A 131,513-nucleotide genomic window follows, 5' to 3' on the forward strand; every position below is an offset into this window, starting at 1 on the left:
CCGCAATGTATCCCTGTGCCGGTGGCAGTGGCACGGCACCGCTGAGCCCAGTCCCTCCAGTGCAGGGGTCCTCAAACTTTTTATTATTATTTATTTATTGCTTTAAAAATGTTTTATTAAAATAACTTTAGTAAAATATATTTAATTATGTATTTTCATTTTAATATTTAGTTAGTATTTTTTTTATTTTAGCATATTATGGGGGTACAAATTCTAAGGTTTCAAATAATGCCCTTGCCCTCTCCTCCCCCCACAAGTCTGAGCTTCAAGCGTGACCATCCCCCAGACGGTGCACATCTCACTCATTATGTATGCATATACCTGCCTCCTCCCGCCTCCCACCTGCCTAATACTCAATTAATGTAGTTCCTATGTGTCCACTTAGGTGCTGCTCAGTTAATACTAGTTTTCTGGTGAGTATATGTGGTGCTTGTTTTTCCATTCTTGGGATACCTCGATTAGTAGTATGGGTTCCAGCTCTATCCAGGAAAATACACGATGTGCTATATCACCATTGTTTCTTATAGCTGAGTAGTACTCCATGGTATACATATACCACATTTTATTAATCCACTCATGAATTGATGGGCACTTGGGTTGTTTCCACTGCTTTGCAATTGTGAATTGTGCTGCTATAAACATTCGAGTGCAGGTGTCTTTTTTGTAGAGTGTCATTGGATCATTTGGGTAGATGCCCAGCAATGGGATTGCTGGAACAAATGGTAGATCCACTTGTACTGCTTTAAGGTATCTCCATATTGCTTTCCATAGAGGTTGAACTAGTTTGCAGTCCCACCAGCAGTTTTTTAAACAGGGGGCCAGTTCATTGTCCCTCAGACCGATGGAGGGCCGTTGGAGAGTGCGGCGCACATTCTACACATGTGCACAGTGGGCCTGGGACGAGTAAGCTGCTAAGCAGGACAGGCAGCGGCAGCAAAAACACCCGGTGGGCTGGATAAATGTCCTTGGCGGGCTGCATGTGGCCCGCAGGCCGTAGTTTGAGCACGCCTGCTCCAGTGTATGAACCGTCTGCTTTCTCTCCCCCTCCTTAATCCTAGGAAGACATTTGAAAAGGCCCCTTCCTCACCTTCCTGCTTCAGCAGGAAAAAGTAGGTTGAGTGTTGTGGCTCCAGCTGCTACCAGGAGAGAGGAAGGCTATGAATTCTCTCTTAAATTATCATGACAGGCATGCTTTGGGACAGGGGCTCCCACAACTGCCAAAACACACACAGAATTAGGCATTCTGTGCATTCCATGGTTAGACAGAAAGGCCTCAAAAATATTTTTTTTTAAGCACAGAGACAGATATTTGAGGTTGATGTTATCTTACCTAAACACTCAAACGTTCCTACTGATTTTATCTCAAACGTAGGTTCCCTGCAAACTCTTCCCCCATCAACCACTCGCAGAGGCGGTGACTTCTTCACGTGGAACAACAGCACGTCGCCCACTACGGGTTTGCTGCAGTCCTTTCACCACAGTCTGCCTCCTCAACAAGGCTGACAGTCCCAAAAGGGCAGGGACAAAGTGAGAACAGCGGTGTGGGGGCAGCAAATACAACCCGCTTAGGGGAAGGATGCCAGAGGAACGCTGATTCAAATCCCCAATCAGGGGCTGTTCCAGGAAATTCAATTCCCTGTACAGCTATCCGGGGGAGCATGACATTTTACTTTGTCATTTTAAACACTCAACCGTTCCCTTCTCCCTCCTGCAGATCCACAGATGCTGGGACTGGAGTCAGGAAACCTACTTTCTGATCCTAACTCTGGCTCTTTTGTTTTTCCTTCAGCTGTGGAATCTTGGCAAGCCAAGTGCCCTTATCTCTCTGGGACTCAGTGTCCTCCTCTTAAAAATTGGAAACTGGCACTTTTTGATCTAAGCTCTCATATGACTAAGATTATGTGACTCAGGATATGTATATATATATATATAATGTGTGTGTGTATATATATATATGAATGGAATCTTCATTTTTCCCACACATGTGACAACCACCAGGGTTGCTGTTGAAGACATATCACCACTACCACCTGGAAAAATCTGAACATAATTAAATTAAGTATGCAGATAACAGACCTAGAGATGACCTGTTCAGAAGAGACACTGTAGATCATGCCTAACTGCAACATCAAGGCTAATTTGAAATGTGGTTATGTCACAGAAAATAGTATCTATTTCCTGCAGTCTCCTCCACCGCTGCCAGATGGCAATAAAGGAGCATGTCAGAGCCAGCGCGGTGGCTTACTCCCCAGCCACTCCAGCTGTTCAGAAGACTGAGCCAGGAGAATGACTTGAGCTATGATCGTGACACTGTACTCCAGCCTGGGCTACACAGCAAGACTAAAAAAAAAAAAAAAAAGGCATGTCATAAAGTCAGCTGTATAGGGCGATCAGATGATCAGATGTCCTGGTCTGTCATGCGGTCCTGGTTTAGGCTTATTGTCCTGACATAATTATTAATAGCAACCTTTTTCACAAACCAAAATGTCTCAGTTTGGACATCAAACTATGGGGTCATTGTTGACCATGACATAAATCATAGCATCTCTGTCAAAAGTAAATTGCAGTATCTTTATTTCTTTCTCTCAGCTTAATGAACTAGATTTTTTAAATTATAGAACAAATAACCATGAAGCTAATACCATCGGTCTGCTTTTGTCATTTCACTATTTAAATACATTCTGGATGACTAATATCCATTAGATAGATAGATAGATAGATAGATAGATAGATAGATAGACCCCATAGTTCTTTATCCATCTACCCACCAACAGATTCTTAATTGTTTCCATATTATGGCTATTGTGAATAATGCTGCAATGGACATGGGAATGCAGATATCTTTATAAGGTGTTGACTTCATTATATATATATATATATATATATATATATATATATACACACACACACACATATAGTATATACACAGAAGAGGGTTTGCTGGGTCATATGGTAGTTCTATTTTTAATTTCTTTAGGAACTTCCATACTGTTTACCATATGGCTATACCAGTCTAAATTCCCACCAGCAGTGTACAAAGTTTCCCTTTTCTCCATACCTTTATCAACACTTTTTTATCTCTTGTCCTTTTGATAACAACCATCCTAATGAGTGTGAGGTGATATCTGCTCATAGATTTACATTTCCCTGCTGAGTATTGATGTGAGCATCTTTTCATATACCTGTTGGCCATTTTTATGTCTTCTTTGGAGAAATGCCCATTCAGGTCCTTTGCTCATTTTTTCAATTAGGTTATTATTTTACTACTATTGAATAATTTTATTACACATAAGTCTCATGTTTTCATGAGACTTTCACATAAGTCTCTTTTCACATATGTCTCATGTTTTGAATTTGATATCTAACAGGAATACTGTTCTGACAAAGTAAAAGATAATCATATCTTTACCTTTATTATTAAGAAGCATATCATTGCCAATTACAGTTTCTCAGGGGCTCAAGGATAACTGGTATTACACAATGATCTGATATGATGTCAGCCCTGGGTAAGAACTCTTGGTGCTATCTTGTACAGCCTTGTCTTAGGTAATTGTTTGGTTTCCTTTATATAATCTATTACATACATGAATGCCTAGTGGGTGCTTATTTGGATGCCATTGTATTAAACTCCAACTGAAGAAGAGATTCTCCCATGTGGAGCAGAGTTGTGACCACACCACCACTTCCTGCCTTCACTGACTCTACCTGAAGACCAGCGGAGCACCAGGCTTCTATGTATTCTTATATTAGACTGTTCCTAAGGACCATACAGTATGTGTAACAAAAACCACTCTACCATACTCATTAAGCTAAATGAAGATGCAAGCAGGGTGGATTTTGCTTTAAACAGATTCAGTAATAAATTCTGTGCAGGAATATTTTTGGCTCTGGATATATTGGTATAGATACTAATTGCCACTCATGAGAAGCATCATGAGATTAAAAGTACAATCTGATACCATCACAGTACTTACAATTATCCTATAGGAAATGAACACATAGATATATCTAAATAGTGAAAGGGTAAACAGGCCATGCTGAATATGACACTGATCTAAAGATACATGTTTCATTATTTGTACCACATGCCATTAAGTCAAATCAGAATAAATATACACAAAGCTGTTAGAGGCAGAAGAAAAAGCACAAGTGACTCTATATCTCAGGATCTAAGTCTCCTTGGCCACCAAATCAAGGAGCTGAACATTATCGTATCCAAGAAACTTCCACCTACGGTTTCTGTCCTTTGATAGAATAAACAAAAGCTACACGTGAATCCATGCCAAACTCAAACATTCAGCATCATTTCTCACCATTCTCAGAGTGGGTACCTGCAGCTCAGGTGCGCATTCTCAGCCCTGCCCTGCAATGTGTGGGTGGAAACTCTGCCACAGGCTATGTCTGTTGGGAGTGCATGAGTCTAGGCACACTAGGGAAAATCTTGCCTGAGATATTCAGTGATAAAACAGAAAAGGATCATTTTTAAAGTACTGAAAGGAAAAAAAGTCAACCTGAAACAACCTTGTTCTAGCCAGGGCAGTTGGGAATGGGGAAAAGAAAAAAGGTATTCAGGTTGGAAAAGAAGACATAAAATAAGCTCTAATTATACCCAACATAATCTTGTATATAATACACACTAATAAATTCCCACACACGTAACTCCACTAGATTTAATAAACAAGTATAGCAAGGTGCAGGATAAAAGATCAATATGAAAAATTCTGCTGTATTTCTATACACTAGCAATGAATGATCTAGAGATGATATTAAGAACACAATTTCCTTTACATTGGCATCAAAATAACAAAATATCTATGCATAAATGAAACAAAAAAGTGAAAAGACTTATAGACTGAAAAGAGCAAAACATTGTTGGAATTAAAGAAGCCGTAAATAAATGGAAAGATATCCCATATTCATGGATTGGAAGACCTAATTTTGTTGAGATGGCAATGCTACCCAAACTAGATCTACAGATTTAACAAAATCCCTGTAAAAATTTCAAAATTCTAGATACTATTTTTTTCCAGAAATTAACAATCCAATATTAAAATTCATACAGAAGTCCCAGGAACCAATATTGGCCAAAACAATCTTGGAAAAGTAGAAAAATATTGGCCAACTCATACTTACCCCATTTCAAAACTTATTACAAAGCTATAGTAATCAAGACAGTATGTCACTGAAATAGGATAAACATAGATCAATGAAAAAGAATTGAGAGCCCTCAAATAAAGTAAAAAAATTATGGGCAATTGATTATAGACAAAAGTGCCAAAACCATTCAGTGGAAGAAAGAATGGTCTTTTAACCAATAGTACTGGGAAAACCAGGTAGCCATATGGAAAAGAATGAAGTTGGACTCCTACCTTCTACCATATACAAAAATTGACTCAAAATGGATCAAATACCTAAACCTAAGAGCAAAACCTGTAAAACTTTTGGAAGAAAGCATAGGTGTAAATCCTGTGCACTCGTCACCGAGCCCCGGGAATTGTATTCTCAATTTCCCAGGGAAAATTCCAAATGCATGGAGGTTGGCAGAGATCATCACCATGCCAACCACCAGAAACAGGAGTCTCAAAACTTCTTCCCACTGCATCTGGGGCTGCAATTTCTACCACTTGCATGAGTCATATGACAAATGAAGCAAATCAATTTTATTATTCACACATGGGCAGCAAAGGACAGTAGAAGCCCAGGATTCATGGTGTGCTGGTCCACTAGGGCTCACAAAAGCTATGCAGAGCAGATGGAACCTTGTCTTCACATGGCCCATGTTGCACTGCAGCTGAGGGACTTCAAGAGCATGCTCTTCCGGGGTTTTAAACCTAGAGGCTACTTTTGTTGGGCTAAAGCATTGTAGGACATCCTGTTCTAGGAAAGACAAGTACAGAGTCTAGCTGTCTGGCCACTTCCACCTTATCACAAGATTGCATTGCCAACACAGTCTATAGTTAACTCTTGAGAACTACAAATGAGAAAGGGGAGAAGAGCTGAGTGGCCAAGGCCATCCAGGGACTTATCCTGCAGAGTAGGCAATGGTTTCTTAAATATGAAACTCAAAACCCAGGCAACCACAGGGAAAAAACTAGATAAATTGCACTTCAACACATTTTTAAAAGTTTGTGACATTTTCAAGGAAAGTAAAGACAACCCCAAAGTGGGATATATATTGACAAATCATATGTCTCACGTGGATTTGTATCCAGAATATATAAAGAGCCTTCACAACTCAATAATAAAAAAACAAATAACTCAATTCAAAAATTAGAAAGGAGGATCTAAATAAGCACTTATCCAAAGAAGATTTACAAATGGCCAACAAGTACATGCACCAATACTCAGCATCATTAGTTATTAATGAAATGCAAATCAAAATCACAATGAAATATCACTTCACATCTACTAGGCTATAGGCTATAACAAAAAGACGAGCAATAACAAGTATAGGTGCAGATGTGGAACATTGGGACCCTTATATATTGCTGATGGTAACATACAATGTTGCAGCCATTGTGTAAAGCAGTTTGGCAGTTAAACTCAAAAATGAAACATAGAATTACTATATAACCCAACCACTTTACTCCTGAGTAAATACCCAAGACAATCAAAATCATGCCACACAAAAAATTTTACATGTGTTCATAATAGCATTATTCATATTAGCCAAGAAGTGGAAATGTCCATCAATTGATGAGTGGATCAACAAAATATGGTATATTCATGAAATGAGATCAGTCCTACAAAGGAACAAAGCACTGATTCATGCTACCCAATGGATGAACATTGAAAAACATACACTAACTAATAGAAGCAAGACACAAAAGGCAAAATATTGTATGATTCTATTTACATAAAATGTCCAGAATAGTAAAATCCTTATAGACAGAAAATAGATTAATGGTTGTCATGGGAGGAATGAATGTGAAATAACTTCTAATGATATAGGATTTCTTCCTAGGGTGATGAAAATGTTCTGTAATTAGATAGTGGTGATGGTTTCACTGCTTTGTGAACATACTGAAAAACACTGAATTATAGACTTTGAAAGAATAGATTTTTATGGCATATGAATTATATCCCAATTTTAAAGAAAAATATGACACCTCAACCTAAAATTCAAATGTTCTAGCATCAATACCAGGGGAAAAAAGAGTATATTTTCTAAAGTTAGCCTTGTGAATAAGAGTATGTATTATCTAATTTGTATGGTTACCAATCTTATTGATGATCTTACCAATCTACTAACAATATAACACATTCTACAGACTTACTAAATATACTCTTTATGTGGCCTCGGCGTGGTTGTGTGAGGGACCTGGGGCAGCAGCAGCTTTGCTCTGTGCAGCAGGACGGCTGCAAGGGACACCTCTGAACAGACCTCTTGAGTCGCTCCATCCCTGCGAGGATTGAAGGCATGACAAATGAATTCTGCACCCCTGTATGACCAGAGTGTCTGCAGTGCTCTGTAACCCAAGAATTACCATAACGGGACGGATGAGAACCAAAGGACCAGTTGCAGTGATAATCTGGCCCAGACCCGTGGGGTGCCAGTCCCCTCAGCCCAGAAGCTACCAGAGTTATGGGAGGTGCCAGTGACTCAGCTCTCCGGCCTGTTTCCTCATCTGCAAGACTGGGGGGCTCATCTGCAATACCTCTAGGATCCTCCCAGCCATTCATCACAGCTTTCTGACAAACTCCACATTGTAGGCCAGGGGGAGCTGCAGAGCTAAGCTTCTGATCTCATTGCCATCCAACGAGTGCTTGCAGCCACAGGAGAGAACCCCTCCCTGCTATGAGCAGCCAGCTGCTCTGCCCTGTGGCCCTTTGTCTCCTGGGAGCCCGTGGGTCCGAGGTTCAGGGAGCAAATTCCTGTCGGAAAGTGCCAAGCTCCAGATGGAAGCCTCTTCCCAGTGAAAGCGGCATCAGGCGTCTCCCTGGGCTGTTTCCAGCATCTTTCTCTTTCCTCCCCAGGAGCCACGGAACGTGGAATCACTCAGACCCCCAAATACCTGTTCACAAAGGAAGGACGGAAGGTGACCCTGGAATGTGAGCAGAATTTGGATCACAATGCCATGTACTGGTACCGACCGACAAGACCCGGGGCAAGGGTTGAGACTGATCTACCACTCGCAGCTGGTAAGTCAGGTCCTGGAAGGAGACATGGCCCACGGCTACAGCACCTCTAGGGACAGGAAGGCACAGTTCCCTCTCACTGTGACATCGCCCCAGAGGAACCAGACGGCTGTCTGTCTGCGCCAGCGCACACACAGTGAGGCACAGCCGCCCCCTCTGGGCGTAAATGTGCCCAGCCCTGCTGCCTCTCCCAGGGGCGGGCTCTCCTCACATCCCGCCCGCCCTCTTCCTCCCGCCCCGGCCAGGCGTCCAAAGCTGCTGTCATCCGTAGGCTCTGTGGGGTGGCAGGAAACGTCACTCAGTCACTAAGTTGGTTTAAAAATTATATATATGTTATATAAATATTAATAAGGTATATATATGGGGGGAGGGAGAGGGGGAGAAAGAGAGAAGAGAGATGAAAGAGGTTAATTTTAGAACCCCAACCTTTTTTCTGCTTTACTGAACACTAGAAAACAAAAATGAACAGAAAGTTGTCCCTACCTTCGGAAGAAATAATAACATCCTAGTTGGGAGAGAAAGGTGTAGACGACAAATACTGTAATCACAACATCGTATGGCGTGTGCTTTTAATCTGAGGTGTTAGTGGAGCAAAGGAAGGAACGTGGCCAGTTCAGTCTGGTGACATCAGGAAGGGCGTCAAAGAGAAGGCAAATCTGGGGGTGAAACTTAGAACCCAAGTTTCACCAGATGGGCAAGGAGGATTTCACCAGATGGGCGGGCACCAAAAGAGTGAGACAGGCTTCAGGGACTAGGAAAGGGAAGAGTGATGAGGCAGTCTCAGGAAAAGCACGCTCAAACTCCCGCCCCCGCTGGAGTATGGCAATGGGAGACAATTGGGCAGAATTAATGGAGTAAAGTTATTGAATAAAATTGAGTTCCCAGTTCTAGTGGGCCTTCCTTGGGTGTCTGCATAGAAATATCCAGGAGGCTTGTGTAAATTCATGTCTGGCACTCAGAACAGAGAGTTGGGCTTAAAAGAAGAAGCATTTGAGTGACAGATCAGCAGGCGGGTGCTAAGTAAAACTTTCCAAATGATCTTCATGTCTTCCGCATATTTTCTCTCTTTATGCTCTGCACATATCCATTGAATTAGAAGACAACTGGTGTGAATTATTTACAAATATCTATTTGATCACAATTCTATTTCTATAAATAAATGACAGTCCATCTTATTCTCTGCATACAACTAAAACTACTAGTAGAAACATTTTTTAAAAATATTGGAAAGGAAACTTAAACTACTAGTAGAAACAATTTAAAAAATATATATATTGTCAGAAGTATCAAAGCCCCTAGTCTGTCCTGCTGTGTGTGGCCCTTTGCCTCCTGGGACAAGGAATGTCTGGAAAAATGCGGAGATCCCTGTCTAGAAAACACCAGCCCTGGCTCCATGTCTTCTCTGTGAGTTCCTTCCCAGATTCCATGTTTAGCTTTGGGTTTCTTCTGCATATTCTTTGGAAGCTTGATTCATAGAGTCATACAGAGACCAAAATACTGAGACATGGAGATGGGAAACAGACACAACTCTGTGAATAGGATCTAAAGCACATTGGAACACATATAATAAGAACTCTGAGCTATCATTGAAACTAATGTTCTGTGACAATAGTAAGAACGCCATTGGAGATGGGATGGTTGCAGGACTCTTCAGTCTGAATGTCCAGACCACGTTCAGAGACACCTCCATACCGATCATTCCCAGAGCCAGGTGATGGAGTCAGGATCCATGGTGGCAGTGGGAGAGACACAGCCCCGTAGAGTTAGTTTTCTGCTACCTTTGCACAGCCATTCCCCAGAGGGGATGGAGTAGGGTAAGACTCTCTGTCCCATGAAAGGAAAAAAATGAAAGGGAGAACAGTCAGAGATAGACAATCTATGTTTCCTTTTTATCTTGGGCATGACTAGAAAGGACACAAACTCCCTCCTTTCTGTTGAGGAAGTTATAAAGCAAAGCATATGGACTTAAATAGACTTCAGAAATTCCACTGTAAAACTATGGAACCATTTGCTTTTTTAGGGTAATCCTAATATTAAAAAGAACTCTGTAGCTGGGAAGTTTCATTGTAACCTCCATTCTCTTCAATCAAGATGTGAGAGAGATATTATCTGAAGTGAAAGCCAAGAAACTTAAAAAATGGAAATATCACTAGATGTTTTCTTAGCATGCTTTGAGAAGTCATTGCATCTATTGACTAGGAAGGACAGTTTATATAAAATTGTGACCTTTACCTTACCTACTCTTCTTATTATCCTCACCTACTCTTCTCAGAACAAGTACAGTTACGGTGTGAGGCGGCCCCATTCTAATGAGGCCCAACACCCTCAGGAAAGAAACATGACAGGAGCATGAAGATGCCCTTAAATAGGTACTTTAATGTCAGTGTAATGCCATAGTCATATTTGTTATTATAGAAATGACTTCACCATAGCACAAACATAATTTGATGGGCCAAGTCTTAATCTCCCCCCCTTTCTTAGCTACCCAAGCCAGAGAAATAAGAAATAGAACTAAATATTAAGTGAAAGCACAACCAGGAGGCTGTTATAAAAATAGAAGTGCAGTGCTTTGGAAAAACACTTTCCCACTCTCTGTAATTGCTATACATTTTCAATACCGATCCATTAAAACAAGTATCCTGGCATGTTCAAAGCAGGAAGAATTCCCCACGCTTTGTAGAATTGATTTCCATTAGCCCACACTTGGCACGACCACCAGTGCAGTGAAATAACTGTAAATAATTATTCTCATAACCCCTAACAGTGATTTGCACAAATACACGCAGGTTAAATAAATAGATATTTTTAGAATTAAGTCCATCAATATGTAAGGGAAATTGTCATGAGATAGCCACAAGGTTAAATACCCCGGTTTAGAAGACGGGGAAGAGTCTTCATGGTGACCACGAAGAAACACTGAACTTGGGCTGAGGCCCTGGCCTGGGCATTATCGACACACATGGCAGCGTCACTCTGTAGGTCTGGCGGTTGACAATCACGGGCTGTCTCAGTGTGATGACTCTGAGGATATGGCACAGGGGCAACAAACTGTGGTGTGGCTCACTATCCACACGGGCACACTCTTCTCCTTATGAGAAACTCACTTACGTCATTCCAGTGCTCTGCGTCTCAGGGTTTCTCCCGCAAATTCAGAGATTAAATTGGGGATTCTGGAGTCCTCTTTAAGCAACCTGTGACCGGCGGGGAGACGGACGCGTCTCGCGGCTCTGGCAACGGTCACCACCAGGGGGCGGGCCAGAGCAACTTTGGGATCCCCCCTTCAGGCGTCCGTCCCCCTGGGGCGAAGGAACAGTGTGGTCACACCTGTCTTCGGAGCGGCGGCGCGAACGAGGCCCGGGCTGAAGATGCTGCTGCTTCTGCTGCTCCTGCAGCCGGGTACGGGCCCTCCTCCGCCCGGGGGTGCAGGCGGGGTGCGGGCGGGGTGCGGGCGGGGTGTGGGGGTGCGGGCGGGGTGCGGGCGGGGTGCAGGCGGGGTGTGGGGGTGCGGGCGGGGTGCGGGCGGGGTGCAGGCGGGGTGTGGGGGTGCGGGCGGGGTGCGGGCGGGATGCGGGCGGGGTGTGGGGGTGCGGGCGGGGTGCAGGCGGGGTGCGGGCGGGGTGTGGGGGTGCGGGCTGGGTGTGGGGGTGCGGGCGGGGTGCGGGCGCGGGGGAGGCGGCCGCGCCGGGCGCTGCGGGTCCTTCGTGCCCGTCCCAGCGAGGGGCAGCGCCGTCCGTGCTCGCTAGAGCTCTGGAAGGTGAGGTGGGAGCCCGCTGTCCGGGCGGACAGAGGTCACGGCCTTGGGGAGACGACAGGAAGACGCACGGAACACCCGGGATTCCCCAGGGGCCGGGGAAGGTGAGGGAGGGAGGCTGAGCGTCCTTCCTGCGGGGGCCCTGTCTGACCGGGTCCCTCCGACCCCCTGTCCGCCGCCGCGCCCCGCAGGCTCCGGGCTGGGCGCCCTGGTCTCCCAGCGCCCGCGCAGGGCCGTCTGCAGGAGCGGCGCCTCCGTGGAGATCGAGTGCCGTGCCGTGGACTTTCAGGCCACTACTGTGTTTTGGTACCGTCAGTTCCCGAAACAGAGCCTCGTGCCCATGGCGACTTCTAACACAGGCTCCGATGCCACCTACGAACAAGGTGTCTCCGAGGACAGGTTTCCCATCAAGCACCCCAACCTAACATTTTCATCCCTGACGGTGACGAGCGCGCGTCCTGAAGACAGCGGCGTCTACATCTGCAGCGGCAGTGACACAGCGCGCGGAGGCGGCGGGGGACCCCGGCAAGAACCTCTGTAGCGGGCCAAGGGGGTGGGTGTGGGAGATTGGAAAACCGCAGCTTTGCTGACTGAGACCTCTGGGTGTGTGTCTGTGTGTGTACGTGGAGACAGATGAGGGAGAGAGAGAAGGAATCCGAGAGTGGAGTGTAGAGGTGTCGTGTTTGCGCACTACGGGTTGGGAATAGAGTTGGGCCCACAGAGTGGCCAGCTGACATGGAAAAGTCCCCTGAAAATGATAAAGCCTGGAGTTTTGCCCTGACTCTGCCACATGTGAGTCATGTGTTTGTGGGTAAATCCACCCATAATCCTATAGGTAGATCTGAAGACACTTCTATAAATCGCTGTGTGTCTTCTGTGATAAACTTTGGCACTTGGCTCTCCACGACTGTTCAGCACAGTCTTGTCACCATGCAAGGCCTCAAGATACAGAGAAGCACAGAGCAGCCAAGCAGAGGGAGATAGTCCTGAAAGAAGCCAAGGATGTGCTCCAGGAAGCCCTGGTTGGTGGATGAACAGGCTACCTACGGCTGGTGCAAAGGCAGGGAGCAACCCAGAGACCTCAGGACAGAGAATTCCAAGGTGCCCATGCAGAGGTGCTGGTGAGTTTGCTCCTGACAAAGTGTCAAGTGGAAGAGAAGGCAGAGGGAGGGGAAGGAAGACCTCAGACAATGCATCTTGAAGCTAGGGGACAGTAAGTGCAGCAGTGAGGGGTGGCCCTGCAGAAAAATCCTTTCCCAGGAGAAACAAAAAAAAATTACATTGACAACAAATCTGTAAGACCCCATGGAAAATGGGCAAAAGATATTAACATATATTTAATAGAGGAAACATATATGAACAATAAACATATAAAGTGATATTTCATTTCACTGATAATTAGGATCACATGAAACAAGACATGATGATACATAATTTTATATCCATTTGGTTCACAAAATATAAAAAGTTTAGAGATGTAAAATGTTAGAGAGGGTATAGATCCACAGGATTACTTGTAAATTCCTGGGAACATAAGTAATACAAACCACGTGGGGACGGCTCAGCATTATCTCATGTAGTTGAATGTTCCTATATTCCAAGACCCAGTAATTCCACCCCTAGGTTTATATCAGGAGAAGCTCTTGCATATGCACATAAGAAGATGTAAATACAAAGTGTTCTTAGCAGCACCATTCACAAATGAAAAACATGGAACCAAGCCAAATATGCACTGACAAAAGTGAATGAATAAACTGTGGTCTATTCATAGGATGGATAACTATATACATCAGTCAAACTACAAATGTACTAGAGTAACAAGCAATGTTATGTGTGAATCTTAGCAATATATAATGACATAAAATGCAAAAACTAAGCCTGATGAGATTATGTAAAGCATGAGATGCTTTTTATAAAGCTAAAAATAGCTAAAGCAAGAAAATAATTTTCAGAACTACAAATATATAAAATCATATTAGAAAGGAAGCAAGGAACCGTTGTGTACTGGAGCTGGCTTTTACCAGGTCATGAGAGCCAAGTGTGCATATCTTTCCCAACTCAAATTTTGGTGACATCATTTTAATAGCTTGAAATAGGCCGTGGTGGGAGTATTTACACCACAGGAATTAGCAAGCATGACAAATCAGGGTTGCCATATTTTCCTCCAGCAAGCTAGCTGTCAAACATTTACCAACACACAGGGGAATGGCAGGGAATGATAGTGACCCAAGTTTAGGATTTTTATAAAGCTGGGGAGTGCCAAGAGATGGAATGAGAGAAAATCACATAGCTATAAATTTAAACATTATCACAGTCTATCTCACGTATTGTCGAGGAGATGTTTCACAAGTACCTATTATATTCTTAAATAACCATTTATTGATAAGCAACTCCTGTGTGTTGTGAACCACAGTTAAGATTAATCAAATATTATGCATATTAAATCAAAAGGGAGAAAAATGTGAAACAAATAAATGATGGGATTAGAATTCTTGAAGGAGAAGGATGGAGAGCATTGTGTAGTGAGAACCAAGGAGTGAAATAGCAGCGGCTCAGCCTCTGCCATCCTCATGTAGGAATCATTCACAGTGAACAATCTACCAACAATGGACCTGGACCCTGGTAAATCCCTTTGTGGCAGAGAGCAGGGGACTGAGACACCAAGTGTGGAAATGAAGGCATGGAGATGAGACCTTGGCCCTGGCCAACGTGGAGCTGACCAGAACAAGATGGGGACCAATTCAGCAATGGTCATGCTGCCACATTACATCTATATGGTGGCCAAGTCCCTGAGTTACTGGTGATTAAAAATGCACCCCCTGGGTTCAGTCACTTCACACTGTGTCATTGCCACTGAATCCAGGGACCCATTTTAGTTGTAGCTTCCTATTGTCCATAGCTTCCTACTTTGTCCATATTTTCAGCCTGGAGAAGAGAGCCAGTGAAATACTTTTTAAATATTCCACTGCTTCCTTCACCGACAGCAAGGAAACGATAAGAGCGTTTAAGGCTCTAGCATGAAACACAGAGAAAGTGGTATCATTCCTATCTCATGCAGTCATTTATTTCCCTCTATGTTAAGCTTAACAGCAGTTAGCATGGATGGGTGCCGTGTTCAGACTTGCCTTTCCCAATCCAGACGGCTACTAGAGACACAGCCTTCTATCTCCATGCATTACCTTAGGAAAATAGGGTAATAGCTTTGAATAGCATTGACTATAATTCAGTCCAAATTTGTGTTCTGTCATCCTGCGACAAGCACCATCAAAAAGTAAAAAATAAAAAAATCCTATACTATTTCCTGTAAGATTTTGATGACACAATTTTTGATGAGCAATTTTTTTTTAAGTGTAACATTTTCTTTCTGTGCTGTGGTTCTATATTTTACTCTCTGGGTTATGTTCCATTTGAAACCAAGTTCACCGCTGAAAGGCAATGATGGGTAAGGTTCTGACCTCCCCCTCCACAACACACACATGCATTCTCCCTCTCCTCTCCTCTCCTCTCCTCTCCTCTCCTCTCCTCTCCTCTCCTCTCCTCTCCTCTCCTCTCCTCTCCTCTCCTCTCCTCTCCTCTCCTCTCCTCTCCCCTCCCCTCCCCTCCCCTCCTCTCCTCTCCTCTCCCTCTCTCTCTCTCTCTCTCTCTCTGCAGGCTCCATGTTTTCCAGAAGTGGAGATGCCGTGATGAAAGTTTCAGAGGTTTGCAGGGAGCCAGGGTCCTTTAAATCCTCCATATCCTGAGATGTCCCCACTCCGAGTGTCCATTTCTTACTCAATACCCCACCTTACACACAAAAGATTTGCAAGTTTGGGGTCAACTGGCATTGTAATTCAATATCCCACAAAAATAAGTTCTGGAACTGGTTTATAGGAGTCTCGACCTAATTTCTACAGAACATACAAGATCTCAGGTGTCTGAAGGTGATCATTTGGTTAGCTGGAGAGAGTTGGTGCCTAGAGAGAAGTTAGCCCTGAGGCAACTCAAGCAAGAAGTGGTGTAGCTCAGATAATGATGGTGGCCACGAAAATAAAGGCAATGAGGGGTTTAAAAGGTGTTTAGGAAGCAAATCAAAGGACTTGGCAATTGATTAGCTATGAGCAGCAGCTGACAGGGGGTAAAAAGACAACCACTGCAACCAGGTGGATGCGGACCACGTGGGAAGAATATAATTATTTACATTGACATTGGCGGTGCCTTTGAGACAGAAATCTTACTGGAAATATGCAGAAAGCAGTTGGATGTACAAGTCACGGACTTGGAAAATGGCTCTGGATAAGAGGTAAGCACTTGGGAAATTTAGCATAACTGGAAGAATGAAAGTCGTACCACCCCTGGGTGATGAACTATACAATGAAAAGAACATAGAACTTAGGATAGAGCTTGAAGAAGCACGCTCACCTTGAACAGAGACTAGGAAAGGTTGAGAAGTCAAATTACACTGGTAAACCATTATCAATATTAAAGAGTGAGTCATTGTGGAACTAATTACCAGTAACATTTCTGTGCCTTATGCCGCAGGCTACCACACCGAAGGCTGCTTTTCCCTAATTCAGCTCTGGCACTTGGGATGCCCTTTGCCCTGTGCGAGCCCACAACTCCCCACTCACCTCTGGGGCGCAAAGGCAGTGAGACCAGCGGGCATCGGACGAATTCGCACCTTTGACCACCAGGGGGCAATGTGGGTCTTTCTGTGAAATACCTATGGCACAGAAAGGGCAGGCAGATCTTCTTCACCTGAAGACAGTTGTTAGATGCCTCAGATGCTTCAGGTGAGACACTCAGGTGAGACACTTAGGTGCTGATTGGAAGAATAATTTGCAGACATCTTGGGAGGGCAATCGGTCCTAGAAATAGCAGGATCTAACCTTACATTTTGTAATCCCCATAGCATTTACCACTACCTCCTACTGTAGTTGGACTACTGTAGCTGCCCAATGTCCACATAATTAGTAAATAAATAAATGAATGACAGCATGATTTCCGTTCAACATTGTAACGAATTTTCAGCCAGTTGGAACAAGGGTAAAAAGTGTAGGAATGAGAAAGCAAGGAAAAAGAAGTAATTGGCAAAAGATAAGTTTATTCACAAAGATCCAAAAGACTCTAAAGAAGCATTGCATTACTAAACACAAAAGTTAGTTTGCTGAATTCAACATAAATATAAAAATTTTATTTCCACATATTAGCAAGAAACAGCTAAAATGTATATTCTTTAAAAAGAGAGACCATTTACTAATAGTAACAAAATATAAAATATAAAACGCCTAAGAACAAATCTACCAGAAGATAAGCAAAACTCTAATGCATTAAATTATTAAAGTTTTAGAGGAATGCATCTTAAAAGTTTGAAATGAGTGGAGATACATATGATGATCATGAATAAGAGATCCCCATAGTAGGAGTATTTCAGTTTCTGCAGCATCATCTGTATATTCAATACAACACTAATCAAAATACAAAGATATTTTTTTTGTGAAATTTGACAAAACAATCTATAAATAAAATTAAGTGGAAAAGAGGGACAAGAATAGGCAAGAAAATATTGAAAAAGTATAAAGTGAGGTGACTTGCCCTACTAATTATTAAATTACTTTATAATTTAGGATAATAAAAGAAGTATAAATAAATAGGCAAATGGAAAATAGTAATAAGATGAAAAATAGGCCCGTGAATAATAGGAATTTGATGTATGACAGAGCTGTCATTGCAGATATATGGAGAGATGATGTACAATAAATTACTCTGGGACAGGTGTTTGTCTATCCAAGGAGAGATGAATTTACACCTTTTCTCACAACACAAGCCAAAATAAATCACAAGTGGGTTAAATACTTAAATGCAAAATCCAAATGTTTTATCCAGGGTTTTGATAAGTAATATAGGAGTATATCTCCAAGAACTTGGGTTATGGGAAAATTTCTTATGAAGAATAAGAAAATTTATACCAAAATAAAAGAAGCATATATTTCACTAAATTAAGAAATCCAACAAAAAACACATCAAAGAGAGTGAAAACGCAAGCCACAAATTGGAAACATATTAGCAACACAAACAGCTGACAAAGGTTTAGTATCCAAAATATATAAAGGATTGTTACAGATAAATAATAGCTAATTAACCAAAAATAAATGTGGGCAAAGAGCAGTTTATAGAAAACACTGGTGACCTATAAGTGAAAAAAGAAAGTTTAACCTTCGTAGCAACCAGAAAAAATGTAAACTAAAACTATATTGTACCATGATGTATAATTTTAACCTAATAGAATGTCAAATTAAAAGAATATTAAATACCAAATGTAGTCACAGATGTGGAGCATTTGAAAACACGCATGAACTATTGTTTGGATCTTTGTATTGATTAAGTATTGGGCTTAATCACTTTGGAAAGCATTTTGTCATATTACATAAAGTTGATATTAACCATAAGACCCAGTCTTTAGGTTTCCAGGTACAGAAAAAATCTTGTACCTAGGTATGCAGAGACATATACAAGAATGCAATACTGTTTGCAATAGCAAAAATACTCAGAAAAAAAGAGCAGGCATTAATTCAAGAATGAATAATAAATTCTGGCCAATGAATATAATGTAATATTAAGTGTTGGTAAAAATACATTTTCTGGATTTTATGTGTCAACATGAATTAATACCACAGACATAATTATGAAAGAAAAATAACAGAAATAAACAGAATGATTTCCCTTAGATGAATTTCAAAGATATACAGCATTAAATAACCTATAATTTACAGATTATTATATAAATACTAAAAACTGGCATGAAAAGCAAGTGAATGATTAATCTAAACTTCGGGGTCACTGCTATCTGGACATGAGAGGGAAAGAACAAAGGACTCTAAGACCATACCTAGGCTGAAAAATTCTCAACAATACTCCAGCTCTTAAGCTAATTGGCTCAAGCAAAGTTATATTCATTTTATTATTTCTCTATGTGCATTGCATATTTGTCATAATTATTGTTTTGTGTAGTTCAACACTTAATGTAAAGTAGCTGCTGTGTGTTTTTATAAGTGTGGCAAAAGCTCCGATTGTTGAGCACTGAGTTCTATGAGTCATGACCTGAGGTGCAAGGGAGGAGGGGGGGAGGTGAATTGACAAGTTTAGAAAAGCAAATAAATGAATAATGTGTAAGTGATTTTATTTAAAAAATAGCAAAAGAGTGAGTCACAAAAGAAGAAAATAAAAGCAGGCTGAAACTCACACTAATTGCTTTCGCCAGCTACAACAAGCCTGCCCTCCCACACCCTATGAAATGCTTTTGTCCCACGAGCACGGCACCTATGAAGGCTCTGGGAAGTGATTGTGTCACAGGGAGTTTGTTGGTGGGGGATGAGTCTTACAGAAAAGGCCACACGCCAGCCGCTCTTTCCCCTGTGCCAACCATGTGCCTCAGACTTGTCTGCTATGTGACCCTTTTCTTCTGGGGAACAGGTAAGTCCCTGTCCGGAACTGGTTGAACTCCGGTTTGAGGACTTTCTCCTGTGGCTGCAATATCAGACATCCCCCTGGGCTTTGTACACAGCTTCTGTCTCCTTCCTCCACAGGCTCCATGGACACTGAGGTCACCCAGAGTCCTAGATATCTGGTCAAAGGAAAGGAGCAGAAAACCAAGATGGATTGTTTCCCTAAAAAAGGACATAGTTATGTTTATTGGTACCAAAAGAAGCTGGAAGAAGGGCTCAAGTTTTTGGTTTATCTTCAGGATGAAGACATTATTGAAAAAGAAGAAATAATCAATAATCGATTTTCAGCCCAATGCCCCAAAAACTCACCCTGTATCTTGGAGATCCAGTCCACTGAGTCAGGGGACTCAGCACTGTATTTCTGTGCCAGCAGCCAGTCCACAGTGCTGAATCTTAGCTCTTCTTAGAACACAAACTCATTATGGACCTAGCTCAGGAAATAAGTGGCATATTAGGTTGGTGGGAACTAACAGAAGCTCAACTTGAAAAAGAATAAACTAGATGGAAACATTGGTAAATAATAGCTCTGGGTGAGCAAAAAGGGAGGTGGGTGGGTACTTACAATAGCTGACGGTGATGGAATCCAAGAAGGATGAAAGGCAATGTGCAGGGTATTAGTCGAGATATGTTAGATTACCTTCCCTCTGTCTCTTTTATTGGAACTTTATGAATTTCTAGCAATCTTTACAAAAAAATACATGATTTTGTGCTTTTTCACCTGGTAAAGCTATGCATTCAGAAATAAAGATGAAGAGCAAATCAACTGTGTCTTTCAGGTGGACCCTGATCACCTGACCCAGCACATTTTCTTGAGCAGGATCCAGAGACTCTTTATGGGTTTTTTGACTTCTTCTCCCTGCTGTCCCTGCCATTGAAACTCAGAGGAAACTGTCAGCAACTCCTGCCCTCTGAAATACTACAATCATGCAACTTTCAATGCAACTTTATTGAGGCATAAGATACTTATGCAGTATTCATGCAATAAACATATGCAATAGATGCAATAAAATGCACCCTATTTTAAGTGCACATTTCAACAGATTTTAACAAATTTTTACACCCTTGCAACCACCATGATAATCAAGATACCAAATATTCCCATCATCTCAAAAAGTTCCCCCATGTCTCTTTATTGAGATCTTCGTTAATTTCTCTCCACACAGTTTTATAGTTTATATGATACGGGTCTTACATATATTTTGCTAAATCTTTCTTGTTTTTCCTAAGTTAATTTTAATAAAATTATCATAAATGTACTTTTTTAAAGCTCATAAGGAATTAACTTATTGAAATATTTTCTGCCAAGATTTCACATCAGCCTAATTCAATCTGGTCTTTACATTCCTCAATTGATGTCTCTACCTCAGCATATTACATAAAAGTGCTTTCTGCAGAAAGTCACATGTGGTCTGGAGCTACCCTGCGTGAGCTGACAACATCAGCCTCAATTACCATGGGAGCCAACTGAGTGTTCGTACTGCTCTGCTTTAATGTAAAATATGCTCGTTCAAAAATATCGGAAAAGGTGTGAAACTTCTGCAAGGTGCACTTTAAGAAGAGGCATATTTTGCTTATGGAAGTAAACCTGAGTTAGGAATAATTAAAGGGAGTGTCTTATAGTCAAGCACATGAATTGGAGTGAAGAATTCTGGCATTGCAGCTCTGCTGGTGGAGTCTGCATTCCTTCCACTGACCAAATCCATCAGGTCCATGATTCTATTAACGGGATGTTAATCGTGAGGGAGGTTGTACATGTGGGGACAGGGGATATATGGGAACTCTAGTTGCTGCTCAGTTTTGCTGTGGACTTAAAACTGCTCTAAAAAATAGCTTGTTATTTTAATATGTATATATATATATATATATATGTATGCATTCAGATAAAGAATTACTATGTTGGAGGCATGAAATGGCAACAGACTGTGCAATCTGTTGCAATATGGGAAAACATGTTTAATGATATAACCTTTTTCATTATTTACTCCTTTATCTATGAAATACGGCACTATTTAACAGTGCATACAACAAAGATCTTGTTTCCAGTGGAATTGTCCAAAAATCTGCCAATAAGAATAGTGTATCTATTACCATTACTGGGACCTGAGGTTTCTCAGAATTAGTAACACATGATATTATTGTAGAGGATTATTTTAAACTATAGGATGAGTAGATATTTTTGTAATTCCATTTTAGAGATATTGTTTCTGATTATGGGGTTTCTTAGCATAAAGCTCATTTTTTCATGCAAGAGGGAGCATATACTTTTATATTATTATGTCCCTATTGTTTTCTATTTCAATAATGTCACTCAAGAATCAAACATACATGATAATGATGATAATGATGATGATAACATGGGTAATGATCACGCTTGTGTGTATGACTCCAGCAATCCCACTACTAGGCATTTTACCCAAAGGAAAAAAAGACACTCTATAAAAAAGACATCTGCACTTGAATGTTTATAGCAGCACAATTCACAATTGCAAAGATGTGGAAACAACCCAAGTGTCCATCAATACATGAGTGGATTAATAAAATGTGGTATATGTATACCATGGAATACCACTCAATTACAAAAAACAATGGTGAACTAGCACCTCTTATATTATCCTGGAGAGAGCTTGAGCCCATCCTTTGAAGTGAGGTATCACAAGAATGGAAAAACATGCACCACATGTACTTGCCATCAAATTGGTACTAACTGATCAACACTAAGGTGCTCACATGGTAGTAATATATTCATTGGGTGCTGGTCAGGTAGGGGGATGGGAGTGGGGTAAACTCACAACTAATGGAGGCAGAGCACACTGTATGTGGGAAGGGCATGCTTGTAGCCCTGGCTGGGGTGAGGCAAAGGCATTACATGTAACCAAAATGTTTATACCCTCGTAATATCCTAAAGTTAAAAAAAAACAAAACATAGATGATGCTGAATGTAACTGATAATGGAGACAGTATATAGGAAGATAGATTATAGAAATTGTATCATGTTTCCAGGACATGAGTACTATCATAGTAAGTACCTGTCATAATTCAAGTCCATAAATCATTCTAAAGAGGTAGTTTAATTTTTTTTTCTTTGACACCTTTGACAAATCTACAAATTGTGCATGTGGCAAAAGTATTTCTGAGGATACATGAACTTCCTAACACGTATAAAGCACTATGGCACTGAGGAAGAAATCTTTACTTGGAAGCCATGGACCTCCATGGAGTACATACATAAAAACCAGGAATCCATGAATTTGAATAGAAAAATATATCTTTATTTTTACTAATCTCTAACTGAAACATAGTGTTTCTTTCTACAGTATAATGAATAAACCACAGCAGTTTTAGTAATATCGGTGACAAGTCAGTAATAGATATCGCAGATATTTGCACACATGTTGCATAGATTACAATGTGATATGAATGTCAGATATTTTCATATCACATTATATGTAGCAAATATAATTTACTTTCAGCACTACTTTGAAATCATGACATTTTTCAGGATATGTTTTATTTAATGAAATTTAAAGACATACATAAATTAATACATCATAAATTTTGAAAATTGACATCTGCATTTCAAAATAATTGGTTTTCTTTGTAATACTATGTATTCTAGTTCATGCATTTAAAATTTTGCTCTGAGAAGAGGTCCTTAGGAAGTGACTGGAAACACCAATACCTTTACCGATCAGGTATATTTCATGGGATTGAGGTATATGCAACTCGGATATTTCAGACTTGTATGCCTATATATCAGCAACAGATATAGAAATTAAATCAACTAAAGATACCAAATAGACATGACCTAGGAATAAATTGAGAAAAGACGTGCAAAAAATTATAAAGCCTTGTTGATAGTCAATAAAGAAGACTTAAAGTATCTCCTCTCTTTAGAGGTTGGATAGAGTCAATGTTTTAAAAAATCAGTTTTCCCAAATTGATTCATACATGTAATGTAATCCAATAAAAATCCCAATAGATGAATGATAGAACTTGATAAGCTAAATGTAAAATTTACACGAAGCTGCAAAAGGTCAAGAAAATAGCTAAGGCACTCTTGATGAAGAAGCTCCAACTGGGAGGACTCAATCTAACAAACATCGAGAATATTTATAAAATCACCATAATAAATGTAGTGCAGCATAGGCTCAGTGGTATATAAACAGACCCACAGAAAAACACATATGCACATTCACAGAAGTGGCACTGCAGAAATCAAAGAATAGATTTTTAAACAAATAGAAATTGGGGATCTGTATAAAGAAAAATGAATGTAATTGGACACTTATCGTGAAATATAGCCCAACTCAATCCCAGCCAAAATCCAATCAATACCCTAGTGTATTGGTGGATTTACTTTGGGAAACAATTTGGCATTGTCTAATAAAGTTCAAGATGTGTGTAACCCATCAATTTCACCCTTAAGAAATGCTTTTCTAGAAAAATACTTATATGTGAAAACCAGAACAAAAATATTCAGGGCAACACTATCTGTAATAGGAAAAAAAAATCCAAATGTACTCTAATAGAAGAATGGATAAATAAATGATGGTTTATAACTCTGAAGAAATTACACAGCAGTGATAATGAACTAAAGCTGAACACACAAACATGACTAAATTTCACAAATGCGAATGAAAAATTACTTAGCAGAAGACATGTGCAGCATTGTGCCATCTGTGTAAAGTTTAAAAGCATGTAAAACTAAACACCGTTTCACATTTATTGCTCTATGTGTTAAAATACAAAGAGAAGCACATAAAGATAAAAACAAACACCTCAGTGGACTTGGAAAACAAGGGGCATGGGATGTGGGAAAAGAAACAAGAGATTTCAAAGATTCTGGTAATATTTTGTTTCCAGTATGTTCAAGTGTTCATTTTGTTGCTATGTTATCAAATTCTCATCTATGTATCCGAAGTTAGTTTTGTAACGTGGAAAAAACAACCTCATGAAACAACTGAATAAGAGAGAGGAGAAATCTACGGGTAGATACTCATTAAGCTGTTAACATTACTTACCTAGAATAGGGATGGGAAGAAGAAGAAGAAGAAGTAGGCACAAAACATCCCGAAAAAAGAAGTGCACTATTTAAAATTAATAGTGATAGAAAAAACAAGGAAGAAAAAGACAGGTAATCTAAAATAAACACTGGTAAATCAACAAGCTAAAATACACCAGAAATAGCCAGAAGAAGAAATATTTTGCAAAGCAGTGGCTAGTCTCAGAATCATACGAACAACAACAACAAGCACCTGCTACTTAACAGCCAGGAATGATGCCTGGTCTTGAGTTGGAAACTGATCTTCAAACTAACAGTAAAGGACACTTTTGAGACAACTATGAAACTTCACATAAAAACTGAATAGTAGATTAGATGAAAATGCATTGACAGGAAAGGATGACGATCATTAATTTTTAAAAAGGTAATGAAACAGAATTTAAAGTATATGTTTTAATCAAAAAGAATATGTCTATGTACACATTCATATACAGAGAGACAGAAAGAGAGGTCTAGAGAGAAAGATCTAGAAAGACTATCACTAGGGTCTTAACAGTGATAACCACTGTCTGGCAGTAGTCTGTTGTTTTTATTTTGTTTTTTCGTTTATTTTCTAAACGAAATAAATTTTCTATTTATATTTCTAAAATATATATGTATTGTTTATGTTAGTAGAAACGGATATAAAATATTTTTAAATGAATACAATATAAATGTTATATTTATGGAGTTCGGATAAAAACTTTCCTTCTGATACCAGGAAGTATTTTTGCTCAGTGACATGAAGCAGCAACAGGACAATTATGAGTCTGCAAAGGGATCACGTCACAAGAAGGTTGCAGATGGGGGATGAAAAACCCTCATCCTTTTGCTACTCCGATGCGACCATGGGCACCAGGCTCCTCTGCTGTGCAGCCCTTTGCCTCCTGGCCACAGGTGAGTCCTGAGCACAAAAGGAGAATCCTTGTCCTGTGTTCGCCAACCCGCAGCTCCAAGACTTTTCCCTCATCAGTGTCCGTCCTGGACTTTGTCCATAGCTTCTGTGTCCTTCTCTTACAGGTTCTTATGATGCCAAAGTTACCCAGACGCCAGGACATCTGATCAAGGAGAAAGGACAGAAAGCGAGCATGGATTGTACCCCCCAACAAGGACATAATTCTCTTTACTGGTATCAACAGAGCCAGAATAAAGAGTTGGAGTTTTTGGTTTACTTTCAGAACAAGGAACTTTTTGATCAAACAGAGATGCACAAGAAGCGATTCTCATCTAAATGCCCCCCAGACTCACCCTGCACCCTGGAAATCCTGTCCTCTGAACCCGGAGACTCGGCACTGTACTTCTGTGCCAGCAGTCCATCCACAGCGCTGAAATGTCAGTTCCTCCTAGCTCACAAACTCATCACGGACCCAACTCAGGAAGCAGGTGATGTGCTAGGTTGGAAGGAAGTAACAGAAATTAACTGGAGCTAGCTTCAGCCAACATGGGATTTAACACAAGGCTACAGGGTGTTTAGCAGGAGTCAGGAAGTGATGGGCAGGCAATTCTGCAGAAGCCCCACTTGGGCCAGGCTCTGGAGCAGCTGTCTCTCCAGCTCTCATTTTTCTTCAATTCTGGCTGCTTCAGGCTTGCCCTTCCCTGGGCACTGTCTCTTTTTGTTCCAGTCCTCGGGGTGAGAATAAGATGGTCACTAGAGTTTGCAAATTCTGTTGTCATCATTCCACCACACTCATAAATATCAGCCTGGCTCTTTCTTTTTGTTATTACACATAGTTTTTATATTTATTTTTTTTCTAATCTTAAGAACACTTCTGCATGCATAAGTTTACATATATACATAAGAAGAAATATAAGTTCATGTACACTTATAAGTGTACATAAGTATATAAGTACACTTACAAGTATTGCTTTAACAGAATAATTTGCATGCTTTGTTTACTTTCTGAATCAAACTGAATTATATATGGCATTCTAAATGCATTCTTCCTGGTATGCTGTATATTTCTTTCTGTGCTCATATGTGGAAGACTTTTTAAAGTTTTGTTTTTATTTCCCTGTTAAGGGAGAGTCTTTGTCTTTGGGAGTTTGTTTCTCCAATTTCAATAGATTCAAGGGGTACAAGTGGTTTTTTTACCACTTGGACATATTGCACAGTAGTACAATACAGCCTGGCTCTTTCTAAGCTTTTGTTTAAAATCCCAGGAAATAGTACAGACTGCTCAGGATATATGTGTGAACCTTCTCATGGAATGCTCAACTCTAGCCACGTATGTACGTATGTCAAATCACATAAACGTTACGTTACTAGGGATTTGATTCTGTCTCACAATTTTCTAATCAGCTCAAAATTAATGAAATGCTCCACTTTTCCATATGCACATCCAGTTTGTTGCTTCTGAATGAGACATGGTACACCACCCCACTGCTATGGGAATAGACACCCAGTTTTCCTCCTATTTCCTTCCAGCATTGGAAATTCTTGAACATGCCCCTTCAAAGACCTGTGTGTTCACTTCATAGGATTACGTACCAGGAATTATGATTGCTGAGACATGGAGTACTGTATATATTTTATTTTATATATTTAAATACCAGCAGAGAGTTCTTCAGAATCACTGTATAAGTCTAAAACTCCACATAAAAGTTCATACGGCTTTCTCCTATATCCGAATATCTCCTTATGGCATTATCCAGTAATGTTCCCAGTCTAGCAATGTAAAGAGATTCCAATCTCTTTTCTTTCCCTTTCGAAATGCCCTAAGTGTTTACCATAAAGATGCTGGTGACAACTTAAGAAAAAGTAAATAAAACTGGGAGTTTATCAGGAAGAGAGAGAGAGAGGTGAGGGAGAGATTAATTTATACTACCATACTAAAAATGGCAACAATCTAGAAAGCTGGAGAACGCCCTCTTCTTCTTTCCCTTTTGCATTTGTGTTTCTCTAACAGCTAATGGGTCTGAGCACTTCTTCACATGATGCTAGTCCTGCATTTCTGTTCTCAGAATAGCCTACCCATACCTTTGGCAATTTTTCTATTGGGAGTTTTATATTTTTCTCAATGATTTATAGGAGTTTCTTAGATATAAAAGATATAAATCCCTTTCTAAAAATTTTAGACATTGAAAATACCACCTGATATGGTGCCACCTCTGTCCCAGACTTCAGAGAATCAGCTGATGTGGGGAACAGGTACCCTCTTACCTTGAGCAGGTGCATGTTATTTCCGTTACATGAATCCGGCCTCTATTACCCACTCCCACTTCCCTGGGCGTCCAGCGTGCTGTCTCCCCTGTTATTACTCATGTCTTTAAGTAGACAGGAAAGTTGCTCACCGTTACTGTCCCCAAAACTACTGTCACCCATCAACAATCCCCTTCATCCAGAACTGCTGAGAAAAATGCTTCACTCCATTTAGCTGGGCTTTTTGTTACCTGCGGTAAACTTCATTCAAATAATTTTTATTGCTTTTTTTCTAACTGGATTATGCTGTCTGGCTATTGCAAAGGGCAGTCAAACTTCACACATTTTCATTAAAGACTTAATATCTGCCCACATACTATCTCGTTTAGGGCCAAATTCCATCCATTGCAAACACCAATCTCATTGAGCTCTCGGCATGACAGCTGATCCATTTTAAGTCCACAAATGCTGACAGAGCTGCTTCCGTTCACTGAGGGGTAAAAGTCATTGAGAAACTTTCGGTTCACTACATGGAATTTCAGTCTCTGGGAAAATAGAAAAGAATAAAATAGAGCCATAAAAATGTATTTTGAAGAATGTGTGTACTGATAGCAAATTATAGATTATTTTCATGAAAAACATGAGAACATTATGTTCTCTTTTGGAAGTTATTTACCATTGGATAAATTAAAACAAATTACCGAGGAATTTAGGGAAACAAATAAATTTAGGGAAGCAAATGTTAAATGCATCCAAAAAACCATCAGGGTTTACCATAAAGATAACAACTGAAGAAAAAAAAATCAGACCAAAATAGAATAGCAAATGAGAAAATATGAAGAGGAAGAAATTTCATATGAATGTGAAAAGAAATAATATCAATGAAAAAGTGTTTGAGACACTTAAAAATGAATTATGTTGCTCAATTTGATTAAGAGCATAGTCAGAGGGTTACTCTTATAAACCACTTATTATAATAGTGTCAGTTTGACAGCGTGGATTCAGAAACTTAAGAATGCTTTTTGAGGGGCATTTGGCTCGAGGTCAAAATGGATAGTTGTTTCTGCACTTGTTCTATTTCCATAAGCCACGCTAAAACTTGGCCAAAAGTTTAGGGCAACAGGCACCACAGGTCATCATCACTGGGAAGGAGGAAACATAGAAGAGGAGTTCCACCACTGTCCCAAGCCTCTGCCGTGGGGCAATTTCTGGGCTGCGGCACAAGGATTGGGAACCCAAGCAGGGCACAGTGGTCTTGCTGGGGTAGGGAGGCAGAGATGGAGTTCAGGGCAGAGGAGGTGGCTGGTGTTTGTAGGGGAAGCTACTATCAATAAGGAAGCTGTGTGAAATAAGACCTCCAAACATTGCATGGGGTCCCCTTAAGTCTTTGGCCAAATACTAAAAACAGATGCAAAGAGAAAGCAAAGCCCCCACAAGGCCCGGCAGACAGTGGTTTCTGGGTAGCTATGAGAGGAATGGAGATCCTGGCAGCTGGCTAATGCGGAGACCCATTATTCTGTCCACTTTATATGTGTTTGAAATTTTTAGAACAAAAAGTAAAAGTATTATAAAAGAAGACTTTACCAATTTGAGATGCAGCAGGATGGATTAGTGCAGGATGCCGTGGTGTGCCATGGTGTGCAGAGCCAGGGCAAGCACAGACCTGCAGCAGCAAAGCACCAACTGCAGATCAGTCAGACGAGGTTTTGCACTATTGCTGCCGCTGTTCTGTGCTTGTAATTTGTTACATTGAAATAGTGAACGCGTTCCTCCTGAAATCAGGAACAAATTACGTTATGATATAATTACCTCTTTTATGAGTCAAATTATGAGTGACGATGTTAAGTAATTCTTGGAAATACTGACCCACATTAAATGAACACCTTCCTGCAATAAGTCAATATTTTCAGGAAAGATCTATGTCTAGAACGTTGACCAGAAAAGCTGGAGCCATTAAAGAACAGGGTCAACTTGGAACAAAGTTAGTAACTCTGCCCTTCCTAAAAGAAAGAAACGGCCTCAAAATTTATAGAGAATATATTCAAATTGCATAGTTCACCAAAATATGAGTGAGAATAAATGATTAAATGCAGGAAGAAGAAAAAAAAGGCATAGCATCATAACATTCCAGTGAGACTAGATTCCCTTCATTTGAAAGGGTTCTGAATTGTCTCCGTCGCCTGTTTTACCGGGAGGCTGATGCTCCGTGGAACAGCTGCAACCTGAGAAGAGGGAGAGAGACAAGTCTCTGGTAGTTCTCAGTGTACAAGCAGGAAGAAGACAGGAGCTAGACGAGTTTCAGCATCCGCTGAGAGGGTACGTCAGCCAAAACTTCATCCTTCTCTAAGGCTCAGTAAGTTGGGAGGGAAATGATGTCACTGCCTGAATCTTTCCAATTGTCTGTTTCCATGCCCTGCTTCACCTAACACGCAGAGCTGGAACCACGTCCATCCTGCCTCTCCCTGCCATGGGCTCCATGCTCTTCTGCTGCTTCACCTAACACGCAGAGCTGGAACCATGTCCATCCTGCCTCTCCCTGCCATGGGCTCCATGCTCTTCTGCTGCATGGTTTTTTGTCTCCTGGGAACAGGTGAGTTTGGGAAACAGACAGGGAAAACCTGTCTTAAATTTTACAGGTCCTGGATCAAGCTTCTCCCTAGAGACTGCAGCAAGAGGACCCTTCCTAGGCTCTGACTCCAGCTCCTGTCTTATTTCCCCACAGGGTCCACGGATGCTGGTGTTACCCAGACTCCAAGGAATAGAATTGCAAATTCAGGGCAAAGCATTCTGCTGGAATGTTCTCAGACTCAGGATCATGACAGGATGTATTGGTATCGACGAGACCCAGGACTGGGGCTACGGTTGATCTACTATTCCCTTGGTGTCAACAGTACTGACAAAGGAGAGGTCTCCAAAGGGTACAGTGTCTCTCGAAAGGAGCAGGCAAAATTCTCCCTGTCACTAGAGACCGCCTTCCCCAATCAGACAGCTCTGTACTTCTGTGCCAGCAGCTATTTGCACAGTGCTCCTTGGCCACCTGCTGTCTACACAGAAAGACAGGCACACGGGCAAGTCACTTTATCAGAAGAGCACAGAAGCCTTCCTGGGTGTGGGATGTAGAATACTTAGCTTTGAGTGATCCTATGCAGGGTGAGCCTCAGTCTGAATTAAGGGCCACTTTAGGTCAATGTCCCCAGGCCACGTGATGACCCTGAAACCACAGGCTACAATGAATCTCTCTCTCCTGCCTACCCTCTCTATTCTAGTGGGCTTGCCCAGTCGTGACCTTTTAGGAGAATGAAGCTGAGCCTTGGATAACAGCTCATGATTCTCAACAAGAGTATTTCTTATGTGCTCAAAAACAATATGATTTTTGCAGTTCCTTTTTCATTATCTCCACCCACTTTGCAACATCCCTGCCTTGTTCTGTTCCCACTGGCAGCCCCCTTATCTTGCCCACCCCTCTCTGCCCCAGTTCCTTCCTGCTCAACTCCACCATTTAGCTCTATACTTGGTTGCCTTTACACTAAGAACAAACTGGCCAGGTTTTCTTCCAAAACTTCCCTGGAAGTAAATTTAATTATTAAGTCTGACAGAGAGGTGAAGTTCAAGTACCAGAGACTGTGATCAATAAAAGTAATCTTTCACCTACTGTCCCACACTTTGATGTCTGGGAGATTAATTTTAACCCCCAGGTGCAGGTAGCCTTGTATTATTATCTGGATATACTGAATTTCAAAAAGGAAAAATTCCCTCCCCCTAACAAGGCGCTGAAGCTAGGAGCTCAGAGACGCCCCTTTCTCTCCAGGCACTCGATTAATCCCCTGGCTCCCTGTGGTGAGGACCCTCCTAGGAGCCAGTAAGTCCCAGACACGAGAAATACTCGATCAAGGACTGCCAGAGCGTGAGGTAAAGGTTTCCCTGAGACTGGAGCTGACGGTGTATCACGTGCTTTGTCTTTTTGTCCCACTGGTCTCAATTATTTTGGCAAAAGAATCCAGAGGACTTGGTGACTGCTCAGAACTAAAACTCCAGCTTGTCCCATTTTCACCTGTTCCCATCTGAAAAGAATCTCACTGTTTTTTTTTGTTTTTTTTTTTTCAGTCTCCTTTATGGGTTCTATCTCATCTTCACTTTCCCTTTGAAAAACAACTTTCCGCAGGGTTTTGTTTCCTGTTTTCCATGCACATTTCATCAACAGTCTTACCTGCAATAATTATTCTCCACTCATGAGCTATTAAGCTATTAAGTGTTCCGTCTAATTGTCTCCTAGACGTTCCTAATAGATTTCCCTGGGATTTTTCCTTCTGCCCTCTTTTTTCTCAATATACATATTTCCCTTCAACTTTTCCACCCATAGTCGTGACAACTTTGGTAAGTTCCTGACTGGTCAGTCCACCTGTCTACTGGACACTTCCAGCTGGCTGTTCCCCAGGCAATTCACACTCAAAGAATTGAGTCTTGAGTTTCCTGTCTCCTCATCCCTACCTGTACCCATTCTTGCCACATGTGTTTCTGTTTCTGTGAGCAGAACAGCCATTCTAGGTTCCTCTTTCCTGTTAGCTCTCACATAAATCAGTTTGCATTTCTGTATGCCACATTGTCATAGGTTGGATTCTTGGAAACAGACTTTAGAGGGAGATTAGTGTGTGGGGAAGTTACTGGAAAATACTCTTGCAGTCCACACAGGAGGAGGGGAAAGAAGAAAGCAGGATTGGGCAGAGGGAATGGTCGGGCTATGCTTCAGCCTCAGCAACAGCCTTACCTGACCCCACAGAAAGTTCTGAACCTGCAGCCTCCTTTAGCATCATCCCAAGGCCAGGGGCCAGGTCTTACCCCCACTGTCCTTGCAGCCACATCATTTTATATGGGTCACTCTGAAAAGCGATCACGAGTGTGATGGGAAAGAGGTGTCTCTCCAAAACACCTATGTTCATCTGATTCAGCCACTCCTCTCCTCCCTCACTGCTTCTACTTTAGTTCAGGCCCTCAACATCCATCCCCTAGAAGAAAATGGAACACCTCTCCCTAGTCCACCAGCCTTTTTCCTCCTCTGCCATACTCTGTCTCACACACTGCCACCAGCTTCATTGTGTCCGACATGCCTCACACAGCACACAAAGCCCTTCATGAATGATCCTCTGACTAAAAGTGTGGCCAAATTTCCCACATTCACTCCAGCACTTTAGACTCGAGCTTGACTGAACATTTTCCCCAGACAGGCCAAGCTGAATCACACAGCTGTGCCTTTGCAAAGGCTCTTTCCTCCCTCTGAAATGGGCCACTTCTCAACTGCTGGGCTAAGCCTTGCACATCCTTTAATGCTCAGGTCAGTGATAAGCTTATCTATAAAGGCTTTTGTGTCTCCTATAGACAGAAAAGACTCAGCTTCTGGTCTCATCTCTGTGACAGCTTATGCATTCCAAAGCCACCATCGTTATTATGTCTTTTGCATTTCTTTTTAAACTGGCTCTTCACATGGAGACTATATATCCTTTAGTTTGAGAGTCGTCTCTCCCATCCTGTATCCCTGGCCCATAGGACAATGTCTAGCTTAGTAAAGTAACAGTAGAAGGAGGGAAGGAAGGAAGGGAGGGATGGAGGAAGGAAAGAAAGAAGATAGAAAGTAGATTCAAATATGTCTTCAAGTATTTCTCCAGGATTTTCTTCCAAGTGACATATTTCCTGGCTTCTGGTGCTTGTGTATTTAAGTCCTCCACACCTCCCACCTACAAGTCCCTTTAACACAAAGAAAATGAGTTTGGTTAAGAGATGACTTGAAAATGAGAAAAGGGATTTTACTGGACCAAAAATATGGAGAGACTTATGTAACGATTATTAGCTGGTATTACTATCTGATGGTATCATAATATATGATAGGGAATTAGGGCAAAGTGAACCATAATCCCAAACATACATGGGAGAATGGTCATAGGGAAATTAAAGCTGTTCTCCTAATGGAGTCTGTGTTTGGGGACATGGAAAGGAGAATGTATCTATGCATGTGTGTGGCATAATTGTTTTGTTTTAATTTTTAACAAACTTATATATGCTTATATTGGGGTGGGTTTAAAAATATATTTTAGTTATAGTATGTGATAATTTCCATTCACACCCAGAGTTCTAGTTTTGGTATTACAGGCAAAGAAACAGAGTTTGGATCAAGGATGACATGCTCTATTTGACGGCCCTCAGAACTTCCAGATGCTGGGACAGTATACAGTCGGCCCTCGGTATCCATGGGGTCACCATCCACAGATCCAACAAACCACATATCTAGAATATTAAACAAGTATATATAACAATACAACAATAAAAAATAAAAGACAATACATTCTATAAATATTTGCATTGTGTTGCGTGGTATCAGGTATTATAGGTAATTTAGAGATGAGTTAAAGTATACAGGGGAGCATGTGTGTAGTTTATATGCAAATACTACACCATGTTATATAGGAAACAAACATTTGCTGATTTGGGTATCCATGATGGAGGGTGGTGTCCTGAAACCAATCTCCCATGGATGCTTGTGGACGACTGTGTTGAAAACATGGTATAGAAGTTCATAAAAGGCACTTGGTGTGGGATTCAGATGTGAGAGTAATTGCATAAAAGCCCCACACCTATGCCCTTTGGTCAGTGTCCGTGATTCTCTAGAATCAAACTCTATCTTGTAAAAATAGGAACCATGATGTCACGGACTATCCTTGGCATGGCAGATTAAACCTCAGAGATAACTCCACTTCCAGGTGGGGCCAGAGACCTGAGCTAGGCGATATTTATCCCTTTTTGGGAAACCAGCACCCTCTGCCTTTCTTTTCTCTGCCTCTTCTGAAGACAGGTGAGCCCTATGCTATGATACTAAGTTTTAACTTAGCATTTCCATGTTCTGGTTCCAGATTTTTCCATCCTGGCTGAATATTAAGACTTCACTTTGTCTTTTGTCTTTATTGATAACTCTTTCTCCTACAAACTTCATTAACACTGTAAAGACTACAGGGTTCTGGAAATTAAAGAGGCTCCAATGAGAGAGGATGTTTAACTGGACCAAAAATATGTAGAGACATATGTGATAATTCTTGTGTCTTTAATTGCAGACTTTTAGTAATTTTCAGCACCTCTCCAGAGACTTCCCTAGGTAAATCAGAAAGGTGGTCTTTGGGAAAAGACTCCATTGTTTTCATTGATAAAAGGCTGGCCATGTGTGAGAGTTACTCCTGCACTGGTCAACAAGGGGTGGACAGTTCGCGTTTGCCTGCAAGTACCCCTTCATCTGAGTAGGACCTGCGCCTTCTCATATCCACTCCCAACCCAAGGTCTACCCCTTTTGTTCTGCTCTTTCCTTAGTCACTTCTACCGTGAGGTACAGATTTACATCCAGGCATTGCCGAAGACTTTCATCAACTCATCACTCATCCTTAAATCTTCTCACACTTAGAACATCTAGAGGCCTCTCCTCTCTCCTTCCTGTTTCTTTAGAACTCATTGTCATCTTCACAAATCTACCTCCTTCACCTTTCTTCAGCAGGGGCAATAAAATTTTTTTTTTTTTTTGAGACAGAATCTTGCTTTGTTGCCCAGGCCAGAGTGAGTGCCGTGGCGTCAGCCTAGCTCACAGCAACCTCAAACTCCTGGGCTCAAGCGATCCTCCTGCCTCAGCCTCCCGAGTATCTGGGACTACAGCCATGCGCCACCATGCCCGGCTAATTTTTTCTATATATATTAGTCAGCCAATTAATTTCTTTCTATTTATAGTAGAGACGGGGGTCTCGCTCTTGCTCAGGGTGGTTTCTAACTCCTGACCTCGAGCAATCCACCCGCCTCGGCCTCCCAGAGTGCTAGGATTACAGGAGTGAGCCACCTCGCCTGGCCTAAAATTTTATTTACCTTTTCTTTCTCAACACTTCTTGTTAAGATGAGACCAGATTTCATAGTAAAGGCTAATGACAAATGTCATTAATGATGTAAACGATTACCTTCGTCTTAAAGGAACCTCTAATGGGACAAGAGTATTTCGGGATTTGCCAAGTCATAATCGTTGTATCCATATGAAAGAGCAAGAGTACGCAGGAGCCTACATGTATTACATGCAAAATACAAAACACTGACTAAAGACCTGCCACTCAAAGAGTGAGGAGAGAGTAGTAAAAATCCAAACTCCATGATGGTATGATGCAACAGGAATTTTAGTTAATGTCAACTGTGGATCTTAGTGAACTGAGGCAAAGGAAGTAGACAAAGATAGTGGGAATTCTGGGATTAATCTTTGTGACTCACAATAAAAACCAAAGACTTTTCTGGATGGAGAAAAGGGAGAAAAGAGGAGAGCACTTGGTTTGGATGTTGTATATTGCAACAGCTACCAAAAAATTTTAGTCAACGTTACCAAAACATCGATTGGCTTGTGTTTTCTGTTCTGTCATGATTGACAGTGGAGTGAAAGGAAGATGAACCTAAACTCATCTTAAATCATCTTAGGTGGAGCCTATATTGACAAAGTTGATGAAGTCTGAGCACCAACTCAGTGAAAACTGAGACTGAGAAAGTTGTGTTATTATCTATAATAATATTATATTTACTGAGAACTCAGTGAATTCCAGTTACTGCTCTAAGCCCTTTACATGTGTTGTCTCATTTTATACTCACAGAAAGTTCTCCTGGTCCCTGCCCTGTGGAGCCACTGTGTTTTTGGGTTATTCTTTTGAATGTTCTTCCTTTTTGGCTTTGCAGAGTTCATTCCTACTCAACCTTCAGAGCTCAACTCAAACATCACTTCCTTTCCCAACCTTTCTAATTTGGCCAAATCCTGCTGTTATAGGCATTCAAAACTCCATAGTTTTCATGTTCATAACTTTTAAAATAGTTCAATGCTTTGTAAGAATAGTAAAGACTTGAGTTCAGATAAATAAGAAAAATGATCAAGCCTACTTTGGATGAAGGAAGCGAATAAAAATATTAGTCCTTTGACGGGTAAAGAGATGTAGATAAATGTGTACTTCAGTAGGGTGGTTGTGGGACCCCGGCAGATTGCAGGGACTGTGTCATCGCACGTTGACCTCATCAAGAGCCCATCCTGCATCCCAGAGCTGGGAGACACCTTCTCCAGTCCTAATTGTGTCTTACTATTAGGATCCTCTGCTATGTGGGCTTTTACCTTCTGGGGCAGGTAAGTCACAGGCACAGGTTGTTCCAACGTCAAGAAGGAACGTTTTCTCGGTGTTGGGTTTGCGCCTGGCTCGGCACCAAAGCCCATCCTGAACTCTGCCGCCGATTTTTATCTCCTCTCATAGACCTCATGGATGCTGAGACCGTCCAGACCCCTAGACACTATGTTCCAGGGACAGGAAAGAAGATTGCACTGGAATGTTCTCAGACCATGGGCCATAACAGTATGCAGTGGTATGGACAAGATCCAGGAATGAAACTACAGCTCCTCCATTACTCACATGGTGTTGATAACACAGAGAAAGGACAGCTTTCCTTTGAGTCACAGCCTCCGGAATAAGAAAGGAGCATTTTCTCCTGACCCTGGAGTCCCCAAGCGCCTCACACACCTCTCAGTACCTCTGTGCCAGCCCCGACTACACAGCACTACACCGGCTCCTACACTGTGTGCAAAAAGGGTAGTCACTAAGGTAAGGAAGTCCCGCCTTCTGAAACCTTGTCTTAAACTGCAGGAGCCACTGAAAAATCTTCCCAGACTCCTCAGCCTTGAGGGACTAGCGTGGTCTGAGTGACAGTGTGGACAAAAGACCATCTCTGGGTCAGTCCAAGCTGGGCAATGGCCCAGCTCCACAGGCAGGGCTGACTGCTTGCGTCTAACTGCTTCTGTTCAAGCGAGGCTCACACAAATTGTGTCTGCCTAGATAACTGTGATAATATTTGACAGTTGCCTTATTGTTGCCTGAGGAAAGTCCTTGTCAGCTGAGAAACAGGAAAAGGCTCCTTTGTCTTTCTTGCAGCCTCTCTCTGTCTCTGGGTCATGGTTCCTTCCTCGTGTTAGACTAGTTCATTCACACACAGCCTCTCCTTTCTGAACCCCAGTTCCTCTCCCTACGACTTCAGGCCCTCCCTCCACGACTTTGAACTTGGAATAATAGAAGGACCTGAACTAATTATTTTCACTCCTCTTCTTCTAAATTAATGTAATTTTTGCTAAATCTATGTGAGGCGTAAAGAACAGAGACTACGGTTGCAAAGGAAATTCTCTAACAACTTCCCTGGATTCAGGCCTAGATCTCTTTGGCGACAACACTGACCACTGGGAGGACAGTGTGCACAGAGGACACTGGGAGTAGACAGAAAGAGGCCTCTTCTGACTTGGAAATGCTGACTCTTGGGGGCGTGTTCTTGATCCACACAAGAGCAGTCCTGGGACCTTGAATAGATCTATGTTGTACAGACAATGGACAAAAGTGTAGGCTGTCTACCGTGGGGCCCCGTGTCTCCTGAGAACAGGTAGGTGCTGAGCTCAGATGCGAAACCTCTGTTTTGAGGCAACCAAAGAGTAAAGTCACAGAGTCTTTGTCTTGGTTTTGCCTCCCTAACAAAATGACCTTGCCATGTTAGAAAAGGATCTAGAGAACATAGTATGTGTTTGATTGTAAGAATCATTGCTTGTTAATTGTCTTTTCTGTTTGTCTTCTACAGTACTATCCAATCTTCAGTCTTCGTTGTGGGCTCTCTTTATTCTCCTTTTCCTTATTTTGTTCTGATTTCTGAATGTTTTATTCTTTTCTTCCTAATCTACCCATACATTTTAGACAATATCAGACAATCTGTTGCTTGAATGACATCTCTTAGGAGTTTCAAACTGTTCTCTAAACTGCCTGCCACTAGAAAGTTCCTCCTCCATATTTCACAGGCTCCTGAACTTAACTTATCCCCAATGGAGTTCATCACCCACCTAATACCACAAGCTCTGGGGGTGTCTGCCATCCAGGGAGACTCTGTCCCATGGTCATATGTCCTTACCAAATGCCTGAAAGGTCAAAAAACCATCCTTACCCAGCTCAGCCTCAAGCCTTCCTCTCTGGTCTTTCTTCCCAAAGTGATATGCATAATAGAGCCGGCCCCCCATATCCACGAATTCTGCATCCCTAGATTCAACCAACCGTGGATTGAAAACATCTGGGAAAATTTGCAGCTGTACTGAACAGGTACAGACTTTTTTCTTGTCATTATTCTCTACACAATACAGTATAACAACTATTTACATAATATTACATTGTATCAGGTACAATGAGTTACCTAGAGGTGATTTAAAGTATACAGGAGGATGTGCATAGGTTATATACAAATACTACATCACTTTATATTGGGAGCTTGAGCATCCATGAGTTTTGGGAGGTCCTAAAACTAATGCCCCGTGGATACCAAGGAACAACTGTACACAAATGTGATCATGCTGCTGGACCCCTCAAAATTTCTCCACAATTCTCCTTTGTATTCAAGGTAAAATGTAAATATCTTAACTTGGCACCAAGCTATTTTGAAATCTGGACTCCAGAAATCATCTTCATGCTCTATTCCTATCTGGTTTCATCCCAGCAATCCTGAGCTTCTGACCATTTTCTAGAGTTCACATCCTCTTATCCACTTGTGCATTTGCACCTGCTACTCCTCTGCCTCAGTGGTCTACACCCTTGTCTGCAGGGCTGACTCCTACTCTAGCATCTCATTAACTACTGTCCTATAACACAAGAAATCCTAATCAGTTTCAGTTTATTCCTGTTCTCCAAATAGAGGTAGGAGAGGCTCCCTTCATCAACATCCTTCTTATTTTCCTTTTGGGATCATGGTATTCCCGAGGCATTTTGAGAAGGGTCACATAGTATAAATTAGACAGAGACAAAACAAAGCAAAGTCTCTGAGCATGGATGGATGTCACTCCTGCTGGGTATTGTTGAAAGTGATGCTGGAAGCGGGCGCAGTGAAACCCTCCCCAGCCTCTGATGAGAGGAGGATCAAGCTTTAACCCTGGTGCAGACAATGATGAATGCCTCCTGGAAACACGCCGGGTGAATCGTGAGATTCAGAGTAAAGAAATAAGCCACATGTTCACCTTAACAGTTACCATTTATATACGACCAAATCCAAATCTTGCCTTATTATAAACGTAGCAGCATTGATGTTTTCATAATTTTACTGAAGTATAATTTACATGTCATAAAATTCACTCTTTGTATGGTACAGTTCAGTTAATTATAATAAATATATTGAGTTGTGTAACCATCACCATAATTATTTAAAACATTTCCATTGCCTCTGAGAGATGCCTCCTGCCCTTTAGCAGTCATTCCCAAGGCTGGTCATGCTGCCACCCCAGGCAGCCATGTATCTACTCTTTGTCTCTACAGATGTGACTTTTCTGAAAAACTCATATGAATTGAATATTATAATATGCAGTCTTTAGTGTCTGGCTTTCTTTAAGTTTGGCTAATATTTTTGGCCTTCATCCATATTAGAACATATTTCAGCTATGTGTTACAGTTTTATTGCTGTAAATGTTCCAATATATAAATATAGCACTTTTTTATCCATTCACCAATTGTTGGGCACTTGGATTGCTCCAGTTTTTAAGCTATTATGAATAATGCAACTATGGACGTTCATATATAAGTCTTTGTGAAGTTATGGATTTTCATTTTACTTTGGTAGATATTTAAGAGTAGAACTGCTGAGTCACAGGGTAAATACATGACAAATATGACTTTTCACCAGAAACAATGGAGGACAGAAGACAGTGGAAAGGGGGGCTGAAAGAGAAAAAACAGGCCATTGAGAAATCTACATTAAAAAGAAAAGAATTCTATAGAATATAGAAAAGAATTGTATATTCAGCAAAATTGTTTTTCAGAAATGAAAGGGAAATGAAGACCTTCCTAGATAAACCAAGACTAAAAGATTTCATAGCTACTGTACAAGAAATATTAAAGGGAGTGCTCAGGCTGAAAGGAAATGATACTGACAGTAACTGAAATCCACAGCGAGAAACGGAAGGCTCTGGAAAGGGCAAATGCATATGTGAGTAAATGTAAAGAATACACGCACATAAAAGTAATATGTATTTTATACATATGCTGTTTTATATATAAAATTTGAAACTTTTATCATTATAAAATGTCCCTATTTTTCTCTAATAATGATTTTGGCCTCAAATTTTATTTCCTCCAATATCAATATAGCCACTCTAGCTCTTATGGTTACTACTTGCATGCCATATCTTTTTCTATATTTTACTTTGAATGTATTTATATCTTTAAACCTAGAGTGATTTTCACACAGTGAGAAAATGTTTGGATCTTGCTTTTTCTATTTTTTAACATAAAATCAACTCAAAATGGATTAAAGACTTAAACATAAGACCTGAAACTGTAAAAATGACAGAAGAAAACATAGAAGAAAAGTTTCTCAATATTGGTCTTGGCCAAGAAATTTTTAGATATGACCTTAAATGCACAGGCAACAAAAGCAAAAATAGACAAGTGGGATTATAGCAAACTAAAAATCTTCTGCACAGCAAAAGAAACAATCAACAAGCTACAAAATGGAAGAAAATATTTACAAACCATTCATCTGAAAAAGGGTTAATATCCAAAATACATAATATAAGGAACTCAAACTACTCATTAGCAAGAAAACAACCCAATTAACATGTGGACAAAGAACCTGAATAGATATTTATCAGGAGAAGGCATCCAACTAAAGAAATGTTCATCATCACTAACCATTAGGGAAATGTATATTAAAACTACAATAAGATATCTTCTCACAGCTGTTAGAATGGCTATTACTAAAAAGACAAAAGGTAACAAGTATTGGTAATGATGTCAAGAAAAGGGAACACTGTTGGTGGGAATGTAAATTAGTATAGCCATTATGGAATACAGTATGGAGGTTACTCAGAAAATTAAAAATAGAACTATCATATGATCTAGTAATTTCACTTCTGGATATATATCCAAAGGATATAAAATCTATATGTCAAAGAAATATATGCACTCTCATGTTTATTGTAGTGTTATTCACAATAGCCAAGATATGGGATCAACCTGTTTCCATCTATGGGTAAATATATAAACAACATGTGAGATACATACAATATATGTACACATACAGTAGAATACTACTCGGCCCTAAAAAAGAATAAAATCCCATCATTCGCAGCAACATGTGTGGACCTGGAAGACATTATGCTAAGTGAAATAATCCAGGCACAAGAAGACAAATGCTGCACGACCTACTTATATGTGGAATCTAAATAAGTCAAACCCATAGAAGCTGAGGGTAGAATGGTGGTTGCCAGGGACCAGGGTAGGGTGTGGAGGCAGGGGGTTCATGGGAAATAGAGAAATGTTGGTCAAAGAGTACAAAGTTTCAATCAGACAGAAAGAATAAATTCTAGAGATCTATTGTACAGCATGGTGACTATAGTTAATAATAATATATCATAAATAAAAATTGCTAAGAATGTAGATTTTAAATGTACTCACCAAAAAAAATCCTCGAAAAACTCATAAGTATGTGAGATGATACATATGTTAATTACTTTTATTTAATAATTTCACAATGTATACATGTATTGAAACATCACAACATCACATAATAAACAATTTTCATTTGTCAATTTTAAATAAACAAATAAATGAAAATGAAATGGGATAGCTTTCAACTAAGATAGCTTAAATAGCAACATAATATGAATTTCTTTTACTAACAAATTATAGTAATTTTGGCTTATATTGAATATGCATTAAACAAGTGTTTGCATAAAATTTAAATTCAAATTACTCTTTACAGCCCACAGAAAGTCGTAAAAACATGTGTGCCTTACTTTGAGTACAGAAACAAATAGATTTGTGCTCTTAAAGAAAAAAGAAAATTTCTTTTTGATTATACATATACATTTTAGTTTAATACTTGTTTTTTTGCAGAGATGATTTGCCGACCTCTTCATTCTGCCATAGCTGGATAGCCCCACCTTGTGTGTTCTTTTGTCTCCTGGGAGCAAAGGAATCCTAGAAATATTTGGGAAAGTCTTATTCTGAGTTTGCCAGGCCACATCCCCGGTTCCTTTCTAGACACTGAGGCATCAGGCTCTCTCTTCACCTCCTAGGTCCCATGGGAGCTGAAGTCACTCAGACTCCAAGACACCTGACTGCAGAGATAGGAAAGGCGTTCTCAGAATATGTGCCATGAAATTACATTGGTATCAACTGGAATCAGGTTGGAATTAGAGCTGATTCATTGTCTAGTTAACATTGACATTCTTGACAAGAGTTATATTCCTGTTGAAGACTATTTCCCGATAAGAGTAGAAGTTCTTTCCCCCACCCCAACCCCCAGCTCTGAAATCCACAAAGCTCCTTTAGACATCTCTGTACCTCTGTGCCAACAGTTAGTCCACAGTGCTGCACAGACATGTGCTCACCACACAAAAGTGACAGTCACAAGAGGAAGGAGTCCCCACTGTCATGAGGCTCCATCCCATCGGAGAAAGACTCTCTCCTACAAGAGTAGAGAATAGCCCTTTCCAGAGGCCCCAGTGCTCATCTTTCCATGGAGTCTGAGCTGAGTAGGTAATTGTATCAGATTTCAAAAGGCAACATTTCTTTTATTTCCTTGTGTTATACCAGTGGGTACAGAAAGTCAAGAAAACTTTCCCAAATCTATGTCTAGTTCAGATTGAATCATTTCCAATATCTGTGATTAAATTACACGTATTAAGATCCTTGATCAGCCCTTTTTGGTTTTATTGCTCCTCAGATAGAATATCCCCTTTTCAAATCCTAATTGCATTCATCACCAGGCTTTTCCTCTTTCTAGTCCTGATCTTGGCTCTTCAGCTGCTGTAAACAATAGCCCACTCTAAGGCATGTTGCACCATTCATCTCTCCAGTCACCTGGATCCCTAAATGGCACAAGCGTTCTCCCAGTTGCTCTATCCGGAGTCCCAGGAATACCTGCATCTCCTCCACAATACTCTCCTTCCCCATCTGCTCCATAACCACATCTTTACTAAAACCTCTCAAGTTCCACCACTGTTGTTCTACCTTATTGGCCTTAACTCAGGCAACCACTGTATCTCACCTGAATTACTCTAACACCTTCCACATATCCACCTACCTGGTGCCTTACTTCCTGTTCCAATTCAGTCCACTCCCTCAGTTAAAAACTCTTCAGTAGATTTCCACTGACTTCAGGATTATGATCAAACTTCTTTATATCTGTTAACCTGCAAGTTCTTTCTCTCTTTAATCAACATCTCCAAACCCATGAATTCTTAAAATCTTCCATGATCTGGTCCTTGCGTATCTATCTAGTCTTATCAAACTCACCTAGTCTTTACCTATTTCTTGTACACTATGCCCTAATCTTATTCATAATATTTCTGTTCTCCCTGAGCTCCAAATGTTCTTTCTTACTCACTCTGAGCCTTTACTTATGCTGTTCACACTCCCTAGAATAATCTTACTCTCTCCATTTACCTGTACTAGCTAATCCTTCGTGTTTAAGCCTCATACTCTAAGGAACGATGCCTGAGTCTCTGGCTGTGGTAAGCGCCCCTTAGCACCTTACAATTCTATGACTATAGGTTGAGTATCTGCAATCATAGACTATCACACACTTCATTGTTTAACTTGCTAATATATTTTTTAAAAAATTAATAAGATTGATATAAAATATGCTCATTGAGGCCAGGGACTATGTCCTAGGCTTTCATTTTTGTGTCTCCAACATTAGTATAGGCTCTGAATAAAGCAGGTGCTCCATAAATATCCATTGAATAAATGAGTCAACCAGGCTTCCATCAGTTCTTGCCTCCCTAGCTAAGGTATGATCTCAGTTCTGCATACTTCTGTCCCAAAAGTATTACACAAATATTTGAAGGTTTTCACTTTGTGGTACACTGAATAATAAATCCTCCCAAAATGCTCAAATTGGAATCCTTGGAAATTGTGGAAATCTTATCTTAGATGTCTAAAAGGACTTTGCAGGTGGGATTAAGTTAAGGATCTTGAAATGGGAGGGTTATCCTGGATTATCTGGGTAGGCCCAGGATTATCACAAGAGTCCTTATAAAAGGGAGACAAGAGGATTGGAATCAGAAAAAGGAGATGTGACAATGTAAGCAGAGGCTGGAGTGATGCACTTTTAAGACAGAGGAAGGGGCCCAGAGCAGTTGTGCTGTATTTTTACTCTGACAGTGATATTTATAAGGGCAGTTGCAGTGGCTTACGCTGCAGAATTGGCCCGTTTCTATACATGCCACACGACCACAGGTTCAGGGACAGAATCTTCCGACGGGAGTTTCCCAGGGATCTCTGGGCTCAGAGGGGAGCTAATCTCTTGGGAGACTCTCCTCACTGCCACTCGGGGGCCACCAGGGTGGGCATTCACCTCTGCTGTGCAGCAGGAGTCCACCACGCCCTGCTCCTGAGAGGAAGGGAAGGACACAAGGACACAGGAAGTAACCTCTTAAGGGAATTTCAGTTTGGAATTTATTCTCTTTATAGTGTGTAGAGAGTGGCACATTTCATTTTCCCCATCCCAGATTCCAAGCTCAAGTGAACGTACTCGCAGATGCACACGGAAATATACACCCTGACCCCATCCCAGCAGCAGCGCAGCTGCCGCAGAGAGGAAGATGCTGTGTAGCATATTTAACTGCATGCCCGTTGGAAGGCTCACTTTATTCCCTGAGACTGTTCCCTTTGTTGCAAGCAAACTAGTAGCCAACAGGAAGAGAAACTGCTAAACCAAAAATATGTTCAGTTGGGTGAAATATTTATTTCGAAACAGAAATTGTTATAGGAAGACACAATGCTTCAGGATTATATCATAATTCTCCTAAGAGAATTAAGGCTTCAGGGATGATTCCTTCCACATGATAATGAACGGTTTGGAATCACTTAAGATGTGTGTGAATCACTTAAGATGCTGAAGGAAATCAGTTTAGAACTAAGAAGCAGGACAGCTGAAGGCTGGAACCTAGAGAAGGACAAGGCAGAGCTTTGCAGAAACTCCTCTTAGAAAAGAGCTTCAGCAGGAATTCACAGATTAAAGAATTGGCCTTGAGCAAGCCATTTGTTATAAGAGTGCTCCAGGTTTTCAGAAAAAAAGCACAATACCTGGTAATAAAGGATATTTTGAATTTCATGCAGTTGTGGATACATACTAAATGTGGTTTTAGTTTTGGAAGTTAGAGTCAAATAAATTATTCCTGCAGAGAGAAAGCACCAGCAAAACCAAAAGCAAAACAAAACAAAGAATAAAAACAAACCCCCCGAAAGAAAGAAAGAAAGAAAGAAAGAAAGAAAGAAAGAAAGAAAGAAAGAAGAGAAAGAAAAGAAAAGAAAAGAAAAGAAAAGAAAAGAAAAGAAAAGAAAAGAAAAGAAAAGAAAAGAAAAGAAAAAGAAAAAAAACATTGCTAAGTAGAGAGTATTTGGAAAAATTTTTATTAATACTTGAAAGTACATATTTTAATTAATTGATCTGGTTACTTTCTAATTTTGCCAAGTTGCTTAACCTCTCCAGGGGTAGTTTCTTCTCTATAAAATGGAGGGAGTAATATGGGGCTGTCAGAGGTTTAATTTAGCTGAGAAAATACTTGTAAATTGCCAGACGCAATCCCTAGCACAAGAATAAAACTCAATGATAACAATGGTGCTAGCAGCGCTGGCAGTAGGAGTGGGACGACTAGCTGACCATTCTGAAAGCTGAGCCTTGAGAAGTAGTTTCTATGTACTATATGTAGTTGTAACTGCCTAAAACATTAATTCATTTAATCCTCACAGCAACCCTGTAAGAGCCATGCTTTTATTAGTACAAATTACAGATAGTAAAAGTGAGGCATACACAGTTAATTTACTCATCTAAGATGAGCATAGGTAGCAGAACCAATATGCAAATCCAGGTAATCTCTCTCCAGAGCCTTCTGTCTTAGCCATTAGCCTAGTGGAAGTGAGGGTTGCTAAGAAACGCGATAGATGAAGAACTAAGACTGGTTCAGAAAGAATACAAAGGTGTATCATCCAGAAACCTGGAAGAGCAGTTGTTTTTCCTCTGCTGAACTGGCCAGGAGGGGAGCACGCCCAGTGGTGCCCTGGGGGGGAGAGACTCCATCTCTGTCACAGCCTGTGGTCCGTGGGTGTGGGTGGAGACAGTGACGTCACAGCAAACAACCCGGGGGCTGCTGAGAGCTGGAAGAAGCTCATTCCTTCTCCAGTCCTGTGCTTGGTGTCTTGGTGTCAGGCTCCTCTGGGGGATAGCCTTTCTGTCTGCTCAGGGTGGGTGAGACCTTGGAGCATACGGAGAAATCAGGTCCTGGGATTTCTGGGCTCCAGCACAAGCTTCATTTTTTTCCTTTTCCGTGGCCTATACATTGGGGTTCCTGGTGGACATTGTAACTTCTCCATCTGTCTCCTGCAGGCCACCTAGATATTAGAGAGGTCAGGAAGCTAGAGATCAAGAGAAGGATGGGGGAGGGAAGCTTCTCTGGAATGTCTTTAAAACTTGAGTCATTACAGAATATTCTGGTTGACCAAAACCCAACACTGGGCTACAGCAAATACTCGCGTGTTTCTGGCAGCAGTGAGAAAGGAGATGTCCCCGAGGAGCACAGTATCTCCAGGAAGAAAAAGCAGGGTTTCTTCCCAGCCCCAGAGACATCTGCATATCTCTGCGCTAGCAGTTTAGCTAAGGGAATTCACAGCCACGTCCTTAGCTGACTGAGGATTTGAGAAATCATCTTCCTAGAAATGACGCTAAATGACAGAAAGCCACATCGGTGACATTTGATCTTCAGTGCATCTGTGGTGACTAGCATCTCACAATTTCCCTAAAATGCTTTTTTCTCAGAGCAAGCATTATTCAGAGCAGTTACCAGAGGGAGACAGCTGCTACAAGTCCCTGCGTCAGCACTTGTCATACCAATTCCCTCTGCAGTGAGATGACTGACTGCATCAGGTTCACATTCTCTCTGAACATGTTTAGGTACCTTCTGTTATAGTTTTCCTAAGCTTAGATACATATGGTTACTCCATGCCTTCTACCACATCTCTCCACTCCCTTGAGAGCCCAGGGAGAGAGAAAAGACAAGACCAAAAAGGACACAAGTTCTTTGTGGAAAGCATGCACAGATTGTATAGTATCAGTGGAATTGAAGAACACTAGGCTGATTTAAAACATTACAGTACTTTTGGAGTGAAATTTGAAGTTTGGGTATAGGGATAAAATGGAAAGGAATTCCAAGGAAAGTATTCAGAGAAAACACTCAAGGGCCCTTAAAACACTACGAAATTTACCTTAATAGTTTAGTAAACATTCAAGAGGAAAAAAAAACCTATCATATTGAAAAGTATATATAAGGGAAATTAGAAAATTCAGAGAGGCAAAAGAGTGCCATGCTGATTCTTCAAGGGAACAACATAGACAGTTGCGTGGCCTGCATAAATGAGACTATCACATTATGGTAAGTTTAATAGTCTTAATTCTTTTCTGAAGCAGCGTAGGAGGAGGTGCTGTTTCTCTGGCCATGAAGCAGATGAAGAGTGTTGATATCAGAGACTGAATGCATTACAGCACCCGGCATCATTTTGCATCTGACGCTGCCATGAGCAACAGGCTCCTCTGCTGTGTGGTCCTTTGTCTCCTGAGAGCAGGTGAGCCCTGGGCACAGGTGAGGAGTCCCCATTACTGGCTTCCCAGGCTCTAACTACAAAATGTTTCTTCATGACTGTCACATCAGTCTCCTCTCCCCCAGGCCCTGTCTTTGTTGATCACCCTTTCTTCCCCCATAGGCCTCAGGATGCTGTCGTCACACAGTTCCCAAGACACAGGATCACTGGGACAGGGAAGGAATTAACTCTACACTGCTCCCAGAATATGAAGCACTTTGCAACGTACTGGTATCGACAGGCCCCAGAGTTTGGACTGCAGCTGCTCTATTACTCATCTGCTACCAACAGCATCGAAACAGAAGGTGCCACTGAGGGGTATCGTGTGTCTCGAAATAAGATAGACTATTTTCCCCTGACGCTGGAGTCTGCTAGCACCAACCAGACTCTGCGTATCTCTGTGCCAGCAGCTCATCCACAGTGCTGCACGGCCACATCCTCCCCGCACAGAAGAGGGGAAAACCAAGGAGTTAGGGGGTCCCTGCCCTCCAAGTCATTGCCCCAACCAAGAGAGGTTTCTTCACAAGATTTCACCAAAGCCCTGGCCTGACCCTGATATTCCTTGTCTCCCCTTTTCCTGTTCTTTTCCTCCCAGGACACCTTTCCTATTGTAATCCATCTTTGTCCATTGTCAGAGTCCCACTAGACTAGAGGACATCAACACAATGTGAACACTCTTCTCTTAGTCTGTTGTGCTGCTATCACAAAATACCCAAGACTGAGTAATTTATAAATAATATAAATTTATTTCTTTCAGTTCTGGAGGCTGGGAAGTCCAAGATCAAGGCGCTAGTACGTTCAGTGTCTGGTGAGGGCCCCAGTCTCTGCTTCTGAGGTGGCACTTTGAAGGCCCGTGGCAAAGGGCCTTAGCTAGCTCCCTCCAGCCCTTTTCTAAGGCATGGATCACTTCCCCAAAGGCCCCATCTTTTAATACCACCACAGTGGGGACTATGTTTCAAGAATTTGAGAGCTGACATTCAAACCATAGCAACTTCCTAAGGCAAACTTCACTTTTCCCATACAAGTGTAGGGAAATTTTGGTGAAATTGAATTCTGTTCACTCACGTAAAGGAAAAATAACTCTCAGGTTTGCAGAGATCCTTCGAGAGTCTCTCAATGGTCAATCATGTTGCTTAGGAAAATGAGGGGGGTGGCAGCAAGACTTGCTCACACGCGCAATGCCTGAGCAGCAGTAAAAGAGGATGAAGAGGGTGTTGAGCACTTTTAGATTATTTGTGGGCTCAGGATCACCCAGAAGGAGAGAAAGCTATTCTGTGAGCATGTATATGACTGTGCATTAAAGAGAAATGAAATACGTTTGTCTATAGGGATTATTGAGGAGCAGAATCTCACTTGGGCAGATGCAGGTGTGATTTCTAAAATCAATACCTGTGGCCCTGAATTAATGCACCAGAGATGCAGAAGATTTGCTGAGTAGTTCCCTGAAGATGGGTGATAACCACCTACATTAGTTACCTATTGCTGCACATTTAGCAGTTTAAGACAACGCCAATTTACTGTCTCTCGCTTCTGTATCTCAGAAGCCCAGGATGGTGAGCCTGGGCCCTTCTCAGGGTTTCAAATGGCTAAAATCTAAGTGCCAGCAGGCTGCGTTTTCATCTGGAGCTCGGCTTCTCTTCCCAGCTTGCTCCTGTCATTGACAGAATTTGGCTCCTTGTGGCAGCAAGGCTGAGGGCCCCGTTTCTTTGTTGGCTGTCACTGGGGGATTGCTTTCGCTCCTTGAAGTTTCTTTCCAGTTCCCTCCATCTTCAAAGCCAGAAATGCTCATCAAATCCTCCAAAGCTTGAAATTGCTCTGACCTCCCCTTCTGCTCCAGGCTGGAGAAAACGCTGTGCTTTTGGAGAGCTCATGTGATTAGGTCAGGCACACTGGGATATTCCTTTTGCCAAATAATGTGACATAATCACAGGAGTGAGATCTCAGCATATTTTTAGCTTCCACCCATGCTCAAAGCGGAGGGGATTGTGCGTAGGCAGGGACCACTGGCGCTCATTCTTGGAGTTTTGCCTACAGCACCAGCGGAGATAAAATGCCAAGAAAATCAGGAACAGCAATTCAGAGAGCACACAATCAGATGAATTAAATTAAAATTGAGAACTACTCAGGAGACATTTCAGAGTCTTGGCCACACAGTGGAGCAAGTTTTCTTCCTAGTGCTTCGTTAGGGACACAGTGCACACGTGGAATGGACGGGCCTTTGGTGAAAGGGAGCAGAGGGCAGGTCTAGGAAGGAGATGCGAGGAGGTGGACTAGGTCTGGCTCCTACTAGGAGGACACTGGAGACTTAGGACAAGGAACACGAATTGTGTTAGGCCCTGGTTTGACAAAAAAGCAGAAAGATGAAACCAGAACAGTTGTTAACTAAAGGCCAATGGAGTGGGAAGAGCAGAATGTAGCAAGGGCGGAGAGCAATTTTTTAAAAAATAAATGTAGTTGGCAGAGAAAATGAGATATAAAAATAACTTTATCTCCGTGAATTTTATGGTGACCTAACACGGAAATAGTTTTTCTTTTCAGTTGCTTAATTATTTTAGGAGGTAGCACAATCCTTTGAAATTCCAATGAGTAGAAAAACTAATCTCAAGGTGGACCTCAGAAAAACAATAAGTATCAGGCTAAGTAAATATAAGTGTCAGGATCCAGTCAACAGGAGAACAACTAGTGTGACTTTAATTTTGTCACCAACAACTTGGGGACAGCTTCCTGAAGGAGAAATCTGGGATGATCTGGATATTGATTAGTGTCTCAGGACAGCAAATTATTTTTCTTCTTGTGAATTGCCCCAGCCTTCCACAATGAGACAGCAGAGGCAACTCAGGGTAACCTCAAATTATATTTGAACTAAAATGAGCTTCACAGGAATGAATTGCCATGTAAGCCCATTGATGGAGAAAGAGTGATAAGAAAATGAGGAGAGAAAAGGTACTTTCTTTCAGAGTGAAGAATTCCTGAGATGGCGGCAGTCTGTCTCCTTTCTCTTTCCACACACACACGAAGACACACACAGACACACATACACAGTCACACACAGACACACACACACACAGTCACAGACACACACACACACAGACACAGTCACAGACACACACACAGTCACAGACACACACACACACACAGACACAGTCACAGACACACACACAGTCACAGACACACACACACACAGTCACAGACACACACACACACACACAGTCACAGACACACACACACACACACACACACACGATGCCCTCAGTTATTTCCTGCTCCTTCACTGTTCCCATCCCACTTGCTTTCTGAACACATCTCGCCACAGATTTTGTTCTTGGTCATTGTATTAGTTTCCTGTTGTTACCATACCAATTAGCACACACTTAGTGGCTTAAAACAACACAAATTTATTATCTTGTAGTCCTGTAGGTCAGAAGTGCGACACAGGCCTCATGCAGCTAAACATCAGGTGTTGGCAGGGCTGTGATCCTTTCTGAAGACTCTAGGAGAGAATCAACCGCCTTGCCTGTGGCTCCCTTCCTCTGTCTTCAAAGGCAGTGACGTTTCATCTCCCTGACCCTATTTCCCAGCCACGGTTCGCTCAGAACACACATGGAAAGGGTTCTCGTGTTTCAGGACACCTGTGACTACCCTGGGCTCCCCGCATGTGAAGGTCAGCTGATTATCAGCCTTAATGGCACCCCTGACCTTATGCCTATTTGCCATCTGACTAAACACATACACAGGTTTCTGGGCTTAGCACGGCGCTCGGGGACTATTATTCTGCCTACAGTTGTGACGTTCCACTAGAGGGCACTAACATACGCTTTCATCTCAATGTTAATTCCAGATAATGGTGGCAGAGAAAGTTTGATAAAGTCACATACTATATCATCAATGAAGAGAAAACTCAATATTCAAATATCTTCCACTGGGGTCTTTCAAAGGTTAATCCTACAGTACAGGAAAACAAATGGACCGCAGTCAGTTCCTCAGAACCGAAATGGCCCGAGCATAAGTGAAATCAGATTCGAAGAATCGCGAGAGTTCTACAGCCTGTACTTGGGCTCAAAATCACATAGAAAAAAAAAGATTGTTCCATATTTAAAGGGATAAAGCACGTGTCCCCTTACAGGGGTTTGTAAGAAATGGTTCATCGACTGAGTAGACGCAGACACAATTAGTCTTGTCAGGATACGTTGCCCCAGATGGGTGGGTGAGAGAGGCGGAGTCACGGAGCAGTGCCTGGAAGGAGGGGAAGACAGCAGACACCGAAGAGGGTCAGGGAAAGAGAGGAAGGGAGGGCAGGGGATAGAAGGAAATGGAGAAGGCCAAGGGAGAGTTTCAGAGCTCCAGGCATGTGGAAGGTTCTGTTTACTTCCCCAGTCCCTTGTTAGGGACGCAGGAGCCTGCCTGACATTGGGGAAGTAGCACAAACTTCCCAAACTCTTGGGATGTGATGGCATTGGGTAGAAGAGCTCAGAGGGAAGAGTGTGGGAAGGAAGAGGGAAGATACGGAGAGGACACTGGGGACGTGGGTCACCAGCATCATGTTAGTGCCTGGGTTGACATGGAGAAGGAAAGGAGGGACAGGGAAGCCTCACAGTCAGAAAGACGGGGCGAGGTGGAGCCATGTGTCAAAGGAGAGGGAGTAGCTGGTGGAGGGTAGGACTACGGAGCCAGCTACCTCCTAAATCTTGGATTAGCCTACTATGAAAGGGGCTTGGGAAAAACGACAATACTTCGAGGTGTCATTCTCCACCTCTGCATTGGAACCGCGATGGAGCATGGGAAATTTCAGTATGCATTAGATAGGAAGCTTAGCTTTGTGGATGCAGGTAAATTGTGGATGAAAAAAAAATTTCTGAAGATGAAATTTGGGATGGGGAGGTTCACTAAGTACTATGAAATTATTTACCTGAGCTGGTTTTTTGAGAATGAAAACTGCTTTCCTTCCATCAAGAACATGCAAACCTGTAGCTAGGACATGGAGGATTTGCCAGGACAGTGCAAATACCTATGACTAAAGTAGAGCCAAGATTGCTCCCCATGTTCTTTTCCCAAAAGGAACGATACCGAAATGTAATACAAAACTAGAGAACACGCCTCCTTAGATCCTGAGCTCTAGCGATTGCTCCTCCATAAATGGCATGGAATGGAAACTGTCAGAGCTGCGTGAGCCACCATGAAGGGACAGGGGAGGTCAAGGAAGCCTTCCCTGAGGTTTGAGGGTAGCCCTGAAAGCAGGAATGAGGGCCCCCTTCTTGCCTGGAGAGGATAATGATTTGGCAAAACACCTAAGGGCTCTGTGAAGCTCTAGCGCTCCCACGAATGCCTTGGTTCCTACAAAGTATAAGAAAAGTTCACGGATATATGTGTATCAAAATATCACACCGTACACAGTAAATATATATGGTTTTATTTATCAATTATGCCTTAATAAAAAAATTTTTTTAAAGAAAAAAAATAAAAGCTCAAAGGTGTTCAAGAGAGAAGACATTCTAGGGAACCCCGGGACGTCACCTGCGTGCAGGAAGGACACCCTTAGACAGCAAAGCGGGCAGTCCCTGCAGCTGCTGGAAGAGCTCAGAGGAGACGCTTGATGTCCCCGTCCCCAAATGGGCTCTCCATGATGTGGCTCCACAGCACAGAAAACGCTGCCTGGCCCCAGCACAATCTCCTGGGGCAGAAACCAGCATGTGGGGGTGGCAAGAAAGCAAAACTCGTGCCCGAAGCAGGCAAGGAAGGAGTTGGCTGGGGAAAATACGAGGTTGCTGGAGGAAGCAGATGTTGCTTCTGCCTTTCACCAGCCTCCTCTGCAGAGAGAGGCAGAGGAGGGAAAGAAGAAAGGTATGCCAGATGCCACCGTTGACAGAAGCAGCTGGCAGCTCCAGCAACGACAGCTAAGTCTAATCTGCTAAGGAGCAAAGAAGAGGCATGCCTAGGATTTAAACTACAAACAGACGAGTAAAATAATCCATGGTGTGAATTTGGCTGAGATTTTACACCTTAGACTCTTTTCAAAAGTAGTGACTGAAAAAATATATCAGTGAATAGAAAAAGGCAAAAAATACTTAGAATTTTTTCTGCAGAGAAGAAATGACTTCAAAAAATATGAAAATGTTGTTTTCATAATAGCATAAGCTTCATGTTCTTACATTGCTAAGTGATAATCAGATATGGTATACCCATTTATACCATAAAGATCCAAAATACGTAAATACTGGACAATTTTTACAAGATGACATTAATAAGAAAACACGGCACACGCGTAAGGACAGGCAGCCTCAAAGAGATGAAGGGAAATGAAACCGATGACAAATGTCCCCAGCCTGAGTCGCCCAGTATGGCCGTGGTACGTTTCAGCCCCCTGAGGAAAGGGGAGGGGTTCCTCTCCTGACAACTCTGTGGCCCGAGGAGCTGAAGAGGTGGAGACGGCGCAGAGCCGGCTAGAGTCCCCAGAGCTGGCAGACCCTGCCTGGCGCTGCCATGGGCCCCCGGCTCCTTGGCTGTGTGGCCCTTTGCCTCCTGGGAGCAGGTGAGTCCCAGAACACACAGGTGACCCTTGCCTTCTTCTCGTCAGCTCCAGTCCTCTCCTAAAGGCTGCAGCAGCATCGGCCCCCTCGGCCTTGTCTCTAGCTCTGCCCCCTTCCCTCACAGGCCCCCTGGAAGCCCAAGTGACCCAGACCCCGAGATACCTCATCACAGAGACTGGAAAGAAGGTGACAGTGACCTGTTCTCAGAACATGAACCATGAGTACATGTTCTGGTATCGACAAGACCCGGGGCAGGGTCTGAAGCTGGTCTACTATTCAGTTAACGTGGGCTTTGTGACCGAGGGAGACGTCTCTGAGGGCTACACCGCCTCTCGGACAGAGAGGCCGAGCTTCCCCCTGAACGTGGAGTCCGCCCACGCCAGCCAGACGGCTCTGCACCTCTGCGCCAGCAGCCTATACACAGCGCTGCACAGCCAGCTGCCTTCTGCACAAAAAGGGCCGCCACAAGGGCAGGGAGGCTCCTCCCTCAGCACCTGGCTCCAACCAAGAGGGAAAACGTCCCCACCACCCTGTAGAAACCCTTCCCCACTCCCAGCCTCTGAGCCTCTGAGCAAGACAGCGCCCTGCAGTGGGGCCACCGTGGGCCAGCCCTCCTGTCACCTGCCGAACCAGAGAGCTCTCAAAGCTCGGGCATGACGAGCTAACTGTGCCCAGGTGACACTCTCAGTCCATCCTCTCTCCCTGTGAGGCTTCGGTCTTTACATTCATCCGAGCTGTTGCCCAAACCGAAGATTCCATTTCCAATCCAACCACTCTCAGCAAAATGTGGTCCCGTATTCCAGGTTCTGCTCCTGGATGTTTTGTCACTTGGGGGAACACCGTGTTCTAAGCTTCTTACTGGATCCAGCGTCTCCCATTTTCTTCACCTCAGCAGGTGGCCCTGCCATCACCCAAACACCCAAGCCACAGATGCAGGAGTGACCGTCACTGTCTCCCTGACACTGTCCTTCCACAAATAGCCCATCACCCCACCCTACACATTTCTAAGCATTATATTCCTCACATCTCTCACTGGCTTTTTTTTTATAACTTCACTGATAATACTATAGCGCAGCAAAGGTCACTTCTCACCTGGATTCCTCTAGCCACCTTCTAAGTAGTCACCCTACCTGCCAGCTTACTGCCTGTCCCCTCCCACAAGCACTTTCTGGAGCTTAGAACCCTTTGGTGTCTTAACTAGGTAAAGTCTCTAGCTTATGTTGATTTACAAGTCTCTCAGCACCCTGTTTGATGTGGCCTTTGTACACCTGCCCACTTTCCCAGCCATGACTCGACTTCCCTCCAGCTGCCACGACTGCCTGCACTGTCTCCAGAAATATCCCCCTTCTCCCAAGGTCCCGAATGGGTCCTACACTGACTCATGCCTTAGTCTTCATCTGCCATGGACACTGTACCCAGAGTGCCCTCCCTCTCTCTGGCATTCACCTGGCAACCTAGCTAATGATTGCCGCATATACCAATTTATAAGTCATTTCCTCCAAGTTGATTTTCTTGAATCCCTGACCGGGCTAGTTTCTCCACTATGTGCTCATATAACAGCCTGAACAGAGCTAGACAGAGCCAGACACCACCGTAAACTCACCTGCAGTGGGCCCAGGCTCCCCCCATCTGTAGCCCTTTGTCTCCTTGGAATAGGTAGATCACAGGCGCAGCTGTGATGTCCTTGAACTTGGCTTGGCAGACCCTGCATGAAGCCTGTCTCTGGTGGGTGCACATTGCATTGCATCCTTCCTAAGCATTCTCTCCCTCTCTCTCTTTATCCACAATGTTCACAAATGCTAGTGTCATTGAAATCCCCATTTATCAGGTTTCAGGGTCAGAAAAGAAGGGGACCCATGATGCGACCAGAATATGTTCTATGACCTATTTGTGATAAGAGCCAGGAATGAGACTACAATTAATCTATTACACAGTTGGCGCCCACAGTGCTAACAGGTGGGACATTTCTGAGAGACCCTGTGTATCTTGAGATAAGACTGAGCATTCCTCCTGACCTTCAGACGTCCAGCCCCTCCCAGACACGCCTCCAGCTGTCAACCTGCCGCACTGCTCGGCCACTTCCTCTCTGCACAGAAAGGGTTTTCACAGGGGGAGATGCGGCCCTCCTTTCCGGAGCCCACCGAAGGCTTTCCCAGTGCCCTGCACCGAGGCCTCAGGCGCTCCGAGGGCCCCGGTCAGTAGGAGTCCATGCCCAGGTCGCTGTGGGGGACTGCACCTGTGGTTGGCTGTCCCCATCCTCTCTCCTTCCTGCTTGTGTGATGCTCCCACAGGCTTCCTCAGCCCGGGCCTTTCACTACAGCCCACCCGCATCCACCCAGCTCCCCGAGCTCCACCTGCTGGAGAAGCCCCGCGAGAGCCCCCAGGCCTCTCCTTTCATTTGCCTGAGTGCCAGGGGACAATTTCAATCTTAGTCTAATACCTTTCATTTAAGCCGATCAGACTATGTTATGCATTTATGGATTTTGCCAACAACAGAAGCTTTTTAGACTTTACAATTCTTGTAAAGAAAAAACCTATTTTAATAAAGATAAGAATGACTTACTTACTGATTTAAAACCCTTTGTGTAAGCAAATAGGCTAGTGGATCTCAAGTTCAGAGGGTTTTTGTGTTGAGTAGCTGTGTCAGTATGCTGGATTTATGGTAAGGCTAAGCCCACTGGATTAGGATAGTAGACGTTTACACTAATGTCTAAACTAAGAAATATGGTCTGAACCATTATGATGAGTATTTTATATTATTGCAAAACACTTAGAAACTGTGTATGATTGTGATTGGTTTGTGTTGTGCATACCAATGTTTTTAAAAATGTGTATACCATTAAGACATTTTAATGGATGATATAAGTGAAATAAACCACAAGTAAAAATTTACTGGAAAATATAGTATAAGCCTCACAGTGACATCTGTATCTGCCCCTTTTGTTTTTTGATCGTTGGTTCTCAGTGTATAGCAAAATCACCTGGCAAGATTTCTTTTAATCATGGTACGAACACTTAGCATGGCATCTACCCTTTAAACAAAATATTATGTGTACAATACAGTACTCTTAACTATAGGCACAACATTACACAACAGAGCTCTAGAATTTAATCACCTTGTGTAACCAAAACCTTACACCAGTTGAATAGCAACACTCCACTTCCCTCTCTCCTCCTTCCCTGGAAATTGTCATTCTATTCTCTGCTTCTATGTGTTTGACATTACACTTTATAAAATTAGCCAGTGACAAGAGGACAAATATTGCACAGAAGGAGTCTTTTATCACCAAAATTATTTAGAATTTCTGGCACATGGTGATCATAAAAGCAGAGAACCATTTTAATTGGGTATTATTGTTCTTTATACATTCTCTGCAGACAGTACACTCTCTATTGCTTGCACCTAGGGCTGGCCATGCCCACACCCCACTGTTGGGACAGCACTGTCTCCACCACCCCAGCAGGTGGACCTGCACATGGGGCACTTGTACCATTGCTAGCATCGCCACCAAGGCAGCAGCATGGGAAAGGGAGGCATTTTGTAAACGGAATTAGCCTATTGCCCACTGGGATAATCATCTCTAAGTTTCTAATTCTGTGGAAGCAAACCAGCAACAATTAGAACAGAAATATCCAAAACTAAATATTTTCATTGCACTAATTCCTACTTGTATTTAAGGACAGACACGTGGAAAAGGAGGACCAAGGGGCTGGTGACGCTGCAATGCAAGATGCCAACCTGGATGCAAAGGTGTGCTCAGTGTGGCCGGGAACGGCTTGAATCCAATAAAACCTCCTAACTGCTAGAGTAAATCATTACAAAAGCAGAAAGTAGCATAAGAGGAAGACAGAATTTGACCCAGAACACAAAGTCAGACATACCTCTTCTGGTTAAGAGATTCATCTGGTATGTAGGAGAGAAGAATTGATTGCTGATGTTAGAATTACCTTGAAGTTTGCAGCTTTTCCTCCCTAGTAGGTCAGTCAAGCCTTGAGTGAAGTAGCTACTATAAAAGTGTTGCGAGGCTCAGAGAAGGATCCACAGAGATGGCACAGGACACATGGTAATGACCACAGTTTAATGTCCCTCGTGGCTGAAGAGGGCATATTAAGTGTAGTTTCATGTAGTAATTAAAATGACACTTAATTCATTGAAAAACAATTCCTACAGAAGTAGTTTGGAAGGCAAATCTAAAAGGACAAAGACCCCAAAGTCTAACATAAGGATGTTAAAATAAAAGAAATCTTACATTAGTAAAGAATTTTAACATACTGCCTTACAAAAAATGAGTATTCGATAGACGATAGTAGTAGTAACAAACACCGATGCTTTTCACGGCTACCTTTATCGAGCCATGCATGGCTTATGACCAGTTTATATGTATCAGCTTGCCTTCTTACAGTTACTCTGCAAGATCCACTTTCGTTGGTTCCTCTTTCCATGTAATAACATTGAGGCCCAGAACATGCCCATGGTCACGGGCAGGAAGTAGAAGAGCCAGATTTCAGACTCAGGCACCACAGCTCCAAAGCCTGTCCTTCTAGCCAGTCCACTACTTGAAATAACTATTATTATTAAATTAAATGTGTTGAATGCAAAACTACAAGTGTTGGGAAAGAAATGTATGGGAGAGGGAGGGAGGAAGGATTGGTAACATTTTCCTAATCAGAGTTGATGAGGAAAAAAGTTAACCCCTCTTTCAGAGGCTCGGTGGAAGGACTCAAGGTACTTACAGCTGAGATGCATGTATTCCAGGGACGTGGTAAGGATGCTATGAGCACAAGCAGGAACGACACAGGTGGAGTTTGGAGAAGTCCATGTGCCCTGCCCTGTGTTCTCCGCCTCCTGTTGGGGAGCACACGCTCACCCCAGAAGTGAAAATGCAGCAAGGTGGGAGCACTACTTCCACCCAGGGAAGCCCATCAGAGTCTCGGCACCCCAGATACTTTTGGTGGCTGGTGTTAGGGGCTGAACCATGTCCCTAAACATTCCTATGTTGAAGTCCTAACCTCCAGTATCTCAGAATGTATTAATAACTATATCTGGAGATAAGGTCTTTAAAGAGGTGAGTAAGGTTAATGTGGGCATTGGGGTGGGCCCTTTACCAATATTACTAGTGTCCTTGTAAGAAGAGGGAGTGAGGACACAGAGGGAACAGGATGTGGAGACTCAGAGAGAAGACGGCTGTCAGCAACCCAAGGAGAGAGGCCCTCAGAAGAAATCCACCCTGCGGACACCTTGATCTCAGGCATCTAGCCTCCAGAATTGTGGGAAAGCAAATTTCTGTTGTTGAAGCCATGCAGTGTGTGGTGACTTACGTCGGCCCTAGCAAACTAATATGGCCGAACACACAGGCCCTCTCTACCTGGCGTGCACCAAAGCTCCAGACTCAAAGAAGCAGAGCAGGTGCGTGGCATACACCACGCTGTGGATGCAAGCAGTCTAGGTGCGGTGAGCCACACTCACCAGTTACTAAGTGGTGGGAGCACGCCTGAGATTCCAGTTCCCAGATGCAAGACCAAGGCCCAGCTGTGCAAGCAGGCTCTTCTATGAATAGCAGTCCCCGGCCTGCCGGGTTAATTCTTTCCCATACATGCACATGCACGTGCACACACACACACACTCACATAGACACACATGTGCACGGACTCTCTCTAGTCTAGACAATGGCTGAAGGACCGAGAGTGTGAGTGTGGGCAGGGACAATGACATCACAGACAGTCAACCTACAGCCTGGTGCTGGGAGAACGCTCATTCTTTCCTCAAAACTGCCATGGGAATCCGCCTGCTTTGTGGCGTGGCCTTTTATCTCCTGGGAGCAGGTGAGTCCTGGGAGTAGGCTTGTGCAGAGAGTTGATGGGTCTGAGGAGTTGGTGGCGAACCCTGTCCCGTGACTGCCAGGCCTCAGATACAAGACTTTTCCCTCTCAGGCTTCCTGGTGGCCTGTTTGTTCGCCTCCTCTAATCCTTCTCTCACAGGCCTCGTGGATGCAGAGGTAACCCAGACTCCGGGGCATCTGATCAAAAGGACGGGAGAGAAGGTTTTGCTGGAATGTTCACAGGACATGGACCATGAAAGAATGTTCTGGTATCGACAAGACCCAGGTCTGGGGCTACGGCTGATTTATTTCTCATTTGATGTGGGCAGTGAAGAAAAAGGAGATGTCTGGGAGGCATATAGTGCCTCCAGGAAGCAGAAGGACCGTTTCCCCCTGGTTCTGGAGTCTGCCGGCACCAACCAGACGTCTGTGTACCTCTGCGCCAGCCGCTACCACAGCGAGGCGTGGCCACGTCCTCTCTGCACAAAAAGAGCAGGCGTCTGAGGGAAGTGACTCTCAGTCGGCTGGAGCTGGCTCCCAGGGCACACTGGTGCCACTTAGAGGAAGGTGGCCACTAGGGAGAGACGTCAGCCCCTTAGGCACATACACATCTCTGCCAGGAGAGCGTGAGCCGTTTTTATCACCTTGCCAAGTCGGGGGCCATTCTGAAGTCAACCTGCCCACCTTCATGTGTTGTCCCCAACCTGAGTTCATGAGACTCGACCCCAACAAGAAGATTTCCTCTCATATATTCACACTGAAGCTCCGCTTAGCATTTTTCATTAATTTTTCCTTCCCTTTCCTATCCAAGTCCCTCTCACTGTGTGTTTTCTGCTTTGCCCAGTGACTTTGCACTCAGCTGATATTTCACTAGAGGGCGCTAACCATCCAAAATTCTCCAGAGAGACTTTATTCTATGGGTGCCGATTCAAGAGAAAGTTTGCACCCACATATTATTCTGAAATTAAAAATAAATAAATAAACAAATAATAAAAAATTTTTTTTAAAAAGAGAGAAAGTTTGTAGAATTTGAATCGTTTGCACAAAGTGGAAGACTCAAACAAAAACAAATCTTTCTCCAGGTTGTCTGGTCAATCATGCTTTGTTGGAAAAATTCTGATCAGGGAAGAAACAAACTCTGATGCAGGAGGTGGTAAGAATTAGCCAGCCTATAACTGTCCTCACAGTCGTTTGTAGAAATTGTCTATTTTTAAGAATAAAATACATACTATTCCATCATTAAATATGAACAGAGCCTTTTCTGCTTTGAAAATACAAAAGAATTGTAAAAGGTGTTAGAAATCCCAAACTTCAGGGAATTTGCAAAACTATCAACAAGACAAAACAGGCATGTGTGATTCAGTGCTAAATTTTTATGTGGAGGAAATCAGAGGAAAACATAAATGAAGGTGGATTGCAATATTCAAGAGTAAGTTTGTATGAGACATAGGAGTTGAGCTGATTTTGGATAAAAGCAAACAAGGAAGAGGAGCTGTCAGAAGGAAAATGGACTGTGCAACATTTCTGCGACAGACCCCGCTGTAGGGGAGGGGAAGATCATTCCCTGAGAAAAGGAGAGGCAGGAATCATGGCCCTTCTGGCTGAGGTCAACCTTTAGAACAGAAAAAAACACGTCTTCCCAGAAGATAAATAATAGGATGGCGTATCTACAAACTTTTACATTTGTTGGGCCATAGGGGTGTCTGAGAGTATTATGTTTTCCCACAAATTATTTATTTCCCGTAGCAAGCCCTGCCCAAACTCAGAAGCACACCTGCAAGAGAAGGGAACAGGTTCAAACACTGTGTCCATTCCCACCACATTGCTACCCGCTCCATTGAGTCCCTGGCAGGAAGAGTCCCTGCTCCGTCTAACACATTCTCGCTTTGATAACGAATGCCATGAAGCCCAAGGAGAGAGGAAGAACACGTGAATTAAATGGAGAATAAGCAGAGACAGAATATCAGACATCGAAACGAGTAACAGAAGACACCCCAAGGGGTCAACAGGACTGTGGATCGGGATGGGTTTGAGTTTAGAGACAAATCGAGGAAGTATTCTAAGGGAAGTTCACAGAATAGACTCTTAGAGACACATAGTACATCATCAATGTTTGCCATGAGAGTAGGGTGAAGAATTCAGAAAATGCAGACCATTGCTTCAATAAAGATACACCATATGAAGAGACCAAAAAATTCGCTGAAGGTAAAAATCGCTACTCTAAATCTCCAAGTAAGCAACGTTTTTAATTGTGTGACTTGGAAAAGTATGAGAAAATAAATTCTTCCGTGTAGAATGGGAGTGTGACCAGAACTCTTTGCAGGGACATGGTGGGAAAGAGGCAGTGGCCTCTTCTGCAGGAAGCAAGGACTGTGACAGAGAAGGAAGCAATCTTTTCTTTCCCTCTCATTCCCCGAGGAGCACCGATATATTGCAGGTAGTTTATTTTAACATATAATAACCGTGACATGCAAATATTACTTTCTATTAATTAGAAATTTTAAAAGCCCTAAATTTAAATAACTTGCCCATAGCCACACAGCTGGTAAGTTAATGGCAGAGGCCAGTGTTTTTGAAATAATTAGATAACTGAGTTCAAGGTGGTATATTTCCATTCTCAGCTGCATGGGTTCCCACACCCAGCTGTCCGGGTAAAGGAGTAACCCACGTGGCCAGAAAACTGGACCTTTTACTGCTGTATGGGCAGGATAGTGACAGACAGCATCAAAGACAGTTTTCATTGCTTATAATAAGCTTTCAACACTTCTCTTTTAAAGTAGAAGAAGGAAGGATTGTGAACAGAATCTGGTCTTCCTAAGAAGTGACGGACAAGTGAACATAGCCATATTAATTGTGGGAGCTTTACAACATTCTTTGATAACCACTATTAAACCAGCTATAGATGCATTGGACCATCACTTATCACTCTTGTTGGCATCTTATACATAAGGTTAACATGTAGACATTAATCCATATGTTAACTGAAGACTTTGAAATTCAATGCTAATATCAAATGATCTTCCTCTTCCAGCATTCTATTAATAATTGACCCAGCCAATTACTTATGGCTTTAAAAATTGGGGGAATATATTCTTATCTGTTCCATATATTATTCAATTAATTTCAATTCATTAAAACAGAAATAGCAGGAGACTAATAGTCAAGGGGGTTTCTTCATCCCATCGTTCCCTATAAAATGCACTGACAAACACTGAGATGCAACATAGATCTCTTTTGCCCTCTGTCAATGGCCTCAGAACTGACTTAAGCTTTTAGTAGAATAAACAGGTTCCCATTCTATCCAGTTGGTGTTATCTTATTTAATTTGAAACACTGAAGGGGCATTATTCACTAATGAAAACATTAAAAAGCAAGCTATAAAGTAACTTTAAAGAAAGAGGAAATATGATGAAGGACATATAATCATTGCATATCATATATTGAAGATGTATAGTAACTGTCATGGGATATATACTGTCATATAGTAACCTGAACAAGAAAAGACAATCACATTCCAATAATGGAAACATAAGACAAACAAATGGTTACATGGTAATGTCAGAGCTTCTCAAGTTCATATAGAGAGTTTCACTTACTTCTTATATAACACATTCTTCTCTGGGGAAAAAAAAAAGATAAAAGGTGTTTATAAGGCTTTGCCCATAATAAACTCATGTTACTTCCTAATAACAGACAACCTGCCTTACAAAGTCTCAAAAATCTGAATATTTAATATTGAATTATGAATATATTTTATGAACATGTTTACACATGTAATGGTAGAGTAAGAAGAAGGCAGATGTTAAATTTACTAACTTAAAGTTTCTAGACATGGAATTATTGCTTGTCCATATCTGAACATGGACAGTATATTTGCCTTCTTCAAATTTCAATTATTATACTCTCTCTTCCAGTTTATATATCAAAAATTATGACCAGAGAGTGTGAGTAGATGAGACCCAGGGCAGGAAATGGGGTTGTAGGCAAATGGTTTATGATTGAACAGAAATTGCTTATGCCTGCCCTTCACAGACCATGTAAACAGTGCATAAAATGCTAGCAGCCAGGCACTGTCCACTTTGACAGGAAACCAAAAGTTTGTCCTAAGAAACTAAATGAGAAGACCTTGAGCTTTGGAATCACATGGCACATCAAGAGTGGGATGAGATGCAGGGTTGAAAAGAGAGAATAATTTAAATATAATATAATGTAAATTATATTATATATAATAATATAGTATAATAGTATAATTATATATTTTTTATATATACTGATAGAATCAATTATCCAGTTTCTCTTGTCCAGAACTATTAATATTATGAGACTTTATTATGCTTACAAGCTAAGAAGTTAGCCTGACACCATGAATACTAGTAAAATACAAGAGACACTGGACTAGAGACACGATACTTTGATGCTCACAATGCAGCGGTCAGCATGAGCTTCATGTTCCTATAAGCTACCCTCTCCCCACACCCCAGTTTCCCAACAGTGGTGCGGAACAGCTGCTGGACGCTGCGCATGCAATGGGTTTGCGTCACACCTACGATCCAAGAGCTTAGGAAATTCCAGTCTTTTAAAGAGGCTGCTGCCAAACCTGGTCAGCCTTTGACCCAGAGGGAGACAGTATCTTTATTATCTTGGACAGCAAACAAATCTTCTCTCTGACCCAGAAGGGAGACTTTATCTCTATCTCCTAGAGCTGATCACTGTACAAACAGTTTTGACAAGATAATCCAAAAGAGAAGTTAATATAAGATGTGCAGGAATGCTGGAGACCCATGAAGAATTGTCTCTCAACACCTCTCCACCGCCTTGGGCACAGCACAACAACCTCACGCTACACCCACAGTAGTGTAATAAAATATTCTTATTTGAAGAAGTTGAACATGCCCAGAAAAGAGATGCATACACACTGACAGTTAAGTGTCCCTTGCAAAATGGTTCCCTGCCCTATGTCTTCAAGTGAAATCTCCGAGTAAACAAGTACTACCCATGTCAACAGGCTTCCAGTCAGGTTTTCAGTGCTTTGCTTGTAAAAAATGAAGAAGGAGATTTGGGGTTTACACCTGCAGAGCCAGTTGCTTGGGAGGCTGAGGCAGGAGGATCACTTGAGCCCAGGAGTTTGGGGCTGCAGTGAGCTGTGATGGCACCACTGCATTCCAGCCTCGGCAACAGAGCGAGACTCTCTCTCAAAATAAACAAACAAACAAACAAAACAAAACAAATAAACACACACCAGAATATAAGCAAAGTTCCTAACTTTAAGAAAGATAAATATATAAATAAGAAAAAGAAATAGTGGGAACAAAATAATCTAGGTCATTCAGAAGCTTCAAATATATATAAGAACCAAAACACAAAGAAATTAAGGAAAGCAGACATAATAAAGGAAAGAAATAAAAATTCCAAATAATAATCATATAAATACTTGTTTCTATCCTCAGAGAATAGAAAAAAATATTCCATCCTTAAAATAGATCAAGATGAATAAGAATAGAAATATATTTTAGGAAGATACTTAGAAACTTCAAGAAAGTCAAAATAAATTATTTAAAATAAGAATCAAAAGAAAAGTAGATACAATATCCCAGAAAACAGAACAAAAAGATTTTTTAAAAAAACCAGAAAACATGAAAGGAAATATAAGTGACTTAGAGGATTGACACAGGAGATTCAATAGCTATCCAAGAAGAATTCTATTAATAGAAAAAGGAAACAAGAAAAAGATATTTTTTAATTATAAAAGAAATAATACCAAAAAATATTTCCCAGAAATAGAAAAAAAAAAAAACTTCCAGCTTTAAAAAGACCAACTGAGTGTTTGATGAAGATAAAACAACTGCAACTAAAGTACATCTTCATGAAATTTCAGATCACTGGGGATTATATGATTCTAAAGCTATCCAAGACAAAGAACAATGTTAAAAATCAAAATTATAAATAAATGAAAAAGAAGAATGATACCATATTTCTAAACAGCAACACTGAATTTTAAAAAGCAATGGTTCAAGAAATATCTATAACATTCTGATAGAAAATAATTTTCAACTTAGATTTCTCTACTAGCCCAGGATATCAATACAATGCAAATAAAGACATTTTCATGATCCAAACCTTTCCTTTCATTTTACCCTTTCTTAGGAAATTACTGGGTAGTGTGCCCCAGAAAACTGAGAGAGCAAACCAAAAAGAGAAGAAATCATGGGATCCAGGAAATAGGGACTCTAATTCACAATAACAACAAACAAAATTAATATCATTAATGTTAACATTTGGACTTTGGGATAGCATAGGCATGGATTTGAAGCCTGACTCTGTTACTTACTCTTAGATTATATGAACTTGGGTAGGTCCATTTAAGATCTCTAGGTCCTATCTATAACATTTCCTAATCGGTAGAAATACAGCGACAATAGTAGTCTAAATAGCCTAACCCATAAATAGACTGAAATAATACATGCAAAGCACAGGGCAAGTGATCAAAAAAATTAGCTTCACTTTTATGCAAAAATAAACTGTTTTGGTAGTTACATAATGTAAGAAATAAGTTGGTAATAGAAAAGAATCATAGCTTTGTGGTCAAATTTTACAGGGGGATGATCTGTTTCATAGGCAATATTGAGCTGAATTAGAATAGAAGAAGCCTTATTAAAGATGCCCAGGGATTAAGTCAAGAGAAATAAAAGAGTTATTACTGTGATAACGAAATGAGGGAAGAGATGTGAGAGATAATATACACATATCATGCATTGGATTTGTGAATTGATAAATGAGGTAGGTGAGGAGAAGAGAAGCTTATTAAATTCATGAGCCTAAATGGCAAGGAGGGTGGAGATGACATTTGGGGGGAGAGAGGAATGGAAGAATAAGAGCTGGTCTATAGATGACTGTGTGTTGGGAGATGAACAATGAGTTCACCTTGGGACAATCATGAAGCCCAGTAGACAGGTGATATTGTGTCATACAGTTCTCTTATATTCTGAAATTTTACCTTTAGTTCTTTGAAGTCAGTACTGCATCCCGTTTTTGCTTGTATACGCAAAGAGTAGCACACACGAGGTGCTCAGTCATGACAGGCAATGCTGGGCGGTGGCAGGTGCATGCTGGGGGCCTTGTGAGTGCAGCCCCGTTGTCAGGGAAGTGCCGCACACTTCCACCAGGGGGAAGACTAACTTTGTCGTAGTCTGCAGAAATCCAGCCTCCTGCTAGAGGTGGGAAACAGAGCAGGAAGGGCAGGAAGTACACTGTTGGGAGGAAAGAACTTGAGGTTGATGTCTTAGTGCCTTTTCTCAGGGGAGAGGCCATCCCTTAAAGATGCGGACTGTCCTGCTCCTTCTCCTGGGACGAGGTAGGAGCCTTGTCTTGGGGGAGTCTGGGGTTAATGTGAATGCTGAGCGGAGAGCTGGGGAGACTTTCTCTCCAGAGGGTCCAAATCTGCCAGGCAGACGATGAGCAGGAGATGTTGGATTAGAGGATCCTGACAGAATAGAAGTTGGCAAAACAAGAGGAAGCAGTGCTCTGGGGTTCTCTGGGAACCGAGGTGATATGGGTGTAAGAAAGCAGAGACGTTCCTGCCCGGGCATGTGTCTGACCCCATGCTTGTCACTCCTCATGGGTCCCTCTTTCTCTGGAACTAGGCTCCGTGCTTGCTGTTCTCGTCTCTCAAACGCCGAGCAGGGTTATCTGCCAAAGTGGAACCTCGGTGACGATTCAGTGTCGTGTCGACAGCCAAGTCACCTTGATGTTCTGGTACCGCCAGCTCCCGGGACAGAACTTGATGCTGATGGCAACTGCAAATGAGGGCTCTGAGGCCACATACGAGAGCGGATTTACCAAGGACAAGTTTCCCATCAGCCGCCCAACCCTAACATTCTCAAACATGACCGTGAGCAACGTGAGCCCCGAAGACAGCAGCTTATACTTCTGCAGTGGAGACACAGTGCTGGGCACAGATCAAAGATCTGAGCAAGAACTTCAGCTCCCTCCTCCCGCCCCAACCTCAGAAGAGCCTGAGGATCCTGCCAGGTTGGGCCAGAGGGAGGAAACCACAGGTCTTGGGCAGAGACAGCTGCTTGTGTGTTGTGTGGGTGGGCGGGCTGGCGATGAGGAGAGAATGTGTAGGACTAGAGGACTGGAGGGTTCCATCCACACACAGGCAGAGTGAGCCCTGGAAAGCTGAGGGGAAATTTCTTCCAGAAGGGTGCTCAGATATAGTAAAGACAGTTCGCCTTCAAGTGGCAGAGTCAGCAATAGCCTGTCATATCTCGAGGCTGTACTTAGCCTGTTTTCTTTCATAACGTATCTCGGAAGGGCCTCAGTCATCTTGAAACCATCCTGGTCCATTCCATTGATGGCATGTTGATTGTTCCTAGCAACCAGGGACTATAAGGCATTCTAGATGGCTCAATATGACACACCCATGCCAGACCAACGTAAAATCTGCCAGAGTTCAGGGGTCTGCCACATTGGTGAGCTTTGTAGTGGTCCAGAGGTCTGGGACATGTTGGAATATCTCCCGTAAAGTGAGAAATAATCTGCTGCACCTTACATATCCAGCATGGAGAAAGAAGTGGGATGCTTAGCAAGGTGCAATGCTTCGTCCTCTTTGGGCTTTGAATTGTGCGTTGCACATAGTGCATTTGAGTGTGCTACTCCATTCAATTTACTGTGCAATCTGTAAAGTGGGGTCTAGTGCAGGAGAGGATTCTTCTATAGCAGAACAAACCTTTGATGAAAGCTTTCTGCTGCTTGGTCCATAGACCAGGCAGACTCTGTTGTCCTTGAAGAGACTATGGCAGGTAAGGATGCTCTGTGGGGCCCCTGGCATTCCCCAGTAAGAGAATCACAAGGCAGCACAAGGCAAGTTCACTGTGCCCTGGCTACCACTTCAGCCCACTGCTCCTGGGCTGCACTTTTACTACTTGCCTGATTCTGGTGAGACAGAACACTCATATACACAAGTCACATGAAGAGGCTTTATTGACAGGCATCAAGGAACAGCAGAGGCCTAGGATTCAAAGAGAGCCAGTCCTTCAAGGCTCCGAAAAGCTGCCCAGGGCAAATGGAATCCCCTGTGCTTGCCCACTTGCATCACAGATGAGATACCCCGGAGGGCAGCCCACCCTGGGTTTCATACCCCAGGAGCAACATGACATCTCATTCCTAGGAGGGACTGGAACAGAACTCAAGCTGTCCTGGCCAGTTCCTCCTGATCTCAGGATGTTGTATTCCTGGCACATGCTACAGTTCTTATTGAGAACTATAAGTGGAAAAGGTGGGCAGGGGGGACTGGGTTTGTCTAATGCTGTCTGGAGAACTGTCCCACAGGCAGATGTAGAGTTTGGGTGCAAAGTCATACTCTCTTCTATCTGCTAACATGTGTTCTTCCTTTGAGAAACTGCTTCTGGCTCTTTACTGAATACCTCATCATGGCATTCAGAACCTGGTGTTATCTTATCTGCAAAACTATAAAGCTGGACATGCACAGAGCATTCTGTTATTAAATAGGAAATGTATAATCAAGACCAGACTCAAGCACAGCTAGAAGGAGGCCCAATTCAATTTCAAGAGCAATTCTCAAAGCAAAGTCCCATGGTACCCACTCCTACTTTTCCAACCTTACCATACCCAAGGTTTCATGGGAATTTTGTATTTCCAGTTGAAAAATATGGGCCTATTTTCTGCATGGGTATGCATTTTATGCTGGAATGATCATTGCAGTCTAGCACAAGTATGATTCTGAAAAGTAGTGGTGAAGGGAAATTCTTTCAGGATTTTGGAACTTCAATCTGTAAATCTGGTTGTCCACATTTTATAGAACAAGAGATGACCTGAAATATAGATCTAGCCTATGTTCAACTTTCACACTATCATCTAGTCTCTACCTATTCAGTCATATTTTCCCTCTTTTTGCTTCATTTTTGTTAATTCCTTTAAAATGACTGTGCAGTTTTCTAATTCCTATCTTAGCTCCAATAAGCCTCTAATTTAACCTCTCAACTGACTTTATTTAAATTCTGTTAATTTTCATTTCCAGGAAATCCACTTGGGTCTCTTACATATATGACTGGCCATTTTTGAAACCATCTTACTCCTTGTGTATTTTTAAATTATTTTATTTCTTTAAGGGCATTAAACATGTATTTGAAATTTTTATCTGATAATGCCAACATTTGATGTCTCTTTGCATCTGATTTTCTTGTTGCCTGCTAACTCTCACTCAGGGTGGCTCATTTCCCTGCACATTATGTAATATGATATTGTGAATTCATATTTGAGAATTCTTTAAATCCTGGACTAAAGGTAGTTTTTCCAGGAAACATTTATGTTTGCCTCTGTCAAGCACTTCTGGTGCTATAGACCTAACCTCATTTTATTTTATAATTCTCAGTGTGCATCTTCTTTCAGTGTCTATCCTAACCCCCAGTGGTCTGTCTGCTTGGGGATCATGAATATTCCCAGGAATGTTTTTTAAATCCTCCACCCAAGGCCACGGCCAAGATAAATAATATTCCTTGTTAACTGCTTCTGGAATTATTTTTCTAGTTTGTCTTTTCTCCAGGTGTGTACCTCTTCCTGTATCCTGGCTTCACAAAAGAGTGACTCTCGTATAGTTCCTGGTCCTGCACAAGGTCCAGTGGGTCATCTTCAATGTCCACACACACTGATTGTCTAGGCCACAGGAGTCACATGGACCTGTTACAGCTAATGGGTCCAGTGCTACCTTAACTTCCTGCCTTATGCTCCCATAACCCTAAGAGGTAAACAAATTCACCCACAGTAGAGCCCTGGATTAGGAAGCACCTTCCTATATTCCAGCAAAATTGTCTACTTAACAGCAGTAAAGCACTGCAGGTAGGAACCTGAACTCTGTAAAGAGACAGACCTGAGTTTAGAGCTTGGTCCTTCTGCTTTAGTACTTTTCTACTGCTTTAGTACTTTAGGTGTAAATTTAAACAAGTTACACAATTTCTCTATGCCTTAATTTCTCATATAGAAAATAAGGATAATAATGAGATTTTGTAAATGGGGGTTTGTTATAATAATGAGATGGAATCATCTATGGAAAGCACATAACACTGTGCCTGGTAGAGACAAAACACGCAATTAATGTAGTTACTAACTCAATTTATTTCTCAATGTAAAAAGCTTACAGTAGCAATTCTTTCCTCCAGGTTAGGTATTACTCTTTCCGAAAAGTTACTATGATAATTGTTTCTCTTTCTTTTAGCTATTTTAATCATATAAAAATGCATGGCATTATAAAAAATATACAAACTATTAAAATGAAAAAAATTAAAAGTACTCGTTTTGAATAAACTTAGGGCATACAATATGTCTTAGAATTTAATTGCTTAATATTTCATAAATACCATTTCATGTCAAAAAGTATATATTACATTAACTTTTGTAAGAATATTACAATGTATGATGACCATCCTTCATCTCACCAGTTTTTACAGTCAAAACCAATGGCAAAGTAGATGTCCATATGCTAGGATTACTTCATTTAAAAAAGCAGTTGGTTATTCGTGCTGATTTATTTATGTTATAGACTCAGAGGGGAACAATGAAAGTCTTCTTAACTCTACCTTCACATGGTGGGTTCCTTTTATTCAGGTCTCAACTCAAATGCCATCTCCCCAAAGAGACCTTTCCTGCTCACCCTGTTTAACATAGCACCTCAGCAATCACCCCATTTATCCTATTTTAATAACACACAATCACCATTGTCTGAAATAAAGTTTGCGTGTGTATATATGTACACACACATTAGTTATTCTCTGTCTCCCATCTCTACACCTCCCCACCTATGCGTGGACACACACATGCACATAAACTCTTTGAAAGCAAGGATTCTTTCTATTTTCTTCATTACTTTTTTTCCCTATAGCCCAGAAGAACTCCTGGATATCACAAGAATTCAGTAAATATTTATTGGGTAAATAAATATGATTTAGAAGATAAAAATGTGTCAAGCAGTAGTGGACTTCCCTGGATGAAAACTCTTCACAGGCATTTGAATTTAGGCTAACTAAGCCTGTAAAGAAATTGATTAGATTATTTTAACAAGAAGGAACAACTATTTCGAGCTGGACAATTACGTAAACCTTGTATCTGAGTAGAAAGGCACACAATGATGCGTGCCAGCCTCCCTCTGCTGCCTTCCCCAGGACTGGGAAACAGCACAGATGCTGCAGATTCCCAGAGAGGCAAAGCCTGGAACCTGCTCAAACGCGGTGGCCCTGAGGTGGAAAGTCCCCATGTTGGAATTATGTCCATGCCTGTGGGACTGAGCGCTCTGTTATGAGCCTTGGGAGCCCTTTGAAGACCCTCCCGGCCATGCTGACCTAGAGGAAACAGCTGAGCGATCAGCTGCCTTCCAAGTGGATGACACAGTCTAGACCAGGGGTCCTCAAACTTTTTAAACAGGGGGCCAGTTCACTGTCCCTCAGACCGCTGGAGGGCCGTTGGAGAGTGCGGTGCACATTCCACACCTGTGCACTGTGGGCCTGGGACGAGTCGGCTGCTAAGCAGGACAGGCAGCGGTGGCAAAAACACCCAGCCGGCCGGATAAATGTCCTTGGTGGGCCGCATGTGGCCCGCAGGGCATAGTTTGAGGACACCTGGTGTAGACTTTCTATAAGTCAAATGAGAGTGTGGGGAGCCAGTAGACTGGACATGTCACCAGACCTGGCTGTGGATCTCAGTTTAGATCTAGTATGATTTAGAAAAATAGATCCACACATCACTTAGTAAACTAAGTATCATGGAACAATAACAATAGCCCATGTGGGTGTTCCTCCAGGACTCCATCCTGGCTGTCCCCTGCCTCCATGCATGGACTCTGAAGCGACATAAGCAGCTCTGATAGGCCCAATGAGGGAGGGACAAGGAGTGGCCGAAAGGTGAGCAGAGAGACTCACCGTGACATTACAGCAATCAATGTATCTTTAGGTAATTCAAATTTAGCCTCAGTTGGTAGAGACTTCCCCACTCCCCTATCTACAGAAGCCTGACAGATAAATCTGCAGATAAATCTGCAAACGGATCTTCCCTCTGGACATACCACTTGCACGTCTTCCATGGCTTCAAGGTATAGCCGATCACCTTGTCCGCATCATGCCCCACACCTGCCTCACAATTCAAAGTTTCCTCCAGAACAAACACAGAGCGCTCCCTTCCGAGCACTCCCTCCACTACCCAGATTCAGGGATTTCCGGGATGAGATATTCAAGCAAACAATTCCTTAATTGGATAAAGAGAAATTGGGCCGTGGGGGAGATATGTAGCTCAGAAAAACATAACAGACAAGGAAAGGAGCTGGGAGAGTTGGGGGAGACAGCTTGCGATCTGACAGTCTGGCTGGAGAATGGTGAAGGATCCCTGGACCCACGGGGGAGCTGACTAGGAGCTGAGGGAGAAAGACCTGAAAGGGTTAAGAAAAAAAAAAGAAAATATTGATGTGGAATCTGACAAAAATATGCTTTTCAGACTGCTGGGAGGTCTAGAAGACCCCACTATGTAGCAATGTGAAGGGGAATGAACTTGGTTTGGACGGGTTCTGTGCCACCTCTGCATGCCTTAGCCAAGAGACCCTGGAGATGACCCCTAACCGCTGAGCTTTAGATTCCTCCTCTGTGAAAAGGAGAAGACAGCGTCTGCCGCCTCAGTGAGTCGGGGCCAAGGCCCAAGGCAGAGAGGGAGGGAAGCAGAACCCCCTCCGACAGAGGGTGCAGGTGCTGGCGTCGGCCTGCTCTGCTTAAATCCCATCTGCACAACCTGCCCATTTGATCATCCGACAAATGGGCAACCCCGCAGGTGGTTGCGATGACAAAATGAAAAACAAAAACGGTCCACGAAGGACTCACAGGATGTTTGGTGTATGGTCAGCACACAGAAACTAGCTGCTGTTATCATCACTGAGGAACAGTGGTCTGAAATGCTCAGCAGTAAACATGAGCTGGGAGGATGCAGCAGACAAAGGAACAGAGTTCAGGACGGACAGTCCCAGGAATGGCACAGACGTCCAAATGGAGCTTGGGCAGCTGGATCTGAGCCCGTCCTGCAGCCCCAAGCCTAGGGTGTGAGGTGACAGTCTCTACCGCAGCTGTCTTCCCTGCCTGTAAGGCCAGTCCTGCTACTTGGAAGAAGGCTGACCTCAGACTATCCATTGTGGATGTGATAGTTTATTTTAAGCAGGAGTGCAAAATATCAGAAGAAGCGAGTCTTCAAGCTTTAGATACATAAAACTCTCATGTTCTTGGGAGTTTCCTTTTACCGTGTTTCCCCCAAAATAATACCTACCCATAAAATAAGCCCTAGCAGGATTTCTAGGCATTTGCACAATATAAGCCCCACCCCGAAAATAAGACCTAGCGATGGGCGTGGCTACACAGTGTATCTGCACAACCCATGCCTTTCGTAGAGGTGTGGTAAAGACGCCGAAAATAGAGTGACAAGAAATCAGCATGGAAACTTTGTGAAGCCTAGCCTGCAAGAGGTCATGATTTGGGTGAAGAATTCATGGGATAAAATCACTGACAGTGTTGTTACCAATGCACTCCGAGCAGGTTACATGGATAAGAGTTCCTCATTTAATGAGAGCTCTATTGCTCGACATGAGAGATCGGGGCCAATGGTTCTAAAGGAAATAGAGTCGCAAGAAATTGAGGATGGAATTCGGGGCTTGGAGAGTTATGATGATGTTCCAGAAGAAGATGACTTCACTATATTTGAATAAATGTAGATTGTTGTACCGTACTTAAAAAGAATAACACATCCCCTGAAAATAAGCCCCAGGGTGTCTTCTTGAGGAGAAATAAATATAAGACCCTGTCTTATTTTCGGGGAAACATGGTAGACATTTCCAAAATGATTTCCCATCTTCTGCCAAGGATCAGCTGTCTGGGTGCATCTGTCCAGTATGCTGTTACCTAGAGATGCTAGAGCAAGAGTTTCTCCTTATCCATAAGACAGGAGAGCTGTGATGACCCCACAACAAGGGGACAAAACAAAACAGCATGTTTCGTGACATCAGAAGAAAAGTCCCCATGCCAGTGCTCTACAACCTGGCTATTTTGGACTCTGCCGATTATCTGTGAGCAGAGAGGTGTGGCAGTCACAGGTGGGTGGGTCTGGGGCCGTGGCCACGCAAGGCTGGGAGATAAGGTGCCAGGTGGAGGATTAATTCAGTCTTCCATTTCTGCAGAAAGAAAAGTGCCAGGAGGGACCCAGATGTACAGTTTGCCCTCTGGGGACCTCTGGCTTGACCCTGGATAAACTTTCTTTTTAGTGCCTCCCGCGGCAGCTCCCGCGTTTCCCAGTGCTCTCCGTGTCTTCCTGTGGCCTTGGGGTCAGCTCTGACGTTTTTTACATCTGCATTCTTGGGCAAGACAGAATCTTCCTGAGCCTAAGTCTCTTCCTTCATGAGAATAATGTAGTTCTGCACACTTCACAGTTAGCAGGTTTGTGAAAAGTTCAACTGTGAAACTCGGCACTAATGAAAAGCCGTGGACCACTGTTGCTTACATACAAGCTCTTGAGAAGCTGCCATGTACCGAACAGATGGAACGGTATTCCCAGTTAAGCGTGAGCACATCAGAGATTAGAGGGGTGCAGGGTGGAGAGGTGGGAGCTCTGAGTGGTGGGCCTCCTGGCTGCGGAGAAGCTGGTGTGGCGGCCACGCCAGGAACTGGAGCAGGGGTGCCCATGTGTTCCTCCCAGACCCATGAGCCACACTTTGGCATTTCCCGTTCACTCCAGTTTCCAGGTACCGCCTCCCTCCAGCCCGCCTGCCATCTCCAATCCCACCACCAGATTTATGGGCTTTTCTCACTGAGTTCTCCATCCCCAGAACATTCCTCCTTTCCTACCTTGCAGAGAATTCAAACGTGAGCTCTGCCCACTCCTGCCCCTCACCGAGCCGGAGCCCAGCGTTGCAGAGAAGCATGCTCAGACGAAAGCTCTTCCAACCGGCTCACGGCACAGCACCACCTCCCTCCCTACACCCCGCCAGCCAGGTTGTGCCTTGGTGAATTACAGGGCTGTGTCTTGCTGGCCATGGCAGCTTCCAAATGGAGATCCCTTCTGGGAAGATTCACTCTGTACTGAGCCCAGCATAATCTCACCGTATCTAAAATAGAAAATTCCAGACACATCCCCCCCCCCACGTCTTGGTTATTAAACCCAATATGCGACCTCCTCGCCACGTGCTCATCTCTCTGCCTACTGCTGATTGTCTGATCCTAACCCCGACCTACCACTGTCCAAACCCGTTCTGGTATGGATCTGGGGCTCACAATTCTAGCTCAAGCTGCCAGCCCCTAGCAGGTGGGGGCAGTTTTCATCACCTTGAGAGCAGATTGAGGCTGCTTAAGGAGAACCCATAACAGGACACACGTGAGAGAGACAAATGCCCTGACATGGAGGAAGAGGAAGAACGTGACATTGGTCTCCCATCTTCCAAATGTGTTGAGTAAACGCCAACCTAACCCTCACCCCTCCTACTTTAAAACACTCCTCATCCATAGACCTCGGTATGAAGGAGCCAGCAAAAAGCTCAGGTCCCTAAAGAACGCTGCGCCTCCTTCTCATCACCTACTAGTGTTAGACTTTTGGTTGCCAAAGCCTTGGATTTGACCTTCCTGCCCAGTGGCTTAGCCTGGAGAGAAGGGTCTTCATGCTCAGAGGCAAGAGCTCAGACAGACGTCCTTCCTCTCCCCAGGCTCCAGGACACTGAGAAGCCAAGCTTGCTGTCAGTGCCAGCCCTTCCTTAACCCTTTGCATTCGGATGTCAAGTGTGACTGACACGGTTGGCAAAAATTATAGAGATTAAAATTACTCTTTGAATGTATCAATAATTTGAAATATAAAAAAAATCCAAATAAATGAGTTTGTATGAAAAGAAACTCCAGTTTTTTATTCTGCTGATGCTCTTTGTAAAATCTGGAGTATTTAAAAAATTAAATCCTGAGTAGAATAAAGGAATCAAGAAAAAAGCAAGCAAGTGCAAAGGGTTAAAGTAAGTTAAATGCATTGCCAATGGGCCAGAGGATTTCTGAAACTCAGGCCATTCTCCCTCCTCCTAACCCCATCTCCTCTGCCTAAGAAAAGCCAGCTGAGCCACTCGGCGGCGTCCCCTGTCTCCCCAAGCCAGCATCCTTCCAGGAATCAGCCGGGCTCCCTCCCTGCCCTCCAAAGGCAATTTTCCTTATCACCTGCCAGGCGCAAATCCACAGAGTGGGCAAACACAGCAGAACTGATGCAACAGCCTGGGAAGGGGAAAGCTGCAGGTGTGTTTGTGCTGGGAGGGGCGGCGGCACCTCCGCTCCGTCCACCGGAGGTATAAAGACGGGCGCTCCACCACCTGCTCCATCACTTCCACCACCATGAACGCACTCCTGATCCTCGCCTTTGTGGGCGCCGCTGGTGAGTCCCACGCCTGGCCTCGGGCCACGCCTGCCTTTCTTGCCAGACATGTGCCCCACTGTTCTTGCTGCCTCCTCACTTCACCTGTGCTCCGATGCTCTCGCCCCCTGCCTAGCACCTCTCCTTCCCATCCGCCCGCGGCTCTCTTAAAGCCTCAGCTCTCTCACCTCCTCCCCAATTCCACCCCCACCGCCATCGTGCATCCACAGGCGAGGCTGTGGTGGCAGTGGGAGAGGGACACCAGGTGGAGATGCTGGGAGAGGAAGCGGCAGGCTCAGGGCTGCGTTGGGCAGCTCTGGGATAGCGCCTAGATATCCCAGAGCTGGAGCGCCACTAGAGCTGCACAGCTGCTGGCAATCTCAGATGCACCTGGGGAGGTTGAGCAAATACTCATGCCAGAGACCCCTAAAAATTCTAACCTCATTTGTATGGTGTGCAGCTTGCGTATTGAGTTTTTAAGCTTCCCAGATGATTTTAACATGTCCAGGTGTGCAGCCAAGGTTAAGAATCACTGTTGTATCAGCCAGTAACAATGCCTGCCTGTGTCCTGCCTGAGGGGGTCTGGGGCCTGCCTGCCACCCCGGTCTCACTGTGCTGAGCTAGGGAGAAGCTGGGTACAGCCAGGCTTTCCTAGCCAGGCCCACCCCTCCTGACAATCTTGGGCTCAGTCAGCCCTGGGGAGCAGACCAGTGATGACCCACGGAGAAAAGTAGCCAGTGGGTGAGACAACCACCTGCCAACTCCTATCCCTCGGAGAGCATCATGAGGGCATTCCTCTGTCCTCAGCCCAATGCCCCCAGGAGAGGGCCGAGCCCCTACGTTGTGCTCTGCAGACACGCAGAGACTGGGGCAGCCACCCCCTGTGACACCCCCTGGGAAAGGCAATGCCCCCACCCTGGCCTGGCTTCACCGTGCCTGCGGAGGAACCCTAGTTAGCATGAGCCGGGCACAGGGCTGAGGGTTCCAGCCCCAACATCCTGCTGATTGGCTTCTCCCTCCCTGTCTCCACTCAGTTGCTTTCCCTTTCCCCATTGACGATGATGACAAGATCGTCGGGGGCTACACCTGCGAGGAGAATTCAGTCCCCTACCAGGTGTCCCTGAACTCCGGCTACCACTTTTGCGGCGGCTCCCTCATCAACGAGCAGTGGGTGGTGTCCGCGGCTCACTGCTACAAGTCGTAAGTGCTGGGCCCCTGGCCACGGAGCCGCAGCCAGGCCCCCTCCAGTGTGGGGGCCGCGGAGGGAGGTCAGGGAAGATCAGGGGACGGTGATGGAGAGGAGAGGCCGATGGCAGCAGCTGACGTGCCAGAGCCCAGGGTGAAGAGGGGCCTCGCTCGCCCACCTAAACCCATGCGACATTGAGGGCATCAGTCATAAAAGCAGAGAGGGATTATTCCGGGGTGGTAAGGGCCACTGGGAAAGCACCTCTTGCTGGCTGGCTGCACATTTAAAACCACATAAGAAATAGCAAGAAAAAAAAAAAAGCTCATGCTTGGGTCTTATCCCAGGACAATTAACTCAGAATTTTCAGGAAGAGGCTGTGAATATGGGTGAGTCTTTAACACTCTCTACCTCAGGTAATTCTGCAGTGTAGACAGAGCTGAGAACCACTGCCTGCACCAGAGGTTCTCAAGCCTGAGTGTGCATCAGAGACACCCATAAGACTTGTTAAATCGCTGCTTCCCATCCCCAAGGTCCTGATGCAGGAGGTCTGGGGAGGGACCGAGAATTTGTGTTTACAACAAGTTCCCAGGTGACACTGGTACTGCAGGTCCTGGGGCCACATGTGGGGCCACTGGATTCAGTCGTGCAGAGTGGTGGCGCTCACCAGGCCAAGAAGGAAGGGAGTGGAAGTCAGTGTGTAGCGAGCAGGGGCACGGAGGATGACGAATGCCTCAATGAAGAAGCTTCAAGTGGCCCTTCTGTGCCCATGCGCTGGGTGCCCTAGGGGGTGTGGGACAGGATGCTGGACGCAGGTTGATGGCAGCCCCTGGCTGGATCCCTTCGCTCACCCCACCCCACCGCCACCCGCCTCTGACGCAGAGAGACCGTGGGTCTCACACCTGCATGGACGCCCTGCCCCTAGAGACACTGCCACACACCCCGCCCAGGCCTCGGGGTGGCCGTGAGCAGGAGGCTTGAGGACCGTGGGCAGCGCGGGGCGGGTGCAGCAGGCTGCGGAGAGGAGGGTTCACCGCGCCTCCCGTCCCTACAGCCGCATCCAGGTGAGGCTGGGAGAGCACAACATCGAAGTCCTGGAGGGGAACGAGCAGTTCATCAACTCGGCCAAGGTCATTCGCCACCCCAAATACAGCTCCTGGACCCTGGACAATGACATCATGCTGATCAAGCTGTCCTCGCCCGCCACCATCAACACCCGGGTGTCCGCCATCTCCCTGCCCAGCGCCTGTGCTGCCGCCGGCACCGAGTGCCTCATCTCCGGCTGGGGCAACACCCTGAGCTCCGGCTGTGAGTGGGACCCTTCGCCGCCACCTCCCTCTGTCCTTGAGTGCTCCAGAACCAAGCATGCCCCTGAACTCGAACCCTTTTGCTTCCAGGCCGCAAATGCGTGTCTAGTGTCTACTGCGCACAGGGCTCTGTACCCAGTGCCAGAGAGACGCAGGGTCTTGGGGACTTGGCTCCTAGAATCAGGAGAGGACAAATAGGGACCTTGCCGTGATCACGTCCGGGGAGGGGTTCAGCAGCTAGCGTTCTGGGAGCCGGGGCTTGGGTTCCTGGGGTCCTCTCCTGGGGCAGCCCTCAGGGTTCAGCACTACGTCGCTGTCCCCCATTCTGGCCTGACTGATGTTTCTTCTTCCCAACCTCTTCCTGCTCCTCAAAGCCAACTACCCGGACCTGCTGCAGTGCCTGAACGCGCCCCTGCTGAGTGACGCCGAGTGTCAGGCCGCCTACCCTGGGGAGATCACCAGCAACATGGTCTGCGCCGGCTTCCTCGAGGGCGGCAAGGATTCCTGCCAGGTGATTTGAGCCCCTGCCACCCCAAAGGAAGGGAGGAAGGCTTGTTTGGGCTTCGTGACGTCTCCTTAGTAAGAACAGAGAACGGGCCACACAGACAAGGGTGTGGAGCCACACAGCCGACCGGAGCAGGTTCAGATTAAGCATAGCTGTATTCCTCCTCGTCTCCCTCTTCATGCAACTCGTCCCTCCTTCTCCCCAGGGTGACTCTGGTGGCCCTGTGGTCTGCAACGGAGAGCTCCAGGGCATCGTCTCCTGGGGCTATGGCTGTGCCCAGAAGGACAGGCCTGGCGTCTACACCAAGGTGTGCAACTACGTGGACTGGATTCAGGACACCATAGCTGCCAACAGCTAAAGCTCCTCCCAAGTCCCTCTGTGATCACAATGCCAATAAAGACATGACTTTGCACTCACTGCCAGTGTCTGTGCCTGTTCCTTCCAGCACTTTCCCTCTGGGAAACACCCTCTTTCTGAGATGACACAGGGCTGTGCCCCTCAGGGGGCTCTACTCATCTCTCACTCCCAAAACGTGCACATGGTGCACTGGATTGGCAGTGCACAGAGAGATGGAATCTAAAATATGATAGCAAGCAGGGAGCAAGGGGCTGTTTTCTAGAGAAAAAATTATATCTCAGAAAGTTGGTGTTGAAGAGGTTTCTTGACCTTGGTACTTCTGTGGGTCTTGATGTGCTAATGCGTGCACACGTCAGCTCTGGTTTGCAAGACCTCACTGCCAACTTCGCCTCTTTGCACCCAGATGCACAGACCAGGGAGAAGCCAGACCTGGCTTCTCCCATGCCCCCTCATGCCCTTGCTAGCCCAGCTGTGCTCCCCCGGCGCAGACGGCCTGCTTCGAGAAGGCTCCTCTGGCCCCACTGCCCAACAATGAGCTCGGGTGTCTGGAGGGGAAAGAGAAATCCCCGGGTCTCCATCTCTCATGCTTCTGAGAAATCTGCCATTTGCTCACCCCATGTAATAATACCAATATGCATACACCATCCCTAGAGCCTTACAGACGTTTTCACATTCAGTTTCTCTCCCCTCTGGGGTGGGTTATTAAATCCAGAGGTGCAGATAAGAAAGCAGGTTCAGAGCAGCAAGCTTGGTACAGAGCCTTGTGCACAGTGGTCGCTAGAAATGTATTTGCAGCCTGGAAGCAAAAGGGTTCAAGTTCAGGGCCATGCTTGGTTCTGGAACATGTGAGTTAGTTTGCCCATGTGCCACACCCAGCAGATGGCCCATCTGGGGTTTGAGTCCTCCATGCCCGGCTTCAAAGCCCTGCTCTCTCTACCCTGTTTCATGCCCTGCTACAACTGTGCTCTGAGCTGTCAGCTCTTATATTCAACATCTCTCTAGCCGAGTGTCACCAGCACCCAGCAGCCCACCCCAGGCCTCCAGGGGGCTCCTCCCGACGGCTGCCTTGCACACAGCATGACTGCATAACTTCCCAACCTCCCTCAGCGTTCACAGTGGAATCCAAGCTCCCAGGGAAACGCAGGATTCTCCTTGCTCTGCCCCTGCCCACAAGTCCTGCCTGGGACCTCCCCACCCCTCTCCTGGATGGCTCCCCTCCATTGCCCAGAGTCCTGGTGGGCCACCCAGCAAGCCCGGACCCCAGGCCTCTGTCCCTGGACACTAGGGCTCCCTCAGACTGGATGCCCTTCCCAACCTCCCCTTCACCCTCTTCAGAAAAGTCTTTCCAGTCTCCTCCTGCCTGCATCCCTGGGCTGGCCCCACCGGCTCTGGGGTATGAGTCAGGAGTCCTCCTCTGCCCTCACCTGCTTCAGTCACAGTCCTGCTCGAGCCACGTAGGAGCAATGGCTGTGTGCATCGTGTCACTCCACTGTGAGCTCCTCTGAGGAGGAAATCTCGCCTTCCTCACCCTGGTATCTCCAGTGATTAAACAAAGCCTAGAATATAACAAGCACCTAGGGATGGAAGGGACAAAATGTGAAATAGGAGTGGGTGGAAACGGACTGAGAAAAGAAACTTCCAGAAGAATGGTTCTCAAAGAGTGGTCCCTGGACCAGCAGTACCAGAATGACCTGAGAATTCAGGAGAAATGCAAATGCTACCCCCGCACCTACTGAGGTCAGAAATTCTGGGTTTGGGTCCAGCAACCCGCATCTTAACAAGTCTTCCAGGTCATTCTCGTGCAAGCGGAGACTTGAGAACCAAGGTGGTGGAGATATCCCTGGACCAGTAGTTCTGTGAGAACAACAGCAGCTAACATTTCACTGTCCCTAGCCGCGCACCATGATAGACCTTCACAGCTGCTATCTCATTTACTTCTCACAACGCCCCCATGAGGTGTGCATTATTATTATTATTATTATTTTCATTTTACAGACAAGGAGGCTGAGCGTAGTGACCAGGAGGAGGCGTAGTGACCAGGAGGAGGCGTAGTGACCAGCCCCCGGTCTCTTAGCCACAGAGGCTCTGGTGGGCTCCAGGAGGTGGGCTTCGCTGAGCCGTGGGACAGGGTGTTGTGGCACATGCCAGAGCCCTGGAACTAAGTAGGGAGTCTTGGGTGAAGGTTTCAGCTCCTCCTCTTCACCACTGGGCCACTCACTTTAGCCTCTTCAGGTTTCAGAAGCTCCCCAGCTGCGAACATGGTGAGAAAGCATTTAGGTTGAAATGAGTCTGTTAACATACTGGAAAGCTTTCAAGAATTGCACATGCGTATAATGTTATTTGCACATCACCCCCAACGCACACCTTGAGAAAGGCACAGGGGTAAGTAACCCTGCTTCCCCCACTCACCCCTGCAGCCTCTGCACGTTCTTCTCGCCCCCTCAAGTGGCCAAGCTCAGATTGCAGCGATGTGAGTCCAAAAAGTAAGGAAAGGCTGCCCCCTGCTGCCAAGTGGGTGAGTGACTCCAACTTGATACCCGCCTAATGCGTCTATGCCCCTTTAAGAGAAAAGAATGCTCTAGGCTCACTTGAGCATAGCAAAACTGGGACACACTCCGTCAAGATTAAAAGAAACTATGATGCCAATACCAAACGGGTGTTATTCCTGGTAAGGCCAGTGTGGATGAAGGCCCCCAGCTAGGTGACTAAAAGGAAACTAACTTACAGGGTAAATTGTTGATAGGCAAAGGGGATGAATAAGACAGAAAAGCATGCAGAAATAAATCAAAATAAACGATGTGCCCCAACGAGGACAGGTAATAAAGAAGAGGCCTTGCCCCCTTCCAGTGGATGAAAGCCATCGACCTTTCATTGGGGCATTTGGTGGAGTATTGTGAGGTCTGTCACTATTAATGAGGTAAATAAACAGGCTCCTCTTTCCTTTTGTCTCTAAATTCTAAGGGCCATTCCCTGGCACCCACTTTGTGGCACCCCTACACAGCTCTTTGATGTTCTCCAAGGCTTATCCCTGCCTTGTTCTAGTCAAGGGACAAGCTATGGGTCCCAACTCTGGCACTGTGACAGAAATGCCCAGAAGAATTCTATTTGGTTATTTAAATATAAATTATTAAGCCCAGTCCTAGAGACTTTAACTCAATACGCCACAAGGACTGCTCAGAAATCCGCATTTTTCACAAGCTTCCTAAGTAGTTGGAGCTCCACTGAGCAAATTCAGGGCCATGAAACAGCTTTTTACATCAACTGATATTCTTTGGAAAAAATAATGGCTTTGTAAATTAAACAAGTAGCTTTTTTACAAGTAGCAGATATATTTTCAAATATTACTTAAAACAATGTTGTGTTGTTTTTCTTTTCTTTTTAAATTGTATTAATTTAAAGTTTGATTTTAAATAGATAATATAGATATATAGACCCCAAATGGAAACAACCCAATGAAGTTGACATTGAGAAAAGTAACTTTGACTTCCACTATGTTTCTGTCTACTTCATACATCCTTAATAGGCCATCTATTTTGTCAGTTTCTTTTGCATCCTCTCAGGGCTTTGGTATGAAGAATCAACTAAACAAAAGTAGAATCCTTATTCCTCCCCCTTTGTTAGACAAAAGGTAGCATACAGTTATGCTATTTTGCAGCTTGCTGTTTTCCAGTCAATAATGTATTTTAGAGGGCTTTCCACAGAAATATAAAACATCTTCATTCTTTTTTAGCATAGAATATTATCCCATTGTGTGAACATACCACGGTCCATTTTCCAGTCCCTCACTGATGGGCACTTATGCTTTTTCCTGTCTTTGTTTTGCTATTCTAAATGATGCAAATATTTTACACACATTTTTTATTTCTATGAAAGAATATGTACAGGATAAATTTTCATAGATGGGATTTCTGGATGAAAAAGCAAATGCATTTGTATTCTTTATAGATATGTCCAAATTTCTCTCCGTAAGCATTTATTGTCTTGTGCTCCTACTAGTGATCAAGATGTAAAGTGCTTATTTCACCACAAACTAGCCAGTAGAACAATCATCCATAACTTGATTTTGTCTGTCAAATTAGTGGAAAGTAGTATTTTGATATAGTCTTATTTTATTTTACCATTGGGAGGGTTTTCTTGTTGCTGTTGTTCCTGATAGTTAAACACCATTTAGATTTCTTTTTCTCTGAACCATCTGCTCTTTGCCCATTTTTATTGAACTGCTGGGTTATTTTCTTACTGATTTCTAGAAGTATATCATATATTGAGGAGATCAGCCCTTATGGTAAGAATTACAAATATTTTTCCCAGGTTGTTATTTATCTTTTGATTCTGTTTATATTTTACCATGCAAATGTGTCAATATTATGTAGTCAAGTTTGTTTGTCATTTTTTTTTTCTTCTGGACTTGAAGTCATAGCTTAAAAGGCAATGAAAGGAGGCACCACCTAGTGAAATGTATCTAGGCCACTTAAGGACAGCTTGAATGTCAGGGTCATCTTGTGCAAGGAAAGTATACTATCTACCAACAACTTAGAATCTCTCTACTCCTCAGGAAAGAGACAGCAAAGACGGTGACCGTGATTCTGTGGCCTCGCAGTTATATCTGAATGGTTTTCACACTTTCTCTACTGATCCAGCCTCCATCCATTTCCCAACTTTCTTTACCTGCTCTGATTTCTGAGGCCAAGAAGGTCGGGAGAGCTGACGACACAGGGGGTCTTCCCTCCCCCACACCCCGTCCTGGAAAGGCAGCCAAGCTCCCCTCTCCATAGCTCATGGTCAAACCAGAGGACCCCAGACCCCAGCTGACCAACCCAGAGGCTCCGAGGTGGCCGAGCGACAGGTTAGGTACTGAGGGTCTCATTCTCAGAGGGAAGGTGACACACAGCGAGGGGCAGGGCCAGGGCAAGTGGGGGGCTGTGCCTTCTGGACAGGGAGGCTCCCCAGTATGACGACAGCTTGGAGGGGGCGGATACGGAGGAGACCAGCCCCTCGGCAGACAGCCTTACAAAGACTCCCAGCTCTGAGGAGTCAGAAAGCCCTGAAGACAGGGCGTGGGGGTGAAGAGGGAACCCTAAGCCTGGTCTGTACCCCATACCACCACCTCACATGCTAAGGGGTGACGTCCACCCCCCCACCCCCGTGCCGTCCTCCACTGCCCTCAAAAGACCAGCTGCTCTGGTGGTTTCTCCCAGCCTTGGGAGGCGGGCCCATGGGAGGAGCCCTTTTTGTACAAAGCTGTAACGTTGTGGGGACAGGGGGCCACGGTGATTCAACTCCACGGGAAACCTTTACAAAAACCTTTGTGCCCGTCCCCACACCCCATTCCCCCTACTTTTCTCCTGAGTCCCAGGCCCAAGTGTGGTTTGGTTCAAAATGCCTCCCTTACCCCGGACCACAGGTCAGACCAAGGCCCTGGACAAGGACAAGCCCAGATGAGAACCAAAGCTTCCCAGGCAGAGAGAACCAGACGTAAGAAGAATGACTCAGAGGACCCACAAGTAACAGACTCAGGGACGAGGTCTGTGGGAAGGTGCATGGGAGGTGACCAGCTCTACAGAGGACTCGGAAGAAGCCAGAGGTCTCCATGGAAGGTTCTGGGCCCTGCCCTCCTCTCCAGGCTCACATCGTTAATGGACCCTCAGAAAGGGAGCATCTGTGTGGGGCATCCTCTGAGAAAGGGGCCTGGGACTCTCTGGGTGGACCCTGCCATGCTCTGTGGTCCAAAAGTGAAAAGCTGAAAATGTTCTGTGCAATGACCATAAAGCACAAGAGGGGCTGCTTAGCCAGGCGCCCTCCCCTCTCCACACCTTGAATTTGTTTTCCTCCTTGACCATGTCACTGTGTGAACACTCAAGTTTTCTTTGGAGAAGGCACCAGGCTTGCAGTTGTAGGTAAGATTTTCCAAGTCCCTTGTGGGGGAAAGCGGGTCCAATGTGTCCATTTTAGAGTAGCCATATTCTGATGTGCCAACTATGACTACACCTTCGGCTCAGGGACCAGGCTAATGGTTGTAGGTAAGGCTGGAGGTCTCTGGGTGGGGTGCCAGGAAGGAGGGCTTTGCCTTAGGAAATGTCAAAGGGAAGGAGGATCACCTCCTGGGTCCTGGTTGAGGGAGATGTCATCTCACGTCTGGGATTGAATTCATGGGAAGTTCTCGGGGAGGGTGGATGCCCCCAGGCAGCCCTGGAGGCTCATGGCAGAAGCGGAGCTGAGCCTGGGGTGACAGGCAGGGGAGGAAAGGGGACGGTGCTGCCTCTCCATGTGCACCCCCAGATGGGGGTAGGGAGACAGCCCAGGGTGATGGATGAGCTGAGACACCTAGCTGTCTTCTTCATCGGCAGAGGCTCTCTGCAGGGGCTTCGTATCTTCCTCCAGATTTCAGATTTGGAGGCCTTTTCTCACCTGCCCAGGTCCTGGGCAAGCTCTAGGAGGGTGTCGTAGTGTCTGAAGCAGGGCTGGTGGCTTTGTGAAAGAAAAGATCCATAAACGCCCAACCTCTGCCTGAATCCCAGCTGTGCGTGGCAGAGAACGGGAGGTTTTGAAGTGGCCCCTGGAGGCTGTGATCTGGAAACAAGCTCTATTTTGGGGAGGGAAGCCAGCTCACTGTTGTGGGTGAGTAAGTTATGGCTGGGGGGGCCGGGAACCTGCAAGGAGCGGCTGGGATCCAGATGGAGCCTTTGCCTTGGGTGCTTAGGTTCAAGCGTATTTTTGTCAGGAAGATCTGAATTCTTGCCTTGATGCAGACAAGGAGGGGACGGCCTCTATCTCCGGTGTCTCATGGCCTGGCTGTGCCAAGCCTGGGATCCCTTCTAAGGAGGCAGGCGGGCTCAGCCAGGAAGGGATCACCTTATCCAAGTCCTGTCTCCTTGGAGGATGCCCATGGTGGCTGTGAGAGACGGGAGAGCCTCTGACCTTACCAGCTGCATGGTCCTGCCATTGTGCTCCCTCTCGCAGGAAGGAGAGGGACATGGAGGAGGGAACCTGAGAAGTCACACAGGGCCTGATGGGTCCTCTGACCACGGCTTTTTAGATTGCATCATTGTCCAACTATCCACTTCCCAGAGTTAAAAAATCTCCTAAGGGATGGGGGGGCTGGCAGGTGGACTTGGGGAGGCAGGGATGGAAGCGGCAGGTGGCAACTTTTCCTGCGGGGCTTTCATGTTGTGCAACTAATGAAAAACTATTTTTCGGCAGTGGAACCAAACTCTCCGTCTTGGGTACGTAAAAGGCTTCCTTCAGGGTAACATATTGCAAGGTTGGGGTTCTGCGAGGACTCCCTGGAGGGGGCAGGGACCAAGAGGAGGTCGGGAGAGTGTGGGTGAGTGAGTACGCGTGGCTCGGGTTTGCCACACTGGCGAGCCACTGTGGAGCAATCAGGTGCAGCACTTTGGAGAGGGGACTCGACTCTCCGTCCTAGGTAAGGTGCAGACCAGGGTGGTAGGGCCATTGTCCCTTGCAGCCAGGTCTCTGCTTCTCCTCCTGGTGCTGGTGGAAGGGGGTTGGGTAAACTATTTTACCCCACAGGGCTGCGTCTGCCATCCTTTTTGGGGTGGCTTGGTCGACTGCTGTATTTCACTTCTCTAAGCCTTCAGTCTGTAATCTGCCTACTCACCCCTTTCTCCGTTCATCCATCCTTCTTACGTGCATGGACCTGCTCCTCCAAAACCCCTTCGTCTTACCCCTCTTGCCCCATGGTATGCTGAGGCCTTATTCTGGATAGAATTCCTTTAGTCCAGAGCCACGGGTCCAGGCAGAGAAAGGCAGCCACCCTGCTGTCAGAGAGCTAAGACTTGCTCCCTGGCTGGGGACGTCCGGGTGGGTTTTGTCTCAGCCACCTGCAGCTGTGCTCCAATAACTCGCCCCTCCACTTCGGGCTGGGCACCAGGCTCACCGTGACAGGTATGGGGGCTCCCTTCCTGACAAGGGGGTGCCCAAGTTCAACTGCAATGATCAGTCGCTGCGAAGGGAATCAGGGGTAAGGACAGAGGTCAGAGCCCTCCCCTCATTCCCACCATGAGCCCTGTGCCCTCTCCTACCTTCCCGGAGCTTGTCCCGCTTGTTGGTCTGGTGTGTGCATTGCCGCTGCCCGCCGCAGAGCTCCATGCTTAGTCTTCCGGGCTGTGTGTCTCCTGGCCTCTTCATTGTTCTCTAGAACGTCTCTCATCTCTGCATTCCTAGTGAGTATGTTGTTTCACTTTCCCGTTTTTTTATTGTTGCTGTTTCTTTTTCATTTTTCCCTTCCCGTTTTAACTCCAGTTCCGCACTGGTGACTCTTGTTGGCGATCGCTCTGTCTTCTGCGTTAGTCTTTCCCAGCGGCTACCTCCAGCACAGCGCTCTGTTCTCGCCTTTGTCTTCCTCCTTCTCGTTCTGTACCGGTCTTCGGAGATCCATATTTGTCTTCTTGAAGTGGTTTGAAGGATCGGGAGGCAGTGGGGACCACGTTGCTGAGACCAGGTGGCTTGAGGGCAGAGGCCCCTGTCACAGCATGGCGGGCAGTGCAGGTGCCTCGGGGGAGTCTCTGGGGTGCAGTGTGCTCGGCAGGGCTGAGGGAGACGGCTGAACAAACTGTTACCACTGGACACTGACCCCATCTTAGCAAGACTTGAGGTATAAAGAAGAGAAAATAGATAGCAGAGCCCATTTTCTCAATCTCCGAGGTCTATGTTGGGATAACAGGGTAAGGGGCTCTTTGGGAAACACTAACACAGCCATAACCATGCTGGGGAGGGGCAGACAGGTGGGCGGAGTGGAGCTGGGATGGGACGGGGTCCGGGCTGGAGACACAGGCAAGGCTAGAGGACTGGGACTTGCAGAATCACCAACCAGGATTGGGGGGTTGGGCAGGCACTGTTCTGCCGGTGGGGACTCATGCCAAAAAGTTTGATGGAAAATACAAATCATGAGATTCAAAAGCCTGGGCTCAAGGGTTGGGGAGGTGCAATTTGAGAAGTAAGTCATGCTGCTTGAGCTCTCTAAGTCATAAAAATGGAAGGGACTAGCTTATTTTAAATTCTTGGTAAATGATTCAATCTATCGTGACTATCATTTTTGTTCCGGTTGTTTATTATCACTCGGTCACAGGGTTTGCCTTTTTCCAAACCTACGTCTCCATTTTCTCATCAGAAATATTTCTGAAATTTGAATAAAGGGGACACATCTGGGCTGGCCACTGTTCTGTGTCAAAAGCTCACTCCCCTGCTCAGAACAGCCAAATGGAGGGCACAGTAAATTCTAGCAAAAGGGAAGGTATGTGAAGGACGGATGTGGTTTCTTCCACTCCTTACATGTCTTCAGATGAGGCCATTCCTTCCGATAATCCCAGAAATTCTTCCTCTCCCATCTGTCAAGGATGAAAAGGGCCCAGGGTATTGCAATGTAGACCCTCTGCTGAAATGGCCCTCAGACTTTGCAATTTGTTCATGCTCACCAAACAAACTTTTACGAATGCAAAGCCTGGCTGTAACCTAGGATTCCAAACCTGGCCAGGTAGGTTTGTAGGACACTGGAAAAAAGAAAAAGCTCAACAGATTAACATTGCCTTCCCCAGGATGACAGCCGCCATCCCCTCCCAGTGTAGGAGTAAATGTGGAGCATCAGACAGCATGTTAGCTAGCCAGAGGCAACGTGGCTCTTCAAAGCAGGTTACGTGCAGGGGGAAAAGTGAGTTGGGTAGAGTATATAGAAAAAATACTCAAATATACTCAAATGTAACAGGATAATTGTCTCTTCAGGTCAAGAAAAGCTAATTGTAACATAGGGTATCACCCAAACAGAAAGAAAGAAAGAAAGAAAGAAAGAAAGAAAGAAAGAAAGAAAGAAAGAAAGAAAGAAAGAAAGAAAGGAAAGGAAAGGAAAAGGAAAGGAAGGAAGGAAAGAAAGGAAGGAAGGAAAGAAAGGAAGGAAGGAAAGGAAGGAAGGAAGGAAAGAAAGGAAAGAAAGGAAGGAAGGAAGGAAGGAAGGAAGGAAGGAAGGAAGGAAGGAAGGAAGGAAGGAAGGAAGGAAGGAAGGAAGGAAGGAAGAGAAAGAAAGAAAGAAAGAAAGAAAGAAAGAAAGAAAGAAAGAAAGAAAGAAAGAAAAGAAAGAAAGAAAATGATAATTAGAAAAAAATCAATGAATCAATGTTGTTGTTATACTCATGCTTATGAAAGTCTACTGCCTCCAAATTCTGGCTGATTTCAATCCTACAATGACTGTTTCTAAGTTTGAAAAATTAGGTAGTCATGTACCAAGCAGGGCTTTGAACCAGGAAGAAAGATAGACACGCATTTTTGATTGATGATCAAACAAGTCTCAGAGTACTAGACACCACAAAGAAAGCCAAGAAAATGAGGCCACAATGCCACTTAGGGAGATGGGGGAGCTGGTAGGCAGGTGCATCTGTGGGATAACTCAGAAAGAAGAGGGAAAGCCGAGGGACAGCAGCAACACACACTGGGATGGTGGCCCAGAGCAATCAGGACCCTCTAGGACACAGCTGTGCTTCGCCGTGACCCTCCCAGCCCTCTCTCACACACACAGAGCCCCTGCCAGGCCCAGGCACTCTCAGACAGCCCTGGCCCCATCCCCTCTTCCCTTTCCAGAGGACCTGAAAAAGGTGACCCCACCCAAGGTGGCTGTGTTTGAACCCTCGGAAGCAGAGATCTCCCGGACCCACAAAGCCACGCTCGTGTGCCTGGCCACAGGCTTCTACCCCGACCACGTGGAGCTGAGCTGGTGGGTGAACGGGAAGGAGGTGCAGAGCGGGGTCAGCACGGACCCCCAGCCCTACAAGGAGCAGCCCAGCCTCAACGACTCCACCTACTGCCTGAGCAGCCGCCTGAGGGTCTCGGCTGCCTTCTGGCACAATCCCCGCAACCACTTCCGCTGCCAAGTCCAGTTCTACGGGCTCACCAAGGAAGACGAGTGGACCCAGGACACAGCCAAACCCGTCACCCAGAATATCAGCGCTGAGGCCTGGGGCAGGGCAGGTGAGCGGGGCCTGGGGAGGCCCAGGAGGAGGTTGGCTCAGGCCCCCAGAGGCAAATGAGAAGATCCAGGTAGAAAACCAGAAAGATTAGATACAGAAAAAAAGGAGGGGCAGGGGACCAAAGCCCACCATGAAGGTGCGCTGGGCACCTGTGGCTATTCCTCCCCCAGATCCTCAGCCCAAGACCGCCTGGCAGCCAGGCCCCTCTTTCTCCTTGGCCTGTGCAGCTCAGCATCTGAGCAGTGCCCCCCCCAGCCCCGTCAGTGCTGCCACGGGCCCTGGATTCCAAGGGTCATGGAGCTGACAGTGGCAAAACAGAGGGAAGCTGGTGCCGGGCCTCGGAGTCTGTGCCAATTGCAAGGCTGGCTTAATTTTTAATCTGCTTAAGGAGATGGGGTCTCTCATCCATATTTCTTCCCACTTTTTCTTGCAGACTGTGGCTTCACCTCGGGTAAGTGAGCCTCTCCTTTTCTCTCTCTCTCTCTCTATCTCCCGTGGTCTTGGCTCTGGAGCCAGGGCTGGGAGAACCCATGGGCGCTGGGGCTGGGGGAGGCCAGAGCTACCTGCATAGAGGTTCCTACCTGGTCACCCTTCCTGCCAACAGTGTCCTACCACCAAGGGGTCCTGTCTGCCACCGTCCTCTACGAGATCCTGCTGGGGAAGGCCACCCTGTATGCTGTGCTGGTCAGCGCCCTCGTGCTGATGGCCATGGTAGGCACAGGGCGGTATGGGACAGGCAGGTTGGAGGTGACACATGACACCCAGCAACTCATAGCCAGGAGTATAGAAACCCTGCCAGAACTGGAGGTGGGCATTTGGGAAGGAGGGAGTTTCACTCAGATGGCTCAGAAGACAACTTGCACCTCTGTGTGGTCACAGTGGAAGGTCCATGCTGGGAAGGAGAAGCCGGGGTCACCTGAAAACCCAGTGTGTGAGGACCCCCACCGCTTGTCTGGTCCTAGGCCCTCCTACTTCCTCTCAATCACCACCACTCCCGATTCTTGGTAACCCCAGAAACATTTTCTTCCGTAGGTCAAGAGAAAGGACTCCTGAATCCAGCTCTGGAGGTGGAGCCAGGAGCTTCCAACCCACTGCGGAGTCAATACGCATTTTCCTTTTGCCAGCGCTTCTGAATGCTGCTCTCACCTCTCTACGTATCCCAACGCCTACCCCTGTGCTTGCGTACCTGCACGCTCACCGCTGCAACCTCCAACCCAGAGGGGCCCCTAGCGTGACTAAGTGACTGAACCAATAAAAATGTCCTGGTCTGGCCTGACTCCGACTTGTGAGTGTCTAGATGTCTCTTCTGCCATCTCTGGACTCCTTGTGACTCTCTCCACTCAGTAGAAATGAGAGGCGTTCTAGAAAAATGCAGACCCCTCACGTAGGAGGAGAGTGGGTGGATGTGAAAATGTTCTCTAATCACTCCTGAAAAGATAGAAAATAAAGTTCCCTAAAAGCGAGAATCAGCCCTATTTCCACTTCTAGAAATCCTTCACAAGTTCCCCAGTGTGGCACTGTCACCATGGTGATATAGTCCTAAGTCCTAAAGATGGCGGTTGTCCCGACCTCCTCCTTCCTCACTCTCCCCTCTCCTCTCCTCTCTGACCCCCCCCCAAGCTGCTTCCTTCAGGACATTTGCAGCCTCCTCCTCCCCCTGGAGTGACACAGAACTCCTGGGTAACTCCTACTGAGCCTTAAAGATGTGGCGCTGATAGCTTCCCGTCCAAACACCCTTTCCTTTCCTCTTACTCTCCTGAGACTGAATTAAATACACCCTTTATTTGCTCTCACAGTGGCGGTGCATAAACTCCCTCATGACACTTATCACATTTGATGGAAACTACCTGCTTACTTGTCTGACAACCCCACTTGACTGTGAGCTCCTTGGTAACAAGGATGCATTTTATGATGGTATCCTTGGGCTGCGGCATAGTACCTTGGTTCAGCATAGACACTGGGTATGTATTCATTGAATAAATGAACGAATGAATGAGTGAGTGAGTGCAAAGTGACTCACTTCAGGAGCAATCATCACCATACTGTCTGCCTGAAATAGTCATTACTCTTCCACTCATGGGACTACACCACACAGCCTTCCCTCTTTATTGAAATGCATACATGCATTGAAAGATGTGTGTGTGCATGTGTACACATGTGTACACACATGTGTACACACATATACATGCATATATTTACACACACATGCACACATTCACCCACTCTTTGAACACATACCATTCATTGCAATATGCCACCACCTACCCCCAAGAAAATGAAGGTACCCAAATGTCAGTCCCGAAGAAGCTTACCTGTGCCTAACGGGAATTGGTTATGAACAGAAAGAGCTGAACTAGGAGGCAATGCTTTGAAATAGCAGTGTGAACTGTCTACTAAAATGCAGCCAGACACTAGTTTCAATTTCTCACTGGGATAATCAGAGAAGAGTTTGGGAAGGTAGAAAACTCTTTAAAAGAAGAATCAGTCTCAGTTGTCTACTCCAGAGAAGGGCCATGCCAGTGGGAGGCAGAAACAAAAGCCCAGACAACTTGGTCAGGTACTTCTGGGTACCTCTGTTTAGCTGAGTGCAAGGTTCAGAGATAGGAGTAACAGAATTAAGGCTGAAAAGGCAGTTTGCTGCATGCCACTCTGAGAACAAACTCACATCCATGCAACCAGTACGGAGCCTCACATGTAGTAGGTGTTCACTGATGACTTGTGGAATAAATGGGTGACAAGGAGTTTAGCCTTTGTTCAGGAAGCAATGGAGAATTACAGAGGTTTCAGGGCTGCTTGTCCTGGTGCTATAAGGTGCCACCTCTTGCGCTGTGGAGTCCCCTGTTTGAGCTGCCCTTCCACCCTTGGCTCCGCCCACCCGCTTAACTATACATGCCAGCTTGAGCAGGTGGGCACAGCGAGGCCCAGAGGGGGAGACCCGATGACATAGCTGGTCTCCTTAGGGTGGTGCATGTTCCCGGGAGGGGCCTCTCTGCTCCCCCCCACCACCAGCACTGTGACGTTCCCCAAGCCCCTCCCCACCTTAATTTTACCCTGAGTTTGTCTTTCCCAAGTCTCATTCAATCAAACTAACCTCTGCCACCTGCATTTCCTACCAGTGCCCAGTGGTTGGGGGAGGGGGCAAGCAGGGAGGAAACCTTTTTGTATCATGGTGTAACATTGTGGGGACTGGGGGGGGGCACGATGATTCAGGTAAAGGAGGCGCTTTTACAAAAAGCCCTGCCCTAGAAAATATCCCCACCCAGCCCGGGGAGTGCAGCTGCCTGATGGGCAGAGGTCTCTGGAGCTGGTCCCTGCTGTGGTTTTGCAGAAGCCCGGACCCAGGGCACAGCTGTGCAACCCCTGCTCCAGACTCAGCTTCCCAGGAATGGGAAGGCCACTGCAGCAAAGTGGGATCATCATTCAGCATTTTTCATAACACTTGCCCATAATAAAGTATTTGCACACGCATTAGTTACTAAGAACTATAAAGACCCCAAGGCAAAGATACTACCCCATTTTTTAGATGAAGAAACTGAGGTCAGAGAGGTTACAGGTCATATAACTAGTAAGAGGTAGGATCTAGCCTGCAGCACTTCTCACCTCCAGCCGACCCACCATCACTAATACCCCTTCAGATTTCAAGTCCGCTGCATTGTCCCCAAGCCAAGTTGGTTCTTGTCTGCAAATTGGGGGTGGCCTCCTGCAATGCCCAGGTTACTGCGTCCAGCTACTTCTCTAGGTGGGAAGAGAAAAGCCCAGGAAGGAGAGGGAGGGTGTGCCCTCAGCCTGTGCTAAGGGAGGTGGGGAAGGAGCAGGAATTCTGGACAGCCCGTGCCACTGTGCTCCTATGCTGAGCAGTTCTTCGGGCCAGGGACCCGGCTCACGGTGCTAGGTAAGAGGGCGCTCCAGGTGGGAGAGGGAGAGGTCTGCTCAGCCTGGATGAGCCCTGAACCCTGCCTGGTCTTTGCTGAGTGGGCGCTACGCCTTCCAGGGCCCTTCCTCCAGGAAGGCAGGGGGTTTGCGCCAGGGTCCCCAGGGCTGTGCGAACACCGGGCAGCTGTTCTTTGGAGACGGCTCCAAGCTGACCGTGCTGGGTAAGGAGGCAGCAGTCCGTGCGCCGCTGGAGTGGGCTGGGCAGCCGCCTGGCTCGGCACCCGGCTGTGCTGGGAGCGCTGTCCGACGGCTGGGCGGGAACTCCTGGTTCTGGCGCTGGGACAGCGACCGCGCGCTTAGCGGTGGTGGAGACCAGGCTGAGTCCTGGACAGGAGGAGTGGGCACAGCTGGTTTTTGTCCTGGGCCTCCAGGCTGTGAGCGCAGATACTGTGTATTTCGGCCCAGGCACCCGGCTGACGGTGCTCGGTAAGCGGGGTCCTGGGGTCCGGAGGGGGGGGCGGGAAGCAGGGTTGGGGGCGCCCCGGGACGCGGGGACCCGGGCGGCGCGGGTTTTTGTGCGGCGCCCCGGGGCTGTGAGCCAAAATACTCAGTACTTCGGCGCGGGCACCCGGCTGTCGGTGCTAGGTAAGCGGGGGGCCGCCGGGAGACAGGGCGCGGGACGGCGGCCCGGGTTTTTGTGCGGGGCTCGGGGGCCGTGAACCAAGAAACGCAGTACTTCGGGCCGGGCTCGCGGCTCCTGGTGCTAGGTGAGCGCGGGCGGGCGGGCGTCTCGGGGCGGGTTTTTGTGGGGAGCCCCCGGGCCGTGCTCCGCGGGCGCGGCCCAGACCTTCGGGGCCGGGAGCCGGCTGACCGTGCTGGGTGAGTGCCCGCGGGACCCGCAGCCGGGCGGCGGCGACGGGGCGGAAGGCGGCGGTTCGGGTTTCGTGGCACCGGGTCCCGGACCCTGCGCTGCAGCCCACCGGCGCAGAGATCCAGGGACCCGGGCTGGGCGCCCGGGGTACGGGTGGCAGCTCCGGCGCTGCGAGGTTTGCGCGCGGGGCTGTGCCTCCGTGCTCCTACGAGCAGCATTTCGGGCCGGGCACCAGGCTCACGGTCACAGGTGAGATTCGGGTGTCTCCCACGGTCCAGCCCCTCGGCCCCCTGTGCGGGCGGGTGGACCGGAGCCGCGGGGGCTTGGCGACTGAGGGAGAAGGGGCTCAGCTCTGCAAGGTCGCCTTCCCGCCCCTCCCCTGCTTCGCAAAGGACTGGGGAGGGGGCGGGGGCCAGGGTCGGGGCCTGGGCAGAGGCAGGGCCGCCTTCGATCTCTTTTTTCTGAAGTATTTGGGGACAAGGTGAGCAGAGAGAGAAGGAAAAGATTTGTTAGAGTTCTGGGAGCCTCTAGAAAGGAGAAAAAGACAGAGGGGAAAACCTGCTTTGGGGAATGGGGGTATAACTGCTGCTCAGAGGGGGAAAGAGTCCCCCGGAGGGCCGGGGGCAGCGGGAAGAGCGGGCACCAGGCCCCGCGGTCCTTCAAAGGGGCAGTCTGGTGGGCGCAGGGGGCAGAAATCACTCAGGGGAGGCTAGGAGGGCGCAACTGAACAGAAGGAGGAAAAGGCCACCAAACAAGAACGGAACAGAGAGTCCGAAAAAATAGACAGATAAACATGAGTCAGTAAAGAAAAGAATTCCAAGTTGCAGTTCAGCAATGTTGATGTAGACTTAGATTTAAAACCCCCATTCCTCCTCTGTCCTGTTCCTCCTAAACTTCAGATCCCTGGGACAAGGGTCGGGCCCAGCATCCACGCCTGCCCATGGGCTGGTCAGCAACGGGGTGCTGGCCTGAGGGCAGGGGACAGAACCCCAGCCACTCCTGGCCACTTACCCCCAGGTGCATCCTCCCTCTGCCCTAGCCTGAAACCTCCCTCATCACACTCAGTGTTCTCGGTACCGGCCCAGATAGTGCAGGGAGCTCATTTGCCGCAGACACGTTAAATTGCAGACATTTTGCCTGTTGGGTAAGGAAAATTCCCCCGAAGATCTTAGGCTCTTAGAGCTAGAAAGGCTCCCTAAGCATCCCGTGGTGCTGAGACCCCCTGAGGCCAGAAAAGGGAAATAACTCACAACAATGGTGCATTAACCTGGATTCTCTGACAACTACAACCACACAACAATGGGCGCATTTGTAGTTAGACTGTCATTAGGCTGGGCTCCCTTCAGTTCAGCCAGGAAGTGTGTCCTGCAGAAATGCTGAGGTCCTGCGGTCCGCTGGGGTGGATAAAATATAGGCTTCTAAAGGTGAAGTTCCAATCCCTGGCTTCTTAGTGATCGGGTGACCTTGGGCAAAAATTAATGAGTGAACTTCAGTTTTCTCAACAATACAATATAATTAATAATTCCTACCACTTACTAGCACTGTCAGAACAAAAGAGAAGTAAGGCATAGAGTAGGGAGGCTGCTGTAATTCAATGCTTCTCACCCCCAGCTTCCCCTAGGAGGTCACGGGGAGGGGTTGGAGGTGCAGCCCAGTGCCAAAGGAGGGGCAGGATTTGGATTGTGGAAATGGAGTGAAGGGTGTTGGGGGGCACTGGAGAGAGGACAGGTAGCCTTCACAGTTGTGTCTGAGGCTAGTCTAACAGAGCAGAACACAGCAAACAGCAGCTCACATAGGTGAGCCCCCCACCCCCTGAACCCCCCTCCCCCCGCACCCCGCAGGGACTCACAGCATGGAAAGGTAATTGACCCTGGCCCCACCTGGAGTTGTACAGGTGGTATATTGGAGTGTAATGTGGGTCTGCTTGTGTTTGTCATGCCTGTTGCATCCATAAATATCCTACAGAACAGCCCACATGGTCAAGGGACAGCTTTAACTTTTATAATAGGGACTGATGTCTGCTGAGTGAGGAGATCAATGGGGCACATTCCCTGGTGCCCCTGGAGGGCTGGAAGAATCCCAGGGCCAGGGTCTTTGAGATAAGAGTGAAAATTATCAGGCTGAGAGCAGGAAGACTGATGGAGCCTGAATATCACCATTTCAGCCCTGGCTTGGCCAGCGAAGAGCTGGAAGCATGGCAGTAGTTAGCAAGGCAGGAGTTGGGGGCAGGGAAAGCTGGCAAGGATGGGAGGCAGGACCAGCTACAAAATGTTCAAGCCCAGTTCAAAATGAAAATGCAAAGGTTCATGTTTAAAAAATAAAGTGGATTCAGAATTTCAAAATGGCAAAAGCAGAGCATTCAGCCAATCTGGGGCCCTTCTAAGCATGTGGCCCTCCGTGACTGCTCAGAGCGCACACCCAGGGAGCCGCCCTGGGAGGGGGTCACATCCTAGAAATGGCTAGAAGTGCCAGAACAAATGTTTCCTCTGTAATCCAGGAGACTAGGACTAGGTTCTCATAAGAATAATATTTGTTCATTTTAACAAAATTGCTCAGAAGCAAAAACAATCCATGGAAAGCAAAGGATAGGTTGAAGTGAGGGGAGGGCAGGCCTAGGAAAAGTGGGTCAGCAGATGGGAAGGGCTGAGGATGAAGGGGATAAAAGGTCACCTGTCACCCCTACAAACCTACAAGGGAGAGGCCTAGGAAAAAATCATATCAGTACAACTAGTGACAAGAAGTTGCTCTAATGATCTCAAATGCTTATTTAGGAACTTGCTAGTACAGAAAAGCGTAACATTTGGAAGCAAAGGGACAAAGATGGGTGAAGAATCCCTGAACTTGAAACAAGGGGAGATAATTATCTACGTGAGCTGGGGAAACTCAGGTGTGCCTGGGGGAAGGGCATGGATAAGATGACTTCGTGCACCACAAAAAGTCAGAAAACCTCATGTTCTCATGAACACACGGTACGACAAAAGGGTGTCCTCACAGGGGTGCATAAAAATAGGCCATCCGTGTATTGTCAGCTAAAGAAAGCCCACAGTCTCAAAATGTCCCCCTCATCCCCATCTCCTTTCGTCCTTAGCACCTTAGATTCAGACACAGATAACCTGACTCAGGACCAGGCTTTCCCATCATATGGCTTAGTCTTCACACCCTTTCTGGGAAGCCAGGGTGGTGATTGTCACTTCACAAGCAGAAACAATGATGTGGAGAAAGTGCTGTCCTAATGTCACCATTGCTGGGCAAAGACAGTTCTAGGATTTGGGTCCTGTTATTGCAATTCCGTAGGTGCCCTGTTTAAATGACTACGGGATAAAATGGCGAGATGTTGGCAAGCACGTTTATTGATGGAGAAGAAATCAAATGACGTCGATGAAGAGACATTATGCAGAGTGTTGGGCTGTGCCGTTCATGATGCCACCTGAGGGGTGGGAGGGAGAGACAGTGGGCAGTGCCCATCGGAACGTGAACGCAAAGGACAGGAAAGGAAGAGGGAGAACAAGGAGGAACGGGACGGTGGCCCCAGAGCAATCAGGACCCTCTAGGACACAGCTGTGCTTCGCCGTGACCCTCCCAGCCCTCTCTCACACACACAGAGCCCCTGCCAGGCCCAGGCACTCTCAGACACCCCTGGCCCCATCCCCTCTTTCCTTTCCAGAGGACCTGAAAAAGGTGACCCCACCCAAGGTGGCTGTGTTTGAACCCTCGGAAGCAGAGATCTCCCGGACCCACAAAGCCACGCTGGTGTGCCTGGCCACAGGCTTCTACCCCGACCACGTGGAGCTGAGCTGGTGGGTGAACGGGAAGGAGGTGCAGAGCGGGGTCAGCACGGACCCCCAGCCCTACAAGGAGCAGCCCAGCCTCAACGACTCCACCTACTGCCTGAGCAGCCGCCTGAGGGTCTCGGCCGCCTTCTGGCACAATCCCCGCAACCACTTCCGCTGCCAAGTCCAGTTCTACGGGCTCACCAAGGAAGACGAGTGGACCCAGGACACAGCCAAACCGGTCACCCAGAACGTCAGCGCTGAGGCCTGGGGCAGGGCAGGTGAGCGGGGCCTGGGGAGGCCTCACTGGAGGTTGGGTCAGGCCAGTCCCTGGGGGAAATGGGAAGATCCAGGCAGAGACAAGACCAAGTTCAGAAGAAAGCCCGAGTGGGTGGGAGGGGAGGGTCAAGGCCCACAGTGCCAGCAACCCATATGCATGTCCTTCCCGCGAGGCCCAGGCCCTCGGCCCCAGAGCTGTGCTGAGAGTCCCCAGGACGGCCCAACAGCCCAGCACCTGAGTGGCGAGCCTCCCGCCCCTTGAGGGGTCCTCATTTCCTAAGATGATGACCAGGTCCCTGACACTGGAGCCACACAGGGAGACAGCACCAGGGCTCTCACAGCAGGCTGACCGTACCATCTGACATGCATGTGCCTATGGCCTGGGTCTATGACTTTAATGTCTATAGCTGAAGGCTCAGTGTCCTTAAGAAGTGGCATTTCTTCATCCATTTCTCTCCTTCTTTTTTCTTGCAGACTGTGGCTTCACCTCAGGTAAGTGAGCCTCTCCTTTCTCTCTCTATATCCCCTGGTCTTCACTATGGAGCCAGGGCAGGGAGAACCCAAGGGCACTGGGGTTAGGGGAGGCCAGAGCTATGTTTGTACAGGCTCCCACCTGTTCTCTCTTCCTGCCAACAGCGTCCTATCAGCAAGGGGTCCTGTCTGCCACCGTCCTCTACGAGATCCTGCTGGGAAAGGCCACCCTGTATGCTGTGCTGGTCAGCGCCCTCGTGCTGATGGCCATGGTAGGTGGGAAGGGACAGGCAATGGGAGTGGGGGCGGAGCATCATATATGGGACCTAAGGGAATCCCAGAGCCAGACCCCAGCTGTCACCTCAAGAAACTATAATGGATGGCCCAGCTAGGGAGGCAGCAGTCAGTAAAGCACGCACCCCAAAGGATGGGGAGAACCAGCGAGCCCCACTCCTACTGCCCCTGACCCCTGGGACCCTGACACTGTCCTCTCTTCCTCAGGTCAAGAGAAAGGACTCCTGAGGCCAGCTCCAGAAGTGCATCCTGAGTCGTTCTTCATGCTCGCCTGAGATTCTCCTATACCTGCTCCAACTGTGTCCCTAAACAGTTATTGTGTCTCCACCTCTCATCCCCTCCCTACATAGACATCAGTCCTTTTTCTCTGTTTCCCCGCAGACGGGGCTCCCAACCCCCAAGTCTGTAATAGACTAAAGCAATAAACATGGCGTGCTGGGCCTGGCTGTGTCGGGCGTCTGTGGAGCTCTGCCCACTGGGGAACGCAGTCCCCCCACAGGTGTAAGGGGTGACTAGCCCTCTCCTCCCCACCCGACGCCACTTTCTCCTGTTCATCCTGATGGGGTCCCCAGCCCCATGTCTGCACCCAGGCGTGCTGTGTCCCCAGTGGAGGGTCGGTCTGACGGGCAACGCTGGGCTCTAAGAACGCGGCATGAGGAGCACAGAGAAGAGCCCCAGAAACCACAACTCCCGCCCAGCACAGCACAGAGGGCTGGGCAGACCCATGGGTTCCGATGCCTGGTCATTTCCCAAGTCCAGATTTCAAGTGTCATTTGTTATGTCTCTAGGTTTTATTGGGGTCTCCTCAACACTTCTAGCCTGTCTGGTTTCAGGATTTGGGTTGGAGATTTAGTGCTACTCTGCACGTCTAGGTTGGAATCCCAGAGAAGGCAGAGGGTTGAGAACACTGATAGGTGAAGCCTGGGGATGGGTGACTTCCCAGGAGCAGGGAGCACAGGGCCAGGCCTTGGGGGAGCCGTGGGAGGAGGGTCCAGAGGGGGCTGAGGTGCTATGGCAGGGGTAGCCCCTCCAACGGGCTCCGTCCCTTGGAGGGTGGAGACCAGACCACCCCAAAGGCAGGCTGAGGTCACTGTGGCAGAGCAGTGCATGGGGGAGGGGGAAGGGACTGGAGAAGAGGAGGCATAGGACAGTGACAGAGGCCATGTCTCAGTGAGCTGAGGCAACATCTGAAAGCAGAGAAGGGTGGGAGATGAAGGAGCCCCTGTGGAGAGCCCACTTGCTCCAGGCCTCAGGCTGGACACAGGCGCATGCATTGTCCCGCTGAATCCGCACGGTGACCTTAGAAGCAATTATTATTTCCCCTGTTTTATAGATGTAGAAACCGCTGTTCCCAGATCAAATGACTTGCGAGTGGTGAAACTGTGGCATGTTTCTTCTGAAGACAGCAATTCTGGAAGCTTTTCCCAAGTAGCGGCCAGGACGCTGTGATTGCTTAAGGTGTCAGGGTGTGACCCTCGAGCTGCTGCTCACAAAATCCGGGCAGGACCCACAGTAACTCACTGAACAGACCTTAACACCCCTCTGAGTGTTGGTTTCTTAGGGCTGCGGTAACAGAGCACACAACAAACGACCATAACAAAGAGCCACTAGGTAGTTTAAAACAATAGGAATGTATCTGCTTCTAGTTCTGGAGGACAAAAATCCAAAATCAAGGTGTCCCCAGGGCCATGCTCTGTGACAGTTCTAGGGGAGAATTCTCTCTTCCTGGCATTCCTTGGCTTGGGGCAGTGTCACTCTAATCTCTGTCCCTGTCATTACATGACATTTCCCCTTGTGTCTCTGCATCTGAATTCTCCTCTCCTTTCTCTTGCCAAGACATTAGTCCAAATTAGGTCACAGTGAGAGGTTCTGGGAGGGCACGAGTTTGGGGTGGGACACTATTCTTCCCACTACACTGGGTGTCCTGCAGCAGGAGACGAGGACTCTCTGGAGGCGGCTCCCCCACGCCAGAAAGGGCCAGCCCCACAGCAGGGACGGCCTGGGAACCTCGTCTCAAGCCCCCACCTTCCATCAGTGTAACTACTTCTAGGTCTCCCGAGCTGCAGCGCGGCTTTGCGCTGGCTGTTGTGGTTGCTGTGTACATGTTGGTTGCTTTTCACAACGACTAAAACAGCCTGAAAACAAGGGGCCGCTTCAGGCCCCAGACCAGCATTCACAAAGGGTGCCCCGTTCCCCAGACGGCGTGGTTGCAGTGGGTGCTCCTGTGTGTCCCTCACAAGGGTGGGACGGCAGGGTGGGCAGCTCAGGGCACAAGTGCCTCGGGGAGAGCAGGTGTTGGGGGGGCACAAACTGGGGCGGGGGGCGGTCTGTGGAGAAGAGTTGGGGGGCTGAGCAGCTACAGGGTGAAGTCAGCGTGGCCACGCAAAGAGGGTGACGCCTCCCTCGTAGAAGAGAAACAGGGTCTGCGGGTTTGGTGACTGTCACCTTGGGCATGTGGAGGCATTCGAGGGTGGGAGGATATAGGAGTTACTGGCCAGCACCCGGAGTCCACAAGCCGACCAAGATGGGGGACGAAGGACTCTGCTCTGGAGGATGAAGGGCCAGGCCAGGCGCATTTCACCAGGGGACTTAGTAGAGATGGCCAGAGCCACACACTCCATCTGGTCCCCACTCAGAACCGCATTTGCCCCAGTGGGCTCCTCGTCCTAAGCCTATACAGCCATTTCCTGTCCCTCCCACACAACTCTCCCCCAACATTCAACTCCCAGCAGTTACGACCCAACTCTCTGCAGTCTGCCTCCCCTGGACCCGTGGCTGGACCCCGAATGGATTTTGAAAGAATGTAACAGACGCTCTGGGTGGCAAAGAAGCTTAACAGCAGAGTCTCGAGTCCCCTCCAGTTACGCTACAGTAGTTGTCCCGGGACAGATGACTCCCGCCCCGTCTGGGTAGGACATTCTGTCACTGGGCAGCTTGTTCAAGCATCCACAAATCTCACGGCAGCACGCCTCACTGGTCATGACTGAGCTCCAGGGACGGCGTTCATAAGACAGCCCGGTGCCCACCTTCAGGCCAGAATTCACCAATCTGTGAGACACAGAATAATTAGAACCTCTACAGCAGGCGTCCTCAAACTACCGCCCTCGGGCCACATGCGGGTGTTTTTGCCCGTTTGTTTTTTACTTCAAAATAAGATATGTGCAGCGTGCATAGGAATTTGTTCATAGTTTTTTTTTTTTTTTAAACTATAGCCTGGCCCTCCAATGGTCTGAGGGACAGTGAACTGGCCCCCTGTTTAAAAAGTTTGAGGACCCCTGCTCTAAGGGCTTGAGTTTGTGGAATGGAAAAAGCATGTAGTAGGTAGAGGAAAACTTTGTCGTCACAAAGAATCTGGGCTATAAAGCAAAAAGATCTGGATTCAAGCCTTAGTTCTGCCATTGACCAACTATGTGACCTTGGGCAAGTGACCACCTCTGGGACTCAGCTCTCCTTCCTGTAAAATGGGCTCAATCACAATCCCAACTTCAGAAGGTGGTTTTATCTTATTTAACCCACATACAATGTAAAGCTGTTAGCACATGTTAGTAAATATCAGACGTTATTGTAATTGCTATCAGCCTGAAGATTTTTTTAAGCTAAACATTTCCTGTTCTCTGGATGTTACTCTCGTGTAGCACAGTTTTGAGCACTTCCTGCTCTCCAAAGCCCAGTCCCTCTCGTCTGAAATCGCTGAAGATCATTCTTATCCTTCCACCCTTCTAAAAGCGTGTTGTTCAGAAGCAGACGTGGCACAAGGTGGGACCGAGGGACATGGGGTAAAGAGGAGGCATCTCCTTGTTCTCAGTACCTTCCACCATGGTTCCAGGGTAACTTTTCAACTTTTTGTACCCACGTCACCCCACTGACTCAGACCTTACTTTTGACTCAAACCCCGGGCGTTTTTCACACACACTTCTGGTGAGCCAGATATTCCCCTTCCTGTGCTCACAGTTTGTTTTTTCTCCCTGGTGATGAGGGGAGAGGGAGCATTGGCTTAATTTTGTCTTAGTTCTTCAGCTCAGCTCTCCAACCTGTCTAGTTTCTGCAGGATGCTGATTCTGTGGTTTATCGCGTTTATCCTCCTCCCCCATTCTCGGATGTGATCATTTTGCTTTATTTCTTCTTATGCAAGTGATTCATAAAATTCACAGCGAGATTGAAGCTCAGTGTGGAGCCCACATTCCCCAGGCTTTGTCTACAGCCCCGGGGTGTTGCTAAAACACAGAGAACTGGCCCATGGTGGCCCTCTGTCTCCAGTGGCATGGGCTTGGAGAGCTCCTTTTTGTTCTCTGGGCTGCTGTGTTCCCCTCTGTGACGTGGGGAGATGGGTAAAGCGGTCTCGAAGGAACCGTCAGCTCTCTCGTGTCTACTCTTCAGACTCAGGGATTCACAGTCTCAGGCCCTGAAGCATCAAGAGACAATAACTCAGGATATCCCAGCCCTTCCAGCTCTAAGGCACACACATCTGTGACACAGTCTCAGAGGGAGTGTGAGGGACAGGGCTGACCCCACGGTCCCGCAGTTATCGAGAGGCACTTGATGCCCTGACACCTGTTCCCTGGGCCCCCCCTAGGAAAGAGTCTAGGACCATGGATGAGGACAAGAAGACAGTGTTAGAAAGAATGGTGGCGCCGAATCAAAGCGATGCAGGTGGGGGTCTTTTAGGTTGCAGCTGATGACTGGGGTGGGGATAGAGGTGTCTGAGCCCAGTGCTGGCTGTGGGGCTGTTTATCTCTGAGTAGCATCAGCACCAAGTAACAGCAGCCACCTGTCCTAGCTCCATCTCGGGGAGTCACAACAGGATGTGGTTTGACATTTACCAGGCCCTACATCTGGGGTGCCTGTGAAAGGCCCCCCCACCCCCCGCCCACCCTCCGAGCATCACAAGGACCACACTCACCACATCCTGCCCCCGGCCTGCTCCCAGGCTGCTCTTTCTACCCGGGCCTCTGGTTAGCCCCCTGGCAGTGGAAATAGAACTGCAGAGGGGAGAAGACGGGGTCTGTTATCTAAAGGGGAGGCAGCCCCTCAAGCAGCACCCCGCCCCCCCAAGTCTTTTACACCTGCTGGAGGTTAGAAGCAAGATCAAGGGCGGCAGTGGGCACCACGGAGACCGTGCGGAATGAAAAGCAGCTGCAATAACTGCTGTGACCCAATTGGGGTCCCTTCTGGTCCCACATCACTCAGGCAACCCCTCCTCCCCCCTCCCCGTGTGCCCTCCCGCTTCCTTCCACTCAGGTAAGGAGCTGTGCTAATGAGTCACAGGAAGGGGAGCCCCAGATAACCAACAGGCTGCAAAACGGCCAGTCCCTGGGCATTTGAGCTGCTGTCTGTGTGCTGCGCTGACTGGGTTTCTCTAAGTTTCATTCTCCAGTTGCTAAGGCCTGTAAGGTCCGTGCGATGGATATTTCCTATTCCATCTGGAGAAGAGGATGAGGAGGAGCACAATGCAGGAGAGAGGCAGAAACTCCCAAAGGAGGGAAGGGGAAATAAGCAGGTATATAACAGACTCAAGGGCTGTAGCATGCTCAGGCCAAAGCACGTGATCCTGGCCAAAAATGTAAAGTAGCCCAATTTTAGGGCCACCAGCTTCCCAACCCTGGGTGCTCCCCATCTTCCTCAAGCTGTCTAGAGGCCCCAGAGTGTCAAACTATAAATCCCATGGGTGGCTGAAACCCACAGGAAGCACCCTGAAGGGAGTTCCTCTGGCCACGAGTCTGTGGTCCTGGAACTTCCACGCACAGGTGGCCAGGGAATGAGATGTATGGAGAAACAGTTATCCGGGGCATAGCTACAGAATACTGGAAGCTGCCCTAGAAAAAAAAGACAGCTCTTCTGACCCAAGAGGCAAGTGAGGTTGATGAATTCCTGGCAAGAGATAGTATATCTGAGCAGGATCTGCCATCCTTTGTCCTCTGAAATTGCAATGACTGGATTTCTGAGTCTTAGATGCTATAGAAAGTTATGGGAATAGCATTCTTGTGCCTGAGTAAGGGCAGGTACACGGAGGGTATTAGCTTGTTTTGTTGAATTTAGATGGCTTTCACACCCCTCCTTAACAAGCCTTGCCTTACCTACCAATGCTCACCTGTCTCTAGGTCACCCTGTGCAACAGTCAGGACCTTTTTCTCACTGCTTCTTCTGAACTTAGATTACCCACTGAGATTTCCACAATTTTACACAAACTGACTCTCCTGCTTGGAATGTCATTTTGCTTATCTAAATACTCGCCTCCTAAGCCTAACTCAAGTTTTATCTCCTTTGCACATTTTTCTAGAACTTTTGTGAGTATCTTATAGGAAGGAAAAATCTGTCTCAAGTCTCCTCCCAAGTCCACGTGACTGGTGGTGACAGCCCAGGCTGTTTCTCTATTAGGAAGGGGCTGGGGGCTGCATGAGGTCCCAGCAGAAAAAAACTGGCGGTTGATATCTGAAAGCACACAACGTGGGCAACAAGCCTCACGGGTTTGCCATCCACATATACGTAGTGTTTTAAAATATTTACATGCCTGTAGTTTATAATTTAGCATTTTTAAAATGAGTCTTTCTTTTGGGTAAGCTGTAATCAAAATGTCTTGTAAGTTTAAAGAGAGGAAAACAATATCTGTTGAAAATTAGACCCTGTAATAGGGATTTAGAAACACCACATTATTTAATACATTTGACAATTCAGTAAGGTAAATGAGGAAAATGAAGCCTACAGAGATTAAACAACTAGCTCAAGGTCAGAACAACTGGTACATTTAGACTCAAAATTCAAGTGCTTTGACTAAACCACGCTGTGACTATCCCCAGCACCTATCGAGTCTACCTCATTTGTCCCTTTGATCCGTGTGATGGCTCCCTGTGCCCAGCACATAATAGCTGCTTAATATACAATTGATCCTTAAAGTACAACAGGTACCCTTGGGCATCATCACATACACTCTCGCTCTTTCTTTTAGAGATAGGGTCTCACTCCGCCCAGGCTGCAGTGCAGTGGTGTGATGTACCATAGCTCACTACAGCCTGGAACTCCTGGGTTTGAGCGATCCTCTTGCCTCAGTCTCCCAAGTAGCTAAGACTACAGGTACAAGCCACTACGCTTGGCTAATTATTTTTTTAAAATTCTTTCGTAGAGACACAGAATCGCTATGTTAACCAGGCTGGTCTTGAACTCCTGGCCTCCCCCAGTGCTGGGATTACAGGCGTGAGCCACCGCACCCAGCCCCCTACATACTCTCTGAATCACTCTGTGTCTCTGTCTCAGATTTTCTTCTTCAGATTAAATGGTACTGGAAGCAAACACATGTCTGGACTGTCCTAGATTAAGTGATGCCAGGAACAGAGTATTTTAAGACTTCTTGTGCCCTCTCGTGGAGGGTACGGGACATTAGAAAGAAAATCATTTTAAAAAGAAAGAGAACTAGGGAGGCATGACGGGTGAGCAGGGAACTCGGTTGCCAGGGTAACCGTGGCACCTCCTCCCAGCCATCCACATCAGCCTTGTCCTCTTCCTCATTTCCATCCAAGAGATTTCTCTTTTTTAGGGCTCTACCATTCCACACACAGCCCTCTTCTTTATTTTCAGTCTTGTGTATCTCTTGGATCACCATCTGTTCCTCTGTTCCCTCTTTGCTACCAGGGAAGGGCTGGGAGACAGCACAGCAGGAAATTTTTAAAAAGTCAAAACCCAAAGCAATAATCAAAATTTCTAGGTGCATGGTTTCTTATACTAAAGCCACACTCCCACCCCGGATGAGAACGGTCTCGCGAATGTCTTGCCCTTTCCCTGGCTCAAAGCCTCAGGTCCAAGCCTCTATAAAAGTTCTAGTCTCAGCAGAAACGTCAATGACAGGAGACTCTCCAGGTGATGAAAGTCACCAATTAAGTAACTTCAGTTGGTGTCCCCACCTGCCCCCCTCCCTGCCATTTGTTCACCATCCTCCTCCACGCCACATCCTGCCACAGGTGTATCCGCACATGCACAAACCCTCTGCTCGGTGTACACCCGCGGGAAATGGGGGGCAGAGAGCATTAGGTGAGGTACGACGCACTGCGAGGGCTGGAGCGCGAGGGCCAGGGCCAGACGGCCACTCGCTGGGAACGTGACTGCGTGTGGGCAATTCGCAGGTTCTGTGCACTTCAAATTGTTTGTTCTCCCTGAGAACTTAGTAAGGTTTTTTTTTTTTTGGAGAATTCTTAATTCAGTTGCTGTCACATTGGCTAGCAGTCTGAAACCCAGTCACAAATATCCTCCACCCAGCCCCTGAGTGAGGGTTATAGGGGAGGGTGGTTAGGACTCAGGAGAGGGTGAGGTTTTTGCACAGACGTCTGCCCTGCCCGGCTCAGTGTGATACTCCAGGCACAGAGATAGAAGCCGGAGTGGCTGAGCAGGAGCTTTTCAGAACTCAGGGTGAACTGGCCGTCCTGGAGCCTGGAGGCTGAGAGGTTCTGGGGCTCCTCGGGCGTGATCTGGCCAACACCAACGGAGTAGAAGAGCAGCTGGAGGGGCCCTCCTGCGGCCTGCCGGTACCAGAAGAGGGTGGGGCTCGATGTCCCCTTCACAGTGCACTCCAGGGAGAGAGGGCTGCCCACAGGCTGCACCTTGATAGCTGGCCATTGATGGATGGTCTGGGCTCGGGCACCTGTGGGAAGTGTAAAGTGTCATTTAGAGAGGGAGCCCTCCAGCCTGCCTTGCTCACCCAGACAGAGGGGCTGCTCAAGCCCTTCCATGCCTCAGGCACAAGGAATCAATCTCGGGGAGCAGACTGGGAGAGCCAAGCGTGCACAGTGTCCCTGGGCCAGGACAGACCAAGACAGCAAATTCCTTCCCAGGGGACAGAGAGAATCAAGACTCAGGACACTAGCCCCTAAGACTAAAGTCCCATTTCCTTTCCAGGCAGTTGGAGGAATGTGCTCCAGAGAGTGAAAGCAACAGCTGAGGCTCTGGATCCCCAGGGCTGGGGTGAGGGTGGGGATTTGCAGAAAGGCTCGCCGGAGAGGAGGCACCCACCTAAGACAGTGCCCAGGAGAAGGGCAAGGAGGGAGCAGAGCATAGTTCAGCCTTTCCTTCAGCTAGCCTGGTGGACGCCTCCTCCTGGAGGGCAGAGATGTGTGCAATCCGCTTATGTCCTGGTATGTAAATGTGTTAAGTGTGTGGTGAATCACCCCCCCCCTCCCTGGGAACCAGCTGTAAGAGGCACCTGTTATCTTCATTGCAATCCCGCTTATGTCCTGGTATGCAAATGTGTTTAATGACTCATAACTTACCTGTAAGCAAGAGGTTGCTAGCTCCCCCCAGAGACAGCAGAAGTCTCCGTACTAGTCAGAGAAACTGTGACGCTGGCAGGAGGATGAAAGGGATTTTAGTCTATCTGAAGTTAGAAACTAGAGACAGGACCTGTCACCCGGGAAGCTGGGAAGGAGATAAAAGGAGATCAGGGCTCCAGAGATTTAGGTCTTCAGGGTATTCAAAGCAGAACCGCTTAGCTCTAGCGGGAAGGAGCTGCCGTGACAGCCAGCCGAGGGATCACCTGCACGGCTGTCACCCTGGCAGACAGGCTTGGAGACTCGGACAGGCAGAATTAACTACTGAACCAAGCAGAGCTGGGCTGTGTGTTCCATGTCCCAACTTGATCTAATTTTTCATCTGAGTGCAGTGTGAGGTGGAAGACACATCACGGGGCTGTGGAATCCGATGGATCAGGATTCATGTCACAGCTCTGCTTATTGCTAGCTTGGGAACCCTCAGCAAACTCTTACCCTCAATTTTCTCATCGATAAAATTTTTAAAAATGGTCATAGTACTGACAAAGAGTTGAGAGATGCATTTTGCCTGGTGCATTGCAGGCAGTCTTACAATCAGTGTTTTTTGTTTCGTTTTGGTTTTTTTTTTTTTTTTTTTGACCCTAGGGAAGGCCTGTGCCTGCAGCCAGGACTGGGAGACTGACAATGGGCTGGGATGGAGTGTGGGCTGCAGGGACTACGGAGACACAAGAAGAACTGCCAGACACTGATTCATAACAGCGAAGGATGGGAATCTGCTGGGCAGCTGGTATGACCGCACTCTGCTGAAATAAAATAGAGGACCCCACCGTTCCTGGAGGACAGCCAACGCCCTTGGAACCTCCTCTCCCCTCTGCCTTTGCCATGCTCTGTCTCTGGGAGATTTATTTTCAAAACAATTATTCAACTTGGGTTGGATATGGTGGAGTAGTTTAAGGTGGTACAGCAAAGGAAGCAGTAGGAGTGGCCAAACAGGGAGAATGAGCCCGAGGCAAATCAGGCGTTTGTAGCTAGCGCTTTCCCATTTCATCAGGGGCTAGTGATGTAATGCACTTCTTACTGCCGCTGATGGTGCAATAACACGATTCCAAGTTAATGTCGGGGCTCTGGCTGCTGGCGGAGTCTCAGCTGTAGCACCGCATGCTTCTCTTGCTCGCCTTTGAATGCACTGTGTTTGTGGGGAGCGTGTTTCCTGCTTTATCTTTTCTAAGTGGAATGAATCCTCTTACCACATTTATTTATTTAAATGATACATCAAGTGGTAAACAGAGTTTGCTTTCCGGGAACATTTGCCATATGCAATGAAAAATAGCTACAGCCAATGAAAGAAGGCAGTGAGGTTCTCCAGTGCGATCTCGGTTTTTATGAACCTGTTAACAGGGCTCTGTATACGATCTAAGCATGTTAGGATTGCAGGGAGTGAGGACGCACACAACCTATGCCTCTCCCCTCCTTTCCATGTCTGTTCTCCTTCCTCTTAGCTCCTGAAGTTTTCACTGAGTCAGTCGTGAGTGGGGATGAGAGTGGAGGGAGGGTGGGCAGGGTGGGGGGGGACAGCGATGCAGGGAAGAGAGGGTGACGATCGGTCCCACTCTCGATAGGGCGGCGTCATGTTGTCACCTGGCGGGCGGGCAGTCTTTCACACGGGGGCCCACGGGACCTGATGTAACTCCCCGGCAGCATGAGCTCATCCCCACGTGTGGAGAGCAGCGTAATCTTCCCCTTTAGAGATGGCACAGCAGATTGGAGGGCGAAGAGACATACCAGTCAGATCAGAGCAACCAGCTGGCTCCTGACGCCCTGATCGTTGTCACAACCCAGTAGCTGGGAGCTCCTTCCATATGGTGATGCCTTAGAAAAATGTATCCTCATTCTCCGTTCCCATCTGCAATCCTGCTTATTCATGCGATCACTCAAGCCATTCAGATAGTGAAATGTGTGTGGGGATGTGATCCCTCTGCTCTGCGGCAGCAGATCTCTGGCCTAGCCGAGGAGGTGTCTAGCAGACTAGCTGGCTGAAAGCTGGCTTCAACCACGCTCTGCTTTCTCCTTTTCCCTTCTCCTGGGCTCTTGAAGGTGGGCGCCTCCTCTCAAATCCTTTTGAGGGGCGTGGGCTTCTTTCTCCTCACTAGATCCTTACTGAATCGCTACTGGTACGATGAAGCTTTATATAGGAAGAGAATGGCAATAAGTTAACTCATCTTTTTTAGTTTTAAAACTAAAATCTATCCTTATAGCATGGATTCGGAAGACAATTGCAGAGGCTATTTGTTCCTCCACAGAAGAGCTAAACATTGCCTAGGAGGGAGAAGGGAGGGAGAGTGAGCCAAAGAGACGCCCCTGAACTTCCTGGGCTGTGTCTGCCCCGTGCCCCACCCCCTGCTTACCCACCCCCTCAAGGAGGAAAGAGAAGAGAGAGAGGTGGAGAGGGGAGAAAAGCTTTGACAGAAGAGGAAGAGTTGTGCTTATTTCCAAGAGGAGGGGAGCAAGGTCCTAGGTCCCTGCATGTCACACTGGTTAGAGACCAGTAAGTAGAAATGGCTTGTAGGCAGAGGTAATGGCCTTCCAAAGATTTCCACATTCATAATCCCCAGACCCTGTGCAGTGTTTTAGTTACACAGTGAAAGGGAGCTGAAGATGGAATTAAGGTCCTAATTGGATGGTCTTAAAATAGGGAGAGTAGCCTGAATGATCCAGGTGTGCCCTATGTAATCACGGGGGTCCTTCCACGTGGAAAAGGGAGGAAGCGAGTCAGAGACAGAGCTGTGGCCATGGAAGCAGGTTAGACAGAAGCTACGCTCGCTGCTGGCTCTGAACATAGAAGGGGGCTTGAGCCCAGGAATGAAGTTGGCCTCTAGAAGCTGGAAAAGATAAGGAAATGATTTCTCTCCTAGAGCCTCCAGAAAGGAATGCAGCCAGCCCAGCAGACACCTTGATTTTACCTTGCTGAAACCTGCGTCAGACTTCTTAGCTACAGGACTGCAAGCTAACACACTCGTGTTGTTTTAAGCTGTGAAGACTGTAGTAATTTATTCTTGCAGCAATGGAAAACTATTTAATACACGGCTTTACAATGTGTCTTGACAAAGGGCACTGAGGTAGTCTCTAAAAAAAGTCCCTATAGATCTCAGGACAGATCAGGACTAGCCATTTTCTCATTCATATGAAGACAGATGAACTGAGCAAAGCCATCAAGCCTGAAGGAGCAACATGATTGAACGTGGGAGACACAGAGCACCCTTCATGGATGGACAGAGGATGAAGGACAGAGAGAGACACCCGAGGGATCAGCAGATGTCAGTGAGGATGGGTGCTCGTAGCCAGTGCAAATGTGAATTCTGAAGAAAAGATAAAGTGACCAAAGACCAAGTACCCTCCGCCTCAGTGCCTTGATATTTCATAAGCTCCCCAGGATTTAGCTACCACGCAGGGAGAAAGGATAGGGAGAATCATGAAGTGTCAGAGAGACTCCTGAATTAGCCATGTGTACCCCACTGGAATGAGGACCTGGATATAAAATGAACTTGATTATAAAAAATAAAATTACATTTTACCCACCCATATTTGAAGCCCATGAATTTCATATCCAGCTTACATACCCATAGGTAGGTGCCATGGAAAACAAAAAATTAAAAAGAAGTGACACTTGCTTTCTAATAACTACTACAGGAGGTAAAAGATGGAAAAGGAGTTCTAATGACAAATGCTAGGAGAGTTTAGGAACTTCTGCTTCCAGTTATGGAGGAACTTGTACCCACCTAGTCTTCTATACAATTAGTTTTTTTTTTTATCTGCTATAGCACAGTACCACAAACTGAGTGGCTTAAAACAACAGAATGTATTGTCTCACAGTTCTGGAAACTAGAAGTCTGAAATCAAAGTATTGGCAGGGCCATGCCCCTCTGAAACCTGGGAGGAAATCTTTCTTTGCCTGTTATTCTGGGGGTTTGCTGGCAATTTTTGACATTCCTTGGCTTGCAGCCTTGGTCATTGCATGGCATTTCCCTGTGTGTCTCTGCCTTCACAGGGCTGTCTTTTTAGATGGACATTAGCTAGATTAGGAGTCCACAGTACGCCAGTTATGACCTCATCTTAACTAGTCACATCTGCAATGACCCTAGTTCCAAATAAGGTTACATTCTGAGATACTGGGTGTTGATAAGTCAACATAGTTTTTTCTGAGGGAACACAATTCAACCCATTCCACACTCCAGTCATAAACAACTAGAAAACTAGATGATATATATGAAACAATTGTTTTCTAATATTGGACAATAGACAGTGCAAGACTGTGATCCATGAAAGAAAGGAAACAAATGAAGTGAGCCCTATGATTATTACAGTTTTCTGCCTGGCACTTTCTGGGTTGCTGTGCAGGAGGGAAACTCCAAGCAGGGCATGGCGCCCTTAAATTCTTACTGAGCTGAGATTACAGCCCAGAGAGGAGGAGGCAATGCACAGAAAGAGCCCCAGAAATTTTCACAGGATTCTCCCTGAGTCTTTGGCTAAGTGCTAAGCTGGTGTGCATAGGGTGAAACCCCACAATGCTGGGCAAAGACTAAATCTGGGGAATTAACAACTACTGGTGACTATAGTATAAGTAATTACTAAAGCATGCTCAATGCCAAGAAATGTACAGCTGTGACCAATCAGAATAGCTTTATTGAATACCTGGTATATTTAATAGACACCCCAGAAAGCCCATACCTTAGAATAGGACTCAAGTAGCATAGAATAAAGCCACTCTATAACAAAATACCATAGAATAAAAAAAAAAAAAAGCCACTCTACATTAACCCTAACAAACATTAAAACAAACTTTTAAAGGCAAAAGCAAACAAGTTGATGTGCAAGTAAATTAACTACCTTCTAAAATAAAGCTCAACAAGCTTTGAAAGAAGAAGATCCAGACAACCAAAAAACGTGACATCCAGTCAAAAATTATTGGATATGCTAAGAAGCTAGAAAATGTGTTTATGTTCAGCAGTAATAATCAGGCTATAGAAAACAACGCAGAAATGACAGACATGATGGAATTAGAAGACTAGGGCTTTAAAATAGCTATTATAAATATATTTAAAGATTTAAACTAACAATATAGATCGCTTAAAACCAATGATTAAAACAAACAAACAAAAAAAAGCCTTAAAAGCAGCCAGAGAATAAAAGACACACTATGTACAAAGGAACAATGTTAAGAGTGGCAGCAGTCATCTCCTTAGAACCAATGTAGGCACAAACTGGCGCAACACGGAGATGGTGTGGAGGTTTGGCCCCTCCCAAGCGCATGTTGAAATTTGATCCTGGTGTTGGAGGTGGGGCCAGGTGGGAGTTGTTGGGTGATGAGGCCAGATCCCTCATGAATGGGTTGGTACCCTCCCCACGATAGTGAGTTCTCATTTATTAGTTCACGTGACAGCTGGTTATTTAAGAGAGCCTGGCACCACCTCCCTGTCTTGCTCCTCACCTTGCCACGTGACACACCTGCTTTCCCTCCCCCCCTTCACCTTCCGTCTTGATTGGAAGCCCCTGGAGCCATCACCAGAAGCAGCTGCTGATGCCAAGCTGGTACAGCCTGCAGAACCGTGAGCCAACTAACGCCTTTTCTTTATAAATTACCCACCCTCAGGTATTTCCTTTACAGCAGTGCAAAACAGACCATCACAGACACCTATAAGTACAAAAAAAGACCCTGTCAACCTAGTACTCTATAACCAGTGAAAATATCTTTCAAAAACATCGGCACAGGCTGGGAGAGGCGGCTCCCACCTGTAACCCTACCACTCTAGAAGTCCGAGGGGGACAGATCCTTTGAGCTCAGGACTTCCAGATCAGCCTGAGCAAGAGCAAGACCCCATCTCTACTAAAAAATAAAAAAAAATTGGCTGGACATGGTGGCGCATGCCTGTAGTCCCAGCTACTCCGGAGGCTGAGGCAGAAGGATTGCTTGAGCCCAGGAGTTTGAGGTTGCTGTGAGCTAGGCTGACGCCACAGCACTCTAATCCGGGCAACAGAGTGAGACTCTGTCTCAAAAAAAAAAAAAATAGGCTCAATAAACTTCTCAGACAAACAAAAACTAAAATAATTTATCACCAGGAGACACACTATAAGAAATATGAAAGGGTGTCTTTCAGTCTTTCACGCAAAATGAAAAAAAGTCCAGATGAAGTTGGCAAGCCATCTCTCTGGAGGAGGGGGATGATAAAAAGGAAAAAGAAAAAACCTGAGTTTATAGTATTGGACAATGTCATGGATATAAATTTTCCCACCATGCTAAGTTAAAGCTAACAACAGTTTAATTAACTAGCTCAAAACATTCCTGAATATTTAACAATTGGGTCTCATGAGCTGGTACAAGCTAGCTACAGAATATTACAGATGGAATACCAATATAAATATGTGATAAATATAGGATCAACAGTTTCTATTATTTTTTTAAATCTCTTAAAAATAATCGATTTTCTAATTCCAGCTAAAATGAAGGGACAAACTATATAAAGCAACAATTTTCAAGACAGTAGACATCAAAAAAAAATTAGATTTATAATTACCCATGCTTATCCCTTGAGAGAATTCCAGGCCATGGAGCACAGAGGGAAATTCAGGGGAAAACCAACAAAATCCTTGAGTTGAAGAGAGACAGCTTAGAGTTCATGGAGAATAAGGCAAGTAGAGTTCACAGGGCAGAGTATGGGAAAGGAGAGAGGTGCACAAAGAGAGAACCGAGATCTTCAGAGACCCCACCTTTAGTATTCAGTAAAGTATTAATCAGAGCATGAATGCAAGGAAACTATCTGAGAATGGGAAAATAACTACATAAAAGGATTAGAGGAAATAGTAACTGGATTTCACATATGGCCAGGAAGAGTGTATAGTCTCTCCAGCCAGACTCAAAAGCCTTAAAATCCACGGAGCATTGGGAAGAGAGCTCAGAAGTATTTTGACTCAGAGGTGGAGAATAATTATCCCTAAACTAAATGCTCTTCTACTGCCACCTAACAAATCTTCAAAGGCAGTCATGAAAGGATAAGATTATTTCAAGAAACTTAACTGTGTTCTAAAACAGAGCTCAAGAATATTTATAGAAATATAAAAAGTTCAACACAAAAGTAAAACTCAATGTGTGGAATGAAATAAGAAATTACCATTCGTGCAAAAATGCAGAAAATACAATTTATGATGAGGATAAAAACAAATCAAATACAACTGACTCAGAACTGACACAGATTAGAATTAGAAGGAAAATACATTGAGACAGTTCTTTAAAATTTCAGAATATTATGGGGCTACAAACATTTTGGTTACATATAATGCTTTTGCCTCGCCCAAGCCAGGGCTACAAGCTTGGCCTTCCCCCATACAGTGCTCTCTGCACCCATTACTTGTGAGATTACCGCCCACACTCCCCCTTCCACCTGACCGGCACCCAGTGAATATTACTACCATGTGAGCACCTTAGTATTGATCGGTTAGTACCAATTTGATGGTGAGTCATTAAGACAGTTCTTATAACTGTATCTGTATGTTCAAGAAGCTAGAAGAAAGATTGAATACGTTAAGTACAGACATAGAAAGTATTAAAAAGTCTCAAATAAAACTTCTGGAGCTGAAAACTACAATACCTGAGATGGAAATATATTGGATGAGATTAATGGTAGATTATATCATTCAGAATAAAATATTAATAAACTATGAAAAAATAGCAAAAAAGGTAAACCACAATGAAGTACAGAGAAAAAAATAATTTTTGACAGTAAACAGACCATCAATTATTATAGGATAACTTCAAGTGAACTAATGTAATTGGTGTTTTAAAAGAAGAGAAGAGAGATTGGAAGAAAGAAACTATAACTAGAAGAAACCATGACTGAAAAATGTAATAAAACTATGTAAACTATGTAAAACTATGTAATAAAACTCTAAACCCACATATCCAAGAAGCTTGACAAAACCCAAGTACATATACAACAAAAAAACACCAAAAAATATCATAATCAAATTGCTCAAAACTAGTGTTAAATAGAATTATTTTTTTTCAGACAGAGTCTTACTCTGTTACCTGGGGCTAGAGTGCCATGGCATCAGCCTAGCTCACAGCAACCTCAAACTCCTGGGCTCAAGCAATCCTTCTGCCTCAGCCTCCCAAGTAGCTGGGACTACAAGCATGAGCCACCATGCCTGGCTAATTTTTTCTATATATTTTTAGTTGGCCAATTAATTTCTTTCTATTTTTAGTAGAGATAGGGTCTTACTCAGGCTGGTTTCGAACTCCTGACCTTGAGCAGTCCTCCCGCCTCGGCTTCCCTGAGTGCTGGGATTACAGGCGTGAGCCACTGCACCCGGCCTGAACAGAAAATTTTAAAAGCAGCCAGAGAATAAAGACATGTTTTGTACAGTGGAACAAGATAAGAAGGACAAATTTCTTAATAAATACAAAGCAAGTGAGAACACAGTAGAGCAACATCTTTAAGATACTGAAAGAAAAATATTGTCTTTTTGATAGTAGACATCTTAACAGGTATGAAGTAGTATTTAATTGTGGTTTTGATTTGCATTGCCATTGTGATTCATGATGTTGAACACATTTTCATATATCTTTTAGCCATTTAAGTGTCTTTAGAAAAATATCTAATCATCATAAAAGATGACTAGTGACACTGAGTACCTTTTTCTATACCTATTAGCCATTTGCCTGTCTTCTTTGGAAAACTGGAAAAATGTATATTCTTTGGAAACAGGTTCTCTGCCCATTTTTGAATTGAGTTACTTGGTATTTTGCTTTTGATTTGCATGAGTTTCTCATATATTTTGGATTCTAACCCCTATTAGAAATATGGTTTGCTAATATTTTCTTTCATTCCATGGGTTACTCTTTCATTTTGTTGATGGCTTCTTTTATTGCACAAAGCTTTTTTTAATTTAATGTAGTACTATTTGTTTATTTTTGCTTTTATTGTCTTTTCTTTTGTTGTCAAACCAAAATATTATTTCCAAGATCAATGCCATGTTTTTCCTATATTTTCTTCCAGGAGTTTTACAGTTTCAGGTCTTACATTTAAATATTTAATCCATTTGGAGTTGATTTTTATGTATGGTGTGTGATAAATGGCAAATTTCATTTTTTGTATATGAATATCCAGTTTTCCCAACACCATTTATTGAAGAGGCTATCCTTTCCACGTTGTGTATTCTTGGTGCCTTTGCCAAAGACTAGTTGATCAAATATGTGTGGGTTTATTTCCGAGTTTTCTATTCTGTTCCATTGTTTTATGCCCATTCCATATTGTTTTGGTTACTATAGTTTTGTAGTATAATTTGAAATTAGGAGGTGTGATGTTTTCAGCTTTGTTCTTCTTTCTCTATGTTGCTTTAGCTATTCAGGGTCTTTTGTGGTCCCATATGAATTTTAGATTTTTTTTTTCAATTTCTGTGAAAAATTGCTTTTGGAAATTTGATAGAGATTGCATTGAATCTGTAGATCACTTTGGGTAGTATGGACATTTTGACAATATTGATTCTTCCAATCCATGAACATGGGATATCTTTCCATTTATTTTTATCATCTTCAATTTTTTTCATCAACGTTTTACAGTTTTCATTGTACAGATCTTTCACCTTCTTGATTGAATTTATTCCTAAGTATCTTATTTTAATGCTTTGTAAATGGGATCATTTTCTTAATTTCTTTTCAGATAGTTCATTGTTAGTATATATAAATGAAACTGATTTTGTATGTTGGTTTTATATCTACCAGCTTTAATAAATTTGTTTATTAGTTCTAACAGTTTTTTGGTAGAGTCCTTAGGGTTTTGTATATATTTAAGGTAATGTATTCTGCAAACAGAAATAGTCTTACTTCTTTTGTTCTGATTTGGACATCTTTTATTTCTTTTTCTTGCCTAATTGCTCAGCTAGGACATCCAGTACTACGTGGAATAGAAGTGGAAGGAGTGGGTATACTTGTCTTGATCTTAATCTTAAAGGAAAAGCTTTCAACTTTTCACTTTTAAGTATGATGTCAGTTGTGGGCTTGTAAAATATGATCTTTATTATGTTGAAGTACATTCTTTCTAATACCTAATTTGTTGAGAGTTTTTACCATGAACAAACATCAAATTCTGTCAAATGCCTTTTTTTGGTATCTATTGAGATGATCATATGATGTTGTTCTTCATTGTTGAGGATTTTTACAGCTATGTTCATCAGGGATACTGGCCTATAATTTTATTTCCTTATAGTGTCCTTGTCTGGCTTTGCTGCCAGAGTAACACTGGCTTCATAAAATGATTTGAAAGTACTCTATTTTCTTCAATTTTGAGGGGAGAGTTTGAGAAGGATTAGTACAAGTTCTTTTTTAAATGTTTGCTAGAATCCAGCAGTGAAGCCATCAGGTCGATTCTTTGATGACAGACTTTTTATTACTAATTCAATTTTTTTACACATTCTTGGTCTGTTCATTTTTTGTTTATGATTCAGTCTTGGTAGGTTTTATGTTTCTAGTAATTTGCTCATTTTTTCTAGGTTATCCAATTTGTGTATAATTGTTCATAGTAGTCTCATGATCCTTTGTATTGATGTGGTATCAGCTATAATGTCTTCGCTTTCATTTCTGATTTTATTTAAAAATAATAGAATAAAATATGAGTTACAGTCTCTCCTCCAGCCCGTGGAATTAAATTAGAAATCAATAAAGAAAAATCTGGAAAATCTCCAAATATTTGGAAACTAAATAGTTTTGTTATTATACACAAATTAACTACACATAGGTCAAACAACAAATCAAATGAGGAATTATAAAGTATTTTGAAGTAAAAAAAAAGAAGAAAAACATAAAATATCAAAATTTGTGGGATGCTGCTAAATCAGTACATAGAAAGGAAATTATAGCACTAAAATTCCTGTATTAGTTTACAGTAAAGGATTAACTTTGTCCAAAGAAAGTTTTGGTCCTCCCTTTCGTCTAGGCTTCTACACAGTATCCTCTAAGCCCTTGGAATGCCCTGCCTGATGAAAATAACTTTATTTACCTAGGGAGCTTGAGTAACACAGATGGTCTATGCTAAAAATGATTTCTGGTGGGAACCTTGAGCCACATGGTGTATTAATGTGTCTATCCCCCAATAAAATACTCTGGACCAACCTCCAATAAAAACTCTGGACACAAGGCTCAGGTGAACTTCCTGGGTTGTCAATACTCCCTGCATATTGTCTCACATCATTGCTGTGGGAAATAAATGCTGACTGATCAACTCTACTGGGCCCCACTGGAAGCTGTATGCCTGGTCTCTCCTAAACCCTGCCTCTTCCCTTTACCATCTTTATTCTGTATTTTTTTGTCCACTGTAATAAACTGTAGCTATGAATATAGTGACTTTTTAAAAATTCTGTGAGTCCTTCTAGCAAATCGTTAACCATGAGGTTGGTTTGGGGGGCTTTCTAAATTTGTGACTAGAAAACGAAAATTCTCAAATCAATGACCTCAGATTCTACCTTAAGAAAGCAGAAAAAGAAGAGAACATTAAACCTAAAGTAAGCTAAAGAAAGAAAGTAATAAATATCAGGGAAGAAAGCAATAGAATAGAGAACAGAAAACCAATAGGAAAATATCAAAGAAAGCAAAAAGTTTGTTATCTGAGATCAATAAAATTGATATAAATCTAGCAGACTAATCAGAAAAAAAAGAGAGAAAATACAAATTACTCATATCATGAATTAAAGAGTGAGCATTGCTACAAATTCTACAGGTATTAAAAGGATGTTAAAGAAATATTATGAACAACTTTATGCCAATAAATTAAAACAAAATGAAGAATCCAAAAATAAATCCACACATATTTCAACAACTGACTTTCAATAAAGCTGAGAAGGCAGTTCATCAGAGAAAAAATAATTTTTAAGTAAGTGGTTCTGAAGCAAGTAACTAGCCATATGCAAAATGACAGCAGTAATAATAATGAATCTCAACACTTATCGCATACCACCTTTACAAATATACTCAAAATGGATCATAAGTCTAAATGGATGTGCTAAAATTATAAATGTTTGAGTAAAAAACACGAGAGAAAACTTTAGTAACCTTGGACTTGTTAGAGATTCTTAAGCGGAACACAAAAAGTATAAACCATAAATGGAAAAATAACTAAATTGAATTTCATCAACATCTTAAACTTGACATTTAAAAAACACTATTGAATAAATGAAAAGACAAGCCACACTCTGGGAGGCCGAGGCAGGAGGATCATTTGAACTTAGGAGCTCGAGACTAGCCTGAGCAAGAGCGAAACCCTGTCTCTACTAAAAAAAAAAAAGAAAGAAAGAAATTAGCTGGAGAACTAAAAAATATATATTTATTAAAAAAAATTAGCTGGGCATGGTGGCGCATGCCTGTGGTCCCAGCTACTCGGGAGGCTGAGGCAGGAGGATCTCTTGAGCCCAAGAGTTTGAAGTTGCTGTGAGCTAGGCTGACGCTATGGCACTCTAGCCCAGGCAACAGAGTGAGACTCTGTCTCAAAAAAAAAAAAAAAAAAAAAGACAAGCCACAGAGTAGGAAAAAATATTTACAAAGGATATAACTAATAAAAAATTGTACCTAGAATATGAAAGAATTCTTAAATTCAACATTAGGAAGACAACCTGATGAAAAAATATACAAAAAGATTCAAATAGACACTTTACCTGAAAAGATATAAGGATGTCAAATAGGCACATGAAAATGTGTCCATCATCAGTAGTCATTCAGGACATATGGATTAAAAGCACAATGAGTCACTCTACAAAACAACTCTAGTGGGAAAATTAAAAAGACTGATCACCCTATATTTTTGTTTTGATGAGAATGTAGAGCAACTAAAACTCTTATACACCACTTATGGAAATGTGAAACGGTATAAAAAATCTATAAAACAGTTTCACAGTTTTCTTTTAAGCTTTCAATACCTGCCCACATATGACCAAACCATTCTGCTCTTAGTCATGTGGACAAAAGAAACGAAGGCACAGGTCCACACAAAGACACAAATATTCATAGCAAATTTATTTGTAATAGTCAAAAATTGGAAACAACCCAATTGCCTATTAATGAGTGAATGAATGAACAAAGTATGGGATAGCCACATGATGGGAAATTATGCAGCCACAAAAAAACAATGAACTATTTATATCTGTAATAATATGGATAAATTGTCAAAATAATTATGATGAATGAAAGCAGAGAGACAAAAATGAGTACATACTTTATGATTTTATTATATAAAATTCTAGCAAATGCAAAGAAATCTCTAGTAACAGAAAGGAGTGTATTTGTGTTTGTGAGGGGACAGTGTGGGGAGAGGGATGGGATTACAAAAGGTCACAAGGAGACTTTTGGAAGTGATGTGCAAGTTCATTAACTTCATTTTGCTGATGGTTTCCTAGGTGTCTACACATATCAAAACTTATCAAATACATTTTAAATATGTTTATTGTTTATCAAACACACCTTAGTAAAGCTGTCAAAGAAAGAATTATTTTTAATTCGGTGTCTGAACAACAGAAAACCACAGGAGAGTACCATAATTAATATCGCATTTTAATTAATTAACTACAATTAATCACCATCAATCATTGAGAAATATGTTTTGTGCTGAAGATTTTCCAGAGAGACCAGTAAGATTGTTTACAATGCATGTGGCAGGGCAAAGCTTCATAAAATCCCTCTTAAACATGCTTGTGTTTTTGCCAAATTTCCTGTCTGGATGCCAGCTACCTTTTGCCTCCTCTTTCTTTCCATAGCCACACCCGGTCTCATTATAGTCCCAGACAATTCAGCTCTTGAAACTTACATCCAGCAAAGCAAAAATGTAACAGCAGATCAGCCCCATTTGGAAGGCAGCTGCATCACCACCTCTTTTTATACAAGCTTCATCTTTACTGGTGTTGCCCTCTCACCTAAGGTGAACACTCTTCACTGAAGGTGACTCATCAAAGCATACAAAACAAGTCTCTATCCAGGGAGAATTCTGCTACTTAGAAAATCAGATTTTCTCCTCCTTGTTATACAGAAAAAAAAAAAAAGCTGGTAAAATCACAGGAATTGGTTTGGAAGAGAGGGGGATAATAAGTGTCATTTAGGGTTCTGAGCTTGAAGTTACAGTGGTCCAATTCAGTGAAAAAAAGTACAGGTGAAAGACTGCATTTTTAATGAGACATCAGAACACTGACTTGAGCCTCACCTACATAGAGATAATAGTTGAAATGTTTGGAATGGGTGAGATCTCCAACGTATTAATAACATGTGAAGAAAAAAGAACAGAGGTCCAAAAATAAGAATTGCTGAATATTTCCAGTTTTAGGCAAAAAGAGGAAGAAAAGCTTGGAAAATGAAGAAGGTAGTCCTAGAGGCAGCATGAAAATCTTTCCAAGACATGTTATTTAATAAAAAAGCAAGTTGCTAATATGTACAAAGCAATATGATTTATACAAAAACACATTCACAAACACATACAAAAGCAGTTATATGTATACATATTGTGCATATATATGTGTGTGTATACACAATGTACACACATACACACACACATATATATTCATTCATTCAACAAAGAGTAATTGGATGCCTGCTATACATTACCAGGTAACTTATTTTAGTAGGGAATGCAAATATATAGATAGAAAAGTGGCTGGAAAACTGCATGCCAGATTGATGATAGTGGTTATTTATGGAAAAGAGAGCAGGAGAGGGACATGTCAAGAGAGTCTTTGCTTGATCTGCAGAGTTTATATTTCTGAGGTGCATGTATTTTTTATGTGTGTACAGAGAACCACCAGTGATCCCAAGTGGCAATCGACTTATTTGAGCAGATAACTGGGAGAATTAAGGTCATTTGTTCAAAACTCCATCTCCTTCCTTTCAGTCCATAAAATTAAATATTGAGGACAGCGTCCAAAAAAAGGTACCAGAGTGGTTCAGACCGACAGAAGATCATGGAGTCCAGTGTGGGATGATAAGAAGAAGGAAAGCAGAAGCCATGGCATGCAGGATAACCCAAGAGAGGGAGGGAGGGTATGTGGATTGGAAGTGCTGAAGAAGGAGATGTTGAGAAGGAACTGTCTTGTGAGAGAAAGGCGTTCAGTGTCGGGCCCCAGTTGTGTAAGAGCTAAGACCCCAAAGGCTTACTCGACAGATAGACTGAACTCATAAATGAAGGCCAGAGGGAGAGGACAGAGAGAAGAATGTGAATCAGTTACTGAATCATCTTTGGATGTGAAAGTGGGTCAGCAGGAGACACTGAACCTCGGATTGCAAGAGGACTGTTGGCATCAAAGGCAGAGACCTCAAAGAGTGGTGGGCAGAGGAAGGGCTGTGGAGATGGCCAAAGCCAGGCCAGTCTTCTCATCACTGACAGGACCCCGCCTGTGCTGGTCTTGGAGAGCTCGCGCTGGAAGAGCAAAGTGGGAGGTGCAGTATCGAAAGAGGAGAACCATGTTTTACATGGGCAGAGGTGTGCATCTAGAAAACAGTTGAGGAAAAAAGAGAGCCGTGTGTATGGCGGCACAGACACTAACTGCAGCGTGTGCATGACCAGCAGCGTGGACAAGCGTGGGTGCTGCCAGCAGGATGGATGGAGGGGTGAGGGGCTGGGGCGCCGGCCCTGGGCATGGTCCACGGGGACGATGGAAAGATCTGGGCAGGCAGCAGAAATGGTCAGCCACTCAGAGGAAAGTCAGAACGAGAACCAGGTGTCTGGTTGTCACTCCCAGAGCAAGGGTCCTCAAAGAGTGAAAACCGATTTCGAAAGGCCAGAGGCCAGTGTAGATGGTGCATGCGGGCGCACACACACACACACACACACACATACACACACACACACACACTTTCTCTCAAGCACACACCCTAAGATTCCAAATGTAAAGCTTGTGATGAGTCACACCAAGCGCAGCAATGACCTGACCTGTCGGGTATGTTTATTCGTGACTACGTTCCCAAGAGCAGTGAGGATGTGAGAAAGTTTCATGTTGTATCTCCGCTTAGAATCTTGCAGGGCTCTGTTAAAAGTTACATTCTAGATTATGATTGAATCGTCTCTGACTGAAGGAAGATCGGAGAGAAGAAAGGTGGAAAAATTTCACAACAATGAAGAGTTACCAAAGGAGGTGTCTGATGAAAAACAATAAACTTCATAAGCAAATTGAAAATAAATGACAAAGGACAGTCCCAAACTAGTTTTAAAAACAGTAGACTAAAGCAATGTAAGGAATGGGTAAATTTCTTTTATCTATTTTTTTTAACAGATAACATAGTAGGAGTACTTGCTGTGCCCAGGTGCAATCTAGTGGTTTTTTATACATTATCATCCTGAAAATGAAGCTCCATAATCCTGAGAGGTAGTTGCTGTTTGTCCCACTTAACAAATGAGGGCATTGAAGCTTGGAGACACTAAATTACTTGCCCATGGTCACACCACACAGGCGGCAGCTGGGTTTAATCTGATACTGACTGGCTACGAGGCTCGTGTGTTTAATCTACACACCATATTGCTTCCCAGCACAGAGCAAGAGCAGCGGGGCTTCGCGGCGCTACTGCGCAGAGGCGCTGCGGTCTCCGAAATAGCTGCTCGTGCTCACTGTTCCTCAGGCATTGCTCTCAGTGTTGCATGTGTTTAATGAATTTATCCTGGCAAGGACCTCATGCTGCAGGTGCCTATATTATCACCCCCACTCCACGGATAAGAAAGCTGAGGCATGGAGGAGTTAGAGAATTCTGCCCACGGTCCCAGGATTAGGAAGTACTTGAGCCAAGATAGCAACCCGAGGCGTCTGACTCCAAAGCTCTCCATGACGGTGTTGTGCCATGTCAGCGCACATGCTTGCTTTTGCTTCCCCCGTGGTTAGAGAAACAAGGAAAAGCTAAGATCAGAGGCAAGAGGTGAGATTATTTTTTTAAAATTTTTCCTCTTCACAAGAATGTTGAACAGACAAAAGAACAACAAAACTGGGTTTTCTTTTAGCAAATACATTGGCAGTCCTAAGAATTTCACTTACTCGGAAGGCAATGGGAATGTCACAGAAATTGAGAATTTCAAGATTCCCAAATGACTCTGGAACTAAAGGCCTCTAAGGTAAACAAAATAGTGCTCAAAGATATTTGGGAGGAAATCAGGAAATATGGGAAATGTGAGAAAGAGAGAAAAAACAATCCCAGGTAAGTGGAATCACAGTGCAAGATAATAATCATAATATAATAATAAAAGCATGGGTTTGGTGTTTACTGTGTCAGGTATTGTAGACAGAGAGGATCCTCCTCCGTCAGGACAATCAGAGATGCGCTCAGAACCTCCCCGGAACACGCAGTCAGCGCCCAGTGCGTGGAAGGTTGGATTCAATGGCCGATAACATCTCTTTGAAAGCAATTGATTTTAAAATGTTATTATGTAAACTGGGCCCATTCTTTGAACTCTGGGATTCTATGATTCTAGAAATAAAACAAGATCCATAGAAATATGGCCAGTGAAACAAATTGCCTGAAGAACTGATCATAACAGAACCCAACCAGCAAACATACACATATACACACACAAAGCAAGAGAAAGAGGGAGAATGAGAGAGACAGAGCAAAACTAGGAAAGAGAGAGAGAGACAGACATAGATAGATAGATAGATAGATAGATAGATAGATAGATAGATAGATAGATAGATAGATAGAGATAGGTAGAGAAGATATCCATGATGTCATTATGTAGCATCTAGGAGTTAGGAAAAGCAGACTACCAGAATTACACCAAGGAGGGAAAAAAAATTCTAGAAACATTGTTTAAGGAATATCAGCTGGTTTAATAAAGTATAAGATGCAATTAGAAGTCAGTAAAAGATATATTCAGGATCCAAATAGTATCCAGGAAGATGCATTTGGATAAAGAATCTTCCTCTACTTTTTGTTAACTGTAGGTCTCCCAAAGACGCCTTTACTTTATTCGATCACATAGATAACAAAACAATTGGCACAGTATTCAAAGTATGCCTGCGAGGCCTTATTTATTTATTTATTTATTTATTTATATTTGAAGTATATTTACATGTAATATCTCTATATCCATAAATCATACATATTACATGTACTATCACCCAATGCTTGATGGAAGCAAAAATGAAGAACAATTAGAATGACCTAGCAGTTCCTGCACTGCGTGGGTGTCATCTTTGGAGGAGTAATGCTCCATTTTTTCCCAGGGATTTTGAAAGACAGGTGGGGCTCCCTCTTCCTCTTCTCTAAGCCATATCTCAGGTCCATAGTGAAATATCTGAGGCAAGCTCGCAGAAGAAGGTTGTGTCACTATGTGGAAAACACACACACACACACAAACACACACACACACACACACACACACACACACACCCTGAGAGAGAGAGAGAAAGAGAGGGAGACTTGGCTCCTGCATGTTTCATAAAAGCCCTAGGTGTGGCCATTACCTCTAGGCTTAATGAAGCTATAATTAGGAAAGAAAAAACATTAAGAGGAAGCCCCTATATTGGTATTTTCACTAATAGCAGAGGCTTAGCTGAAAGTTATTAATATAATCCCTAAATCAGGAGAACTCCCATATTTGCTTCTAACAATGTCCGAGCCTGAAGAAAGTGAAGGATTAGAAGATGAGGATTAAGGAAAGAAGCTGGTGCAGGACAACTGGTCTAGACTCTTCCAAAAAATTCAATGTAATGAAAAACTGGGCAAGAGAGAAATAAAAGATCCTTGTATTGTGCATATGTTCCTATTAACATTTGAGAATGTTAGAACCTGTTATAGCGATAAGAAAGTAAACAAGGAGGGTAAAGAAATTAAGTGCAGAAGCAAGTAGCTTGTGAGACATGGGCAGAATTCATAAGATGTGCTGAGTATAGATAAATAAGTTAGTAACCTCTGGGACACATACAACCAGATAAAATGCAGTCTGAATCTGAATGTGCCAAATATAGATAGAAAGGGAGGAAGAAAGCAAAAAAAAAGGAAAAGAAAGGAAGCAGTTGGTGACATCCTCTTAGCTTTCTCCTTAGTCCTCAGAAGTGTCCCTTCCAACCTCACAGTCATATTGAACAATGGGATGTCACCCCCCTAGGAAGGGGGACAGAATGTGGTGGGATAACCTTACTAGATGAGAATCTATTAATAGTTTGCTTATCCCTTTTCCTAACTAAGCCTCACTGTGCCCACATAATTATATCACTACTTATAAAATTCTCTACTGATTAGTTTTATGCCTCTAAGCAAGATTCACACATCTTTATTCTTTGATCCTTTAAAAATCCATAGTATCTCTTAACTCTTCAGTTCATAATACAATGATATCATTATCTTAAACCTTCCCTTTGTTTCTTTTCCTTCCTTCCATGCAATGAATTTGTCACCTGTAATATTACTTTCCCATTGTCAAGGTTAATAAGATTTACATTATATTATGTGGCATAATCAAGTATTTTTATGTCTCATCCATAAGTTGATTCCAAAAGTTTTAAAATTAAAATGGTTATTATTCATGAATAATTCTTTATTATTCATAAATAATTGGTTACTGCACAGTCATAAGCTACAATATAATTACAGTTATACTCTCGTATAACTCTTTCAATTTTTCCTGGAGTCAAAATTCTGTTTTGCTTAAAGTAGTTGGACTTGATCATATCCTCAATTTATTTTTTGTGCTTTCTACCAAAGAAAAATACTCTATTATGATAGAAACTCTAAGTCATCTCCCAATATCTGTTCTCCAATTCTGCTCTAATAAACCAAAAGTAAATGTAGTCGAGCACATGAACATATGGAATAAAAAAAATTGTTTTTTTCAGATTGGCTTATAGCCAGGTGTAGTCATCAACTTAGTTCTGGTCATGGGGTATAAGGCCCAATGTCTTGTGCAACTTTCACTAAGAGTCCTTGTTAGGAGTCTGCCTGTCCATTCTTTCACCTTCCTCTATTCTGCTTCTTGGCACCTGAGTTGGATGCCTTGCGCTCAATATTGGGCTATTTGAATTCTAGGGAGAACAAAGCAGAAAATTGTTCTGGGTCCTAGATCATGATGTAGCTGCTACAACTGCCCTGAACTACTTAGATTCAGGCTTTAATGTGAAAGAGAAATAAATCTCCACCTTCCCAAAACCACGCTGAGCCTTCTTACCAGTTTAATACTGCCTTACTCTGGGTTTCTTTTAAATGAACAGAACAGAACAAAACAAAACAAAACCTATATAATTTTGGTAATTTGAACCTTGATTGTTTCACATCTCTCACTGCAGAAAAACGCATAACCTAACTGATACAAACTCAAAAAGAATGTCCTTGTTTTGGATACCTGCTTGTCTCATTTACTTCATAAACCAATACATGAAGGATGCTCAGAATTGATCTCAGGGC

The 131,513-nt window shown here is 44.7% G+C and overlaps 1 protein-coding gene, 1 long non-coding RNA gene and 4 gene segments (V, D, J or C); 4 read left to right on the plus strand and 2 right to left on the minus strand.

The window, feature by feature from the left end:
* Positions 1 to 7,545, minus strand: part of LOC142872940 (uncharacterized) — an 8,319-nt gene extending 774 nt beyond the window's left edge. Inside the window, exons 1-2 of the long non-coding RNA XR_012921040.1 lie at positions 7,488 to 7,545; positions 7,278 to 7,403 (exon numbers count right to left, since the gene is read on the minus strand). This is a non-coding gene — a long non-coding RNA (uncharacterized LOC142872940). The remainder of the gene's footprint in view (positions 1 to 7,277; positions 7,404 to 7,487) is intronic.
* A 3,868-nt stretch (positions 7,546 to 11,413) lies between these two features.
* LOC105873351 (T cell receptor beta variable 20-1-like) lies at positions 11,414 to 13,260 on the plus strand. The segment is given in 2 exon segments: positions 11,414 to 11,535; positions 12,082 to 13,260. Coding segments are annotated over 2 exon segments (381 nt in total).
* An 11,985-nt stretch (positions 13,261 to 25,245) lies between these two features.
* On the plus strand, positions 25,246 to 102,308 carry LOC105873279 (T cell receptor beta constant 2-like). The segment is given in 7 exon segments: positions 25,246 to 25,309; positions 60,736 to 61,035; positions 97,252 to 97,302; positions 100,718 to 101,104; positions 101,577 to 101,594; positions 101,739 to 101,845; positions 102,075 to 102,308. Coding segments are annotated over 7 exon segments (933 nt in total).
* On the plus strand, positions 77,923 to 81,399 carry PRSS2 (serine protease 2). Its single transcript, XM_012768071.2, has 5 exons — positions 77,923 to 78,008; positions 79,022 to 79,187; positions 80,225 to 80,478; positions 80,852 to 80,988; positions 81,188 to 81,399. The coding sequence occupies exons 1-5, from the start codon at positions 77,969 to 77,971 to the stop codon at positions 81,338 to 81,340; spliced, it is 750 nt and encodes a 249-aa protein (XP_012623525.2). The 5' UTR covers positions 77,923 to 77,968; the 3' UTR covers positions 81,341 to 81,399.
* Positions 87,296 to 93,587, plus strand: LOC105873344 (T cell receptor beta constant 1-like). The segment is given in 5 exon segments: positions 87,296 to 87,356; positions 91,924 to 92,310; positions 92,743 to 92,760; positions 92,914 to 93,020; positions 93,342 to 93,587. Coding segments are annotated over 5 exon segments (543 nt in total).
* A 7,817-nt stretch (positions 102,309 to 110,125) lies between the features above and the next one.
* LOC105873354 (T cell receptor beta variable 30-like) lies at positions 110,126 to 110,984 on the minus strand. The segment is given in 2 exon segments: positions 110,126 to 110,493; positions 110,862 to 110,984. Coding segments are annotated over 2 exon segments (411 nt in total).
* Positions 110,985 to 131,513: the final 20,529 nt, after the last annotated feature.

This window comes from Microcebus murinus, chromosome 9 (assembly GCF_040939455.1).
Source record: "Microcebus murinus isolate Inina chromosome 9, M.murinus_Inina_mat1.0, whole genome shotgun sequence".
NCBI classification, from domain to species: domain Eukaryota; kingdom Metazoa; phylum Chordata; class Mammalia; order Primates; family Cheirogaleidae; genus Microcebus; species Microcebus murinus.

What these genes read in the sequence shown, in the direction of transcription:
- PRSS2 (XM_012768071.2), top strand. Translation starts at nt 77,969, where the DNA reads ATGAACGCACTCCTGATCCTCGCCTTTGTGGGCGCCGCTG. An exon ending in CGCCTTTGTGGGCGCCGCTG is followed by an intron (nt 78,009 to 79,021) that starts GTGAGTCCCACG and finishes GTCTCCACTCAG; the next exon opens with TTGCTTTCCCTTTCCCCATT. An exon ending in GCGGCTCACTGCTACAAGTC is followed by an intron (nt 79,188 to 80,224) that starts GTAAGTGCTGGG and finishes CCGTCCCTACAG; the next exon opens with CCGCATCCAGGTGAGGCTGG.